General features: G+C 43.4%; 1 protein-coding gene across 1 annotated transcript; it reads left to right on the forward strand.

Moving 5' to 3' along the window:
- The first annotated feature begins 18,970 nt into the window (after positions 1 to 18,970).
- Positions 18,971 to 98,769, forward strand: METTL24 (methyltransferase like 24). The gene is made up of 5 exons (XM_077487123.1): positions 18,971 to 19,409; positions 57,185 to 57,283; positions 62,015 to 62,154; positions 75,016 to 75,244; positions 95,261 to 98,769. Exons 1-5 carry the CDS (start codon positions 19,122 to 19,124, stop codon positions 95,573 to 95,575), a joined length of 1,071 nt encoding a protein of 356 aa, XP_077343249.1. The 5' UTR covers positions 18,971 to 19,121; the 3' UTR covers positions 95,576 to 98,769.
- The last annotated feature ends 28,201 nt before the right edge of the window (positions 98,770 to 126,970 follow it).

The raw sequence follows: 126,970 nt of genomic DNA on the forward strand, positions 1-126,970 counted from the left end.
CCTGTGTGCGTTCTCCCTCCAGTGTCCCCCTGTGTGTGTGTATTCTCCCTCCAGTGTCCCCCTGTGTGTGCATTCACCCTCCAGTGTTCCCCTGTGTGTGCATTCACCCTCCAGTGTCCCACTGTGTGTGCATTCTCCCTCCAGTGTCCCCCTGTGTGTGCATTCTCCCTCCAGTGTCTCCCTGTGTGCTCCCCCCCCCTCTAGTGCTCCCCTGTGTGCTCTCCCCCCCTCCAGTGTCCCCCTGTGTGCTCTCCCCCCTCCAGTGTCCCCCTGTGTGCTCTCCCCCCCTCCAGTGTCCCCCTGTGTGTGTTCTCCCTCCAGTGCCCCCCTGTGTGTGTCTGTGTTCTCTCTCCAGTGTCCCCCTGTGTGTGTATGTTCTCCCTCCAGTGTCCCCCTGTGTGCGTTCTCCCTCCAGTGTCCCCCTGTGTGTATTCTCCCTCTAGTGTCCCCCTGTGTGTGTGCATTCACCCTCCAGTGTCCCCCTGTGTGTGCATTCACCCTCCAGTGTCCCCCTGTGTGTGCATTCTCCCTCCAGTGTCCCCCTGTTTGTGCTCTCCCCCCACAGTGTCCCCCTGTGTGTGCATTCACCCTCCAGTGTCCCCCTGTGTGTGCATTCTCCCTCCAGTGTCCCCCTGTGTGCGCTCTCCCTCCAGTGTCCCCCTGTGTGTGCATTCTCCCTCCAGTGTCCCCCATGTGTGCATTCACCCTCCAGTGTCCCCCTGTGTATGCATTCACCCTCCAGTGTCCCCCTGTGTGTGTATTCTCCTTCCAGTGTCCCCCTGTTTGTGCTCTCCCCCCAACAGTGTCCCCCATTGTGCTCTCCCTCCCCAGTGTCCCCCTGTGTGTGTGAGCTTCCCCCCTCCAGTGTCCCCCTGTGTGCTCTCCCCCCCTCCAGTGTCCCCCTGTGTGCTCTCCCCCCTCCAGTGTCCCCCTGTGTGCTCTCCCCCCCTCCAGTGTCCCCCTGTGTGCGTTCTCCCTCCAGTGCCCCCCTGTGTGTGTGCGTTCTCTCTCCAGTGTCCCCCTGTGTGTATGTTCTCCCTCCAGTGTCCCCCTGTGTGCGTTCTCCCTCCAGTGTCCCCCTGTGTGCGTTCTCCCTCCAGTGTCCCCCTGTGTGTGTGTATTCTCCCTCCAGTGTCCCCCTGTGTGTGCATTCACCCTCCAGTGTTCCCCTGTGTGTGCATTCACCCTCCAGTGTCCCACTGTGTGTGCATTCTCCCTCCAGTGTCCCCCTGTGTGTGCATTCTCCCTCCAGTGTCCCCCTGTGTGCTCTCCCCCCCCTCTAGTGCTCCCCTGTGTGCTCTCCCCCCCTCCAGTGTCCCCCTGTGTGCGTTCTCCCTCCAGTGTCCCCCTGTGTGCGTTCTCCCTCCAGTTTCCCCCTGTGTGTGTTCTCCCCCACAGTGTCCCTCTGGGTGCTCTCCCCCCACAGTGTCCCCCATTGTGCTTCCCCCCTCCAATGTCCCCCTGTGTGCTCTCCCCCCCTCCAGTGTCCCACTGTGTGCTCTTACCCCCCCCAGTATCCCCCTGTGTGCTCTCCCTCCCCCGTGTTTCACTGTGCAGGTGTGGCTTGAGTGTGGGGACCAAGGGGGCCCCATGATCTTCTATTGCCCGGGGGCCCCATGAGTTGTCTGTCCGCCCCTGATTACTACCTAAGGAAGTTTAAACTAGAAGTGATTTTGAACAAGAATGACTTGTAGCAAGTGCTGAATACAGACAGACTCACAAACGAAGAGAGGGTGGAATGGGATAGGAGGGATAGAAAAGCAAAAGCGATTATAAGCTTATTAGTGGAAGATGACCAGCTTATCCACATAAGAACAGAGAAAATGGCCAAAGGTATGTGGACTTCATAACAGAAACTGCATGCGCATTCAAGTCTAAACAGCAAGCTATTTCTACTAAGAAAGTTATATAAGATGAGACTAGAAGAAGGCCAGCAAATGTGTGGCCATGTGATAGCTATGCTAGTAATCCAAGAACAGCTGCGTACCATCTGAGAGGACATCAAAGATAACCATAGTGTTGCACTGCTCCTCTGCAGCATTCCAGAGACATATACTGCTCTTAGTAATGCTTTAGAAACCAGACCTTAGCAGGAGCTGACATTGGAATATGTCAAAGGGAAATTAATTGATGAATATGACAAAAGGAAAGAAAATAAGCACCATGATGACACAGCTGTTAAAATGTACAAAGGCACAAAGCACAACAAAGAAAGCAGAGCCTGTTTTCACTGTAAAAGGTTTGGTCACTTAAAGAAGGACTGTTCTATTTGGAAAGCTGAGCAGCGAAAGCTAAAGCTATCCACAAAAGAAAGTCAAAGCAATCACAAAGGAAACTGCAGACACTTCATGGAGTGGCACATTTAAATTGACACAGAGCGGCAAGCCACACGGTTGGTGCATATAGTTTCAATATAGTTTCTAATGACATACACAGCAAATCTATTCACGTATCCCACAGGCAGCTGGGGCACAGAAGTCCAGAAGCTATACAGGACATTATAAAGAGAGGCTTATCAGAAGATTTGACAATAAAGCCTTGCAATGTGCGCATGAAATGCAAGTGCTGTGTTGAAGCAAAAGCCACACGTGCTCCCCTTCCACAGGCCGCTCAAAGAAAAAACTACCTACCCCTTGCAGCTCATACACAGTGATGTATGTGGTCCAATGAAAACTCCCACGTCAGGCGGGAACAGATATCTACTGACTTTCATTGATGATTTTTCCAGGTACACAGCTACTTACCTGAAACATCAGTGAAACTTCAAGAGTTCGTTGCCATGTCTAGCAACAAATACAATCCAAATCCAATACAAACCAGGAATAATATGCACAGACAATGGGGGAGAATACATAACCAAAGAAGTGGCTTCATACCTGAAGAGTCAAGGAGAAGTACACCAGACAACCACACCATACACTCCTGAACAAAACGGTGTAACAGGCAAAATCGCACTCCTATAGAAATGGCCAGGTGCATGTTGTCGGATGCCAACCTACCTCACAAGTACTGGGGAAAAGCAGTCATGACTACAACCTACCTATAGAACAGACTACCCTTAAAAGCCATTAAAAGTACTTCATTCGAAATGTGGCATGGATCAAAGCCTAGCAGAGGGCACAACAGAGTGTTTGGGTGTAAAGCATATGCATATATTCCAAATGAAAAACAATCCAAGCTGTAGAACAGAGCCATAGAGGACATTCTAGTAGGCTACAGTGAACAAACTGTGGGTTACAGAATCTTACACCCAAAGACTGACAAAGTGACAATAGGCCATAGTGTTTACTTTGATGAGAGCTCATCAACAGAAAACACTGAGCCCTGAAAGCTGTGAAGTGAATATACTAAACAAACCAGAAGAAAAGGTCAACCAACGTAAACCTTTTTTCAGGAGTCAGAACAAGAGTTGGAACTCACATTGCCTAAATCAAGTTCCCCACCAGATTCTGCTGAACTGCCTGAAATCAGAAGATCTATTGGAACTACAAAGGGGATACTACCCTTTGACACTGTCAAAACACACAGCATACTTGAGCCAATATCCTGGGAAGACAGACTGCAAAACGATGAAGCCAATAAATGGAGAAGCCGGCAAGGGCATGCAAGTGAAACACCTAGGCATTAAAACTGCTTTCCTATATGGAAACATTAAGGAAGACCTCTACATGGAGCAACCACCAGGGTTTGAGCAAGGAGACAACCTCGTGTGTAAACTTCAGAAGAGCTTCTATGGTCTTAAGCAATCTGCAAGGATGTGGAATGAGAATATGAACAAAGTGCTTACCAGAGAGGGATTCTCAAGAAGTAAAGCAGACCCCTGTCTCTACTCCAAGAATCAAAAAGATAGATGGGTATACATCCTTTTCTATGTTGATAACATTATAACTTGTTTTAAACAAGAATGGGATTACAATTAGATAGTCCACAAGCTGAAAGAAAATTTTGAAATCAAAGAGTTCAGGGAACATTAGCTACTATCTGGGAATCCAAATAGAGAGAGAAGATCGAATTTATCTTCTCAACCAATCTCAGAAAATCTCTAAAATCTTGGAACAATTCCATATGCAAGATGCAAAAACTCCTATGGAACCAGGTTATCAAAAGAGCAATGAAGCAGAAAACTTGCTAGCCAACATGCAGAGCAATCCGTAAGCTGCCATATGTTGCCAATGTGACAAGACCAGACATTGCCGCAGCAGTGGGCATACTATGCAGAAAAGTTTCAGCTCCCTGTCAGTGTGACTGGAACACAATAAAAAGAGTGATGCAATACCTCAAAGGATATGTGGATGCTGATTGGGCCAGGGACTGCACAGAACGCAAATTCACACGTGGTTTCCTCTTCCAGTATGGGGAAGGAACCATAAGTTGGTCTAGTCGAAAGCAAGCAACCGTCGCTCTATCTTTAACTGAATCAGAGTACATTGCAGCAGCACACGCATGTCAAGAAGCTATATGGATTTGTCAACTTTTTGTGGACATTGAGATAAACATGTCAAAACCAATTCCCATTTTTCAAGACAACCAGGGTTGTATAAAGCTTACGCAATCAGAAAGGGTCAAGCATCACCTACTGAGGGACAATCAAGAGCAAGATGTTATTGACATTCAATACTGCCAGTCAGAGGAGATGACTGCTGATGCACTCACCAAGCCTTTGTTGAAGGAATGTTATTGGTATATCCAGATGAAGCTGAAAATAATTTGAAAACACACATGCTGTTGAGAAGGGGTGTTGAAAGAAGTAACAGCAAATGGCTTTCTATAATGTGAACTATATATAAGCATTATACCTATCTATACCAGCAGGTGACACTGCAGTGTTATAGTGTGTTATTCTATAGTAATGTAATCACAGGATGTACGTTCTGTCTATGCTCAGTGTACTTGTATATTCCTGCTTCCTGTTCATGTTTCTCCATGCTGTAAGACATGTAATATATTTCTCTATAAGAGTAAAGCCGTTCGCTGTATCCAAAAAGCTTCAAGCACTTATTTGCAATAGTCTGCATAATAGCAATAGCACACCTAACTAAGCATGTGCAGAGTGCCCCCAAGGCTCTGTACCATCAGCAGATGGATTGGGGACTGTGGAAGAAGGGGAGGATCAGAGTAGACAGGACCAAACGGTCTTTTTACACAATGCGGAGGATTAACCCCTCAGGGCCGGTTCACACTGCGGCGCGAGGCGAGGCGACACGGCTCGCCTCGCCTCGCTCCCGCAAGTCGTCCCCATTGAGTACAATGGAACCGTTCTGAGAGGAGCGACTCGAGTCGCTCCGACTCAGAAAAAAGGTTCCTGTACTACTTCGGGGCGACTTCGGGGGCGACTTGCATTGACTTCTATGCAGAAGTCCTCTGCAAGTCGCCGCTGACCCCCCCTGCAAGTCGCGGCGAGGAAGTCGGAGACGCCTCGCCGCGGCTCGCAGTGTGAACCGGCCCTCAGGTTCCACAAAGAATATAACAAACATGCTTTGCTGCTTATACAGACTGATTTTACTGTTGCTGGTTTGATAAATACTTTAAGTCTTTTAAATAGAGTTTTACACAGTGAACAGGTAGATGTTCTGAAAGCCATGTAATAATGAAGCCTGGATCGCATTTGGCTGACATCGCTCTGTAACGTTAGTTTTAGAAACAAGCCGGGTGAAAAGAGCTTTTGTTAGGAGAGCATTGCCTGGAATCTGTCTTATCCAGCAGGTGAAATTCTTTCAGTCATTGACTTTGTTAAAACTTAGAGGCTTTGTTCATTAGAAAATCTCCAGAGTAATGCCATCTTTGTTTTGTTTTCTTAAAGGAGGGGGGAGGCTTGTCTATTGAAGGGTAAAAGGATGCCTGACCTTTATACAGTAACACTGCAGGTGCTTTTCATCCCTTTTGATTATCCATGGAAAAAATCACAAAATTTTTGTCATTAATCTGGGGATGTTTCCAGCAAGATGAAAGATCCTGTAACATATAATTTTCAAAAAGATTTAGGATTAAAAAAAAAAAAAATACATAGACTTATTTTGTGGTGGTATTTAGATGAACAGCAGGAAATCCAATCACGCTAAAGCTGCCGGCATTATCACACAGTTGACCAGACAGCATGAAATGGTATTATAGCCTAAAAGCATTCCCAACAGGTCAGTGCAGTGAAAGTGGGCAGATGTCCTATTGTTCTAGACTCCATTCTAATAATCTCCTTCCCATCTACCCTGTACACTGTGCTCAACCTCCAGTGCCTTACATTCCAATCATATCTTCACAATATATCATTACAATATTAACCCTTCCTTTCTATTTTCAACTTGCTTTTTTTCTTTTCTTTTTTTTTTACCTTAAGACCCCTTTAACACTGGAGCATTTTTCAGGCGCTTTTGGGCTAAAAATAGCGCTTGTAAAGCGCCTGAAAAGCGACTCCCCTGCAGCCCCAGTGTAAGAGCCTGAGTGCTTTCACATTGGGGCGGTGCGCTTGCAGGATGTTAGAAAAAGTCCTACAAGCAGCATCTTTGGGGTGATGGAGGAGCAGTGTATACACCGCTCCTCCGCCACCCCTACCCATTGAGATGAATGGGCACTGCTGCAGAAGTGCCTGCAAAGTGCTTTGGCAGCGGCGCTTTTGGCGCTATTAACTCTTTCTTTGGCTGCCCGCTAGTGGCCGAAAAGCACAGCTAAAACTAGCGGCGCTTTACTGATAATGCGGTCCGTTGCCAGTGAGAAAGGGGTCTAAGGATGGGTTCACACTAGAGCACGGCGCAAGGGTCCGGTGAGTCTCTATTCACTGGTATTTCAGCCTAAATCTTTCGCTGAATTTGCACTTGAAACAGACCAAAAGACGCACAGGGCTCCTGTGCAATTGGCAACGGAGCCGCCCCGAAGATGTGTGAACGGGCTCCATAGAGAGTTGGTCACAATCTCCTGACATGCAAATTGGATGCCAGGGAAACCCACATCCAATTTGCAATAGTGTGATCCCAGCCTAATAGTTTTTAATACAGCCAGTAAGGAGAAGGTTTACACACTAAATTTTGAATTAGATCCCATACACACAAATGTTTTTGGCCTCATTCACACCTGAGCGTTTTGTAGCTTGAAGCTCCAAAATGCTCAACATCTCATGGTTTTTAGCTGTAACTCTTCACACCTGAGCGAATTGTTACTTGGAGCTCAAAAAAATGCACAAGCTTCTTTTGAGCTACAAGCTTTTTTAAGCTGGGTTCACACTGGTGCGATGTGGGAAACCATGTGATTCAGTGCCAGTTCCCGCATCACACCTGAATTGCACAGTCGTTCACACTGAGATCTGCAAACTGCTGAGGGTGTCACTGTAATGTAATGTTAATGACATCCCCAGATCAGTTTGCAGATCGCAGTGCGAACTGTGAAATGGTGCAGGAATCGGACTGCATAGGTGTGAACACCCATGCAATCCGATTCCAGGGTGGACCAAAAAAAGAGTCCTGCACCAGTTTGTATGGCTGAAATCGTATCGCACAGACATCACATGTGATCTGCACAGTAATACGGTGCAAATCACATGCAATGTCTCGCAGCCGCAAGTGTAAACCTAGACCTAAGAATTAACTAGAGGTATTGATTCCTTTTATTGGATGGGTTTTATAAAATCATATGTTTTTTTTTTGAGACATTGTGGTGCTGGATTTTTCTTTCTCTTTGATTGGAATTTTTTAAATGTTAGTGGACCAAATATACTTCAATTGGTACCTTTTGAAAAACATGTGAAAATGTTTTTTTCCCTAGTAACTAGCTTTTCAATACAACCGTCATCACTCAATTGCGAAAAAGTGAAAAAATAGAAATTATTAGGTCAATAAAATCTCAATTTTACTTCAATTGTTTCACAAAAAAAAAGAAGAAAAATATATATACAGTGCCTTAAAAACATATTCTTACCTCTTAAAATTTTCCATATTTTGTCATGTTACAGCCAAAAACCTAAATGTATTTTATTGGGATTTTATGTGATAGACCAACACAAAGTGGCACATAATTGTGAAGTGGAAGGAAAATGAAAAATGGTTTTTATTTTTTTTTACAAATAAATATCTGAAAAGTGGGGTGTGCATTTGTATTCAGCCCCCTTTGCTCTGATATCCCTAACTAAATCTAGTGGAGCCAATTGCCTTCAGAAGTCACCTGATGGGTAAATAGAATTCAACTGTGTGTAATTTAATCTCAGTATAAATACAGCTATTCTGTGAAGCCAAACAGCATCATGAAGGCCAAGGAACACACTAGACAGGTCCGGGATAATGTTGTGGAGAAGTTTGAAGCAGAGTTAGGTTATAAAAAGAATATCCCAAGCTTTGAACATCTCACGGAGCACTGTTCAATCCATCGTCAGAAAATTACACAACTGCAAACCTACCAAGACATGGCCATCCACCTAAACTGACAGGCTGGGCAAGGAGTCCATTAATCAGAGAAGCAGCCAAGAGGCCCATGGTAACTCTGTAGGAGCTGCAGAGATCCACAGCTCAGTTCGGAGAATCTGTCTACATGACAACTATTATGCCGCGTACACACAACCAGACTTAGGTCCGACAGACTTTCGATGGAGTTCTGACGGAGTTCTGACAGAGTTCTGAAGGACTTTCCGAATGAACGGACTTGGCCACACACAATCACACCAAAGTCCGACGGATTCGAATGTGATGACGTACGACCGGACTAGAATAAGGAAATTCATAGCCAGTAGCCAATAGCTGCCTTCGCATCGGTTTTTGTCTGTCGGACTAGCATACACACGAGCGGATTTCTCGGTAGGAACTGGGTCCGGCGGAGTTCTTTTTCGGAAAAATTTGAAACATGTTCCATTTCTAAAGTCTGTCAGACTTTTGCAAATCGAAAGTCCGCTGCAGCCCACACACGATCGAATAGTCTGCCGGAATCATTCCGTCAGACTTTTGATGTTGAAAAGTCTGGTCGTGTGTACGCGGCATTAGTCGCGCACTCCACAAATCGGGCCTTTATGGAAGAGTGGCAAGAAGAAAGCCATTGTAGAAAGAAAGCCATAAGAATTCCTGTTTGTAGTTTGCGAGAAGCCATGTGGAGGACACAGCAAACATGTGGAAAAAGGTGATCTGGTCAGATGAGACCAAAATTGTACTTTTTGGCCTTAAAGCAAAACTCTATGTGTGGTAGAAAACGAACACTGCACATCACCCTGAACACACCACCCCCACTGTGAAACATGGTGGTGGCAGCATCATGTTGTGGGGATGCTTATCTTCGGCAGGGACAGGGAAGCTGGTCAGAGTTGATGAGAAGACGGATGGATCCAAATACAAGGCAATCTTAGAAGAAAACCTGTTAGAATCTGTAAAAAACCTGAGACTGGGGCAGAGGTTTACCTTCCAGCAGGACAATGACCCTAAACATACAGCCAGAGCTACAATGGAATGGTTTAGATCAAAGCATATTCACGTGTTATAATGGCCCAGTCAAAGTCCAGACTTAAATCCAGTTGAGAATCTGTGGCAAGACTTGAACATTGCACTCTCCATCTAATCTGACAGAGCTTGAGCTATTTTGCAAAGAATAATGGGCAAAAAGTTCACTCTCTAGAGGTGCAAAGCTGGCTGAGAATACAGATGCATGCCACACTTTTGACATTTTTGTAAAAAATTTTGAAAACCATTTATCATTTTCCTGTGCCATTTTGTCTATCACATAAAATCCCAATAAAATACATTTATGTTTTTGGTTATAACATGACAAAATGTGGAAAATGTCAAGGGGTATGAATACGTTTTCAAGGCACTGTGTATATATGGCATTTGTTTTCAGTGAATAGGTGCAGGAACTCAATCATGCTCCCATCGCAAGCCCCTCCCTCCCCACACACTGCATCAAAGGGTGGACGTGAACAAATTGCACAGCAGTGGGAGGGCCTTACAAAAGCATTGTTAAACACTATGAGTAAGTTACAGAGCTTTCTGGCATGTACTACATACAGAGTGCAGGGTTTTGGTGTGCGCTGTGTACAGGGTGCAGAGTTTAGAAGTGCGCTTTGTACAGGGTGTAGAGTTCAGGGGTGCACTACATAGAGATTGCAGAGTTCAGGCGTACACTATGTACAATGAGCAGAGTTCAGGAGTGCTCTACATACAGAGTGCAGCGTTCAAGAGTGTGGTACATATAAGGTGCAAGGTTTAGGAGTGTGCTACATACAGAGTGCAGAGTTGAGGCAGGGGCGGATCCAGGGGGGGGGGGCAACGGGTCAATTGCCCCCCCCCCCGAGAATACCGGCAGGCTGGTTCCGCAGGTCCAATCGCGGCCGGTTCCGCGGGTACCAGCGGGCCGGTTCCGCGGGTCCAATCGCGGCCGGTTCCGCGGGTACCCGCGCGGCCGTTCCGCAGGTCCAATCGCGGCCGGTTCCGCGGGTACCCGCGCGGCCCGTTCCGCGGGTCCAATCGCGGCCCGTGACAATCCGCAATGTGTGGCAGGCTATGTGGCAAGTGGCAATCCGCAATGTGTGACAGGCAACGTGGCAAGTGACAATCCGCAATGTGTGGCAGGTGACGTGGCAATCCGCAATGTGTGGCAGGCTACATGGCAAGTGGCAATCCGCAATGTGTGGCAGGCAACGTGGCAAGTGACAATCCGCAATGTGTGGCAGGTGACGTGGCAAGTGGCAATCCGCAATGTGTGGCAGGCTACGTGGCAAGTGGCAATCCGCAATGTGTGGCAGGCAACGTGGCAAGTGACAATCCGCAATGTGTGGCAGGTGACGTGGCAAGTGACAATCCCCAATGTGTGGCAGGTGACGTGGCAAGTGGCAATCCGCAATGTGTGTCAGGCAACATGGCAAGTGACAATCCGCAATGTGTGGCAGGTGACGTGGCAAGTGGCAATCCGCAATGTGTGGCAGGCTACGTGGCAATCCGCATCTGGTAGGAGGCGACGTGGCAAGTGACAATCCGCAATGTGTGGCAGGTGACGTGGCAAGTAACAATCCGCATTTGGTGACAAGTGACGTGGCAAGTGACAATCCACATTTGGTGGCAGGCGACATGGCAAGTGACATCCTCAGGGCTCCCACTGATTCTGCATTATGGTGAGTTGAACCATTTAATTTTATATTACAATGTATTAATAGAAATAATACGCTTCAATCATCCTGACACCATAACAACCATGGTGTCGTAATGATTGAAGCGCAAATACCAGCCATTTCCCATATAAATTGCCCCCAAAAAAACATATTTTATAGCAGTGCCCCTCCCGAGATTAGACTCTGGATCCGCCCCTGAGTTGAGGGGTGTATTACATACAAATTGCAGAGTTTAGGAGTCTGCTATATATATGTGTGCAGGTTTCAGGAGTGTGCTATGTACAGAGGTGCATAATTCAGTTGTTAATTATGTACAGAGTGCAGGGTTCAGGAGTGTGCTACATACACTTCCCAAGAGGTATAACCTTGGGCAGTACTCTCATTATGTTGTTTGAAATGTTGTTGCCATTGCCTTAACCATGTTTAGTTTCATGTACTTTTCTGTGTTGCAATGCCAAGGACAGTATCTGTCAAAGAAAGGGGGGAGTGTAGGCAGGTGCAGTCTGCTTTCCTCAATGCAGATGGTAGTCAAACTGCAGCGACATTGCAGAGGGAGAGGAAGTCAAGAGGAACATGATTTCTATGTGGTTTCCTGGGTCACTGATGTGGCTATCCGATTGCCTGCTGGCAGCCATCTTGAGTCAGGCAGAGTCTATTTAAGACCTTGGCATGCATTTTGCATGTGGGTAGCGTAGGAACAGGTTACCCGTCTGTCAGGAACAGGAATTAGTGGTAGGGAGAGGGTCCAGTCGAGTAGAAAAAGAGCAGGGACACGCCATTCTTCCATGGAGCTAACTACATGGGTATGGACCGGCCAGGACCCATTCAGCCTTTTGAGACAGACGCTGTCAGTGTACCTGAGACCTACTATTGTACTCTTCACTACAGCATTCTGTGAGTGCACCTGGTTGGGTTGTCTTCCCACCTGGTAGTTGAGCTTTATTGAACTTTATATTCAATACAGTTCTATTTTACCATAAATTGACTCTGAGTGTTTACTGCCACCGTAACAAATTGTATCTCCCTACATCACTATCACAAAATAAAATGTATTCTGGCACTTCTGTATGGCCTATTCTTGTAAGGATGGTTTTCAGTATATTCATTCTTGTTTCATATTATTTAATTTTTAAAAAAAAAAAATTTTTTTTACAGTTATATGCAACAACTATTCAGCAAAAGTGACAGTGACAGTTTGGCCATACAATACCACTGCCAGGGGTGCTTACAATAATTCCTTTTTTTCTCATGGTTTAAATATTAAAGAAGAACTTTAGTCAGAAAAAGTCCTGCTAGATCACTCCAGGCTGGCCCCTTTTGCAGGTATAGCTATGTAAAAGTTGTTTGTATTACTGTTTGAAATCCTGTAATACACTGTCTCACCCAGCTCTGTACATGCTCAGTTGCTCTCCATTTTTAGGCACTGCTGAGTTTGTAAAGGGTGATCTAATGACAGCATTTAAGTGGGATTAAACCCCCCTATCCTTTACAGCCAAGGAAGCTGCTTCTGTTTGATCTGCAACTGCCATGGTGCTGCACATGTAATCAGTTATGACACCAGCCATTTGATGGTTTGACAGTTTGGTTGGGGACACAAGCAAATGTGACTTAAAGAGGAGCTGCAAAAATATTAAAAGCCAGCAGCTACTAATATTGCAGCTGCTGACTTTTAATAATATCACACTTACCTGTCCCAGGTTCCAGCGATGTCGGCGGCAGATGACGAGCGATCGCTCGTCTCGCTGCAGCCACCGCCGCCATCCTCTGTCAGGGAATCGGGAAGTGAAGCATGAGGGCTTCACTGCCCGGTTCCCTACTGCGCATGCGCGAGTCGCGCTGCGCTGGTTCCCCGCTGTGTCTCTGGGAACTGTGTGTTTCCCAGAACACAACGGGGGGCGGAGTCATGCGGGGGTGGGCGGAGCCATGCGGCGGTCTGGCCCGGAAGTGGTTGCAGTTACCTGGATTATCCAGGTAACTGCACCCCCCTCCCCCCCGAAAGGTGCCGATTGTGGCACCGGAGGGGGGGAGGGATGATACTAGCGGAACTTCCCCTTTAGGGTGAAGAACCGCTTTAAGCAATCCCAGCATTCCAGAAATGTAACTGTTTTTTGAAATCGTTAAATCTTTGGGTCTAATTCCACTTTATGATTTACTACTTTTCAGGGGCTCCGGGCTTCAGCAAAATGGCAGCCTCCAGCAAGAAAAAACTGGAGCAATGCTGGAGACAATTTACTGCATACATTAATTTTGATAGCAGAATTATTAATTGTGGAATGTACGTTCTTTACATTATTTTCTATCAAGTTGTTATGGGTAAAGTTCTGCTTTAATAAAACAAAGAAAACTCCTAGTCTGTGTGCAAACTGGCATTAAAAACAGGCTTTTGGGGCACATTTTTGCCACCCAAACACCTAACACAGCTGCCTGCAATGGATAATATGGACAGCAGTCTGTTCTACATGTAGAAAAAAAGAAGAAATGAACGGGACTTTATACTTAAACAGGGTAGGGATGGAGACATATTCACATGCGTTTCATTTAAAGTCCACAAAACCACCCCCCCCCTCCTTTTTCAGTGCTACATGTAGAGACTGGAAGACGTTGAAGCTCATCAGCTCCTTCCATTCAAGTTTGAGTAGCATTTATCAATTATCAGTAAGAGGAAAAAACACTTCCCCCAGAAATCCCTTGGAGGGTGTCTGGGAGGAATTTTCCTAACGTGCCTTAAACGCAAAGCTTTCTTTTGGTGGTATTTGATCACCTCTGGGGTTTTTATTTTTTGCGCTGCAAATAAAAAAAAATACAGAAAATTTCGAAAAAACGTTTTAAATAAGTAATTTTTCTCCTGCACTGATGCGGCTGCAGTGATGGGCACTGATGAGGCAGTACTGATTGGCATTAATGATCAGTCACTTATATGCAGCACTGATAGGCGGCACTGATAAGCAGCACTGATAGGTGGCACTGATAGGCAGCACTGATGGGCACAAGTGGGCAGAGATGGGTGCCACTGATAGATAGCACTGATAGGCAGCACCGATCAGGGGGCACTGGCAGGCATCACTGATGGGCCATCCCTAATGGGCACTGATTGGTATCCCTGGTGGGCTCTAGTGGACTTACCTGGTGGTCATGGGTGGGAATCCCTGGTCGTCATGGCCATTCTCGATGGGTCTGCACTGATAATCAATGCACTTATTATCAACACAGACCCCCTCCCCTGTCCGGAGAGCAGCTGATCGGCTCTCCTCTACTCGTGCCTGTCAGTGCAAGTGGAGGAAAAGCCGATGCACAGCTTTTCCTGTTTGCACTGTGATCAGCTGTGACACAGCTGATCATGTGGTAAAGAGCCTCCGTCATAGGCTCTTTACCGAGATCGGAGATATAGTGTCAGGCTGACACACCGCACCACCAATCGCTGTGCTGCGCTCCCCCGCGGGCCCATGATCGCGACTTATCCTGCTGGACATTATATGATGTCCAGTCAGTATAACAGAACCACTTTCCGGACGTTATTTTGCTATATGGCGGACGGGAAATGGTTAAGAAAGAAATGAATAAACTGCACACTAACATTATTGGACCTATTTATAAAACAAACAAAAGAAAGAAACTAGACGCATGTCACAAACATTTGCCCAGTCCTCATGACTTCTGACCATATTTTGCGTAAAGTGGTTGTAAACTTCAGTCATGAAATCTGAATTAAGCACATACATCTGTAGTGTTTACTCATCTCATTCCAAAGTTCCAAGTGTTGTTTCTCTCTGGTGCTTCGTTCCTCTGTTATCAGCATGAGTCACTTCTGAGAAGTTTTCCTGATCATGTGTCAGGAAACAAGCAAGCAAACAGCTTATCTATTTAGAACACAGTTCTTCTGCTGTGTGGAGGGGTGTGTGTGCCTTTCCTCCAATCAGCTCTCATACACTGTAATTGCATCTCTCTGCCCCCTCCTCTGTGCTCCTGACAGATGAAGAAAGATTTTAACACTTTTCTGCCCTTTTGAAGGGGTGTAAGGAAGAGAAGACTGCAGATAATCAAGTAAAACCTATGTAGGAGGATTTGTTTCACCTCTTTGTATCATCTGTGGCTGTTCACTGCACTGGGTATATGTGAGGGTTTACAACCACTTTAATACAGTAATTTCCTATGGTCATCAGCTCCTGATTGATGTATTTCAGGAAACTACAGCATTATGGCCACTAGATGGAGATGAGGTTCCTAGGAAATCAATGTACTAGCAAAATATGATCAGAGTTTGTGAAGGCTGCGCACGTTTATGACATTCATCCAACAATATTTTTTTATAAATAGACCTCTAAGTATATTCAAAAATCAAACCTGATCATTTCCTTTTATATTGAAAAAATTGAATTATCATCCGTTGTCAGCATAGTAACATCTGTTGGAAACTTTGGACAGATCAAGCAATGAGTTTTGAGGGTGGTCACATATGTCACTGTCACCTTGGAGAGATATCTGCTTATCTAGGACCAAGTTAATTGAACATTTGCTATTGTTTTACCTGTGAGAGACCAGTGCCAGGGTTGTTTACTAAGTATTTGCCCTGTCCTTACTAGTACAAACATGCTTGTGTGTATTGCAGTTCCAGTGACCAATTGCTAGGTAGCTTTAAGCTGGTGTTACACAGTTGTTTTTTTATCTCTTTTTTGTTTTTTCAGCCAGCAGATTCCCCCATACACACAAACGGGGTGTATGAAGAAATCCCCCCCACCGGTATAGTATTCAGACAGGGGCACCCACAGCTGTCACAATACACTGATCAGCAGCTACAGACACTGTTAAATTGAACATTTTTCAACAAGTCCCTTTGAGAGAAGTCGATTGTATAGTGTATGGTCAGCCCTAGTGTACCCATACACAATACAATCTGATTGTACAATGCTACCTTAGGTCTACCACCAACTCTGTAGTCCAAGGGCTTGCCTGACTTGATATTAAATTGACTGACTGCTTTGGTAAATATAAAAGAGATTATACAGAAATTGTACAATCATATTGTAGGGTGTATAGACAGGCTTTAGGCTCACCATACACACTACAGTCAGATTATACAATCTCCTTTATGGTGGCCTTACATGCGTCAAATGATCGATTTCTTTTCCTATAAATCTCTCCTGGTATAATCAATCTATAGCTGACAACCCATTTAATCGATAGATTAGGGTTTTGATCAATGGGTAAGATATGATTGTAACTAAGGCTGGCCATAAATGGATCAAAATTCAGCCAGTAAATCAGCTGAATTTCGATCCATGTATGGCTGTTTCTGTTCATGAGAAGCTGATCTATCGATTGACTTCTCATGAACATGACTGCTGGAAAATTTCAGTTTTATCATTCTTCAGTTCGATGGTGACCTATGTTTCCACCATGTAATCGTATAATCAGTCAAAATATGATCGTATTCACGAACAAAGCATGTCAGTGCTGCTGATCGATCCAAAGAGATCATTTTCTGCCTTAGTCAATCAACTTAATTTGTTGGAATTTGATCCAAAATCAAAGTGATGTTATGGCTATTCGATTGTTTGAGGATTTGATCAAATCACACACTAATCGGGTGATGATATCAAAGTCTGTGGCCACCATTAGATCTACCAACATGTATGTAGTGAAAGTGTATCCTTAAGCCGGCCATAGATGGATCAAGTCTCAGCTGTTTCAGCAGGGACTGGACAAGATTTGTTCCACCTAGGGGCAGGCTGGTTGTACTGAGTTCAATCCATCGATCGACCTCAGTGCAGCCAGCCTGTAGGATTTTTCTCACGCAATCACTACTGGTGGCTGTAGCCTCTAGACTAGAGTATTGTGTTCTGCTAGCATGGAAGGTTCCCCATGCTCCTTGCCAGCAGAACACAATGATGCAGTGGGGGAATCAAGTGATTTTCTTTCCTTCCCTCCATGATGGAAGGAAAGAAAATCGCATCATTTATGGCCTGCTTTAAGCCAGCCATACATGGTTGGTCGAATCTATGCTGAACTGGCCAAGATTCGAACTGTGTATGGGCAAACTGAGTATATCCAAGTTGATCGATCAAGCAACTTGGGTACAACCAGCCTGTTGCATTTGGCATGCGATTATTGCTAACATCAATTATAGCCACTAGCAGCAGTGACTGTGTTCTCCCGGCATGGATGGCTCCTCCAACCACTGCCCCCCCCACCCCCCGCCGGCAGAACACAAAAGCTCTGACTGTGTTGATGGGGGAATCAAGCAATTTTTTTTCCTACAATCAGTGCTTGCAGCAGTGGCGGCCTGTCCATATGCCCCTCCCCCCCAAACCAATGCGTCCAGCCCCCTAATCTACAGGTGGGGCGCCAGACACATGGATTCCAATGTTTTTTTTTTCTTTTTTAAGCATGTGATTAGAGCCTGAGGCTCTAATAGGCTTCAAAAAAGGGTGGACTCAGGGCGCAGAGCTCTGCGCCCCGAGCACACCCACTTGTGTGACAATAGCGAATGAATATTCGCTATTGTCACACTGGTTCCTCTCCTGGCCAATCAGGAAGCGGGTCACCTGATTGGCTGAAAGGAAAGGCGATTTGACTGGCCACCTAGAAGGAGAGGCACGTTGCGCAGAAGAGCGGATGGAGGAGATGCATGGCGTGATGCAGGGGAATCAGCCAGCCCGCCGCCCGGAGACGCTGCAACCTAAATTATTATTATACAGGATTTATATAGTGCCAACAGTTTGCACAGCGCTTTACAACATTAAGGCAGACAGTACAATTACAATACAGTTCAGGAGGGATCAGAGGGCCCTTACAATCTGGATGGGGTAAGTACCCGGCCGGTGACCCAACCGACCGACCAGGAGAAGGGGGGGGTGATGGGAAGTGACCTGGCGACTGACTGGGGGGGGGGGGTTGCTGTGGGTGTATTGTTTGCCGCCACCCCCCGCGCAAAAAAAATATACCACCAGCCACCACTGGGTTGCAGGAAAGAAAATCGATCCATCTACGGCCGGTGATGTGCCAAATACGGTCCCCCATCTGAGAGTGTCTGCCCTGTGCTGCACTTGCGCAGTACGGAGGACAAGGAGACGCCAAAGGTCTCCGAAGATGAACGGTGCCTACGCAGTGAGTCCAGGTTCAAGCCCCACCATCCAAGTGGACATAGAGTTAGAATAAAAAATAGGCGAGCGAAGCGAGGCCGTGCCCAGAAGCGTGGCGAGCGAAGAGTGGCTAGTGAAGCAAGCCCGCGAGGGGGCCTGTTACTATGTGCTACCGTATGTCCACTTGGATGGTGGGGCTTGCACCTGGACTTTTTCTGAGATTTTCGTAGTCTCCTTCTCCTCCGTATTGCGCAAGCGATGCGCCTGCGCAGTACGGTGGCGGACACTATCCGATGGCCGGACAGTTTTTAACAGAACACCGGAATTAGTTGAATAGAGATTGATAGAATGGTTCAGGGAGGACCTCATATTACATAGTTTTTGTAAATCTAACATGATTGTATGGAAATTGTACGATCAGATTGTAACATGTAGGGGGAACTTTAGTTGTCACCAGAATAGGTGACCCCAGTAAAGGAATGCACTTCTTTTCTTATTCCGGGGACAAGTGTATGTTCCCAGCTACAACTATGACTCCCTTCCCACTAGACATCCTTTTATGTTTGGAATCCTTCAGTGAAATATTAGATGAGAAGTGGATTCCAGATGCAGTGAAGAGTGAATTCTGAGGACATTCCTCAGATCATAGATGTGACAGATGTGAAGTCATTTGCAGTCAGCAATGATAGCACAGTGGATAGTAAGGCAGAGTAGTTGTCCACATGGTAGTAGTGTCCTTGTCACCTGAATCTTGCAGTCTGTAGAGGATAGACAGGGTCAGGAGGAGGGAGGAACAAGGGGAGGCTCTGGAGGAAAGTCCTGGGACTGCCTCCCTCTTCCAGCATTAGGCTCTCACCTCTGGGACATTGCACTCCAGGAATGGCTGCTACAGTCTAAAACTTCTCTCTTCTATGGATTGTGATTGTGAGCTTCTGTGTGCTACCTTCATGCTTTGACCTGGCACCACCCAGAGGACCATGCTGGCCAGGGAGGTGAGACTGCGATGGAGAACCTGCACCCTGCGCCTCCTGGTCCTGTGCCTGGCATTCTTCCTCTGCACCCACTTCATGGCTGAGCTCAGGAGAAAGTCCTGGCCACAGGCTGATCTGCTGCTTAAAGTCCAACCAAGAGAGCCTGGCATCTTCATAGAGGGGCACGACAGGAGAGCAGAGGAGGTGCCCAGCAAGAGGCAGGTGATATATGTCAGGAGGAGCAGCAGCAGAGGTGGGGGCAACTCCAATGTGCCCAAGAGGGACAACTTAAAGGTCAGTGACAACTCTTGCACACTTCAAATGTATTATTTGATCATTCAAAACGATCAAACCAAATTGAATCCCTCCGATTGATTTAGACGCAGTTTAGATCAGATTTGATTAAACCGGGTTAATCAGCCAGGATGAAAAATTAACAATCAAATTAACTATCTTTTGCATCAGTCTGCATAACTGATTTGGTCAATAATTTGATTTGAACAGTGTTATACCTCGTACACACGGTCGACGGAAAATGTGCAATCGGATTGTGTTGTCAGAAAATCCGATCGTGTGTGGGCTCCATCGGAATTTACGCCACACAAACAACAAAATCCGATCGTTTAAATTCCGATCGTGCGTAGACAATTCCGATGGACAAAGTGCCAAGCATGCTCAGAATAAATTACGAGACAAAAGCTATTGGCTACTGGCCTCTCTATAGTTCCGTCGTACATGTTCTACGTCACCTCGTTGTGAATGATCGGATTTTCTTTATGCGACCGTGTGAATGCAAGACTAGCTTGGGCCAAAATCCGTCTGAAAAAATCAGACGGATTTTGTCATCGGAATGTCCGACCGTGTATACAGGGCATTGAAGGTTGTCTAGTGGAAAAAGAGAAATGATCAATAACTTATCGTTAATCGTACCGTCCAGCTGTCGATCAAATTCCACTTCCCCATGTGTGGCATATCAATTGTCTGTGTTGTCAACTATCGATTGATTATTCCTATCAGGAAAGATTGATCAGAAAAGAAATCGTTGATTTGTCGAAGCGTGTATGGTCACTGTTATAAACACTTTAATAAATGATCGATTTCTTTTCCAATTGATAGGAATAGTCGGCCTGTAGTGGACAGCCCATGTGATCAATATGGCACACAGCGCAGTGGATTTTTAACGATAGTTGGAAGACACAACCGTACAATATCAATATCAATCGCATCTCTATTTTCACCATTCATTCTCATAAACTGTTCGATCGAAATACAATCTACGAGGGATCTTTAAAAAGTTTCCGCACTTTTTTTTACTTTTATAATAAATATAAAAAAGTGCGCAAACTTTTTGAAGACCCCTCAAATTCATGAGCAAAGTATGTCGGCGCTGCTGTTTAATGCAAAATAATTGTTAATCTTCCACCCTGGCCAATCAACTTCATTTGATCGTATAGGATCTACATTATTTTAAATTGATGGAGTCGGGAAGTCATGTCTATTCAATTGATTGCTGATTCAATCATTTTGATCAAATCGCACATTGATCGGATAATAAAATCAAAGTGTATATCCCATTGGGGAAGATCGCTATTTGTCAGATGAGTTACGTTTCTTATTGCTCAGTAAACATCCCCTAAAGGGAGGAAGGAGTGAACAAACGATCTGCATTAGGCAGCTAATTAGAGTGGAGTAACGGCTTGTACACACTATAAGAAAATCGGCCGAACGTTTTTTGTCCGAAGAACGATCATACGATTTTCTGACAGTGTGTACACAACTTTCGACAAACAATTCCAACCTTCCGAATGAATTGTTTCTCGTACGGGAACGAAATAAATGATTTTGCTTTAATGCGTACCGTTTTCTTACAATTTTCGTATGAGAAAAATCAGAAACCAAAGACTGCGCATGATCAGAAACAATAAACGACAAAAAAAAAGCCTTTGTTGTATGAGAACTTTTGTGCATTTCTTTCTTACTGTGAAACGAGGAAAATCGGACGATTGTTTGCCCGATTTTCTTATAGTGTGTACCCCACTTAAAGAGGAAGTAAACTCTAATGGGTTTACTTCCTCTTTGATTCCCTGCAAAGGCAAAGCATAATGGACTACTATGCATCGCATAGTAGCTCATTATGTGTCACTTACCTGACACAGGAGCCAGCGAAGTCACCGCTGTCTCCTGTAGTTCCGAATGTTCATCTTCTTGGTGGGTCTCGCTGCTCCGGCGCTGTGATTCGCCGGAGCAGCGATGACATCACTCCCACGCATGCGCACGGGAGCCGACACTCGCGGCATATCGCCGCGATCTGCGGCTTACCCAGTGCACCTGCGCCGTAGACAGTGGTGGCTGTCTTCAGGTAAATATCTCCTAAACCGTATAGGTTTAGGAGATATTTCTTGGACCTACAGGTAAGCCTAGATTAAGGCTTACCTGTAAAAAGTCAAAGTGGTTTGTAAGGGTTTACAACCACTTTAAGGCCGGCCATAGACGGAGCAAATTTCTTTCCTGCAACCTCGGGTTGCAGGAAAGAAATTTGCTTGATTCCCCCATCAACATAGACAGTGTTAACAGGGCAGTCCCCACTGGGAGAAAACAGTGATTATCGCTAGAGGCTATAACCGCTGCTAGCAATAATCACATGTAAAATTTGGCAGGCTGGTTGATCTATCAACTTGGGTACATACAGTATGCCCATACATGGTTTGAACCTTCTATAGCAGTGATGGCGAACCTTGGCACCCCAGATGTTTTGGAACTACATTTCCCATGATGCTCATGCACTCGGCAATGTAGTTGAGCATCATGGGAAATTAGTAGTTCAAACACATCTGGGGTGCCAAGGTTCGCCATCACTGGTCTAAGGCCTGCTTAACCCCTTCATGCCTGAGCCTTTTTCTGGCACTTGTTGCTTACAAGTTAAAATCAGTATTTTTTGCTGGAAAACTACTTAGATTGCCCCAATCATTATATATATGTTTTTATCAGAGACCCTTTTTTAATTTTTTGCACTATAAACAAAAAAATAGGGTCAATAGTGTTCCATGTATGAATCCTTTTTTTCTCCCAAAATCTTTTCTTGAAAAAAATAGGGTCAATTTTGAAAAAAAAAAAAAAAGATTTATTATTTTTTACTTTTTGCTATAATAAATATCCCCAAATAATATATAAAATATTTTTTTTCCCTCAGTTTAGGTATTACATTATACGTATTCTTCTACAATAGGCGTCTATTGATTGGTTTGTGCAAAAGTTATAGCTTCTACAAAAATAGTTTTATGTCATTTTTATAGATTTTTTTTTTTTTTTTTTACTAGTAATCAGCGATTTTTATTCTGACTGAGACATTATGGCGGACACATCGGACACTTTTGGCGTGATTTTGGAACCATTCACATTTATACAGCGATCAGTGTGATTGATTAAAAATGCATTGATTACTGTGTAAATGTGACTGGCAGTGAAGGGGTAAAACACTAGGTGGCGCTGTAGAGGTTATGTGTGTCCTAGGGAGTGATTCTAACTGGGGGGGGAGGGGGGGCTGGGCTGTGTGGGACACATCACTGATCACCGCTCCCAATCACAGGGAGAGCTGATCAGTGACAGTGTCACTAGGCAGAATGGGAAGATGTTCATTTACATTAGCATCTCCCGGTTCTTCCTCTCCGTGAGGCGATCGCGGGTATCCCCACGGACCCGCGATCAAGGTCACGGAGCTCCCGGGGATGCAAGCCCACAAGCCGCCTCTTAAAGGGCAAAATACCGGTACGTTAATCTGCCTGTACATGCCCTTCTGCCTCTCTTTTCTAAACCTGTTTAAAGGTGCGTTTGCCGCGCGACAATTGCTTCAAAACCACACCGCGTTTGGGGTACTATTTAGAATGACTGGTACTTTAAGGGGTGTTCCAGCCAATACATCTTTTTTTTTTTTAAGTCAGCAGCTACAAACACTGTAGCTGCTGACTTTTAATAAGGACACTTACCTGTCCAACGATCCTACATTGTCGCCCCCCCCCCCCCCCGGCTGATCCGTCCATTGGATCAGCTGCCGGCGCCTCCATCCTAACGAAACAGGCAGTGGAGTCTTGCGGCTTCACTGCCCATTTCCTACTGCGCATGCACGAGTCACACGGCGCTTTGAGAATGGCCCGTTGTTTTCTGGGACATACACATGTCCCAGAAGGCAACGGGGCCGCTCATCGAAGAGGAGGAAGGGTCGCGTAATAGGAAGAGGCAGATTAGGAAGACTGCCTAGCAACAGCATTTCAGGTAAGTGAAAACAATTTTTTTTTATTTATGCATTTTTTTTTTTTTTGGGTGGCCCTCCACTTTAAACGCACATCATGTGTTTTGCAGTGATTGCTGCATAATTTGGAATTGCGGCCAGAATCGCAGTGATTCCGCCCCCAAATGCAAATTGCCAAGTATGAATGGGGCCCAATGTGCAAGCACCGTGCTGCGCGACTATGCAAGTGTTCATAAAAAATATATGTATATATATATATCTGGCCTTACAAACAATAGATAAGCACAGTCTTTTTACCATTAGAATACGTTGATCAGATGATGTAGATGCCAAACATTTCTACAAATATTAGAGAACAGTCCAGTTGAATGTGACTACTGCTCGTTATATGACCAGGATACATGGGAACCTTCACGGGGGTTTTTTTTTAAATACTGAAGATTCCATTTAAACATCTGATGACAAGAGATCCATAGAAGTTCTTGTTTATTTATAAACAACAACTTCCAGTCATAGCCATGCTGTAATACAATGTGCATAGTGTTAGTTCACCGAGAAACAAAAAGCTTCCTGCAGAAGTGGAGCCTTCTCTCTGCAGGGTTAATTAAAATACTTGCAAGTGAATGAACAAAGTAAAACCTACAGCTGGAGGGAAGAGCTGTGCCCCAAGGTGTTATTACTTTAGTGGTCATTATTCTTTGTCTGCGGTCCTGCACTGAGGTGTGTGGCGTTTATTTAAAAAAAAAGTAAAGGCTTGTCGTTGTGGGTAAACCTACAGCAATCCAACATGGCAAATAGATTTTTATTTTTTTAACAGCTTTCTTGCCACACACACATATAAGTTCAACCTTTGCTATGTCTTTTGGGTTCCTTTCACACTAGCTACAGTGTTTTCTGCCCCCTGAAAAGCGATTCATGGTGGATCGCTTTTCAGAGGTTAGTGAACGGAGGTTTGCAGGCACTCAGGAGGTGATACTTCTGCCTCCCAATACAGTTTTCTTTGTTTTGTTTTTTCTATTTAACCACTTCAGCCCCGGAGGATTTGGCTGGCCAAAGACCAGAGCACTTTTTGCGATTCGGCACTGCGTCGCTTTAACTGACAATTGCGCGGTCGTACGACGTGGCTCCCAAACAAAATTGACGTCCTTTTTTTCTCACAAATAGAGCTTTCTTTTGGTGGTATTTGATCACCTGTTTTTATTTTTTGCGCTACAAAACAAAAAAAGAGAAACAATTGTGAAAAAAACGCATTATTTTTTACTTTTTGCTATAATAAATATCCCCAAAAAATAGAATTTAGACCGATAGGTATTCTTCTACATATTTTTGGTAAAAAAAATTGCGATAAGCGTTTATTGATTGGTTTGCGCAAAAGTTATCGCGTCTACAAAATAGGGGATAGTTTTATGGCATTTTTATTAATATTTTTTTTTTTACTAGTAATGGCTGCGATATGCGATTTTTTATCATGATTGCGACATTATGGCGGACACATTGGACAATTTTGACACATTTTTGGGACCATGCACATTTATACAGCGATTAGTGCGATTAAAATTGCATTGATTACTGTGTAAATGTGACTGGCAGTGAAGGGGTTAACACTAGGTGGCACTGTAGGGGTTAAGTGTGTCCTAGAGAGGGATTCTAATTGTGGGGGGGGCTGGGCTGTGTGTGACACTTCACTGATCTCTGCTCTGATCACAGGGAGAGCTGTTTAGTGTCAGTGTCACTAGCCAGAATGGGGAAATGCTTGTTTACATTAGCTTCTTCCTGTCCGTGAGACGATCGTGGGCATCCCCACGAACATCGAGTCCGCGGGACCCGCGATCCGACTCACGGAGCTCGCAGCAGGCACGCACGCTATGCAACCCCTGCGAGATCACGTAGTATAATGTGATTTCGCGCAGCGGAGCCAACCTGCCGCAGTAAAACTGCGGCGGCTGGTCCGCAAGTGGTTAACTGTACAATAATGACACTTTTGAAAACTAATTCAGATGTGCAATGCATTTGTTAACCAGAATACTGAACAAAGTAGAACAATGAACTCGCACAAATTACCAGTTTTCTTCATTATCACTACAGAAATCACCACATGCCTTTTGTCACATCCCATATCAGTTGTTATCAACTTATGAGCTAAAGGGGGCCTCAAATGTGGCCCCAGACATCACCAAAGGGCCACACATTATGTCCAATATATGTAATGCTTGGGAGGACACTTCAGACCTAACAAGGGAATTGAGGGTCAGAGAGTGTGGACATGCTATGTTTTTAGCTGGGGATATGCAATAGAAGACAATATGAAACTGTAAACATGTTACATGAGGTTAGTAGAGATTAGTGCTATTACCCTAATCAATGTTCCCTCCACAGACATCTGAGGTATCCTATACCAAAGGGCCACATGCAGCCCTCAGGCCACAGGCTGGGCACCAGGAGCCTATACTATATTCAGAACACCATACACTGTACATTTAGAATGCTGTATACTGCACAGGTTATAAAGAGCACATACTGTAGGTGTGCACAGCCTGTTACATAAGGGCGTGCACACCAAATGTATTAAAACATGGACAGTGTTCAAGAAAAGTAAAATTCCCTCTTATATATAGTATATATAGTCCCATCTCAATCCAGCGCTGTGGCTGTCTGATCTGTTGTTCCTCTTTTTGCAAGACACAGAGGCAGAAACCATTGGCTGCCAGTCAAATCCTTTGAGGAGGGAATTGGGGGCGGAGCCAGGCTGTGTGTGTCTATGGACGCTCACAGCTCGGCTCAGGAGCACGCCCACAAGAGTGCTGCCATAGAAAGTGGTTTTGCTATGGGGGCAGACACAGAAGAGGAGGTGCCAAGATCGCCAGGGGGGCCCAGAAGGGGAGGTTTGGGGCCGGGGCCACTCTGTGCAATATCAGTATATAGTTGTGCTCATAAGTTGCCAAAGCAAACAGTAATGGAGACAGAGGGCAGCCTTGTCTGGTCCCTCTGGATAATGTAAAAAAATTGTGACATAGGGGATTATTTACTAAAGGAAACTCCACCTTGCACTGAAAGTGCACTTGGAAGTAAAGTCGCTGTAGATCCGAGGGGGGACATGCAAGGAAATGAAAAAACAGCATTTTAGCTTGCACGTGATTGGATGATAAAATCGGCAGAGCTTCCCCTCGTTTCAGGTCTACCCTTTAAATTTAGAGCGACTGCACTTCCAAGTGCACTTTCAATGCAAAGTGGATTTGCCTTTCGTAAATAACCCCCATAGTGTTATTAATTCTCAACCTTGCCTTTGGATCTTTATACAGTAGTTTCAACCAAGATAAGAATCCTGGGCCTATACTGAAAACAGTTAGTACCGTTCACCATATCAAAAGCCTTCTGGGCTTCCAGATCCAATATGGCACCAGTTCCTTCATTATCCATAGGAAGCTGCATATTAAAAAAAAAGTCTTTGAATATTTGTTGAAGCCGATCTTGTAGGATTAAACCCAGTTTGATCTTTATGAATCAAAGGGGGTTATCTACGAAAGGCAAACCCACTTTGCACTACAAGTGCACTTGGAAGTATTGTCACTCTCAATCTAAGGGGAAGATCTGAAATGAGTGGAAGCTCTGCTGATTTTATCATCCAATCATGTGCAAGATAAAATACTGTCTTTTATTTTCCTTGCATGTCCCCCTCGACTGCACTTCCAAGTGCACTTGTAGTGCAAAGTAGATTTTCCTTTAGTAAATAACCCCCAAAGTGTTGATATATCTAGATAACCTATCTGCAAGTACCCTAGCTAAGATCTTAACGTCTGAAGTAAGGAGAGAAGTAGGGTGGTATGATTCTGGTTTTAGTGGATCTTTACCTGGTTTTAAAATTACTATTATGATTGTTTCCGTCATTGATTTAGGGAGTTCCTGTGTAATATATGCTTCATTTAATACTTGAAGAAGTTCTGGGAGAAGAATCTGACCATATTTTTTATATACATCTGGTCAGGCAATCCGTCCATTCCTGGGGCCTTACTGTTTTGAATTTGCGTCGCTGCTTCTTCCAGCTCTACTAGGGTTATGGGATTATCCAGGAATTCTCTTTCTTTTAATGTTAATTTAGGTATACCTAGTTTATCTAAAAATTCTTTACTTTCTTGCATTTGGAATCCCAAATTCATAATGCAAGGTATAAAAATCCACAAATGTATTCTGAATACTATTTGAGGGTTATTTCCGAAAGGCAAATCCACTTTGCACTGGAAGTACACTTGGAAGTGCAGTCGCTCTAAATCTAAGGGGTAGATCTGAAATGAGTGGAAGCTCTGCTGATTTTATCATCCAATCATGTGCAAGCTAAAATGCTGTTTTTTATTTTCCTCGCATATCCCCCTCAGATCTATAGCGACTTTACTTCCAAGTGCATTTTCAGTGCAAAGTGGATTTTCCTTTAGTAAATAACCCCCTTTGCGTCATAGGCCACTGCACCATTTATATCTTTAATAGCGGCTATGCCTGATGGGCCGTCTTGATTACGTGCTATTATAGCCAACATATGTCCAACCTGCTCCCCCATTTCATAATGCTTTTGACTGAAGAAATCTACTGTTCTCCGCTTTTACTAAGGATACATTTCTATATATCTTCTGAGCTTCCTGCTAGGCTAAACGCCTATTCTTTGTGAGGTCTAATATAAACTCTTGTTCCACTTGACTCTTTGCATTACTTCTTCTTCTTCTTGTTGCTTTGTCGATCTTTTAATTTTGGAAATTTATTTAATTATGAGGCCTCGTGATGCAGTGTACACGCGACCGGACTTTCCGGCAGACTAGGTCCTACGGAATCAGTCCTTCGGACAATGCGATCGTGTGTGGACTAATCCGATCGTTTTTCGCATAAAAAATCAGACGGACCTAGAAATAGAACATGTTTCAAATCTGTCTGATGGACTCAATTCATCAGGACTCTATCAGGAAAACCATTCGTCTGTGTGCTGGTCCGACGGACCAAATACAACGGAAGTGAAGCTATTGGCTACTGGCTATTGAACTTCCTTTTTTAGTCCCATTTACGTCATCACGTTCAAAACGAACGGACTTAGTCCATTCATGTGTGACCAAGTCCGTTCGTTTAGAAGGTCCATCGGAACACCAAAAAAAGTCAGTCGGGAAGCCCATCGTACCTAGTTTGCTGCAAAGTCTGGTCATGTGTACGCAGCATTAGTAGGCTATCATAGGAGGTTATTTACTAAAGGAAAATCCACTTTGCACTGAAGGTGCACTTGTAAAGTCGCTTTTTAGCTTGCACATGATTGGATGATAAAATCAGCAGAGCCTCCCCTCATTTCAAATCTACCCCTCAGATTTACAGCGACTGCACTTCCAAGTGCCCTTGCAGTGCAAAGTTGATTTGCCTTTCGTAAATAGCCCCCATAGTGTCCCACACTACGACCATGGAGGTTGCGTTCTTATTATCTCTAAAGAATCCTAACAACAGTAATTCTACTCGATTCTCCGCTCAGTTAACTTTTTGATCGCACCTGATGTTAACCCCTTCCCAGCCAGTGTCATTAGTACAAAGGCAGTGCATATTTATTAGCATTGATCATTAGTGTCACTGGTCCCCAAAAAGTGTCAAAAATGGCAGTTAGTGTGCAATTTATCCACTGCAATATCGCAGTCCTGCTATAAGTCACTGATCACCGCCATTACTTGTAAAAAATAAATAAAAGTTCCATAAATATATCCCATAGTTTGTAGACGCTATAACTTTTGCACAAACCGATCAATATACGCTTATTGGGATTTTTTTTTACCAGAAATATGTAGCAGAATACATATTGGTCTAAATTGATGAAGAAATGTAATATTTTTTTACATTTTTTTTATTGAATATATTTTATAGCAGAAAGTAAAAAAAAAAATTTTTTTTCAAAATTGTCGGTGTTTGTTTATAGCAAAAAACCCCACAAAAAACGCAGAAGTGATCAAATTCCACAAAAAGAAAGCTCTATTTGTGGTTAAAAAAAAGGACATAAATATTATTTGGGTACAGCGGTGCACGACTGCGCAATGGTCAGTTAAAGTAACACAGTGCTGTATCAGTAATTCTTCCAGAGGTCAAGTGGTTAATAAGCATCTAAATAATATAAATAGATACACATAACTATCATTTTTACTAGGAATGAGCTTTCATTTGTTTGGAACCGGGTTTGAATCTAAACACTAAAGCCAGCTGTCGTTGGTCTGATGAGCCGCGGTCGGGGGGATTTCCCATCCTGCATTTGACATTCCAAATGGACAGGAATGCTTGGGACATGATTGAAATAATATGGTCACATAGCAATTTTTTTTCCCACAGTGATTTGAAAATCATTATGGTTTTCACAGCTCAACGGTAAAATCGCTGGCAACATTGAGGGACTGCAGTCTTCTCACATAATTTGTAATAAAAACATTCTGAAGCTTCCCTCCAATCACTTTGCATATTATTTTATATATACTGCGATTCTGTACTTGCTAAATATGCTGAAGAAATCTCCCTCCACTGAGTCTGGCTGCAGCCATTTTAACTGTGGGCAGCTGAAGCTGCTGCCTGTTGACTTCCTGGATTTATACAGACACACAGAGGAACACCTCCAGCTCTGCAGCTCTCATTGGCCTTCTAATAACTCATCCACCTTCCTTCCTGACAAACTCTCGCGAGAGGGAGTGGGAGCTGTGCATGATATCATAAGCCTAGGCTTTTTACCAGACAAGAAACAGGAAGTGGGCTGTATAAAGTATTTACTGGCAGAAAAAATGTTTTACTATCCAAAGTTAAAACAACCAGGGCAGAAGATTTAATAGATGGAAAGATGAAAAAATGACTGAAGGTCTGCTTTAATGCTTTTCTATTAAAGCCTCATGCACACTGGATGTTTTTAAAGCTGCTCTTAGGGGGTACCTAGTTTTCTTTGCTTTTTAGCCTATGTGTCCATGAACACATAGGTGCTTAGAGGCAGAAAAAAACCCCACCACCAGCGAGTTCAGTAGCAGCAAAAAGAAAATGATTGTTAACGTGCGTTAATGCATGTTAATGCAAGGCCCATTTAGCGATTGAGCATAAATTAATTTCAATGGCCAGAATAAGGCTACTTTCACACTGGGGGTGGGCGCCGGCGGTAAAGCGGCGCTATCTTTAGCGCCACTTTACCGTTGTTTTAGCGGCGATATTCAGGCTCTAGCGGGTTTGTTTTAACCTTGTCACTATGCATAGCTACAAATCTTTAGACCCCTTTTCGACTGAGGCATTTTTCAGGCATTTTAGCGCTAGAAATAGCGCCTGTAAAGCACCTGAAATCTGCCTCCCATGCTTTCATACCCGGGCGGTGCGCTTGTGGGACTTTAGAAAAAGTCCTGCAAGCAGCATCTTTATGGCGGTTTGGGAGAGCTGTATACACTACAGCGCTCTCAAAATGCCCCTGCCCATTGCAATGAATGGGCAGTACTTCCAAAGTGCTTCGGAAGCGCCGCAACACAGGCGTGTTTAACCCCTACTTTGGGGTTAAAATCGCACCACTAGTGGCCGAAAAGCACCGCTTAACCACTTACCTACTGGGCACTTTCACCCCCTTCCGGCCCAGGCCATTTTTCAGCTTTCAGCACTTTGAATAACAACTGCACAGTCATGGTACACTGTAACCATGTGAAATTGTTATCATTTTCTTCAAATAGAGTTTTCTTTTGGTGATATTCAATCACCGCTGGGATTTTTAGTTTTTACAAAAAAAAAAAGACCGAAAATTTAGAAAAAAAAAAGTTTTTCTTTATTTTATGACAGTAAATTTAGTAATTTTTCTCCTTCACTGATATGCGCTAATGGGCACTGATAGGTTGCACTTATGAGCACTTATGGGAACTGATGAAGCGGCAGTTATTGGGTGGCACTGATGAGGAGGCACTAATATTCTGCACTTATGGGCACTGATAGGTGGCATTGATATGTGGCACTGATAGACAGCACTGATGGGTGGCAATGGTGGGCACTGATAGGTGGCACTGACAGGCACTGATGGCTGGCACTGGTGGGCACAGATAGGTGGCATGGATAGGCGAAACTGATGGCCACTGATGGGTGGCCCTAATGGGTACTGATGGGCATTGATGGGTGGCACTGATGGGCGGAACTGTATTACTGTATAACTGTATTGTAACTGCAATATATGAATTGTGACCCGTTTGATATAACCGTTTGGTATGTACTCACCATTTGCCTTGTTTGTCACTTGGTTAAACATCAAATTATCAAGATAGCTGTGGGTCCCCTCAAACATCAGCAGTCAAACCATTTAACACTAACAACACTGACAAGGGGGCTTACAATTGTCAGCTTTTATTCATTTATGTAAGCCCTTGTACACACGGTCGGACATTCCGACAACCAAATCCGTCGGATTTTGTCCGACGGATTTTGTCCGAAACTGATGCATACACACGGTCGGACAAAGTTGTCGGAAAATCTGATTGTTCAGAACGTGATAACGTAATTTCGTTACAATGGGACTACGTTCAGGCTAGTAGCCAATAGCTTTGGTGTAGGAATTTGATCTGAGCATGCGTGGCACTTTGTCCGATCGAAATTCTCTACACATGATCGGACAAAGTCTGATCGGATCATGTTGTCGGAAAATTTTACCAACAAGTTGGAAAACTTGGTCCGTCGGATACTCCGACGGAAACAGTTCGATGAAGACCACACACAGTTGGATTATCCGACAAAACGGTCCAATCGGACACATTCCGTCGGAATCTCTGACCGTGTGTACAAGGGCTAAAACCTGTATCCCAAAAAGGGTTTGCTGTAACAGCGTATAAGCTGTTAGCTGTAGAGTTCAGCTTTAACCACTTGCTTACTGGGCACTTAAACCCCCCTCAGTCCCAGACCAATTTTCAGCTTTCAGCGCTGATGCACTTTGAGTGACAATTACGCGGTCATACAACACTGTACCCAAATGAAATTTTTATCATTTTTTTCCCACAAATAGAGCTTTCTTTTGGTGGTATTTAGTTACAGCTCGGAGTTTTATTTTTTGCTAAACAAACAAAAAAAGATGCAAAAAAAAAAAAAAAAAAAATCATGTTTTAATAGTTTGTTATACAATTTTGCAAACGGGTCATTTTTCTCCTTCATTGAAGTGCGCTGATTAGGCGGCACTGATGGCTGCATTGGTGGGCACTGATGGGCTGCATTGGTGGGCACTGATAGGCTGCATTGGTGGGCACTGATAGGCTGCACTGGTGGGCACTGATAGGCATAGTTAAGGCGGCACTAATAGGCACAGATAAGGCGGCACCGATCGGCACAGATAAGGCGGCACTGATGGGCAAAGATGGGCACAGATAAGATGGCATGGATGGGTGGCACGGATAAGTGGCACGGATGGGTGGCACGGATGGGCACTGATAGGTACCACTGATAGATGGGACTGATGGGCACTGATAGGTGGCACTGATAGGTGGCTCTGATAGGTGGCACTGCTGGGCACTGATGGGCGGCACTGCTGGGCACTGATGGGCGGCACTGCTGGGCACTGATGGGCGGCACTGGGGTGCAGCACCTTTAAGGAAGATTGTGGGCACTGTGGGTGGCACTGTTGGTGGCACTGCTGGATGGCACTGTGGGTGGCATTGTGGGTGGCACTGTGGGTGGCGCTGTGGGCACTATGGGCACTGCTGGGTGGCACTGATGGGGGGCACTTACTTTCATTCAGGATGGCACTGCGGTGGGCAGGTGGGCACTGGCAGGAGGCAGGTGGTCAGCTGTATTGCTGGCCGTGATCGGGACTGATGTCCCGATCACGGCCGCCGGTGATCGGCTTTTTTTTTCTGACAGCGCGAGGAGGAATAATAGCCGATTACCGGCTCCGTTCTGTCACATGATCAGCTGTCATTGGCTGACAGCTGATCACGTGATAAGGGGTCGGGATCGACCCCTTGCACGGATCGGTGATCAGGCGAGTCTCGTGGACTCGCCGATCACAGAGCGCGCCGCGCGCGCCCCTCAGGGGGCGCACAGGCCGCTCGTAACCGGGACGACGTCAATAGACGTAGTCCCGGAAAAGTAGATCCGCGCTAATGCCGTCATTTGGCAATAGCGCGGATCTCAAGTGGTTAAAGAGAAGTGCGTAAATCTAAACAAAACATTTATACTCAACTAGATGGCAGCAGCATCGATCCAATGCTGCAGCTGTCCCCTGCCGCCTCTACACTGAAAACTGAGCGATCAATGACTGTCAGTAGCCGATTCTCGGCTTTGCCCCCCCCCACCAGCGCTCATTGAAGTGCTGGGCTGGAGTGGCTGGCTCGGTCTCTCAGTGGAATGATAACAGGCTGAGCCAGCTGTCAGTCAGGCATCTGGGCAGATCCAGACATCATTGTCTGGATCCCTGCAGAGCCTGGTCCTGCTCTTTGACATCAGCTGACAGTGGACTAAAGTCTGATTCACAGGAGAGCACAAGTAAGTGTACTCCTGGGACTCACATGAGAAAAATGGCCAAAAAAATCTTTGGCCATACTTCCCCTTTAATTTGTTAGTCAAGTCCATCTAAATCTGTTAGTTAATCTGCTATCTCCCCAGATTTACAATGCTGCTGTAAAGGTGCCTCTGTTACTCCCCCAACACCCTAAGATACCTTAAAGTGGTTGCAAACTCACATAAATGAATTGTACCTATAGGTAAACCTATAATAAGGCTTACCTATAGGTACTGTAAATATCTCCTAAACATGCACCATTTAGGAGATGTTTACTGTACATGCACCTGATTACATCATCGGTGCATACGCTCTGAAGGAACGGCCACCTGAGCCATTCCTTCGGAGCCCTGTGTCATGACTGGTGGCTGTGCAGGAGTGATGTCACACGGCTCTGGCCAGTCGCACATCCAGAGTCCGCAGACCATGAAGGAAGATGGGTGAACATGAGTGAAGATGGCTGCGACCTCCAGCGGTGACAACGCATCAGTGGAGGGCTTCGTTTGCAGGTAAGTTTCACATAATGTGCTAGTATGCTATGCATACTAGCACATTATGCCTTTACTTTGCAGGTCAGAAAAAAAAATAACCCTGCAGTTTACTTCCTCTTTAGGGCAATGTTTAGTTCATATGCAACCAATGGTGGAGGTGTGTCTTCTGGGGCTAGTTGATGCCCTAGCTCCAAAAAGAGTGATCCGTACTTTGTTGACAATTCTACTTTATTCTTCTAGGTAACTAATAGTGCTTTTATGGAAAGAGTCTACCCCTCTGACTACTTGTCAACAAGGCTGCCCCACTATATAAGGCTACTTACATAAGTAGAGGTATACCTCAAAAGTTTGATAAGGTGTGGGGTAGTTGGGTGAATAGTGCTACGATGGCTGTCTGATCCAGTGGCTATTTATGAGATAATATATATTGCTATCATCTAGGGCTGGGGAAAAAAACGATCTAAATCTTGAATCGAGTTGAGAGGTCAAATTGATTCAAAATTTCAGCAAATCGTTTTTTTTAGATTTAAATTTTTTTTCACCAGGAATGACGTTGACCGCTCCGGTCCTGAGGTGCTGCAGGCAGGAGTTTTTAGGCGACTCTGCGGACTAGGCCGAAGCCACTGCCTCGTCTAAAAACTCATGCCCGCAGCTCCTCAGGACCGGCGCGGTGTCCATCCAAAAAAAAAAAAACTTGATTCGAATTGTGAATCGATTTTTTTTTTTTTTTTAGAAACCCACCTCTACTATCATCACATGTGTACAATGGACAGGCTGTGGCGGCAACTGGCCTGTTTATCTCCTTGGAGTGTTGGGGGGCTTTTTCTTCATTATATAGGGCCATAGGGAAGGAATATCACCGCTTCAGGAAGGTCAAACAATAGTAAACCTCTTCACCAGTTGAGAAGCCACAGGTGCTGGCAATGCATATAGCAATGGATAAAAAATATTTCTGGACAGCCGCACTCTAAAAAAAAAATTTGCCTTTAATTCAAAAACACACAGGATCAAAAATACAGGCCACAGCAGACAGTAAACTGACACGTTTCGCACTAAACACAGTGCTTACTTATAGCTCATTGTATAGGGCCATGTTGAGGATATAAATGCATGACGGGTGTATATTTTGGTCAGGTCAAGGGGATATTTCCTTTTGCAAAGGAGTGTATATTTTGTATATGGGAGTTTTTGTATTCCCGTTCTGATATTCATAGGCGAGGGTCTCGGGGTTATACAACGAGCCAATTGCTGAAGAAGTGTATGTATTAAATTGTGTGTGGCCCGTTGGGCATTTGTTGTTTGTGTTCTTTTATTTGTAAGTGTAAAACTTGATAAATGAAACTTTTCAAAAAAAAATAAAAAATAGGCAATGTTTAGGCTTTCGTCTAAACTGCCACGCCTCTGAAATTGCGATCCACGTATGAATTGATTTTTAGAGGCATTTGGCAAGCAGTGAGGAGGCGCTATGATGTCTCCTCATCCTCTTTTTTTTTCTTTTTTTTTTACCCCGCAAGTGCTTGAAAGTAAGAAATAGCTGTTTTATTTAGGGATTTTACAAGCTAGCTTTTTCCCCTTATAATATGTTTATTGAAAATGTTGTCAAGGCAAAAGAAAAAAACTGAATAAAAGGTATAATCATATAAAAAGAAACAGTAAGGGCCGTCAAACTCTACCCTAATCAGGTGGACCAACCAGGACCAGTCTTGCTATATTGGGTCAGTGTAATTGTCCTAATGGGGCTGATTGCTGTGCATGGCAGCCAATCAGCTTCTAACTTCAGCTTCTTTAATTAACCGCTTACCGACCGCCTCACGCAGATATACTGCGGCAGAAGGGCACATACAGATTAACGTACCTGTGCATTGCCCTTCAAGAGGCGGCTTGCGGACGCCCGCCGGGAGCTCCATGACCATGGGTCCCATGGACCCGATATTCGTGTGGATACTCGCAATCGTCTCACGGTGAGGAAGAGTGCGGAGTTGCTAATGTAAACAAGCATCTCCCCATTCTGCCTAGTGACACTGTCACTCTCCCTGTAAACGGGAGCGCTGATCAGTGACGTGTCACACACAGCCCCTCCCCCCCACAGTTAGAATCACTCCCTAGGACACACTTAAGCCCTACAGTGCCCCCTTGTGGTTAACCCCTTCACTGCCAGTGACATTTTTACAGTATTCAATGCAATTTTTTAGCATTGATCGTTGTATTAATGCCAATGTTCCTAAAAATGTGTCAAAATTGTCTGATGTGTCTGCCATAATGTCGCAGTCAGGATAAAAATCGCTGATCGCCGCCATTACTAGTAAAAAAAAAATATATCAATAAAAAGGCCATAAAACTATCCCCTATTTTGTAGACGCGATAACTTTTGCGCAAACCAATCAATAAACGCTTATTGCGATTTTTTTATTTTATTTTTTTACCAAAAATATGTAGAAGAATACGTATCGGCCTAAACTGAGGAAAAAAATATGTTTTTTTAAATATTTTTGGGGGGTATTTATTATTGCAAAATGTAAAAAATAGTGAGTTTTTTTCAAAATGATCGCTTTTTTTTGTTTATAACGCAAAAAATAAAAACAGCAGGGGTGATCAAATGCCACCAAAAGAAAGCTCTATTTGTGGGGGGAAAAAGCACGTCAACATTTTGTTTGAGAGCCACATCGCACAACCGCGCAATTGTCAGTTAAAGCGACAGTGCTCTGGTCAGGAAGGGGGTAAATTCTTCCGGGGCTGAAGTGGTTAAGCTTTGACCATAAAAACTAGAAGCCGATTGGTTTCTAGGCAGAGCTACTACCAGATTTTGCTCTCTCCAGTTTTAGTAAATCAACTCCAAAGAGTCAAGAAGCGAACCATATCAGACATCTATACAAGCTCCTTAAAATAAAACGACATCCTTCCTTTTAATTTGACCGAAGTTCTGGCAGCGAGGATTTATGCATGGATGAAATTGATAAATGAAAGAATAAAAGTATGCATGTCAGGTTTTCCTTATACATTCCTTGCTGATTAAACCACTTCAGCAGAGCAGTAATTCTGCTGAAAGATACCATTAATAACAGATTCCCTGTATTTATTTAGGAAATCGTAAATCTATACCCAAGTTAAGTATATGATTTTAACAGATAAGATCTAGGAAGGTAACAGGCTAAAATAACTAAGAACAGAGAATTCCAGCGAAGGTCATATGCATGCAAATAGACACTGCAGTGCTATGGAGATAACAATGTCTGTCTGGTGTCACCTTGGGCAGTGTTACACAAGGGTTTTATTATCCCTTGTAACTCTCTAGCTGTCAAAACCCTTCAAAATAATGGCTATTTGAGCTTAACTTTCAAGGTCTTTTCGGGCATTTTTTTTTTTTTTAAAGTTTAGACCTTACTAAATATTTATGTAGACAAATTGCAAATGAACATTGAATACAGGGTAGACCCGTGACACTGGCTATGCAGAGCATAACTGGTTTCCTAAACAGAAAGTATAGCCAGAAGCTGTTCACTTTCAGACACACTGGGGTTGATTTACTAAAGGAGTTTCGACTGTTCACCTAGCAAGGTGTTCACTTCAAACACTTAATCATTTTCGAAAATTTTAAGAAAAACAGGATTGTTGCTAGCTCATGATTAGGCGCTCAAAGGTTAATACAGCTTTACCTTATTCACCAACATTCACTTTGCCGGTAGAACAGACTCTTTTAGCAACTCAACCCTGTTGTCTCTGATTAAAACCTCAGATGGATTGGGAAAGCAGAAAACAGGAAGGGAAAGCAGTAGGAAGAGACACTGCTTTAACTCTTTTAGCTGCCTGTGTAAATTTCATCTTGAGCTATTGAGCTCTCTAAGCAGCGGGCTGTTTTTAAGCAGAGCAGTACCTGAAGAAAGAAAAAAAGGTGCCTTAATCACCATCTGCTGGCTGAAACTAAAAATACAAACTATCCATATGCAATGATTCATTTTTACACTGCACATTGTAACATTCATATAAAATCAGTGTTTCAATGTAAGTGGGCTACTGGAATCTTACTGGCTTACTGAAATCCCAGATTCTGAATGTCAGAGCACATGCCTTGCATAGTTTTTCCAAGTAAGACCTTACCATGTAACTAAAGGAAAAACTTTTTTTTATTTTGGATAAAGTATGAGAGGATTATAACTGTCAGTTTTTCTTTTGCCATCTGTGTCCTGTAGGAGAGATTTCCCTTCACTTCCTGTCCAGTAGCCAAAACAGGAAGTGAGAGGCAATCCCTCCAAAGTGAGGGATCCCAGCCTTTCACCAGGGTCACCAGAACTAGTGTCCCCATTGGAAGATTTCCCCTCTATTAGTGTTGTGGGGACAACATAAAATTTTGGGATTTTTGTTTACTTTGACTTTCAATAATAATGGTAAACAGGACAAATAAAGAGGGTGAATCTCCCTATTGGGGCACAGACAGCAATAAAAACTCACCGGTGTCCTAATCCAACTCCACTCTATTCGAAACAAAAAAGTTTTACTTTAAGTGACGCTTAAAGCAGTAATAAATTCTGTATTTTTACTTTTACCTATAGGCAAGCTTATAATAAAGCTTAAATGACTATCTCCTAAACATGCACCGTTTAGGAGATATTCTAGGGAGCAGCACTGGGGCATATGTACTCTGAAGGCACAGCATATCCACGCCATTCCTTCAGAGCTCTTTGCCACGGCCGTGACTCCTACACCCATGAGCGGGAGTGATGTTATGGCGCCTTAGCCATTCAAGTGGCCGCAGTCGCCAAACCCAGAAGAAAGACAGAGTAAAGACAGAAGCCCTGTCAGCAGTGACAGCACGTCACTGGAGGGCTTCATTTCAAGGTAAGCCTTTCATAATGTGCTAATATGCAATGCATACTAGCATTATACCTTTACCTTGCAGGTTTTTTTTTTTAACCTTTACTAATGATTTAAATGCAAAAAAACGATCTATTATACTATTGAATTTAAATGAAAGTTATACAGTGGGTGGCTGGGAATTAAACAGGCCACCACAGTGTATAATGACTCTTAAATAAAACCAGATGTGTCTGCTGGAATGACTGCACAGTACAGCTTGGCAAGGATATTCTCTTTTTTTATTCATCTGGATGCACTATAATCCGTCTCCTGAAATTGTAATGGTGCTCTAGAGGGGTCATCAGAGCAATAGGTAGCAGGAGTGTCATCATTACAGAGGTCTGACTTCTTCTAGATATGTTACCATAGCAACAGTCAGCATCAGTCTCACCACTGCAGAGGCTGGTCCTCTTCTAGGTGGGCCATCATAGCAACAGGGAGTGGCGATGACACCATATACAGAATTCTTGCCTCTTCTAGGGGGGTCACAATAGAAACAGATGGCATCGGTGGGATCATATGAAGCCCAAACTGTGCAGCCAGACCCCAGTGTATGATATGGCATGATAAGGGTTGGGAAAAGTGTTTGGAAGGGCTGAAAATCAATTTGGACATTTACATACATTTTCCAGCATGTGATACACTCTATTACCAAAAGTATTGTGACACCTGCCTTTACACGCACATGAAATTTAATGCCATCCCAATCTTAGTCCGTAGGGTTCAATATTGAGTTGGCCCACCCTTTGCAGCTATATCAGCTTCAACTCTTCTGGGAAGGCTGTCCACAAGGTTTAGGAATGTGTCTATGGGAATGTTTGACCATTCTTCCGGAAGGGCATTTGTGAGGTCAGGCTCTGATGTGGACAAAAAGGCCTGGCTCACAGTCTCCGCTCAAATTCATCCCTAAGGTATTCTATCGGGTTGAGGTGCAGGCCAGTCAAGTTCCTCCACCCCAAACTCGGTCATCCATGTCTTTATGGACCTTGCTTTAAGCACTGGTCCAAATCATTTGGTGGAGGGGGGGTTATGGTGTAGGGTTGTTTTTATATATACATTATTTTTCAGGGGTTGGGCTTGGTCCCTTAGTTCCAGCAAAGTGAATTCTTAAAGCATCAGCATACCAAGGTATTTTGGACAATTTCATGCTCCCAACTTTGTGGGAACCGTTTTGGGATGGCCTCTTTCTGTTCCAACATGACTGGCCACCATTGCACAAAGCAAGGTCCATAAAGACATGGATGAGCAAGTTTGGGGTGGAGGAACTTGACTTACCTGCACAGAGCCCTGACCTCAACCCGATAGAGCACCTTTGGGATGAATTAGAGTGGAGACTGCGAGCCAGGCCTGTTCATCCACATCAGTGCCTGACCTCACAAATGCACTTATGGAAGAATGGTCAAACATTCCTAAACGTTGTGGACAGCCTTCCCAGAAGAGTTGAAGCTGTTATACCTGCAAAGGGTGGGCCAACTCAATACTGAACCCTACGGACAAAGACTGGGGTGCCATTAAAGTTTATGTGTGTGTAACTGTAAAGACAGGCGTCCCAATGCTTTTGGTAATATAGTGCATGTAATTTATCAAATTCTTTTCATAACAGCTTTTGAAATAAGCGTGCGCTGATAAAGGGTTATTTTTGCAACTTGTTAGTTGGATGTAAAAAGTGCTTGTGAATTTAATAAAAATATGGATTTTAGAAAAGTCTATGGAAAAAAGTTTTGTTTTTAGTTCAGGATAATTCAATTTTGTTTAAGAAGACAGAATAGGGGTGGCTGTTATGAGTCATATTGGAAGAGGAACACTTAGCTGTACTTTGAACATGTAAAAACAATTGAAATGACTTGAAGAATGGGCAAGTTGTCAGACAGGCAGTGAAGCTAATGTTAGAGCATGTGCCAAGCTGTATATATACGTTTCTCACCCACATGCCAGGTGTGTCTGCAGACAGAATTCACTGACTCACTGCACAGAGAACTGCTGACAACCATAATTAGCGCTGTCACAATCCACCGCGGCTCTTTCTTTTCAATACCTCAGGAGGTGCTTTTCACTCCTTTGTTACAAAGCAGGAATTCGAACAAGATTTTTTTTTACTTTTTTATGGTATTCTTAGACATGATAACAAACGTATAAGATTTTCTGCTTTGATTATAAAATTCAGGTGAATTCCAAATGAGCTTTGCTTAAAGCTGAACTCAGGCCAACATTTTTGGACATTTGCACTGTAAAAATAAGTTAGTACTGATGAAGTGTGAGCCATGTGTGGCTGCTGCTGCTTTGGGAAAACTCTTATGCCGCGTACACGCGATCGGACTTTCCGATGGGAAATGTTGTATGTGAGCTTGTTGTCGGAAAGTCCGACCGTGGGTATGCTCCATCGAACATTTGCTGTCGGAATTTCCACACACAAATGTTTGAGAGCAGGTTCTCAAATTTTCCACCAACAAAACCTGTTGTTGGAAAGTCTGATCGTGTGTACACAAGTCCGTAGCACAAAAGTTCACGCATGCTCTGAATCAAGCAGAAGAGCCACACTGGTTATTGAACATCCTTTTTCTTGGCTCGTCATACGTCTTGTACCCACGTTGTCATGTTTGGGATTTTGGGCCAACGTGTGTGTGACCGCGTGTATGCAAGACAAGTCTGAGCCAACATCCTTTGAAAAAAATCCACGGTTTTGTTGACGGTAAATTTGATCGTGTGTACGGGGCATTACTTTCATTTAGTTGGTAGAATACAGTAAGAGGGCTTTCACACTGCGCCGCCCATAGCATCGGCGGTAAAACGCCACTATTTTTAGCAGCGTTTTGCCGTCGGATTTGCAGCGCATTTCGGCCGCTAGCAGGGCGACTTTACGCCCCCCCCCCCCCCACACTAAGAGCCGATAAAGGGTTAAAACTGCCTGCAATAGGCCGCAATAGCGGCTTTTTGCTGGCAGTATTGCAGCGCTGCCCCATTGATTTCAATGTGGGGCAGCAGTGGAGGAGCGGTAAACACACGCTGCGACAAACTTAAAGTGGTGTTCCACCCAGAAAAAAAAAAATCATGAATGTGCCTAAAAAAACAAAAAAAAAAACAAAAAAAAAAACATTTGGAATTTTTTTTACTCACCTCTAAATGGCTGTTGCTAGGGGGTCCCTTGTAGTTTGCCTCCTTTAGTGCCTGGGCTCTTGATGTCACTTCCCCTCAGTGCAGGAAGGGCTCAGCTCTGCCTCCTCCCTCTTGTCAATCATCTGGGACACATGACAGGTCCCAGATGATTGCACAGCCAATCACGGCGCGCGGAGTCACTCGCACATGCACAGTGGGTGCCTGGCTGTGAAGCCACAGCTGGGTGCCCACAGTGACAATGCCGGCGCTGCCGAATGGATGGAGAAATGAGTGGGGCTTCGATCCCCCGCATTGCTGGACCCTGGGACAGGTAAGTGTCTGATTATTAAAAGTCAGCAGCTGCAGTATTTGTAGCTGCTGACATTTCATTTTTTTATGTGGGAACCCCACTTTAAAGTGGAGCTTTACCCATAACAACTTGATAAAAAATAATGTTCTTTAGCAAGGAACATACATTCTACTCTAATAATGATGCTATCAAAATTAGTGTGTGTTGTCAATTGCCTCCAGCAGTGTTCTTGTTTTGTTCTTGCTGGAGGCTGCCATTTTGCTGAAGCCCAAAGCCCCAGCTGTAAATCATGAAGCGGAACTAAACTCATCGATTTTACAGTTTAAAAAAAACAGTTTGATTTGATTGTGTTCTCAACCAAACTGTCAAACCGTCAAATGGCTGGTGTCCTAACTGATCACACGTGCAGCACCATGGCAGTTGCATATCAAGAAACAGCCGACACACGAATGCTTCTTCTTGATGCAGTTTATTCCAGCATATGCCGCAGTAATAACATGACAAATGCGCTCATGTTATTACTGCTGCATATGCTGGGATAAACTGCATCAAGAAGCATTTGTGTGTCAGCTGTTTCTTAATATGTGGAAGTGTTGTGGGCATTCCAGCCTGAGCACTGACATTCAGCTCTGTATTTATCTCATCTTGCGGTAGAGCTTGAGTACATTTTAGTGTACTTAATCACAGTTGCAGATCAAACAGAAGCAGCTTTCTTGGCTGTAAAGGATAGGAGGGTGTAATTCCGCTTAAGGCTGTCAGCAAATCAGCCCCTACAAACTCTGCAGTGCCTAAAAATAGAGAGCAACTGAGCATGTGCAGAACAGGGTGAAACAATGTATTACTGTATTTCTGGCTGGGTTCACACTAGAGCACGGAGCGGCTCACAGCAGGGGGTCCAGTGTGTCTACATTCACTGGTTCATATAATTGGATAACACCTCAAATTTATTGGGATTTTTAAGGCAATATAGAAAAAAATATACTAAAATATATATGAAAAAATATATAAATTTTTATTACAACTATCAAAAGATATTACAAAACCACAATGATCCATAAAATAACAGTGTTGTGCTAACATATGTGTATGGCATAGAATGTTACTACATGCGTAGACTCTATCCAGCAAAACAGGCAGCTCTTTTTCTACGCATTTTGAAAAATGTGCATTAACAATTTCTTCTTCAGGGAAGCCACTGTCTGCAAGCACACAACAAGCAATGAATATTACAGAAATTACATATATACAAATGACATGATACATTGAAACCCAATACTTGAATACTCACATGCTATTTCTGTACCAAAAGTAGGCACTATCTCCTCTTTAGGCGACCGTTCCAGAAACGGAAAGACAGGCCAAGAGAGGAGGGGATTGAGCCACAAACGTGGAGATGGTAAGGATAGTATGGATCTGTTTGCAAGGTCACCGCATTCAAAGCCCTGGAGTCCAAATGAACTCAACAAAGGATGGGAATAAAAGATTCCTTTGCACAAATGTCCAATGGCCCATCAAATAGGAAGATGTTATGTTGTATAAACCTCAATCTTGTCTAAAAGACCTACAACAAAAAGAACCAAGAAACATTAATGACCTTCAGGACTCCTGTGCAATTTGCACCACTCCGGAGATGTGTGAACCGTCTCCATAGAAGGTCGGTCACAATCTCCTGATATCCGAATTGGATGTGGGGAAATCCGCATCAAATTCGCAATAGTGTGAACCCAGCCTCAAGCAGTATAGTGACTTTTTTAATGTCTTACATAGCTAGACCTGCAAAAGGGGGTCAGCCTCAAGTGATCTAGCAGGACTTAGTTTTCTGACTCTTTAATACGGCATATTCAGTTGACGGGTGGCACCACCTATCAAACCCTCCCATTCAAGTGAATGGCATTGTGTACAAACAGCAAGCCAGGAGTTTGTTTCATTCAGATTGACAGTTTTTTGAATTAAAAAAAAATATTTAGGAAGCTGCAGGATTGCTTCATGAATGCCTAGAAGCCACTGATTAGGAGCTCTCTGAAAAGCTCCATCTTGGAAGTTCTAACGTGAATTTAGCCTTACTGCCCTTTGAGCCAGGGTTTATAATTCCAGATATGACTGGCTGCTGTTATAGTCTTTTCTTGGACAGGAGCGTGTAAAACCCCCCCTGTCTAGTTCTTTGGGATCAGCAGCAATGTAAATAAAGTTAGCACTCTCTTTAAAGTGGAGGGCCACCCTAAAAAAAGAAAAAAACAGCATTAATATTCTTAAAAAAAATTAAAAATAAAACATTTGAAAAAAAAATCTTCTCTCCTCCTCGCGTTGTCTTCTGGGTAATGGGGCGCACTGTGTTCTGGAGCTGTGTGTTTCCTAACACAGCGTGTCCCATTCACAAAGCACTGCGCGACTCGCGCATGCGCAGTAGGAAACGGGCAGTGAAGCCGCAAAGGCTCCACTGCCTGTTTCCCTTAGTGAGGATGGTGGCGTTGGGACCCGAGAGCCGAGGGACGGGTCGGCCTTGGACGGCGGACATCACGGGCGCCCTGAAAAGGTAAGTGTCCTTATTAAAAGTCAGCAGCTACTTTTTTTTTAGCTGCTGACTTTAAAAAAAAAAATTCACAGCTGGAACACCCCTTTAATGAGAGGTTGTCAGACACCAAGTCTGTCCCTCCCACCTATGCCATAACTTCATGGGCAGCTTATCCACTTGCTGACCAGCTGTCACAGTTTCAATGCGGCAGAATGGCACAGCTTGGCGAAACAGCGCTATGTTAAGTCGCTTCACCCCAGGGGCACACGCATGCGGCCCGCTGGTCGCCCCTGGAGCCAATGTGAGTGCCCAGTGGGCGCGATGACCGCCAGGCTCCCGCGATCGCTCCTGACACAGCGAGAACCGGAAACTGTGTGTGTAAACACACAGATCCCGGTTCTCTGAGGGGAGAAGAGACAGATCATGTGTTCATACAAAGTATGGACAGTGATCTGTCATCTCCCCTAGACAGCCTCATCCCCCTTTCAGTTAGAACACACACTAGGGAACACATTTAACCCCTTGATCGCCCCCAGTGTTAACCCCTTACCTGCCAGTGACATTTTTATAGTAATCATTTACTGTAATCAGCAATCATTAATAAATGCCAATGCCAAAAATGTGTCAAAAGTGTCCGCTATAATGTCACAGTCTCGATAAAAATCGCAGATTGCCGCCATTACTAGTAAAAAAAAATAATAATAAAAATGCTGTAAATCTATCCCCTATTTTGTAGACGCTATAACTTTTGTGCAAACCAATCAATATACACTTATTGCGATTCTTTTTTATTTATTTTTTATCAAAAATATGTAGAGTATATATCGGTCTAAACTGAGAAAAAAATAGCTTTTTTTAAAAAAAAAGTGGGGGTATTTATTATAGCAAAAAGTACAAAATAAAAAAATTATAGCAAAAAGTACAAAATATTGTGTTTTTTTTCAAAATTGTCACTCTTTTTTTTTTGTTTATAGTGAAAAAAATAAAAACCGCAGAGATGATCAAATACCACCAAAAGAACGCTCTATTTGTGGGGAAAAAAAGGACGTCAATTTTGTTTGGGTGCCATGTAGCACTACTGCATAATTGTCAGTTAAAATGACGCAGTGCTGAATTGCAAAAAATGGCCTGGTCATTGAGCAGCCAAATCTTCCGGTGCTGAAGTGGTTATGCAAATGCTGATTTTGTCAATGCTCCTCCGCACAAAGACAACAACACTACAAAGTTCCTGCATTGATTTTCCAGTGTAGTTTACTGAGGCACATTGAATATCCAAAGGATGCTTATCAGCAGCTTTAATTATGCCTCCTCTATGGCCAGACATCCAATGTAAGAGTGAAATTGATGACACAATGGCATTTTCAAATACCAATTTCCATGTAAGTAAGTAAGCAAGGCTAGGGACACACTGAGGGTTATTTACTAAAGGAAAATCCACTTTGCACTGAAAGTGCACTTGGAAGTGCAGTCACTGTAGATCTGAGGGGGACATGCAAGGAAAATAAAAAAACAGCATGTTAGCTTGCACATGATAAAATCAGCAGAGCTTCCCCTCATTTCAGATCTACCCCTTAGATTTAGGGCAACTGCACTTCCAAGTGCAGTTGCAGTGCAAAGTGGATTTGCCTTTCGTAAATAACCCCCACTGTGTAGCTCAGCAGTCTTTTAAGGACGTTTTTACAGACGCTTTTTTGAGCTTTTTTTGCAGCTTAAAAACGGCTGTCCATGTTAGTCTATGGCTTCATGCCCACCTAGGCGTTTTTGAGCTGCAAATGGCATAGGCGTTTTTAAGCTGTAAAAAAAACCCAGGACCAGTGCGTTCTGTGGCGCGGAGCTAGAGCTGTAAAAACGTGAATCGCGCATAAACGCGCATAAACGCTTAACATATTTTCTTTGTTTTCTGTGGCATTGTGGGAAATTTGGGAGTGCTATAGCCAAGAGATGTGTTTCTTTAAAAAACGCTACTTAACGCTAAAAAATGCGCAAAAACGCCAACGCAAAACGCGGTAAAAATCGCGTTTTTAACGCCAATTTTTCCATGTGTCAGAGCTAGCTTTGCAGCCAGTTTTTTAAAATGTCCGTGTGCATGAGCATTGAGAGGCAATTTACAATCGGACTTATGCACTGCAAACATGAGCCAAGTGGCCCCTCTGACTTGTGAAAAGCCTCCTCTGACTGTATATGGCGACTATATTGTTTTTACTGCTCAGTGTGAAAATGGCTTTAGGGCTGGTTCACACCACAAAAATGCACTCCAGATCCTTTCCAGAAGCGTTCCTGCATGCGCATTAACGTGTTTTTGGAGCGTTCCGGTGCGTTTTTGATGTGTTCCAGATGCTTTTTTTTTCATCTTTTTCCCTATTTTATTTTTTATTTTTCCAGTGTTTTTCCATGTTCCAGTACAGTCCAGTGCAGGACAAATGCAGCATGTTCTACTTTTTTTGTTACAATCTTTTGGCCGTTTCCTATAACCTAAACATACTTTACAATGTTCTAAAGATTTAGACTGACATAACTCATAATTTATTGAAGTTCTTGTTGGTGGTGGTCTGTGGTGAAAATGTGCTTTCTCAAAATCAGTCTTAGTATAAAGCTTCTTGCTTCTGGGTAAATACATTAAATGAACAAGAGCTGAATGACAAGCAAGATATGTGAATCCATGTTATAGACATTAGGTGTCTGCCTGGGGCTGAAAAGAGTCATAATTGAGATAAATGTGACTCAGGGCTTCTGTAACACCTCTGAAAAAGAATATTCCTTTAATAAATCTACAAGCGTGCGATGTAAACTTTATATAGTAAAACACGACACTTCAAAATATATAAGGTAACATTAAAGTGTATCTAAACTTTCAAAACATCAAAGTATATCTAGAGTTAAAAAAAATATTTTTTTGCTTGCACATGACTGGATGGTTAAAGTGAACAAATATTCTTTTTATTACCTCATTCATTAAATGATATGTATAGCCAATTGTTTTTAAAGAGGAAGTAAACCCTGATGTGTTTTACTTCCTCTTTGTTTCCCTGCAAAATGTAAAGCATAATGGGCTACTATGCATCGCATAGTGGCCCATTATGTGTCACTTACTTAACACAGGAGCCAGCAATGTCACCAATGTCCCCTCTTCCAGGAAGCGTCCATCTCCCTTCCGGGTATCGTGACTCCGGTGCTGTGATTGGCCGGAGCTGCGATGACATCACTCCCAAGCATGCACACGGGAGCCGCCAGTAACGACACGATCGTCGTTAGAAAAAAGCACGCTCAGTGCTTCTGCGCGCCGTTGTCTACGGCGCATCGGTGCCTGTCTTTTGCAAATAGCTCCTAAACCGTGTAGGTTTAGGAGATATTTCTTGCATTTACAGGTAAGCCTTAATCTAGGATTACCTGTAGGTAAAAGTGGTCTGTAAGGGTTTACAACCACTTTAAGTGTTACAATAAGCAGTGAACCCTAGTTTTATTGTTTTTTGTTTTTTACAGCCTTTTTTCTCTTGGGGAAATTCCATATAATTTTCTATCCTGTAGACCAGGGGCCTTTAAACTTTGTAAGCAAAGGGCCATTTTACTGTCCTTCAGGCTTTAGAGGGGCCAGACTGTGGACAGTGGGAGTAAACCATGTTCCATGTGTTTATTTCCATATGAGGAATTGTGCCCCATTGTTGGTTTCTGTGGAAGGAATAGTGCCCATCATTTGTGTCGGTGGGAAGAATAGTCCCTCATCATTGGTGTCATTTGGAGGAACAGTGTCACATTGTTGATATCAGTGGGAGGAATAGTGCCCCATCATTGGTGTCATTTGGAGGAACAGTGTCCCTTTGCTGGTGTCAGTGGGAGGAATGATGGCACATCATTGGTGTCAGTTTGAGGAATAGTGCCCCAAGAGCAGGATATGGGCAAGCAAAGGCCACATCTGGCCCCTGGGCCACAGTTTGGAGACCACTGCTATAGATAAATTAGAAAGCAAGAGAAAATCTTACCAAAGTGAGTGAAACTCTCTAAAGTCTTGTACGCACGGTACGAAAATCAGAAGGGGATTGTCATTTGACAGGCTGTTGGTCAAGGTTCTTGCCATTAGTACGCTCCTTTCAACAATTGTTTTCCAATTTTAGGCCAACAAATGTTGGGTGACAGGATAGTACATTTTTGTCAAATGACCGCTCTACGTCAGATTTTTGGATGGTCGGTACACACATTTTTTTTTATTTTTTATGCAAGAGTAGGGGTATATATATATATATATATATATATATATATATACACATGTATATGTATGTTTTTTTGTATTAACACTTTTTTATTAACACTTTACTGAACCTCTAACACTATCAGTGGGACCAACACCATACAGAGGTTCTAACAATCAATTTACCACTTCTATTTTTATTCATATTTCCATTTTAATTTTATTCATTCCAATGACCTATCTCACTGAACACCTTCTATATTTTTATATAATTCCTTATAGTTCATTAACCAATTAGGATAAATTAGTTTCTGGGGGTCAGATTCTGATATAGCTGAACTTATAGGTTTTTGGATAAAGTTACCAACAAATATATCTTAGGGCCCAATGGTTTCTTTTTTTAATATTAGTGGATAAAACATAGCTTTTTGGTTTGGGCTCATATTCCCTTGTTTCTGCATTTTTTTGAGGCATAGCGCCACATCTACCTACACCTTTTCCGGTACACAAATCCGTCACAAAAAATTTGAAAGTACAAAAACACATGCTCGGAATCAGTGCTCACCAAACACAAAATTAGCAGAAGGGGTCCAAAGGGTGGTGTTCAAAATTCGTGTTTGTGGCACGACAATTTATGTAATGTTAGTATGCAAGACAAGATCCTGACACACTCCCCTTTGACAAAAATCAGACGCTTGGTTGTCCATCAATCGTACCGTGTGTATGAGGCTTTAGACTGTTGTCATCTCTATTTCTGTTTCAATAACAACTTAAAGTTTCACCTTTGGTCCCAATGACAATGGTTACGGTCTGAAACCAGAATTGAGCTGTCATTGTGGCCCTATGAGCTGATTGCCCTTCCCGCAGCTGCATGTACATGAAGAGGTGGAGATACTTTTGACATTGACCAAGTGGCTATATTGGGTTAATGGTGTCACATACCTCCCCTTCTCTCTGCTGCATGTACACAAAGGGGCAGGAACACTTGTGACATCCTTAACCTATTATTGGTCTATGCCATTTTACTAATGGGGTTGATTTACTAAAATTGGAGAATGCAAAATCTGGTGCAGCTCTGCATAGAAACCAATAAGCGCCTGCAATCCACCCTAAAGAAGCTGCACCATTGTGTGTAGTGTGAAAGCCCCGAGGGCTTTCACACTACAGCGGTGCGTTGGTAGGACGTCAGAAAAAAGTCCTGCCAGCAGCTTCTTTGGAGCGGTGAAGGAGCGGTGTGTTTACCGCTCCTCCACCGCTGCTCCCCATTGAAATTAATGGGGCAGCGCTGTAATGCCGCCGGCAAAACGCCGCTATTGCGGCGTATTGCCGGCGGTTTTAACCCTTTCGTAAAAAGGGTAAAAGCGCCCCGCTAGTGGCCGAAATGCGCCGCAAATCCAGCGGTAAAACGCCGCTAAAAATAGCGGCGTTTTACCGCCGACGCAAAGGGCGGTGTGGTGTGAAAGGGGTCTTAGGTGATCCCTGAAAACTTTTCTATTCAGAGAAGCCTAGCCTGCCTCCACCTAACAACTGTACAATTAATTTTCTTCATCAGCTCATTCCCCACAGTTATTACCCTTTTGTATCCCTTGACCCTTCCTCCTAGATTGTAAGCTCTAACAAGCAGGGCCTTCTGATTCCTCCTGTATTGAACTGCATTGTAATTGTACTGTCTGCCCTAACATTGTAAAGTGCTGCTCAAACTGTTGGCACTATATAAATCCTGTATAATAATAATAATAATAATAATAATATACTAGAACCTTTGCTTCTATTTTCTCCTTACACTGTTTTGTAGCACACCCTGTGCTTTCAAGATATCCCTTATCACTTCAGCCTATTAACAATGTCACACCTTTAACTGTGGTATGAAGTAATTTCAGAAGTGATGTCTTATTACCTGTACTTGCTGATACATTTCAAAATCTGAAATACAGAAATTACCCATAAGGTGGTTACACAGTCTGATTTTAAAAAGGCCACATTTGCCTTTCCAATAAAAAGTTCCCATGCATTCAAGCCTCCTCAGTAGATTCCTTTTAAATGTCATAGTTGTAGGCCACACACAGCCTGTCAGAAAAATCAGTGACCATAACTACCATGATGCCATGGCATGCTATACATTGGGCATGTTCCCCCAGCACCACCAAAGTGCTATGCTGTCTTCAAAACCTATGTATGCCCAGTAAGCTTCATCTTCCTCTGTTGCATATTATATCCGCTGAGCTTAGCATTAAAAGAAATGACACTGTGCATGCATGGGTTTTGAGCCTGGCAGAATGCTTATTCCTGCAGTGCTGGGGGCATGTGCCCAATGTATAGTGTGTCCTGACATCCATGCCCGACATGGAGGACCCTCACTAGGAGTTTTTTAACAGACTTTTGGTTTGGTGTATTTGTGCTATATATTTATATTTGGTAGTTGGGGAGGGGGAGTGTCTTCTCCCCCAGCTCACTGTCACAATTTAATGGTGCTCGCTGTCCGACCACCTCATTCATTCACAGTGTTCTGTGAATGGGAAAACTACAAATCATGACAGCCTTTGCAGCTGTCAACTGGTAATTCTCAGTGAGCTACTTGGCTGCTGTTGATCGTTCTAGGACCTAGGTAGTTCATTGAGCTTCCTGTCAGAGATACGGACAGACAGCTACACCCATGATCTGCTGAGTGCAATGCTTTACAGGTCCCTAACAAAAATAAATAAATAAATGCATATAATTATCTTTGAAATTCTTGTAACAACACCTACCACAGGTTCCCAGTGTAGTATTGGCATTGTCACATTCATATGCACACTTATGCTGGGGCACTACAAGCAGCTGTGCTAATACACAGTATGCCTGAAAGCTCCCAGTTGCCAGCCCATGTCCCACACCCAGCATTAACGATGAGCTCAGGCGCGTTCGCGTGGACCACGTGCAGAGCCCGCCAGGAAGTCGGCGCAGTGCTGCACTAATCACAGGCAGTGAGACATTGCCCCGATGTGGGGCTGCAGAGATCGGCGATTTCTCACTGCCTGTGATTAGCGCAGCGCTGCACCGACTTCCTGGCGGGCTCTGCATGTGGACCATGCGAACACGCCTGAGCTCATCCCTACCCAGCATTACTGGACTGATAGCAGCAGCAGGAGGGAGGCTGGAAATTAGCATTGTATTCTTCAGGTTGGTCTGCAAAAGGCCCGAGACTTCCTGAGCTGCAGCTTCTTCATGTAACAACCTTGACCTTGATACAGGTAGAGAGGAAAAGTGTCATCATATGACTGCTGAGAAAAATGACATAAAACACAATAAAGCAGATATTTCATTACAATGCATAAATTATGCTAACAGTATATGTAAGCAGAATACTGTGCATGTTTGTGAACAGTAGGGTTTACAGCCATTTTAAGGTTTAAATACTCATTAAAGTGGTTGTAAATCCTTACATATTCCCAGTGACTGTGGGCTCAGGTGATACACAGAGATTAAACAAACCCTCCTACATTATAGAAAGAAAGATGTGAAGGGGCGAGTGGCGCTACCTATATGTCAAATAGTGCTCTACCAAATCACTCTATAGTGACTAAGTATTAAAAGACACAGTGTTATTGTGGAATAAATTATAACAAAACAGTTACCATAAAGGTGATAGTGTAATAGTTATCACACCTCACCTACCCCAGTAGGTCAGTACTAAAACCCTCTAGGTGTGGGCACCAATCCTTCACAGGAGAGGTTATCACCAAAAATATGATGGCTTACAAATTAGTGTATAAAACATCCAGACATGAATATCATGATAGTATAGTGATCCTCTACTTGTAACAGTGCGTATCGTGTCCAAACCCAAAATGCAGGATGTGAATGAACCGAAAAACCAAATCCAAATAAAAATGCAAAGAATCGCACCAACAAAACAAAAAAGTTATAAAAAATCGCACCAAAGTCGCACCAGAATGTAATTATCGCACCATATACAAAAACATATCAGTATATACATATAGTGTCCCAATCATGAAATCAAGATGTATATAAACCCAAAATGCAAAAAATCGCACCAATAAATGCAAAAATCACACCAAAATTAAAAATTACACCAAGATGCAGTTTATCGCACCGTTTACAGAAAACATAGGTGCATTCATCCCAATGAAGGTGACTGTTCGTGTTTAGAGGAGTTGTAGCAGGTAACTTTAGTGATCACATAATCTTGACAGGTGACTTGCGTGCTCCCCCTCAAGGGTCCCCACTCACCAGATCCTACTACTCCTACAGGGGTAATGCGCATGTAGCTCCTTAGGTTGGCAGGTAACCACTGGTGTCAGCCTTTGCAGTTCCTCTAGCAGCCTTGGGATATCAATGTTGTGATAGATGTAATTTTCATAATCCTCATAAAAAAGAGAAATTGGCTTCCATAGTGCAGTATAACCAAAACTTCCATTTATTAAAAGATCATTTTAAAAATGTATAAAAGCAAACAGACAAAAATGCAGTTCATGCAGCGTAAGGCCTGCACTTGTCGGTATAAAGTATAGGCAGCCGAGCTATAGGTGGACAGCACACACTCTGGTTGCATTCCACCCACTTGCTCAGCTTCCTGGTAGTCACGTGATGTGCGTAGTAACGTTGTGCGCGTTTCGTCAAGGACGTCTTCAGCTGCTCCTACATTAGTTGTACCTGTTTATCTGCAACTTACTCTTCTCTATGTAGCCAGAATAATTATTCACCCCCAAGAGACTAACCTATGATGCTTTGGGTGAAAGGAGATCATTCTCACTTCCAAAAGGACTCTAGAAGCGCCTGATCCTTCCACCACTGATTTGGTGGAGAGTGACCCCAACTCACCCCCCCCCCCCCCACACACACACACATCTAGTTGGGCTGTTCCAATCAAAGTGGCCTGTAGGCAAAGCAACCTCCCTTCCTATGATAATTGGTTGGAGGTTCCTCTGCCAAGTTCTTATGCAAATTTACATTGTCTGGTTTCCTGTGTGCAACAACCTGTTTCCTTCCTACTATATGACAAAAGCATGTAACAGGTCAAGGACTGTTCTTTCCTTTGGGGGACCAAAGGTTCTTTAATGGGGGGAGAATGTAGCCAGAAGCCAGTTATCTTACCTGCAGTATCAGAAGACACTTTGCAACATTGCTGCAGTGAAACTGTTTCCCTCTAGTGGCACCAAATTCTGTGTCATCACATCCTGCCAGCAGAGTGAATAACACCAGGAAGCAAAGCATACAGGAATTGTAGTTCCTAGACTCAAGTTTCAAATTGAGATTGCACTGTTTTAGGACAACGACTTCCAGACTGCTGAGCAAGAGAAGAACAGACTGCTGGGAGAGGATATAAAAAGGCTGATCTAGGCCTAGATCTCTGTCTTGGGACCGGCGTGGATCTGCATGCAGGGAATCTGTGACAGGGTGAGCTTCAGCTGAGTCGTGGCCTGCTCTGGCAGAGTTACCCAGGGGATATCTAAAGGGACACCTGTGGACAGTTCCCCTTCACTGTCCAGCGGCAGCCTGGAGGCCGCTCCTGTTCCATCCATCCTGCAAAGATATCGGATCTGTGTGAGCCATGGTGCGGTGTGGCGGATGCCAGATGTCATTCCTTGAGCCACATTCCTGAGAGATCATCATAAACCACCAGCTTCATCATCATCATCTCCTTTTCCAGTGCAGTGAGCGGGCAACAGCCCAGTCTTATGGACACTGTATATAGACATCGTTGTCTCTTGCACTCATTACCATCTTCAAAGATTAGCATCAACATATCATAGACACTATATACAGACATCTTTGCCATCCATTGTCCTGCTGATGCTTGTAGTTCCACAGAATGTAACATCTTTAAAGTGGTTGTAAACCCTTACAAACCACTTTGACCTACAGGTAAGCCTAGATTAAGGCTTACCTGTAGGTCCAAGAAATATCTCCTAAACCTACACGGTTTAGGAGATATTTATTAAAAGACAGCAACAGCTGTCTACGGCGCATGCGGCATGCTGCTAACGGCGATATGCCGTTAGTGGCGGCTCCCATGCGCATGCGTGGGAGTGACGTCATCGCTGCTCCGGCGCTGTGAGTGACCGGAGCAGCGATACCCGGAAGAAGATTGATGCTCCGGACTACAGGGGACAGCGGTGACATTGCTGGCTCCTGTGTCAGGTAAGTGACACATAATGGGCCACTATGCGATGCATAGTAGCCCATTATGCTTGACAAAGAGGATGTAAACCCATCAGGGTTTATTTCCTCTTTAAGTCAGTGATCACTGTGAATTCAGTTAGTTTTGATTTACACAGGAAGATTGTCTGCTGGTTATACACAGACTATTGGATCAGTTACTTTGTCTTACCATTCAATATTTCTTGCATGCAATTAAACACCTAAAAGCTAGCTGAGGATTAACTGGATTGCGACACAGCAACACAGGACTACTTTCACCTCCCTCCACACTTCAGGGATTTGTTTCACTGAAGCTCACAGAGCTGCAGTTCACCAAGAACTCTCTGTAAGAGCAGGTTGAATTGTAATACCGTTCCTGTTTGCAAAAAGTTGTACTTGTTTATCGACTGTTCTGCATTTATGTATGTAGGAGCATTAAAGAGGGGTCTGACACTCATAAGAGCCATTTCTCTGCTCTCCTGTAGCCTGTTTACATAGGCATTGAATGAGTTTACTGTTAAATGTTCAATATTTGGACTATATTTGAACTGTAATATATGTGATTGCCATTTGATTATTGAATACGTTCCTATAAGGGATACCATTCTAAACTGTAAAAGTTCATGTTGCTCACCCTTAAATGCTTTTATCTTATCAGTAAACATACCTTCTGGTTTACCACAGTTGTATTTCCTTTCTATTGCTGTGTTTTGCACTAATACTGCATATTAGGTGTGCCAGAGGGGTCAGGACTGTTCTTGGGGTTGAGAGGCAGAGTACATATCCAAATATACTTAAGCTGCTCCTTCGGGGGTAGCTCTATATCTACATCTGTTCAAAGTCCAGAATTTATAAAACTTGTCTGAGCTTCCAGAAAGCAGAGAGCTTAAAGAGGAACTGCAGTTTGCTCACATCATTTGTAATAAAAAAACATTGTTGCCATTCTGAAGCTTCCCTCCAACCACTTTTTATTTGTATTTCATATATATATATATATATATATATATATATATATATATATATATATATATATATATACACACACAGATTCTGTACTTGCCAAATATGCTGCAGAATTCTCCTGCCATTAAGTCTAGCAGCAGCCATTTTAACTGTGGGCAGCTGAAGCTGCTGCCTGTCACTTCCTGGATTTACACAGACACACAGAGGCACACCTCCAGCTATGTAGCCCTGCAGCTTTCATTGGCCCTCTTATGACTCATTCCCCCTCCCTTTTTCGCTTTGGCAGGCTCCAGGAGCTCACCTTTTCTCTGACGCTCCAGGTTGTTTGTAGGCCCTCGCTATCCTCAGGTACAATGTAGGTCCTGCGTTGTATGTGAGGAGGTCAGAATGTGACCGCAAGCCAGAATGCCAAAGAGAAGCAGCTTCAGGGGACCAGGAGGAAGCCTGCTGGAGGGAGGAACAAGTTAAGCACTACAGATTTTTTCTGTACTCCTAGAATTCACAAACATTTTACCCTTACATTGTGGGGAGGCCCCACTGCAGGGGTAATGTTGGTGCCAAGAGTAGGACTTTTATCGTGGTTAAATAATATTAATACAGTAGTTACACTCCTCATACATTCACCGCAGGTGAATCTTTATTCTGCATGTGTTCTAAAAACAGAACAGGACATGATTTATGGCACGTAAATGTTTGTAAAATGACACATTCACTTATTTATAAATATTCCCCAAAGTTATACTATAAAACTAAATTTTTTTTTTTATTCTCCCTTTTGTTATTTCTGTCATAGCCAGTACGATGGCAAATTGATCTTCAGCCCTGGGCTGGCCCTTCACATTCACTTGACGAAGAAGCAACACGCTTTCTAAAGTACATCTCAAAACCACAGGTAGGTTCAAATTGTGTTGAAATAAGTAAAAATATAAAGCCACATTTGCCAAAAAATGTGTAGATGATGCTAATGGCAGTCAGATTATAGATATTTATTTTTCTAAAATTGCCGTATTTTGCTGATTACTGATTCACTTGGAGCTAACAAAGAAAAAACAGAGCATCAAAAAGGAAGGCCGTCCTCTGTAGATGTTACATACAGCAGCCATCTCTAGAATTCAGGTCAGGTAACTCATGGCTGATTAGAAAGGAAAAACAGTTTTCTATTTTTCTTTCTGATTTCAAAGGTGATTGCAGCATATTTAGTTGGGACTTTGTTAGGTTTAATCTGTCGGTTTGTCTTTCATTTTGCTTACTATTTGTGTTGTATATACAATACAACAAATATCATGTGGGCCTGATCTGGTTTTTCTTAACAGGGGATCTTTCCACCAGTGTTAATTTAGTCGACTAAAATGACCAAAACAATTTAGTCAACTAAATGAATACTATTTTAGTCGACTAAAATACAACTAAAACAATTGAGATGACTAAAATATGACTAAAACTAATAACCATTTTAGTCAAAAGACTAAAATGAGACTAAAACTAAAATGCCATTTTAGTCAAAAGACTATGACTACAACTAAATTGTAATTACTGAAATGTACTGGAGATTTTAGTCGACTAAAACGTAGGACATTTTAGTCGACTAAATACGATTAAAGCTAAAACAATTGCAGAAGACTAAAATGGGACTAAAACTAAAATGCCATTTTAGTCCTAAGACTAAAATTAACACTGCTTTCCACTGATCCTCTGCTGAGCTGAGTGGAGCAGCCAGATGACAGGTCCGCGCGTCCAGGATCCAGACACAGCTTGCTGTGCTCTATCAGCAGGCAGAAGTAAACGGACTGGCTGTCAGTTTACACTCCTGACTGCCCTCTGATCCGATCTGGTCAGATGGAGGGGAACAGATCCCCTTCTGTTTGTTTTTTGCTGGATCGGAGGAAGCCGGGTGTAAACAGATGTTTACGTCCAACTGCCCATAGAGGAGAATAGAGGGTCTAATCTGGTCCACCTGAAAAACAGACAGAAGGACCCGATTGGACATCCTGTGTGAAAGGGGCCAAAGGCTACATTCACACAGGTAACTGGGGCATATAGTTTGCTGCATTCAAAGGCAGCTAAGCGCTGCCTCTGGACATAGCAAAGCTCTGTGCTATGGGCGCATGCAAATTAGCCAATTAGCTGCAGCCAGAACCACTGACCCTAGACGCACACTGAATGTAACCAGGGTTGGTCAAAGGCTCTATTTGTATCTAACTAGCTTAGCAATCCAATAAACAAACACGGTTTCAATGCAGGAGGGCTTTGTACAGCAAGTCCATCTCATAAAACAAAACATCTGCTCATCCAAGCTACTAATCAAATTCAGGTAATTTCCTGACTAACAGGGTGCCCCCGATTGGGCTCCCAAAAACAACCAGGCAGCACCTGTACCTTTTTAGTATTTTGTCAGCACTTAGCCTTTTCACACTGCAGCAGACTCCAACAGCAGAGAAAGATTGAGAGAACCTTGAGAATCATAGCAAAATAAGTATCTTTACCAGCAAACTATGGTATAGTAGTAATCTTCTCCTTTATTCACATGAAACAATAGGCATCATAAGATCCTACAAAGATCACTAAAGGTCAGCTTGTGATGCCTTTGGCTTTATGTGACTAAATGACAAGTTTATTACTATAACGCGGTGTCCTGGTGGTGATCTGTATTTTTCTAGGACTGCATGGTGGTGCCATCCACAAAATCACTACAGCACCCTGTATGAACTGTGGGCAAGCATATAAGGTGTGCAAAGGATATGACACAACAGTCCTAAACATCAGTAAAATTACTGCACACTATATTACCAAAAGTATTGGGATGCCTGCCTTTACACGCACATGAACTTTAATGTCATCCCAGTCTTCATCCGTAGGGTTCAATAATGAGTTGGCCCACCCTTTGCAGCTATAACAGCTTCAACTCTTCTGGTAAGGCTGTACACAAGGTTTAGGAGTGTGTCTATGGGAATGTTTGACCATTCTTCCAAAAGCGCATTTGTGGGGTCAGGCACTGCTGTTGGATGAGAAGGTCTTTGCTCGAATTCATCCCAAAGGTGTTCTATCGGGTTGAGGTCAGGACTTTGTGCAGGGTAGTCAAGTTCCTCCACCCCAATCATTTGGTAGAGGGAGGATTATGGTTTGGGGTTGTTTGTCGGGGTGGATTGGGCTTGGCCCCTTAACGCCTCAGCATACTAAGACATTTTGGACAATTTCATGCTCCCAACTTTGTGGGAACAGTTTGGGGGGTGGCCCCTTCCTGTTCCAACATGACTGAGCACCAGTGCACAAACAAGGTCCATAAAGACAGGGATGAACGAGTTTGGGGTGGAGGAACTTGACTGGCCTGCACAGAGCCCTGACCTCAACCTGATAGAACACCTTTGGGATGAATTAGAGCGGAGACTGCGAGCCAGGCCTTCACATCAGTGCCTGACCCCACAAATGCGTTTCTGGAAGAATGGTCAAATATTCCCATAAATACACTCTGAAACCTTGTGGACAGCCTTCCCAGAAGAGTTGAAGCTGTTATAGCTACAAAGGGTGGGCCACCTCACTATTGAACCCTATGGACTAGGACTGGGATGCCATTAACATTCATGTGCGTGTAAAGGCAGGTGTCCCAATATTTTTGCTAATATAGTATATATAAAGCCCTTTGCACAGCCGAGACCCATAATAAATCTGACTACCAGGTAAGATGTGGACTTAGCAGTGTTAATTTTTACGTTAAATATTGACTTTTAGTTTTAGTCATAGTCTTTTGACTAAAATACCAAGTCGTATTTTAGTAATCTGAATTGTTTTAATTTTAGTCATATTTTAGGCGACTAAAATGTTACAGAGATTTTAGTAGACTAAAATGTACTGGAGATTTTAATTGACTAAAATCTCCAGTACATTTTAGTCTACTAAAATCGATGTTACATTTTATTCGACTAAAATCAAATGGGTTTACTTAAATTGTAATGCATTATTTAAGTGTTTTTCTAGAATTTCCAAACTCATTATATACACCTGGAGTAAAAACCTAATAACTTGTAGTGGGGATGGGGAAGTAAATGGGAGTGAGGGAGTGCACAGGGCAGATAACTAGATCCGGGGATGCTATCTTTTTACACAGTGCTAAGCACTGCTACCTTGCTGGAAGGAGAAACACCATGTGGTTTGTAAGGCATTGTTCCAGAACTCCCAGGCAGCAAGCAAACAGAAGAAGCCTGCGTCTATCAGCCAATACAGCTTGTCAGGGAACTGGGGCTTTAAAGTGGAACTTCACTCTTCTCAATCATCATTGACTATTTTTAATCTTTATGCTGCTAGCATTAGTAAATAGATAGGAAAGTAGATCATATTTACTTGTTTTAACCTTATTTTCACATTTGTTCAGTTATTTCCTGGTTTCCAGGCCTAGGCAAGTGATGTCATACATGCCGGGAGTATTCAGGAGGAGAGGAGAGGTTTTCTCAGCTAATCACGCACTCCTGTCTGCATGCACATGGATTCCAAGAAGTATCTGCTACATGAATCATCTGCCCGTGGCCATCTACTCAAGATGGCCATGGTCAGAAATTCTAGGGGGTGTTTTTCAAAGTGATTTCTCATCATAATAAATCATGGAGACATGGGGTAGATGGTGGCGTTTGCTTTGAATATTAAAAATGAATTAAATAGCTTTTGGTTTGTGGTGCTCAGAGTCAATGTAGTTCTGCTTTAAGCCCTTGTACACACGGTAGGAAATTCCGACGGAAAATGTCCGATCGGACCGTGTTGTCGGATAATCCGACCGTGTGTGGGCTCCATTGGACTTTTTCCGTCGGAATGTCCGACCAACAAAGTTTGAAAGCTGGATATAAAATTTTCCGACATGATCCTATCGGACTTTGTCCGATCGTTTGTAGAGAATTCCGATCAGACAAAGTGCCACGTATGCTCAGATCAAATTACCAGACCAAAACTATTGGCTACTAGCCTGAACGTAGTTCCGTCATAACGAACGAACGTCATCACGTTCTAAACGATCGGATTTTCCAACAGCTTTGTCCTACCGTGTGTATGCAACACCAGTTGCAGACAAAATCCGTCTGAAAAAATCCGACAGATTCTGTTGTCGGAATGTCCGACCGTGTGTACAGGGCTAACAGGCAGACCATTGATGAACTTCAGGTGCGTCAACGTCCCTCCCTCACATTTTCGTTGCATTTACATTTGTTGATGAAAATTGGAATTGATTTTCATCATAGTTTTTGTCAATTGACTTAATTCGAATTCTATTTTCATTTAGTTTTCATCACCGACAAAATGCAGCTAACAAAAATGATGACGAAAATATTTTTTGTCAACAAAATTAACACTGGGACCTAGGAATGGAGGGTTATTCCCACTGAAAGTTCTACAAAACCTCCAGGCTTCAGGACCCAGTACAGGGATTGTTATGATTCTGAGAAAACAAAATAGTTTGTTTTCTCCACATCCACCATAAACCCTGAAGCCCTTCACAATGTGTTGGGGGAGAATCTTAGATGATACATTCACACCATCCATAACCCTGCTGCCAGACAGTACCTGTGTGTGTGTTTGTGATAAGGAGCGCTCTTTCAAATTGTGTTTCATGATGGAAAGTAAAAGGAATTCTGTTGTCCTCCAGATTGTATGTTCTCGACCAGTGACAAATGGATTGACGGAGAAGTCTGAAGATGGTATAAAGCCTTGGACAATCTGCCTGGATCCCAAATTCAGTTTGTCATATCAAATCAAGAATAAGCAATGTCGTGTTTACTCATTAGGGTAATGTTTTCTTTCTTTTTTTCAATTTATAGCCAAATAAATTTTTTAATGAATGATGTGATGTGTTGCGTAGGTGTGTAAAAAAAATCGAATTTATGTGAGGAAGAGAAACATTTTTTTTAAAGAGTGGTATGATATTATTTATTGTGTGCCCTCTAGTGTACTTAATCTTTCTGTTTTTCCTGTTTCCACTGATCACATTTTTTTGAACAATGGCGAAACATAGAAAGATGCTGTGAATAAAATAAAAAATTAAGTAGACATATAGCAGATTGCTTATTTACAGTCCTCATGCTCAAATGTAGGCTCAGGCAGTGGCGTAGCTAGCACATCTGGCACACTAGGCTGTACATTTTTTTGCACCCCCTAGGGTTGCCAACCGCCAGTAAATTTACTGACAGTTTGTAAAAACCTGCGATTTTTTTTTTACAACTGCCAGTAAATATCAGGGGCTGATATTTTCATGTGGTGTTGACTTTTTAAGTGAAAATCAAGCAAATAACTTTGGTATAGGTATTTCCAGTGTTTCCATATCATGTTTATACTGTTCAAATATTCACTGTGTTAGTTTTCAATGAGTTCTGTCATTTCTCAGGTTGCCAGTAAAAAATGTGCTCCGCCAGTAAATTTTCCATGTTTTGTCAGTAAAAAATGCTGCGGGACGTTGGCAACCATGCCCCACCCCACCAAGAAAAATGGCATGTGGTACCACACCAAAACTGTGGGTGTGGTCAGATTGCATCAACAGTGGGATGGGCTTAAAGGGTCATATGCTTTAATGACTGTGCCACAGGCGAGTATGTAGCAGACAGTACAAACTTCAGTATACTAATTTTAATAAAATAAAACTGTTCTATTGCATATCCTTTACTGCACACAGCTACCCTTAAAGTGATATTGTTTTTTGATTTTTTTTCTAAACAACCTTTTTATACTTACCTGGTCTGTGTAGTGGTTTTGCACAGAGCAGCTTGGATCCTTCTCTTCTTGGGTCCCTCGCCGGCAACCCCTGACCCTACCCTCATTCTGTGTGCCCCCACAGCAAGCAGCTTTCTATAAGGGCACCAAAGCAGATGTGTTCCTGAGCCACAGCTCTGTGTGTCTGTTCACACAGAGTCATGGCTCGACTCCACTCCTTCCATCTTCTAATTGTCTCACTGGCTGTGATTGACAGCAGTGTGAGCCAGTGGATCCCACTGCTGCCAAAAGCCAATCAGGAGTGCTAGTCCCCAGACAGCCAAGGCTCTCGTGGACATCGCTGGATCGAGCGAGGGCTCAGGTAAGAATTAGGTGGAGCTGCTGCACACAGAAGGTTTTTTACCTTCATGCATAGAATGCACCTTCTGCCTTTACAACCACTTTAACAAAGAATGTGCTGTACTTAGAATGCAGTAGTCAGTAGTAACAAATGTAAAACACATTAAGGGGAATATATCTAAACTGGTGCAGTCAGAATCTGGAAAAGCTGTACATGGCAACCAATCAGCTTCTATTTAAAAATGAATGCTATGAGCTGATTGGTTGCCAGGGATAGTTGTTTCAAATTCTGTCTGCTCTAGTTTTGATAAATTCCCCTAAGGGCGGCTCATTCAGACAGGCACTGAGACAGGTCCTGTATGCTGAGCCACTTTTTGCTGCATCTGCATCCACCAGAGAGCATCACCTATAGAAATGGGTGCATAGATCTAAATGCAAAAATTTAAAAAAGGGGGGTGTGTGCGCTTGCTTATTAAACCCCAGAATAAGAGAAAAAAAGGCAATCTTATAAACACAATCTTATAAAATGACCAAGTGTAAATCAATGTGAGAATATGTGGAACATCAAAAGTGATCAATAAAAAAGTGGGTCAACTCAAACAGTTAAAAATTGCGGGTATGTGCAAGAACTAATTAAGATTACTACGTACAAAAAGAGTGCATAAAACATGTGCATATAATACTCGAAACAAATCAGTGAATCACAGCAGTAAAAAAATAAAATAAAATGCAATATGATGTAAACCATATATGTGAAGCACAATCGTGTCGGTGCATCAAACTAAAGTGTCCCAAATAGCATACAATATAAACATGCCACTAAAGATTAAAAAATCGCAGCACAAAAAAGCATCAATCGGATTAAAGTGCAAAGTGCCAAACGTGAAACGATCCTCTGGTGGTGATCCGTGCCAGTGGTTGTGCTATCACTAGGTAATTACCTACCTGCTGCGGGATTAGGCAGCGAAACAGACACACAGGGCAATCAGGAAACAGAGGATGATCCAGGTGATGGCTGTACAATGGAGTCTTGGAGATGACACAAATATATCCAGTTTCCTTGTGTATGGTCACCGGGCTCAAAAGGATAAACCGAGAGATATCGCCATAGTGTAGTATTTTCAAAGACAATTTTATTAAAGATAAAAATATCTACTCACAGGGGGATGGACATATAAAGCACAGCAGACCGCCGAGCAACTAGCCCGGATGTAAACGTCACTTCCGGCTCCTACGCGTTACGTCAACAATAGGATCCCAGTTGAAGTCCTATTGTTGACGTAACGCGTAGGAGCCGGAAGTGACGTTTACATCCGGGCTAGTTGCTCGGCGGTCTGCTGTGCTTTATATGTCCATCCCCCTGTGAGTAGATATTTTTATCTTTAATAAAATTGTCTTTGAAAATACTACACTATGGCGGTATCTCTCGGTTTATCCTTTTGAGCCCGGTGACCATACACAAGGAAACTGGATATATTTGTGTCATCTCCAAGACTCCATTGTACAGCCATCACCTGGATCATCCTCTGTTTCCTGATTGCCCTGTGTGTCTGTTTCGCTGCCTAATCCCGCAGCAGGGAGGTAATTACCTAGTGATAGCACAACCACTGGCACGGATCACCACCAGAGGATCGTTTCACGTTTGGCACTTTGCACTTTAATCCGATTGATGCTTTTTTGTGCTGCGATTTTTTAATCTTTAGTGGCATGTTTATATTGTATGCTATTTGGGACACTTTAGTTTGATGCACCGACACGATTGTGCTTCACATATATGGTTTACATCATATTGCATTTTATTTTATTTTTTTACTGCTGTGATTCACTGATTTGTTTCGAGTATTATATGCACATGTTTTATGCACTCTTTTTGTACGTAGTAATCTTAATTAGTTCTTGCACATACCCGCAATTTTTAACTGTTTGAGTTGACCCACTTTTTTATTGATCACTTTTGATGTTCCACATATTCTCACATTGATTTACACTTGGTCATTTTATAAGATTGTGTTTATAAGATTGCCTTTTTTTCTCTTATTCTGGGGTTTAATAAGCAAGCGCACACACCCCCCTTTTTTAAATTTTTACATATTGAGAGTCCACTCACATAGTGATTGCTGCTGCTTTTTGTTTTTACCTCCCCCCATTTTACATAGAGCGCGGAAGCTTACAGATATATAGATCTAAATGCAGACACTGTGCATTTGGATACATGCATCCCTTCCTCTGTGAGATCAGCTGAGAGCGGGCTTAAGTTTGGCTTGAGAGCGGGATTAAGTTTGGCTTTACTCACAACAATTGATAGATGTCCCCATTTATGTTGTGAACTCACCCTCCAGGGCCCAGGCAGACTCTTCCTCAATCCAGTCTCTTTCTCCCTGTAGCTGGAAGGTCCTTCAGGCACCCTCTTTCCTAGTCCAGAGGGTCCACGACCCCCCTCTCATAGTCCAGGGCCTCCAGACACCCCTTCTCCTAATCTGGGACCTCCAGGCACCCCCTCACCTAGTTCAGTATCTCCCTTGTACCCCCCCCCCATCCAGGGGCCTTTGCCACACCAACCACCTTTTCCAAATCAATGGCTTCCTCTGCACTCCTTTCCCAGTCCAAGGCCTCCTTTACAGCCCACCCCAACTTAAGAGCCTCCTCTGCACCCTGCTGTCCAAGTCCAGGTCCTTTATTAACCCCACCTTTCAAGTCCAGGCACCTCTACACTCCCCAGTCCAGGGCCTCCTGTGTACTCCCCTCCTTGTCCAAGACCCCCCCCCCCCCCAAACTCCAAATTTGATGTTATCACTCTCACTATCTCACACTGGTCACTGTAAGTTCAACATGGCACCTCATGGCAAAGAACTCTGAGGATCTGAAAAAAGATTTGTTGTTCTACATAAAGATGGCATAGGCTAGAAGATTGCCAAGACCCTGAAACTGAGCTGCAGCACAGTGGCCAACACCATATAGCGGTTTAACAGGACAAGTTCCACTCAGAACAGGCCTCGCCATGGTCGAACAAAGAAGTTGAGTGCACGTGCTCAGCGTCATATCCAAAGGTTGTCTTTGGGAAATAGATGTATAAGTGCTGCTGCACACAGAAGGTTTTTTCATCTTAATACATAGAATGCATTAAGATAAAAAAATATTTTGCCTTTACAACCCCTTTAAGGCAGTGATGCAAAATAATGGTGGCCACACAAAATGTTGAAACTTTGGGCCCAATTTGGACATTTTCACTTAGGGGTGTACTCACTTTTGTTGCCAGTGGTTTAGACATTAATGGCTGTGTGTTGCGTTATTTTGCGGGGACAGCAAATTTACACTGTTATACAAGCTGTACACTCACTACTTTACATTGTAGCAAAGTGTAATTTCTTCAGTGTTGTCACATGAAAAGATATAATAAAATATTTACAGAAATGTGAGGGGTGTACTCACTTTTGTGAGATACTGTGTATATATAGTCTTCCATATCTTGAAGCTCAAAGGTTAACACATTTTGATTTTCCTGGGCCAGCTTAATAATGAATGTGCTATTTGTGTGAATTCAGTAATGCGTCTCTGAAGTAAAGGCCAGTCTATGAAATTCTACAGAAGCAGGACGTGGGGAATGTTTGTGCTGTGCGTTCCTTCATCCTGGCAGCGCTGAAGCTTTTACATTCCCTGTGGGCTGCATCTTATCCTCCTAGATGCTTGGCAGAAGTTTCTGCTGGCAGCCCAAGACCTGGCAAACATTATTATATAGATACATTAAGCCAAAAAGATATTTTATTCCCTGTTTTGAAAATCTTTGTGTTATTTATTTTCAAATTCATCAGTATCCAATAAACGGTTAAATGTGGAATTAGAAAAATATGATGTTATTGTAGACTTAATAAGGTGCATTCTGGGGTGATTGAAGTCTAATTCATAACATGAATTATTTTGAAATGAAAGAAGATTGGTTATTAGGCTTTCATCATCTTGCTTTTTCTCCGTAGGCTCAATTCACTAAGAGTTAAAGTGGTTCTAAAGCAGTGGCGGCTGGTGCTCCTTAATTGGGGGATGAGCCCCCCCCCCACACAGGAGACGGGCGCCCTCCTTAACTTAGGAGGCTGATGTCTGACCCAGGATGACTCCGATCTCCCTTTCTCCTCTCTCCGCTGTCTGAGCTGGGGAGTGCTGGATGGCTGGGCCACTGTGGGTGAGCCATCCCTGGAGTCACAGTGGCAGCTGGTGGGTAAGTTGGTCTTCCCCTGCTTCTCCTCCGGCCTTGCGTCTCTTCCGGCCATGTGACTCCTCCATCCTCCTCCTCCCCCTCTGCCAATAAGATCGATTCTCCTTTCGGGCGACCCGCTTCTTGATCGGCTGGGAGGAGAATCAGTGTGACAGTAGCCTCTGGCTCTAATCACATGCTTAAATTTTTTTTTTTTAAAACCCCTTTGGAATCCATGCATCTGGCGCCATGCATGTAGATCATGCACCCCTAATGGACGGGCCGCCACTGTTCTAAAGGCTGAAGGTAAAAGCCTTCTGTGTGCTCCTCGGGGATGCTGGTTGTTAGGGAGACGGCAACCCGCCAGCGTCTTGACAACCACAACTCACCATATTGTCAGTGAGAGATTCCCTGCTGATAGCAAAATGTGCACAAAAGAGCCAACAGCATTTTTAATTTTTTTTTATTGAGTTCTGTACTGTCCCCGATTACATACCAGGCCCTTCAGGCCTTGTATAGATTTTGGGGGGACCTCATGTCAAATATAAAAATGGCACGAGGTCCCCCCAAAATCTGTACCAGATCCTTATGCCAGCATGCAGACCCTGGCAAAGCACCTTGTCACTATGTGGATGAGGAGAAGGACCTTTTCCCCACAACCCTGGCATGGTGACTGTGAAGCTGCGGGGGGGGGGGGTGACTTTTCAGAATGTAGAAGCCCCTTTAACAAGGGGGGCCACCAGATCCTGACCATATATGGTCAATGACCACTGGGTGACCTCACACTATTATGACATCATTTAACAAATGTGAATGTGTCCACGTATGGTCAATGCTGTCACAGGGTGACCCGCCCCTTTGCTTATTTCGGGGGGGGGGGGGAGCAGCATGTCAGACGGTGGGAGCCAAATGATGGAGTGGTTGTATCAGTGGGTGACAGGTTTTTTCCTGCAGTCAGCGCTCATTGAGATTGTCAAAAGTTTTGGTGTGTTTATTTCTGGGGCACATTTCATTTTTCTTGGTGAAAGATTAGGGGTACTATATACCACTTACTCTTTCACATGGGGGCAGTATCTGGGGACTCCCCCCCCACCCCAAGAACCACCAAGCCACAGTAACAGGGTAGAGGCCCTTGTCCACATCAACATGGCTTCATATTTGCACCCCCTTTCCCGACCTGCTGGGCTGCATGCTAAGATAATGGTCCAGTATGGATTTTGAGGGGAACCTCATGTAATTTAAAGAAAAAAAAAGTGTGAGGTTTCTCCCAAAATCCATACCAGACTCAACATGTTATCTGATAAGTGGAGGCTGTACCATGTGCCTGTACCCTGTTCTTTGTGTTGCTTCCTTTGTGTAAAATATCTGGTGATCCTACCAGTCCCTCTGCTTTCCTTTCAAAAACTGACCACACTAAGCACGAGAGCACTGTATGGTCAGTTCTCCTCTGGCTGTGCTGATAACTCAGCCTGCTCTTCTCCAGTGATTAGACTTGTCTTGGCACCCCCACCCCCCGCATAGTCAGTCATTCACTGGGAAGACTAATGTGCTGCTGTTTCTCCTCCCCCAGCTCTCTGATCTCCTTATGCAGCTGAGAACAGAGGTAATGCAATTACTTATAAAAAAGGGGAAAAAATTGTATTTATTTATATATATATATATATATATATATATATATATATATATATATTTTTTTTTTTTTTTGTTATATATGAATACACAATGTTTTGCTTTTCATTTCAATTGTAAACTGAATGAGTTGTTTTACAAAGTGAGGGTTGTACTTTAAGAAGAGTCACTAAAAAATCCAGGGCTGTAGCAGGGCAGGAAGAGCTGTAACTAGGGTGGAAATGTACCTTTCTCCATATCAACTGGCAGTGTCCCCGTCTTTGCCATCTTATTGGCGCTCGGTCCAGGGGCTCCTTCATCGCCTCTTCGAAGTCGATATCCCCCATCTCCCAAAAACCTATCTTTTAGGGCTACTCCCCCCTAAATGACCTGGTTTAGCTAAAAATGGACTGGCTAGTCAAATCTTGACGGCATCCAGATGCTTGATTGCCCTTCAATGGAAGAGACGTACCCTGCCAATACCAACAGAGCTCTATACTAGAATCAAGTATGTAGAACAGCACACCTGGCTGATAAGACAGATTGTCATTGTGCTGTCTGGGAGCCCTGGCATCTCAGAGAGAACCCCCCTCTCCCCAGCTTTGAAGACCCCTCTCAGCTTGGGAATCAGCCTCTTTGTGAACCCAGGGGTGATGAGCCTTCTCTTCCCATCTTTCTTATTCACCCTTCTTTTGTTTCTTCTTCTATCTCCTTCTCGTTGTATGTTGGATTACCTCTTTTTTTAATCCAGTGAGAATCTGGTTTACTCCATTGGGCCTGAAGTCGCTGGAACAGTTTCCATAGGAACCTACCATAATGTTCCTACACGTCTGATTTCCATGTTTTTTGATAGTCCATGTCCTATGTGTTAGCTGAACATGGCTGTAGAATTGGAGCCTCTTTACGACACCTGAGAGTATTAGTGTGTATATGATATGACAGATTTCTCTTGGAAATTTTGTAACATTTCAGTGTTTATTTTTCTTCTTCTTTTTTTTTTTTCTTTTTGTATTTGAAAAATATAAAATCTTAATAAAAATTAGGATGGTAATAAACAATGCCTGCGCAGAGCTGGAGAAAGCTGCAATGAGCAATGACCGTACATATCTGGAAATGAGCAATATCTGACTTAAGTGAATGTAGCAACGGTCTGATGCTGCATCTGTCCCCTGCTGTCTCTAAGACTGAAGAGAAGAGAATTGAGCGATCAAAGACCGTGGATCTCAGTTCTCAGAGCTCCATGAGCAGAGAGCTGGCGACTGTCACTTGGCTTTCTGCTCATCCTCCCCTCGCTTACTAGAGTGCAGGGCCGTGGAGGGGGTGGGAACGGCTGGCTCAGGTTCTCTGCGGCTTGCTGAGAGGCCGAGCCAGGTGCCAGTCCAGGAACTTGGGTAGATCCCGACCATATTGACGCAATCTTTCCCCACCTTGGACCGGCTCTGTGACGTTAGCTGACAGCAAGTAAGTAAGATGGATGGCAGCCTCAGCCCGGACTCCAGACAGACCACGCCCCCCCATGTGTTTCGCTCCACCCCTTGGAGCTTAATCATGGGGATTGCATGGGTCACAGAAGTGCAGAACGAACTGCACCCCAGTAATACACAGTAGAAGTACAGCCAAATGTACTTCCCCTTTAAACAGAGCTATAACACCTTTTATAATAATATTGTATATGTATTGATTTAATAAAAGACAAAAACTTATGAAAGTGATTTGCTTTTGTGTCTCATGCCGCGTACACACAACCAGACTGAACTCCAGAGGACTTTTTGACGGACTTTCGAAGGAGTTCCAATGGAGTTCTGACAAAACGGACTTGCCTACACATGATCACACCAAAGTCCGATGGATTTGACCGTGATGACGTACGACTGAACTAGAATAAAGAAGTTCAAAGCCAGTAGCCAATAGCTGCCCTAGCATCGGTTTTCATCCGTTGGACTAGCATACAGACGAGCGGATTTCTCCATAGGAACTGGGTCCGGCGGAGCTCTGGCGGAAAAATTTGAAACATGTTCTATTTCTAATGTCCGTCAGATTTTTGGACAGCAAAGGGTCCGATGGAGTCCACACATGATCGTAATGGCTGACAGATTCGTACCTTCGGACCTTTGCTGTCGAAAGTCTGGTCATGTGTACGCGGTATTAGCTTTAATAGTGACCTCGGGGGGGGGGGAATTGAGCCATTTTCTGTGTAAAATTAAATCACATCTGTTGATTTCTGTCCCACGTTTGGCTGTTTCTCCAGTGGGTAAAACTGTTACTTTCATTCAGCCCCCACAGTACAGTAAGCAACAAACTCCTGGCGCTGAGACTTGTAGGTCTAGCTGTATTGTATTAATCATAGCAGATTGCTTGTTGTACACCTCCTCCATTCAGAATAAGCCTTGTATTCTTTATACTAAATGCAAGGCTTTCTGTGATGGAAGGGGGGAGGTTGCGATGTATATCCCCAGTGTAATGTGTTAATAGGTACATTTGTGTTTGCAAAGTTTTTTTATTTTCTTTTTTTAATACAAAAGGCGTGTGAACATTTTTTGTCTGTGAAAATGTATGTCACAGCAGTAAAGCATAACTTTCAGCTGAAAAAATACATTCAAATAGAAATGCTGGCATTAGTTGATAATGTATATCTTTAAGGATTAGTCATCTGAGCAAAGACTTCCTTAGCAACACGAACAAACAGCGAAAAATATTCCTAACCTCAACAAATCTGTATACTGCATTGAGCATCTGATGGGTGTATAAATACTGTGTCTCTTGACTTGGCTCCTCTTTATCATAGCCTCTCTATTCACAGTTTACACTACACATTTCTCTGACTATTGGAAACACATGTTGTAATGGAGCCCTTCCTTACCCTACTCCCTCCTGATCTGGAACTGTAAACTAGAAGATAAGAAGCAAGTTTAATGCATTGATTTGTAATCTCTAAGGCCGCGTACACACGGGCGGACTGTTCGCCCAACTTTGTCCGCTGAACAGTGTTTGGGCGGACAGTCCGCTCGTGTGTGGGCTTTCAGCGGACAGTTTCAGCGGACAGTTTGACGAACAAGGTTTTTCGGAAATTCCGTAAAACTGTCCGCTGAAACCTTGTTTGAGCGAACAGTCCGCTCGTGTGTAGGCTTGTTCGTCAAACTAAGTTCCGCGCATGCTCAGAAAGGATTTACACGCCGAAAGTTATAATGCAGTGTATAGGACGTCGTATTTTTCGTCCCGTCGTACGTGCCGTTCACGTCATCGCGCATGGTTTCAGCAAACTGTTCGTTCGTCGTGTGTGGCCATGTCCGTCCATGCTAATTTTGAGCGGACTGTTTGCCGAAACTGTTTGACGGACAAAGTTGGGCGAACAGTCCGCCCGTGTGTACGCGGCCTAAGGCTACTTTCACACATTGGGGCATTGAGAGCGTCGGCACTAAAGTGCCACTATTTTTAGTGGCGCTTTATCGTCATTTATGCGTCTCTTTTCGGCTGCTAGCAGGGTGCTTTTAACCCTCGCCAACGTCCAAAAAAGGTTTAAAAGCGCTTGCAAAGTGGCGGTGCTGCCCATTGATTTCAATGGGCAGGGGCGCTTTAGGAGTGGTGTATACTCCGCTCCTACACCACCTCAAAGATGCTGCTTGCATAACTTTTTTTAGCGTCCTGCCAGCGCACCGCTCCAGGCTTTTACACTGGAGTGAAAGGAGAGCCTCTTTACAGGCGCTATTTTTAGCGCTATAGCGCCGGTAAAGCGCTTCAGTGTGAAAGCAGCCCTATAATTGGTCAGTTTTTACGCATTGTCTTTTGTGCCCACTTTTTCTTGTACTCTAGTGTCTAATATTAGGATTATGTATCTGAGACTTAAAGTGATTGTAAACGATCACCTTGTGAAACAACCCATTCAGTTTAAAATAGAAATGAAAGGCAAAACATTTTTGTATAGCTATAAAAAAAAACATTATGAATACCTTTTTTTCTCTTTTTTTTATAAGTGATCACATTCCCTCCAGTCTCAGCTGCATAAGGAGATCAGAGAGCTGGGGGAGGAGAAGCAACAGTAAACGGATCTTTCCAGTGAATGACTGTGCAGCAGGGGCGTGTCAGGACAAGTCTGATCATTGGAGGAGAGCACACTGAGTTCCCAGCATAGCTAGAGAACTGACCGCAGCGTGCTCTCCTGCTTAGGGTGGTCAGTTTTAAATAGGAAAGCAGAGGAACTGACGAGAACCCCAGGGATTTCACATAATGGAAGTAATACAAAGAGTACAGGATACTTTCCCATACAAGTACATGGTACTGCAGGTACATATCAGAAATATGAAGTGTTGGGGTAACAAACGCTTTAATTACATGATACCTAACATAACTACGATTGCATGCCTTAAAGGAAATGTGCTGAGAGATTGTGGAGACTGTCATTCCTGATCTACTCCTGAAAATGTTACTTGTCTCTCCTGCCTCTGTTCTTTAACTGGCATGCAATTCAGGAAAGTCAGACTGAATTTAGAACACCTGATCCACATACTTGTTCTGGGTCATTGACTTACACGGTACTGAAGCCATTAAATTAGCAGGCCGTCCAAGGTGCTGGCATTTTTAGACGCATAAGTCAGCAGTCTGCATTTGTCTCCCGAGATAGGTTTTCTTTAGAGAGAATTAGACCTGAAATGTTTCCAAGGTAACAAAATTCCTAAAGCGCAGGTGCATTGTGGTGGCGGAAAGTGACTATGTTTTTAGAATTTAAATTTTAGCTGGAGCTGTGACTTGTTTTCAACCCACATGCTATTTTTTTTTAGGTGGGAGGTCAGGGAAGCAGAAAACTGATGCTCAACCACCAGTTTTTACTACCCCCCGGCTTCCCGTTTGAACAAGGCCTTATGCCGCGTACACACGACCGGACTTTCCGGCAAAAAAAGGTCAGACGGAATCTTTCCGTCGGATATTACGATTCAGTCGGACCTAGAAATAGAACATGTTTCAAATCTGTCCGTCGGAATAAATTTCTATTTGGAAAAGCGTTCGTCTGTATGCTGGTCCGACAGACCAAATACGACGCAAGGGCAGCTATTGGCTACTGGCTATTGAACTTCCTTTTCTAGTCCCATCGTACGTCATCACGTTCAAAATGAATGGACTTTGGTCCGTTCGTGTGTTGGCGGGTCCGTTCAGTCGGAACTCCGTTGGGAAGACCACCGGAAAGTCCAGTCGTGTGTATGCGGCATTAGGGGTCTATTTTTAAAAAAAAAAGTTGGATGATTGTGACAATTCACCCACCCTTGATGAATACTCACCATATCTTTTTTAATAGAATGATTTTCTCTGATCATCCACTCCATCTAGTGGCCATTACGCAGTCAATTTTATGAAATACCTTAAATCAGAGAAAAATACCATATTATGGCCGCTAGATAGAACTGAAAATACAGCAGGAATTTGTCAGTGTTGGGCAAATGCTTGTTACAATCGGCCAGCAATTTTGTTTAGAAATTTACCAGTATGTGTGTAGCTGCTCCTACGCTTCCTCCAATCAGCAGGCTAAAGGAAGTGTTTCCTAATTAATACAATTAAACACATTAATACAAATATGGAACAGGAATAAAAACATGAGAGTCTAAAATGTATTTTAACAAACAAAATGAAGTCCATACTTACTGAAATCACACAACAGTTATCATTTAGGTAATATTGTTTGAAAATAAAACCCAGAAAATGTATAAATAACCTGAAAATAATTTGATATTTTTTTAAATGTCTGTTTTTTGTTTCCTATTTTTATTATAGAATTAATTAGTAGAAGATAATGAAATATAAAAATAATTTTTATATTTTAGGTTAGGAGAAGATGACAGCATATTTGAAGTAAACATGGCCACCAGCGGTTGTGAAGTCCATCGGTTTGATCCAAGTCTTGGGTCTGCTCACATTTATGAAGGGGAGCGACTTTGGCATCATCGACTTTCAGTTGATTGGAGGGATCCCAAACCAATAAGCCCCCCACATCGATTACATAGCAATACTAAGAAGCTTGGAGCCATTCTCAATGAATTTGGGCATTGGAAGGTAAAAAATTATTCTGCTGATTTGTAGAATGTTTTGCTAGTAAAAACTGTTTGAGGTTTAAAACATAGTGCAGGTCAGGTGAAAATAATACATTAGTATAGGCATGAATAGGAACTGTAGCAGTAACAGACAAGTTGTACATGAAGTCAAGCCACAGGCTTTGGTCTAAATAACCAGACAATATATGCATACCAGTCCAGAATAATTGGGAGGGGAGGAGTAGGGGGAGTGGGAAGAAGAAGGGGGAGGAGCAGGGAGGTCTAGGAAGAGGGGATGGGACCTGGGGGCATCTTTTATTTATATGACATAATATATCCCCCCTCCACCCTTCATGTAGCTTCATGTCCGACTCCCAGTCAAAATACTGTGTGTATCCTGTGTCATTTCTTCAGTGTTGTCACATGAAAATAAATAATAAAATATTTAGAAAAAATATGAGGGGTGTACTCACTTTTGAGATATACTGTATGTAAACCATATAGTAAAAAGTATTGGGATGCCTACCTTTACATGCACATGAACTTTAATGGCATCCCAGTCTTAGTCCGTAGGGTTCAATAGTGAGTTGGCCCACTCTTTGCAGCTATAACAGCTTCAGCTCTTATGGGAAGGCTGTCCACAAGGTTTAGGAGTGTGTCTATGGGAATGTTTGACCATTCTCCCAGAAGCGCATTTGTGAGGTCGGCACTGATGCTGGAGAGAAGGCCTGGCTCGCAGTCTCCTGTCTAATTCCTCCCAAAGGTGTTCTATTGGGTTGAGGTCAGGACTCTGCGTTAGCCAGTCAAGTTCCCCCACCCCAAATGTGTTCATCCATGTCTTTATGGACATTACTTATTTTGGAACAGGAAGGGGTCACCCCCAAACTGGGAGCATGAAATTGTTCAAAATGTCTTGGTATTCTTACACCTTAAGAGTTCACTTCACTGGAACTAAGAGGCCAAGCCCAACCCCTGAAAAACAACCCACCATAATCCCCCCTCCACCAAATGTACCAGTGCACAAAGCAAAGTGCAAAGGGTGGGCCAACTCGATATTGCACCCTACAGACTAAGACTGGGATGCCATTAAAGTTCACGTGCGTGTAAAGGCAAGCATCCTAATACTTTTGGTAATATAGTGTGTGTGTGTGTGTATATATATATATATATATATATATATATATATATATATATATATAAAATATTATCAATTTCTTTGTTTCATGGTATAAATTATTACTATTATACAGGCTTTATATAGCATCGACACTTTGCGCAGCGCTTTACAACATGAGGAAAGACAATTAACTCCTTCTAGTAGTGATTATTTGCTGGTTTTGTACTATAAAGGGCAAATTTTTGTTTTCAAACCCCATCATGATGGGTGATACAAAAATCGTACTACCGCTACTAAATAAAGCAGCAGACGCAGGTAACTTGTATCAAGCCACCTGCCTATGACAAGAGAGTCTGTCATACATAATCTTATATTACAGTCATGTCTGAAAATCTGCAATAATGTGTTTTGTTTTTATTTATTTTTTTCCTTTAACCATGCTCCGCAAGGTTTTACCCCCTTCCCAACCAGGCCATTTTTTGTGATAAGGCACAGTGTTGCTTTAACTGACAATTGCATGGAAATGCAACACTGTACCCAAATAAAATTGATGTCTTTTTTTTCCCCACAAATAGAGCTTTCTTTTGATGGTATTTGATCACCTTTGCGGTTTTTATTTTTTGCTCTATAAGCACAAAAAGAACGACAATTTTGAAAAAAAAAACAATATTTTTTACTTTCTGCTAGGGATGTTACTGATTAAAATGTTCGTGTTCGATTAATCGTTTTTTTTAAATCGATTAATCGACTAATTTCGATTAATTATAACGTACATACAGATCCAACTACTTTTAGCTGATCTCCTTCCATTGCAACTCTGCATTAGTCAGTGGTAAATGTGGTATACACTATATACAATCACCCGACACTAGTTAGTTTCCACAATCCATGATTTAACTTCACAGCGGGAGCGTGCGCCCCATAGCCGATCCAAGGAATCACGTACAGGTATGTGATTTTGTGCTTAAGGGCCGCCCTGCCGCAGTATATATACGTGGGGAAGTCCTTTAGTGGTTAAATAAAAATGTCGTACTCTGAGTCCATTATGTAACAGATTTAACCTGTACTATATATATAAATATAGATAGATAGATCTATCTATCTATCTATCTATCTATCTATCTATCTTCCATCAGTTATTCTCAGAGTGAAATAGATATTCTGTTCCTTAACCTTATAGCTGAATATATATATATATATATATATATATATATATATATAATTTGTTAAGATTATATAATTAAATTATGCACCACAACTTTTTTTTTTTTAGGTTTTTGTCAGATTAATCGAATCATTAATCGGCCAACTAATCAACAATGAAAATAATAGTTAGTTGCAGCCCTAATATAAAGAGTAAATTCTACCAGTAAACATAAGGGACACACGGTCCTCTGATTCATGAGCTATTACATCCCACACTAGGAGCTCCTTATGAAACCTCTATTCTCCATTTTTCTATCTGGTGACTAGGCAGACAGCAATGTCCTCTTGTGATCATGTTAGCCAAAGTACGTATTTACCAGGTCTGTACAAGTTTATCTTATTATTTGGATATATCAGCCTTAGTTCCGTTGCATCAGTGCTGGCAGGTTGAATCACATTCTGACATCTTATATTTATATGACATATCCCTAAAAGAATCTGGTAAACCACAGTAGCCAATACAGTGCAAGCTTATTGAATATAGAGTGCAAGGATTGCTAAAGAGAATTTTATTAACCATTAACACGCAAAACCGGCACATCCTTTAGTAAGGGCCAGTTCACACTATTGCGTTGCGAGAACCCTGCGAATCAACTGCAGTTTCCCGCATTGCACCCGGCACACACGCCAGTTCACAGTGCCATATGTGAACTGCTGGGGAATGTCATTATATGTTAATGACACCCCCATTTCAGCTCGCATATCACACTGCGAACTGACAGTTCGAACATGAATCGGATCACATATGTGTAAACACACATGCTATCCGATTCTGGTCCAAACTGAAAAAAGGGCCCTGTGCGTGTTTGCACAGACATCGCATGTAATGTGAACAGCAGTGCGCTGCGAATTACATGTGATGTCTGCCATCGCAATAGTGTGAACCGGCCCTAAAAGCACCACATAGTAAACATAGTTAGGCACACATTTAACCCTTTGATTGCCCCAGATGTTAACCCCTTTCAGTGTATATTATTAGCAATGATCACTGTATTAGTGTCATTGGAGATGTCAGTGGCAGTTAGCCAGTTCCCACAAAAATGTAATTTAGTTTCAGATTGCCAGCCACCCCGTTATAGTTACATAGTTACATAGATGAGGCTGAAAAAAGACACAAGTCCATCAAGTGCAACCTATGTGTGTGATTATATATCAGTATTACATTGTATATCCCTGTATGTTGCGGTCGTTCAGGTGCTTATCTAATAGTTTTTTGAAACTATCGATGCTCCCCACTGAAACTACTGCCTGTGGAAGGGAGTTCCACATCCTTGCCGCACTTACAGTAAAGAACCCTCTACATAGTTTAAGGTTAAACCTCTTTTCTTATTATTTTAATGAGTGGCCTCGTGTCTTGTTAAACTCCCTTCCGCAAAAAAGTTTTATCCCTATTGTGGTGTCACCAGTACGGTATTTGTAAATTGAAATCATATCCGCTCTCAAGCGTCTCTTCCCCAGAGAGAATAAGTTCAGTGCTCGCAACTTTTCCTCATAACTAATATCCTCCAGACCCTTTATTATCTTTGTTGCCCTTCTTTGTACACACTCCATTTCTAGTACATCCTTCCTGAGGACTGGTGCCCAGAACTGAACAGCATACTCTAGGTGCTGCCGGACCAGAGTCTTGTAGAGCAGGAGAATTATCGCTTTATCTCTGGAGTTAATCCCTTTTTTTAATGCATGCCAATATTCTGTTTGCTTTGTTAGCAGCAGCTTAGCATTGCATGCCATTTCTGAGTCTGTCATCTACTAGGACCCCTATTTTTTTTTTCCATCCTAGATTCCCCCAGAGGTACCCCCCTAGTGTAAAGATTGCATTCGTATTTTTGCCACCCAAATGAATTATTTTACATTTTTCTACCTCATTTGCCATGTAGTTGCCCACCCCATTAATTTGTTCAAATCTTCTTGCAAGGTTTCCACTTCCTGCGGAGAAGTTATTGCCCAGCTTAGCTTAGTATCATCCGCAAATACAGAGATTGAACTGTTTACCCCATCCTCCAGGTCGTTTATGAACAAATTAAATAGGACTGGTCCCAGCACAGAACCCTGTGGGACCCCACTACCCACCCCTGACCATTCCGAGTATTCCCCATTTATCACCACCCTCTGAACTTGCCCTTGTAGCCAGTTTTCAATCCATGTAATCACCCTATGGTCCATTCCAACGACCTTATTTTGTACAGTAAACATTTATGGGGAACTCTGTCACATGTTTTAGCAAAATCCAGATACACCATGTCTACGGCCTTTTTTTATCTAGATGGCAACTCACCTCCTCCTAGAAGGTTAATAGATTGGTTAGCTGATTACTTCTAATGATACCGTTTTCATTACTAAAATCTTGTATATAGTGCCTTATTATCCCATCCAAGAGCTTGCATACTATTGGTGTTAGGCTAACGGGTCTGTAATTCCCAGGGATGTATTTTGGGCCCTTTTTAAATATTGGTGCTACGTTTCCTTTTCTCGAATCCGCTGGTACCATTCCAGTCAGTATACTGTCAGTAAAAATAAGGAACAATGGTCTAGCAATTAGTTGGCTGAGTTCCCTAAGTACCCTTAGCCCTTGTACACACGGTCGGAGTTTCCGACGGAATGTGTCCTATCGGACCGTTTTGTCGGATATTCCGACTGTGTGTGGTCTGCATCGGACTGTTTCCGTCGGAATATCCGACAGACCAACTTTTCCAACTTGCCGGTAACATTTTCCGACAAAATGCTCCGATCGGACATACTCAGATCATGTGTAGCCTACTCCGACGGACAAAGTGCCAAGCATGCTCAGATCAAATTCCTAGACCAAAGCTATTGGCTACTAGCCTGAATGTAGTCCCATCGTAACAAAATAACGTCATCACGTTATGTACAATCGGATTTTCCGACAACTTAGTCCGACCGTGTCTATGCAACATCACTTCCGGACCTCTTCCGGAATTAATCCGTCGGAATTACTCAGACGGATTTGGTTGTCGGAATCTCCGACCGTATGTACAAGGGCTCAGACTTAATGGAATCACTGTACACCTGCCAATGGGCTGTGTGTGTTTGTGCATTGCAGGAATACACATTCCTGCAATGCAAAAGTGGCCACCTAGGACAGCTGTAATAAATTTAAGCGATGTGCCCATCAGTGTCCCTCCTTACATCAGGTGCCCCATCAGAGTTTTCCCTTTATCTGGTGTCTCCTTTTAGTCTCCCCCTTACGTCAGGTGCCCCATCAGGGCTCCCCTCATGTCAGGTGCCCCCATCAGAGTGCCCCTTACATCCGATGCCCCATCAGAGTCCCTCTTTTAATCAGGTGCCCCATCAGAGTCCCTTCTTACATCAAGTGCCCCCATCAGAGTCCCCCTTACATCAAGTGTCCCATTAGAGTCCTCCTTACATCAGATGCCCCCATCAGGGTCCCCCTTACATCAGGTGCCCCCATCAGAGTCTCCCTTACATCCGGTGCCCTATCAGAGTCCCTCCTTAAATCAGGTGCCCCATCAGAGTCCCCCTTACATCAAGTGCCCCCATCAGAGTCCCCCTTACATCAAGTGCCCCCATCAGAGTCCCCCTTGCATCAGTTGCCCCATCAGGGCCCCCCTTACATCAGGTGCCCATCAGGGCTCCCCTTATGTCCGGTGCCCCCATCAGAGTGCCCCTTACATCTGATGCCCCATCAGAGTCCCTTCTTTAATCAGGTGTCCCATCAGAGTCCCTTCTTAGATCAAATGCCCCCATCAGGGTCCCCCTTACATCAAGTGTGCCATTAGAGTCCTCCTTACATCAGATGCCCCCATCAGGGCCCCCCTTACATCAGGTGCCCCCATCAGAGTCTCCCTTACATCCGGTGCCCTATCAGAGTCCCTCCTTAAATCAGGTGCCCCATCAGAGTCCCCCTTACATCAAGTGCCCCCATCAGAGTCCCCCTTACATCAAGTGCCCCCATCAGAGTCCCCCTTGCATCAGTTGCCCCATCAGGGTCCCCCTTACATCAGGTGCCCATCAGGGCTCCCCTTATGTCCGGTGCCCCCATCAGAGTGCCCCTTGGATCTGATGCCCCATCAGAGTCCCTTCTTTAATCAGGTGTCCCATCAGAGTCCCTTCTTAGATCAAATGCCCCCATCAGGGTCCCCCTTACATCAAGTGTGCCATTAGAGTCCTCCTTACATCAGATGCCCCCATCAGGGCCCCCCTTACATCAGGTGCCCCCATCAGAGTCTCCCTTACATCCGGTGCCCCATCAGAGTCCCTCCTTAAATCAGGTGCCCCATCAGGGTCCCCCTTACATCAGTTGCCCCATCAGGGTCCCCCTTACATCAGTTGCCCCATCAGGGCCCCCTTACATCAGGTGCCCCCATCAGAGTCCCTCCTTACATCAGGTGCCCCAATCAGAGTCCCTCCTTACATCAGAGTCCCCCTTACATCAGGTGCCCCATCAGGGCCCCCCTTACATCAGGTGCCCCCATCAGAGTCCCTCCTTACATCAGGTGCCCCAATCAGAGTCCCTCCTTACATCAGGTGCCCCCATCAGAGTTCACCCCTCTCTCCCCTTACCCAACTTGTATTCTTTGAATGGTTTATAGAATATTATAGCTATGCTATATGGCTAGGGTTGCCACCTGTCCGGGATGTGTATGTATCACCTAGATTTCTTACAAACTGTCTATTTCCAGCAGTGGCGGCTGGTGCTAAAAAAAATTTGGGGGGCGCAAACAAACTGAAAAAAAAGTTGAAAGAAAAACATCAAACGCAGCCACTGTGCCATCAATTGCAGCCACTGTGCCATCAAACGCTGCCACTGTGCCATCAAATGCTGACACTGTGCCATCAAAAGCTGCCACTATGCCATCAAATGCTGCAACTGTGCCCATCAAACGCTGCCACTGTGCCAAATGCTGCCAGCGTGCCCATAAACTGCTGCCATTGTGCCAAATGCTGCCAGTGTGCCAAATTCTGCCAGTGTGACGATGTGCCCAATGCTGCCAGTGTGCCAAATTCTGCCATTATGCCCAATGCTGCCAGTGTGCCAAATGCTGCCAGGGTGCCAAATTCTGCCAGTGTGACAGTGTGCCCCCCCCCCCGCTCACCTTCTGCCCGGCACTTACCCTGTCTTGTGGGGCAGCGGGTGATGGCGACGAGCGGGGTCCTTCATGTGTGTCCTGCACTTCTTCTCCTGTCCTCTCCTCCCGTCAGGCATCCAATAGCGGTGCTTGTTGTTTCAGCCAATCAGGTGACAGGTAACCAGACCTGAGCAACCTGATTGGCTGAGAGGCAGGGTCAGTGTTAGGGAAGCGATGTATTCGGTTCCCTAACACACCAATGAGTAATCAGCGAACGCGCAGCAGTGTGCCCACTTTTTACCCTTTTGGAAGCCTATTAGAGCCCATGGCTCTAATCTGGAAGCCTATTAGAGCCTATGGCACTTCCAAAGAAACCCCGCCGCTGTAATTCATTTGCTTGACAAGGGGCTGGGCTCATGAATAGGGGACAGCAGCGGAGACCATAGATAGATTCATGCAATACATGAATCTATCTATGTGAGAGAGCGAGTGACAGGAGAGGGGGGTGGCACTCCTGCACCCTTTATGGATGCACCGCCACTGATTTCCAGTGCCTTTCATCAACAGGTAATCGTTACATGTTTGATTGCTTGGTCATGAGTCAAACTTCCCTGGATTTGGTGAACTTCAAAGTAGTTCAGATGCTGAACCTGAACCCCACTGAAATCAAGGGGAGCTAAATCTGTGATTTTTTTAAAGAATGGACATTTACAAAGGAAAATGGTTTTAAATTGCCAACAAATGAAATCATATCAGTACCAGCTATAAGTTGGGAACTGGTCTGAAAACTAACATTCAGCAATCATTTAGGCGAGATGTCTAGAGTTTACAGTTAAAAGTTTTATAGAACAAGAAAATGACGGCACAAATTGTCAGTATCATTCGTTTGGGGTTTACTAGCTTCCGTGAGATTGTGCAATTTCCTGAAATTTACAGTAAATTAAAAGCAATGAATCTTATGAGCCATAGCTAGTACATGCAAACTATGTAGAGGATATCACAAATAAACACCATATGCCACAAGAACGCTGTGTATAAAGTCTCATCCGTCTTGCTGGTTTTTTTTTTTTCGTTTTTTTTTTTTTTTGCATTGTAGTTTGTATTGAGTGATGTTATTCAGGCAGCAGACGCAGAAGATCTGCTACATCATTATATACAGTAGCAATCACATTTCCTTTAGTGGCCAAATGCTACACAAAGAAAACAATGATGTATCAAAAAGAAAATCACTTTCTTTCATTAAAAAGGATTAGATACCCCTTTTCCACTGGGCATATACAAAGGGTAGGCAACCTTTTGAGCAGTGTGCCAAAAAATGTTTTCAAAGAAATTGAGCGTGATGATTTTATAACAAAAAAAACAAAAAACTTCACACTCTCAATCAGGCAAAAGTATTTTTTATAAAATAAATACTGTAAACTACTTTAGTAGTGAGAAATGAACATCCTGCAACCTCTACCCCTCAGATCAGCCCCAATTCATGCACCTTCACACCTCAGATCACTGTAACCCCCTGCTCATCTGCCCCACCACTGTACCCCCCAGCTCATCTGCCCGACCACTATACTCCCCTGTTCATCTGCCCCACCATTGTATTACCCTGCCCATCTGCCCCACTACTGTATAACCCTGCAAATCTGCCCCTACACTGTACCCCCTACTCACCTGCCCCACCACTGTAACCCCCTGCTAATCTCCCCCCCCCCACTGTAACCCCCTGTATATCTGCACCACTACTGTACCACTGCTCATCTGCCCGACCAATGTAATCCCCTGCACATCTTCCCTACCACTGTAACCCACTGCAAATCTGCCCCACCTTTGTACTACCCTGCTCTTCTGTCCCACCACTAACCCCCTGCTCATCTGCCCCACCAATGTTCACCCTTTCTCATCTACCCCACCACTGTACCTCCCTGCACATCTGCTCCACCGCCATACCCCCATGCTCTTCTGTCTCACCGCTGAACCATCTTCTTCTCTGTCCTAACACTGAACTTATCTGCTCATCGGCCCCACCACTGTAACCTCCTTTCTCTTCTGCCCCACCACTGTACCTCCTGCACATCTGTCCCACCACTGTACCCCCTTCTCTTCTGCCCCACCACTGTAACCCCCTGCTCATGTGTTCCACCGATTTACCTCCTTTCTCCTCTGCACCCCTATGCACATCTGCCCCACATCTGTATCCCCCCTGCTCCTCTGCCCCACCGCTGTAACCTCCTGCTCATCTATCCCACCAATGTACCTCCTTTGTCCTCTGCCCCAACACTGAACCCCCCCTGCTCATTTTCCCACCACTGTAACCCCTTCTCATCTGGCCCAACACTGAACCCTCTTGCTCATCTGTCCCACCACTGTAACCCCCTGCTCATCTGCCCCATTACTGTACTTCCCTGCTTTTCTGTCCCACTGCCAAACCCCCTTCTCATCCCTCCCACCAGTGTACCTCCTGCACATCTGCCCCACCACTGTAACCCCCCTGCTCATCTGCCCCATCAATGTACCCCCTTTGCTCATCTGCCCCATCACTATACCTCCCTGCACATCTTTTCCACCTCTGTATCCCCATGCTCTTCTCTTTCACTACTGAATCACCTTCTCATCTGTCCTAACACTGAACCCATCTGCTCATCTGCCCCACCTCTGTAACCCGCTTTCTCATCTGCCCCACCAATGTACCTCCTGCCCATCGGTCTCACCTCTGTACCCCTCTGCTCTTCTGCCCCACCTCTGTTCCCCCTGCTCTCCTGCCCCACCACTGTAACCCCCTGTTCTTCTGTCCCACCAATACACCTCCTTTCACATCTGCCCCACTGCTCTACCCCCTTTCTTTTCTGTCCCACCACTGAACCCCCTTCTCATCTGCCCCAACAGTAATCCCATCTGCTCAGTTGCCCCAACACTAATTCCCTCTGCTCAGTTGCCCCAACACTAATCCCCCCTGCTCAGTTGCCCCAACACTAATCCCCCTGCTCATCTGGCCTGACACTGAACCCTCTTCTTATCTATGATATGTGTGATATGCAGAGTTATGAAAGGAAGCAGAGATGAGATGCATCTACCTGTCCTGGCACACTCATCCTGCTGATGCACCTCTCACATCCAGCCCATGTGATGTATGTGATGCATTGGATGTATGGGATGCCACATACAAGCATCTGGAATGGATGTGCAATGATGATCTCAGGTCAGGGGCATTTTCTGAAAGCAGGGGGCCTGTGTGCAGGATTATAAGTTGGGCCCCGCAGCTAAGAAAAAGTGTGACGCTCTGCGCCACAGGAAAAGTTGGGTGTGATTTTCATTGCGCTGAATACTGTCTGTGTCTTAAAGGGACACAGAGTGCCGGGGTTCAGTAGTAAGTGAAGCAAAGCTTCAGGAATAATTTCAACAAAGTTCCCAGAAGCTCAACAGTAATTCCACCAACTGTCCCCTGGTTGCGGTTCTCTCAATCACAGTGAAATCCCTTCTTTCTGTGATTGGTAGTGGCAACCAAGCGAGTCATCTTCCTCCAGATGGTGGGCGGGCCTAGCAGTACTGTGATTGGCTTTAGCAGTGGCCAATGACAGTCCTCCTCCTAGAAACAGGGACTGCCCCCCCAGCAGAACTGCACCCAATCTTTTCCCCATCACAAAAGCTGACGATCGCAGCTACAGCAAAGTTGGAGAACTGTGGTGTGGGGACCCAGTGCCTCCCCCTCAGTGTGGTGTGGGGGCACAGTGTCTCCCCCTCAGTGTGGTGTGGGGGCACAGTGTCTCCCCCTCAGTGTGGTGTGGGGGCACAGTGCCTCCCCCTCAGTGTGGTGTGGGGGCACAGTGCCTCCCCCTCAGTGTGGTGTGGGGACCCAGTGCCTCCCCCTCAGTGTGGTGTGGGGAATTCTGAAATTGGAATGCATTTGCGTCTCACTGACACTTCCCTGTTTTTAATGCAGACTGTTGGACAGGTTAATTTGGTTGGTCAGATGACTTGTTGGTGGGTTGGGCTATGGAATGTTCTGTTTTTGTCTTTTATGCATTTGCCCTTCCATGTGCTCCTTGCTATGAAGGCCAGTTATAGGTGGGGACAGGGGCCATTTGCTTGTTACTTCCCTGCGCTGCTCTGCTGATGGAGAGGGAGTCGAGTGCCGGCAAAAGAGGCTTTGTGTGCCACTTGCGGCTCCAGTGCCAGGGGTTGCCTACCCCTGGCATATACCATGCAAGGAATCACTTGCTAGTGAAAAAGAATTTGTAGTGTTGGAAAACCCTTGCTGTTAAAAAAAGCTATATTTAGTTTAGTCATTTTTATTCCGTTTATAAACTGATAAATGTATATTATGTTTACTTGTTTGTATGAAATATTTATATTCTCTTTAAAAAAATGTATTTTCGAAATAATCATTGGTTGCATCCATGACACCCAGTGTGAAAATCATGCTGGGCTTTTGAAAGGGAAAGCTAAGCACTGGTAGCTACTCTGCTGGGAGAAAGGGCAGCCAGATTGTCTGCTAATCAGGGTTATTTTTAGTATAGCAGTTGCATAAAAAAGCATCTGAGAGCTTATGTATTTTTTTTTTCTTAAAGCGGAGGGCCACGCTAAAATAAAAAATAACATTAACATTCAAAAATATATATTTTTTTTACTTACCAGAAATCCTTGTTGCTAGGCAGTCTTCCTAATCTGCCTCTTCCTATTCCGCGACGCTTCCTCCTCTTCGGTGAGCTGCTCCATTGCCTTCTTTGACATGTGCGTGTCCCAGAAAACCACATTGCCATTCACAAAGCGATGCGCAACTCGCGCATGCAGAGTAGGAAATGGGCAGTGAAGCCGCAAGGCTCCACTGCCTGTTTCCCTTCGTTAAGATGGTGGCGCCGGCACCCGATCCAATGGACGGATCGGCTTCAGAGGCCCAACATTGCAGGCTCGCTGGACAGATAAGTGTCCTTATTAAAAGTCAGCAGCTACAGTATTTGTAGCTGCTGACTTTTTTTTTAAAGAAAATCACGGCTGGAACACTGCTTTAAGTGGTTTAATACATAGATATAATAAAATATACTAAAACACTTTCTTTTTATAGTAAAAGAGGACTAATTCTTACACAGTGCCTCTGCTGAAATGGAATGTTGGAACCATAATTGGAATAAAAGTGGGCAGAAGTGGAAAATAAGAGATTTGACAATTGCTGTGATAATCAACATGACCAAACTGCTGTGATATTTTAAATGTAGTGGTGGGCAGTATGTTGGATGGCTGATGTTTATGGACAGCTTGTGAACACATGGCACACTGTCTGTTAGTCCACAATACTGCAGAAATTACTATAATACAAAATTGAAGGCTCAAACACATAGAAAAAGGAAGAAATAGTGTAAGGTCATGAACACTGACTGCCATGTTGCCCTGCAATTGGAGGATACTTGTAGTGGATCCAGAAAGTATTCAAAGCGCTTCACTTTTTCCACATTTTGTTATGTTACAGCCTTATTATTCCAAAATGTATTAAATTCATTATTTTCCTCAAAATCCTACCCCATAATGACAACATGAAAGAAGTTTGTTAGAAATCTTTGCAAATTTCTTAAAAATAAAAAACAAAAAAAACACATGTACATAAGTATTCACAGCCTTTGCTCAATACTTTTTTGCAGCACCTTTGGTACCAATTACAGCCTCAAGTCTTTTTGAGTATGATGCTACAAGCTTGGCACATCTATTTTTGGGCAATTTCCCCTATTATTCTTTGCAGGACGTTTTAAGCTCCATCAGGTTGGATGGGAAGCGTCGGGGCACAGCCGTTTTAAGATCTCTCCAGAGATGTTCAATTGGTTTCAAGTCTGGGCTCTGACTGGGCCACTCAAGGACATTCACAGAGTTGTCACATAGCCACTCCTTTGTTATCTTGGCTGTGTGCTTAGGGTCATTGTCCAGTTGGAAGATGAACCTTCGCCCCAGTCTCAGGTCCAGAGTGCTCTGGAGCAGGTTTTCATCAAGGATGTCTCTGTACATTGTTGCATTCATCTTTCCCTCAATCCTGAAAAGTCTCCCAGTTCCTGCCGCTGGAAAACATCCCCACAACATGATGCTGCCACCAACATGCTTCACTGTATGGATGGTATTGGCCAGGTGATGAGTGGTGCCCAGTTTCCTCCAGATATGATGCCTGCCATTCAGGCCAAAGAGTTCAATCTTTGTTTTATTAGACCAGAGAATTTGGTTTCTCATGGTCTGAGAGTTTTCCAGATGCCTTTTGGCAAACCCCCAGGTGGGCTGTCATGTGTCTTTTACTGTGGAGTGGGTTCCGTCTGGCCACTCTGATTGGTGGAGTGCTGCAGAGATGGTTGTTCCTCTGGAAGGTTCTCCGCTCTCCACAGATAAACACTGCACTTCTGTCAGAGTGACCATTGGGTTCTTGGTCACCTCCCTAAGGCCCTTCTCCCCCAAACACATGTACATACCCCCTCTTTCTTAACAGTGCAAGTGAGGAATGTAACCATTCAACATGCACCCATGTTATTCAGAGAACATTGGTAATAATCACACAATAACTGAATACTGTTGGGCACTGGTTTGGCAACACTGTGTATGTGTGTATGTATTACATAGTACATATGGTGAGGGTTTCAGGCCTTATGACTTGTAGGCAGTTGCAGTCTATTTTCTCCATTGTAGGTGGCGGGCCCTTGACCACAGCAGTATTGCAGTTGGAAGGGTAGTCAAAATGGTGATGACCATTCTTCTGCATTTAAAGCTCATACCATGGAGCCCACACAAGGAAAATATATAGTTTAGTATTTTATGGCCAATAACATTCAAAGGCAATCCACGTGGAATGTATAAAATAAACAGCACAAACTCACTCCAATGGCCACTGATCCAACTCGTGGACCCATCGACATGACACTGGCACATAAAGGCCTTCTCTCAACGCGTTTCATACACATGCACATTCTTGTGTGATCCTCCCGTAGTGCTCAGTGCAGTCATTTAAAAAAAATGGAACTGTTCTATTAAATATGTTTTACTGCACACAGCCATAACTTAAACAAGAACTTTACTGTACCTAGAGTGGCCAGGAGTATGCCTTATAAAGCCCAGCATACAGCGTGCAGAGGTCAGGAGTATGTAATGCACAACATAGTGTCTATGGTGCGGGGCTCAGGAGTGCATAAGGCACAGAATACATAGGTCAGGAGTGGGTATTACAGAGAGTGGAGAGATCAGGACTGGAGTACAAGGGTCAGGAGTAAATAACGCAGAGGTCAGAAGAACGTAACACACAGGCCTAGTGTACAGAGAGCAGCTCGAAATGACACCCTCCTATTAGTACAAATCCCCCCCCCATCCCATAAACCCCTAGTAAAGATCTTTCCCCACAGCCACAAATCTCCCACCCTGTACAAATTTCCTCCCACAACCCTAAACCCCCCTCATAGCCCCTTTTCAGTATATACCCCCCCAGTAAAGTCCACCCCCACAGCACAGACTGCACTCTCAGCCCCAATACTTCCCACCTGCACAGACCCCCTCCCTCCTCTCCAGTGGAGTACTCTAGGGATGGGTTGTCCTATCAGTTATCTGAGGCAGGGCAACTCATTGGTTTGCTGACACAAAGAAGATCCAGCCATTATGGTAAGTATGAATGGCAATTTTTCATAATTTTCACTTGAATTGTCAAGACCAACTGATTTGTGACACTCTCACATCTTCAGACATCCGTACTCAGGGAATGCATGTTGCAGACATTATTTAACTTTACAGATTAGAAATACAGACACATTTACTTCTATAAATTGTTTGGTCAAAGTGCATTTTTACTTTTTTGCCCACCTCCCAGGTTATGTATTGCACTCACCCCCTGCTTCATTTGCTTTCTGATGTAGACAAGGTAAGTGTTGATTGGGAAGAGGGGGGGGGGGTGCAAAAAAGATTAGGAACCTTTTTTCTGAATCCTTTCGGGCCTAAAAGATGGCTAGTAGGGCGTATCAAAAGGAAAGTAAAGAACGGGAGCATATTACGGTCCACTTCATTTTCGTGACAACTGTAATGCAAAACTATTGAGCAAAAACATACAGATTTTTGTATTGTACATAAAAAGCAGGTTATAGACAACATCCTGTTGTGAAAATAAATACGCTTGGTTCATTCTGTACTTATCAGCCATGCCCAAAGGGTGAAAACTAACCAGGTTTAAGCAGAAATAATTATCCAATTCTCATCTTGACAGACAAGGCATGGTAAGGCATGCAGGGTTTTTAGACTTGAAAAGGTAATTTGCCCTTAGGTTAGGGTGCAAGTCCAGTGGTCTGACATTGTGAAGACAAAGGAAGTATTGCTATACAAACATGTAAATTAGATAGGCTCTAAAAATGTTAAACGTGCACAGAGGTTTCAGCTTATGTGGCGGTAACATTTTATCAGACTAAACTGACTGCTGCTGTAAAGTATGTTACACAGTGTTCTTACTTGTCACTTTAATATCTTGTTTGTATGCTTCTTACAGCTTTGAATTTAATATGAACAGTATTACCAAGATATTACACTGTGCTTAACAAGAAAACATACAGTTTAAAGAAAGCGACATAGCGTTTTTCCTGCTGGGTTAATGTGTAGTACATTAGCTAGAATAGTAGTTTGCATTGTGTGGCTGATAAGGGCCATTTAGTTAACCTGCCCATTTGGTGACCAGAGTTTCAAAATGGGATCCAGGGAAACCCTACTTAGCATGCCCACTTTTATTGGTAGATGGGACAGGGATGGGGCTCCAAATGGTGAGTGTGGCCAAGTTGTGCTTGCAATTGGAGGAGCATAAATGGGTATAATTAAATTAAGAACATACAATTATGTGTAGTGCTATATCAAAATGTCAAGGAAAAAATGTGTCGACATGCGCCTATCTGAAACCATCTAAATAACTAGATATCGCAGGCTATTGCATGGGCACAGGGAATGTGAAATCATACAATAAAATAAAAATGTATGAAAAATATATAAATATATGTGAAAGAAAATATGCGTGAAAAAACAGACTATTTGTTGCAATATAGTCTTTTGCACCCTCATACGTGGAAGGTGCAAATATTAAATAAGTCCCACAAAGTCCAAAACCAGTGTCGAATTATAAAAAGAAAAAATCAGGAAAAGCTTCAAGGAAAACTTTCGGGTGAATTCTTCATGCATCTAACACCAGCACCACCGCCGTGAGATTGGGGGAGGCTTACCGAAGGACTTGGACTTAGCTGGGCTTATGCCCCCAAATCTTGTAGGCTTATAGCTGGAAATCAGCTCAACAGGTGTAGATGTTTAGTAGGGGATAGGGTCACGGTATTGTATATGAAACCATAAAAATAGGAATCTGACATAGCGTAATATTGTCAAAGAAAAGCGTTTTAATCGATATAGCACGTAAAAAAACACTCACATTTTGAAGGAATCAAAACGGCACGTTTGGTATAAAAGATGCAAGCGATGTCTGTAAAGGAGTCCTCAATTCCATGACGCCACCTTTTTTTCCTTCTATATGTCACATATGCTGCAATTTGGTAAAATACATGGACAACAAAAGGATAATCATGACAATACATGAACGAAAAGGCAATTGTGACAATACACCATCATGGGGAGAGGTCGAGAGGGTTATGACAATGCACTGTGGCCCACTGGGGGCTCATCATGGACTGGACAGGTATCAGGAAGGGCTTTGAATGCAGGGGTCAATAGTAAGTAAATTGGAGATATTCGTATGTAATGCACAATGAAATTAGGGACAGTCCCCTGAAACTGGAGACATTTGGTGACCCTACTATAAATATGTAAATATAAAGGTGTAAGAAAAAGTGATTATCAGTAACTCTAAAGCCAGCCATAGACAGATCGAAATTAGGCCGGTTCCTTTTGATCTGTCTATGGGCAGGCTGGTTGTACTGAAGTCGATCCATTGATCAACTTCAGTACAACCAACATGTTGTTTGTTTTTTAAACCTGATCACTAGCAGTGGCTATAGCCAACAGCAGTGATAAATGTATTCTGCCGGTGGGAAGACTGCCCGCCAGCAGAACCCAATAGCACTGTGGGAGGGTTTCCTCCTTCAACACTGACTGTGTTGATTGGGGGAATAAAGCAATTTTCTTTCCTTCAACCTGTGGTCGAAGGAAAGAAAAATGCATAATGTATGACCTGCCTTAGTAACTAGATTGATTTATTAAGTTATTGCAGTAAGAAGAGTGGGTGATTATTTCTAATTGCTTAAGCTATTTGTGCATTGCTATATGCTATTTTTAGATAAAAACCTACATTGCTACTACAACTGCATAAAATATTTGCATCTATCGTTTTTTGAACACATCTTTGTCTGCAGCTTTGTAAGATGTTCATTTTCCCAAAAATGTTTAAAAGGGATCAGTGGCTCATATTTCTAGCTTTGCAAAATTACCTTTCCCTGTAAAGGGAATGCAGCAGACTGAGGCTTCTATGCTAGTTCTGTGCCCTAAAGGCTCTTTTACATAAATGTATTACTACCCACCGAATATTGAATAGGTCCCCCTGTTACCACCAACACAGCCCTAACCCTTCAGGGCATTGACACCACTAGACCTCTGAAAGTATGTTGTTGTATCTGGCACCAAGCCTCAGTAGCAGATCCTTTAAGTCCTGTGAGTTTTGAGGTGGATCAGACTTGTTTTTCCAGCACACCCTACAGATGCTCAATTGGATTTGAATCTGGAGAATTTGGAGGCCAATTAAAAAACTTCAAACTCATTGTTGCGTTCCTCAAACCATTTTTGGAGTGTGGCATAGCACATTTTCCTGCTGAAAGAAGGCCACTGCCATTAGGGAATGGCAGATCTCTAGGTTTCCCAGCAGAACATTGCCCAAAGTATCGCACTGCCTCCACCAGCTTGCTTTCATCCCATAGTGCATCCTGGTGCCATCTAGTCCTCAGGAAAGTAACGCACACTCACCTGGCCATTCACATGATGTAAAAGAAAATGTGATTTATCAGAACAGGCCACCTTCTTCTATTGCTCCATGATCTAGTTCTGATACTTACGTGCTCATTGTAACCATGTTTGGCTGTGGACAGAGGTCAGTAGGGGCATTATGGCTGGTCTGCGGCTATACAGTCCAATACACAACAAACTGTGATGCATGTATTTTCTGTTTTCAAGAGACTTCATGTGGACTTTTTTTAAACCTTTTTTCTATTACAAAAAGATGCTACAGTTCATACTTGTGACCCTGCTGTCATTTACATAAAAGCACTTTTCATTGTTTTCACTGTATGACATTACTACGGGTCTCTTTTCTATGACAGAGCAGTAGGGGTGGTGCTTTTAAATAATAGTTTATAGGTCTTCATCACTACATAATTTAGAGGTGTGTGCCAAACATTTGTATTTTTCCATAGTTTCCACAATTTTTTGGCCATAAGAATCATGTAAATTTGAGTAGAATATAAGTTCTGTCAGTTCAGATAGAGAGACTTGTGCATATCCTCTGTATGGAAGCGTCAACTTCATATTTTTCTGTAGAAAATATAGTCACTGTTTATCTCAGTGGCGGTCAGCTTGAAAATTATAGGGGGCCTCAAGTGTCACCCCCCCCCCTCCCTTCCAGTGGACCACACAAGAACAATGCATTTGCACAAGTTGAGGTGTATATAATGCACCTCAGCGCCTAAAAATTTTGGTCTACATTTTTTGTACCACAATGCACACTGAACAGAACAATGGAGTCATCTCTGGTGTTAGCAGATGCAATAAAAACTGCCAGCACTGGTGTCAGTGACAATTATAACTCCCATGCTTTGGTGTCAGTGACTGCAGTAATAACTCCTTCATTGATGTCAGTGGACACAATAATAGCCCCCAGCATTGGTATTAGTGACCATAATAATAACCTCCAGGACTGGTGTCAGTACTATTAAACCCTTCCCACATTGGTGGTCAGTAGCAGTGCTCCCAACTTCAACCCCTGCAATGCTATTTAATCCCTATCCCATTGGTGGTCAGTGGCAGTGTTTTTTAAAGTCCCTTCCACATTGATGGTCAGTGAAGTGGAAGAGAAATGAAACTCCCTGCATTGGCGCACAAGAATTCTCTGGATTTGTGGATTTGCTTGATGACCAGTAAAGTTTATTCAATACAAAGAAGGAAATGAGGCAAAAGGGCAGCTCTTTTATTTCGACCAGTACTGTACTGGTACAGTTGGCCACAGGTACTGAAATGTAGAGTGCTTCAGTTTTTACAGCTACCTAAAACTCCTACATTTGCACAACAGGTGGCAGACCCAATGGGCTACACACAGAGGGCCATTGGCAGAATGTTGCGTGCCAGGGGTTTATGTAAGAGATCTTTCACAGATCATGTAAACACTGTCTCTAGAGAAAAGCTTAGACCCATAAACAATAGATGACAGTTGGAATTACAAGCATGATCTGAGTCTCAGTCCCCTATATCTTACGGAAGGCAACGTTGTTGGAAGCTGTCAAGGTACACCCCCATGATACTGAAGAAGCGGTGTGCCAGAGTTCTTTCTAGCTTTGAGAATGCTGCTCAAAAACAAAATGGACAGATCCTCTCACACCTATAAATCTCCCTGCTTTGATTGATGGCTTTCTCTGTGAAATGTGATAAGTTTGATAGCTACAGAAACTTAACTGATTCTACTTTGTTTTTGTTATGCATTTTCCAGATTGATGTCCTGAAGGCAGACATGGAGAGTGCAGAATGGAAGATCTTGGAGAATATGATTTTAGAAGGTATTGTGGAACAGATAGGACAGCTTGTTGTGGAAATCCACCTTCACTGGCCTGGGTTTGAGGTCAGTGGAAATGACAGCACTGTTGTGAGATTCTGGTACAGCTTGTTCAAAGAACTTGAGCGAAAAGACTTCAGACTTTTCCATACATATAAGGACTTATCTAAACCACAAATGTTCCTAAAGAAAGAAGCTTTCAATGCAAGCAGTTGTTATATCCTTAGTTGGGTTAACACCAGATGGTCATGAAATGAACGTTACTACAGAATTATTGACGGAAGCCTCTATTTTACAGAAATCTGCTGGATGGAGAAATATTTGTTTATTTAAAAATGTCATTTTTGTACATGTTTTTTACATGAAAATTTTTCTGCTGATCACTTTATTAATTGCAGTACTTTTTATTTTTTTATTTTTACCATATTCAGTTAAGTGCTTTCATATTATTACTTATTTTATAAGCAGATCAATCTCCTTTATGCAAATAAGGGCAGGCATTCTGATTCTGGTGCATGAAAGGTTTGTTTTCCAAGAATTAAAATGTATTTGTGCTTCTTCAAGACATTCATCTTCACCTTTAGAAGGATTGCTGGAGTGGTTACACCTATACAAAAATTTTGCTAGAATAAGGAGACATTTCATACATATTATGGAGAGGTAAAGATGCTCTGGACTTTTTTAGCTATTTAATTAAGAAAAAATAATATGTAAAGCCCAGTACACACTATGAGAAAAGTGGAAGAAAAATTCCATAGAAGGCACGATCGTTCGATTTTCGCATAGTGTGTACACAACTTTCGACATCCAATTCCAACTTTGCAAACAAAAATTTCCGAAGGGACAAACTCCAAAAATGTTCTTGCACGTAAACAGAACTAACAATTTTCGTTTAATGTGTACCATTCAGGGACCTATTTTCATACAAGAAATATCAGATACAAAAGACTGGGCATGATCAGAAACAACAAATAAAAAATGCCTTTGTCATACAAGAATTTTTTTACATTATTTCTATCCTCGCTTCCAACTTGCTGTGTGAAGCATTGAGGAAAACCCGATTTGCTTATTGTGTACCCCACTTGAGGACCTTTGTGTATCTGACCAACAAGAGAATTAAATCCATCCAATAACAAAGCATATCGGGGTTGATTTACTAAAGCTGGCCATACATCTATAGATTATCTGCAGATTTTCTATGGTTAGATGGAAAAAGTCCAACAGATTTCTCCATGTTAGCTAAACTGTGCGGATGGAGGAATCTCCCACTTTTTCCATCTAACCATAGAAAATCTGCAGATAATCTATAGATGTATGGCCAGCTTTAGTAAATCAACCCGATATGCTTTTTTATTGGATGGATTTAATTCTCTTGTTGGCCAGATACACAAAGGTCCTCAAGTGGGGTACACAATAAGCAAATCAGGCATTCGAGTACAAAATCTGGTGTAGCTGTGCATGGTAGCCAATCAGCTTCTAACTTCTGCTTGTTCAATTAAGCTTGCAGAAAAAACCTGGACGCTGATTGGATCTCTATGCAGAGCTGCAGAGGATTTTTCACTCTCCAGTTTTAGTAAATCAACCCCATACTGTAAGGAATTGTACGATACTGTTGTATTTTCTCTGTAGATTAGTAAGTAATTTATGAGAGTGCACAAATAACCTACATAGTCTTAAAGCAGATGGATACGATTTAAAATCTATTTTCAGTGTTGTCCCTTCAAACACGGCGTAGCTATGTAATAGTGAATTTGTAAAACATTTTCAGTCCATGGCCATATTAAGGCAAAATTATTCATCAGGCAGCTTTCTAAAGTGCAGCTATTTTAGTTTTAAATGAGATGTAAAATGCTACCCTACAGGAAAGTACTGTATGTTACAGTGGACATAAGCAGCAAATACGTTTTCTTCTCCTGCAGCCCACTCTAAAATAAAAATAAGAGACCTCAATTACATGCTGTGGGCTGCCTCTGGCACAATGCTTCTGCAATACAGTCTGAGTTGCAACAAGAGACATGAAGCCAAAGCACTGACTGGCAACACCTGAGCCAAAAGTTCTGATACCTGTTGTAAAAGCTGTCACATGACTACTCTACTACAATGATTGTTCTGTCACTGTTGTGTTCTTTACATGACTGCATTTTCCATTCTAACCTTTCAGTATCTGTGTTTCTTCAAACTGTCACCAAGTCCCATCAGTCAGACATATTTAGCAAGCCACTTTACCTGTGCATAGATAGAGTAACTGCAACGCAGTTTACAGACCTAGGTGAAATACCCACCAAACAAACTATTGGTGGAACTTTAGAACAGGTTCAGGAAACTCTGAAATAACTATATCTGATGATTGGCCTAAGGAATAGAGATTAAGATATCAGACATTGTATTATCTATCTTGCAGATAATTGGAGGGAGAAGGGTAATGAGGCCTTCCCCTGTGTTTAATGGATTTACTGGTACCACATCCTTCACAATTACATTTGCATAAAGGAAAAATCCTAAGCACACAACTAAATAGAACAGCATACAATGGAGGCAGTCAGTCGTACCTGGATTTTGTGGAATTACTCCTAGGAGGATTGATCACCATACTATTTTACTCCATTGACTGTCTGGCTCGTTTGAAGATTATTGGTTTTTGGTACATCCATCCATGTGGCTTGTTCATCTTGTATCACCTTTTATATGTGTTTTTTATATGTTGTTTACAGCTTTGACAGACAGTTATACATAAGTTATCTTTCTGAAGAAGCAGGTTCTGTCCTGCAAAACGCATTGAAGAATACACTCAAGATGTCATAAGTGAAATTTCTTATTCTGAAGTTGCATTATGGAAGGAATTACTATGAAGGGATAATGTCAACTAGTTAGTAAATGTTCTTTATGTGGTTTTTAAATTGTAAAGCCCGTTCACTATATGTGCAATTCAGTCCCTTATCAGGGACTTTTTTTTATGGAATTATGTAATAAAATGTTTTTTACATAGAAACTTTTTTGGTGTGGTCCTGTTGAAGTCCTATTTAGTTGTGTGCTATTGGTTTTTTTTTCTTTACGCATTATATTATCTAATCTGCTGAAGCCTGCTTGTGGCTACTCCTAAAATTTAAACAAAGGTATCTCAAATAGTAACATATTACTCAGGCCACCAGAGCTGCTTAGTCATTTTACACAAAGCTAATGCATATTCCATTTTAAAAGTCTGTGGCACATAAGTCCTTATTTAGTAAAGAACTATATATTTGGAGAAACATATTAAAATATAAGTTCCTGTATGGTCATTGTATGTTAAAACAGAATGGGATAAATGTGAAGTTCATGAAACACAACTGGATTGTGTTGACAATGTTTAATTATATTATTTGGTGTAAGTTAAGTATTTATTTGAATCAATTTGCTGTCTTTGAAAAAATGATTGACTGAGATAATAAATGGCACCATATAACATTCATGATTGTTTTATGTATTTTTTTCTTACTTAGTAATATATATATAAAAAAAAAATCAGTGCTTCTGAAAGCCACATGCAGTTCCTGTTTTCTTAATTGAGGCCAAAGGCGCAGCTTATAAACGGTATACAAGAAATAGGTTGGTATCAACATCATAGGTACAAATGGGAAACCAGTCTGAGGAGGACAGAAATGTTGCCCATGACAGCCTTTAAGTTGATTTCCAGTTAAAGACATTTAAAATATAAGTTTACTAATAAAAAAAAAATAAGTCTTCTTAACAATATTATATTTACCTGCTCTGTTCAATCACAGAGCAGCCCCAAACCTCCTCTTCTGAGCTCTAGACTCCTGCTATGGAGGCATATTTGCAGGCTTGATCCCAAGCTAGGCCGTGTGTATCTATTGACACACACACAGCATGTCTTGGCCTCGCCCCCACTCCCTCCTTACAAGATTGATGGCAACAGGAGCCAGTGGCTCCCACTGCTGCCTCCATTTCCTATGAGGATAGAGAGGGCAGAGTGCTGCTGCTTTCAGGCACAGCGTAGGTATTTTTGAGGGGAGCTGACCATGGAAGGTTTTTTGCCTTAAAGCAGAGAATGCATTAAGGTAAAATACCTTAAGCCTTTACAAACACTTTATCAGTTTACACTAAACATCCAATGAGTTTTGGGGACCAGAAGAGAGAGTCCAAATTTTCTTCTGGCCCCTAAAATGTGCTGGCTGTTTTCTTTTTTTTTAAGTGTAAATCAATCAACTAATTTGGCCCTTTTTTTATATAAAATATAAATAGCTCCCGCAAGAATTTTCATTTAGAGAGAACAACAATGAGGGAAAGAAAAGATTTAAAACTATTATAGTTTCCCTTAAAGATTGTCTGACCTGGCTATTAGACTTGCAGTGATATAAAAGAACAGTAAAGTACAATCACAACACAGGACAATGAATCACAAAGACCAGCATGTATACCACAATCAAAAGTGTCAGATAGCAGTGTCACCCAAGTGTATCTTTTCAAAGAAAGAGTTTTTTGTTTTATAATATATTAAATACATTACAGTGTGCAATGTAAAGTACATTGTGGGGAATGCACCCACAGCAAGTTTACAAGTTGTACAAGGTTCAAGTAACAACACAAAGTTGAAGAGACCTGATGATATATATACACAAATACAGGGTTGAAAGGCACAAAACAGAAGTAGTAGCATACATTTGAAACATTAAAAAAAAGACTTCGGCAAACAATGAGAAGTAGAGGTGCAATCAAATGATAAAGACAAAAAAATTTTGAGTTTGGAATAAAGAAGAGAGAAAGTAAAGGGAAGAGATATTGGAGAGGAGGGAGGTCTTCTGCGGATAGCCAGTGGAGGGGGAAAAGTGGATGATCTTGTCAGTGGTACAATTCAGGATTCTAAGAGGGAGATGTAAAAGCCTTGTGGTGGGAAATTTTCTACCCAGAGTTGCCATATTTTTAAATTCTCGGGCACTCTGTCTGACAGAGTCACCTAAATTTTGCTATGAATCAGAGTTTGGCTAATCCTGTGCCTGGTCTGCAGTATGCATAGTTCCGGCATCTTGAATGTTTTATTTTTAAATTCCAACTTGGTAAGTTCCAAGTATGACAAATATTTCCATGGAAAATACACTGGGGTACTAGGCAAACCTTAAAGTACTTGTCAAAAAACAATAAAAACAGACATAATTTATTTATTCACGGTATATCTTGTATTATCTGGCAAGAAAGCAAGAATCACTTTTGTGTTTTTCTAAAAATACACTTTATCGCCAAAAGTAGACACCCATTCAAATTATTGAGTTCAGGTGTCCTCATCCTGCAGGATCACGATCAGCCCTACTTCCCCGCTTTATGGTGTAGCCATTGTAGGTTCATGCTCTCCTGCAGTATGGAGTCCCATTGCTTGGGCTGCTAAAGGCGCCAGATAAGTATGGGAGCCTGTTTTTCTGTGGATCTTTTTTTGGGCCATTTCTAGGGGTTAACAGGATCCTATCACTCTCCTCTGTTTAACCCTTGTTGACATATCTCATGTGTATATTTGTTCATAGGTTGCTGTGTCTACCTGTATGTTAAACAGCTTTTTTCCATGTGTTTTCTCCTCCTCTTTCTCTAGGAGTGCTTCGTGCACACTGTTCAGCTCTACTTTACCCGGTGGGGGCGGAGTCGTGGCGTGACGTCACATGCACGGTAGCACATTGAAGCCTACGGTGGCCATTTTGATACACCCAAAGCGCTCTCAGGTATAAATGGAGAGCTTTTGTTCAGTAGGGGGCTAGCTATCAAGGAGAAGACATCTCTCAAGGTGGCTTCTCTGTCTATTCTTCATTATCCCCATTATGGACCTGTGTATCCAGGGGATAAAGCATGTTGGGTATGTGGGAAACAAGCCCTACCTGATAAATTAGTATGCGGTACGTGGCAGTAGAAGCCACAGGAGACAAAGAAAGAGACAAAGAGCAATCAATGGAGTCAATTAAAAGCCTGATCAAGGATTCAATATGGGACTTCATCTTATCCCAAGACCAGGTTATCCCACCCTCGGCTGAAATGGCAGTAGTTACACCCACCCTTCAACCTGATTCAGAGATTAATTCTGGAGATGTGACAGAAGTGGTGGAGGATAATGCTTCGGCCTTTGACTTCGCTCTAGTAGAACCTTTTAGCACCGCAAGGATGCAATCCAATGGGAGAAAGATCCAGAGCCTCCATCTAAAACAAAAAGATATTTTACACACTTAAAGAAGAAACTATCAGCCTTCCCCTTAATAAAAGAAATCAAGGAGGTAGTGACAAATGAATGGCAGAAAGTAGACAAAAGACCTATTGCTTATAATCGTTTTCTCAAATTTTATCCGCTGGCAGAAGCAGATGCACAGCTTTTTGATGCTGTACCAACTGTAGATACCTCAATTATCAGGTTAGCCAGAAATAGGACATTACTTTTAGAAGACGCAGTCTCCCTTATGGATGTCCTTGACCAAGGGATCGATTCAGACCTAAAAAGATCTATCAGGCAACTGGAGGGGCATGTAAACCAGCGGTAGCTCTGACCTCTTGAGAGCTACCAGGATTTGGTCAGACAACATCAAAACAGCTCTCAGACAGGGTGTGGGATCAGGGGAAATAATTAAGGCGCTGGATGAATTAAAATTGGCCTCAGATTTCATGGCAGAAGCAGCCATTGATGTCTTAAAATGTTCCTCTACAGCCATGCTGTATTCCATCACTGCCAGAAGAGCGTTATGGCTAAAGCCATGGTCAGCCGACCCAACATCAAAGCAATCCTGGTGTCATATCCCATATGATGGGAAAGCTCTGTTCAGCGAGGAAATGGATGCAGCAATTACCAGAATCACAGGGGGGAAAATCGGTTTGATTCCCCAGGACAGAAGCAGAAGGAAGAGATTCGCTACATGCCCAGCTGTCCAGCAGAGAGCAAAGGATTCCAGACCGTACCGCCCAGGTAGGGAGTACAGAAGACACTGGAAGGGCTCTCAAGCCACTTTTTTTGAAGATGGGCTTTCTGACACAGTGGAGGAAGAAGCACCTGGAAAAGAGGATATTGGTTACGCCTGCAATGAAGTCCAGCCTCTGGTGGTGGACAAGGCCATCCAACCTTCTGGTCCACTGTTCCCTTGGACCCATCACGTGGTCTGTTCTGACGTGAGATGCAAGTCGGTTGGGGTGGGGAGCACACTTTCAAGACCAACTGGTACAAGGGAGATGGCAATTAGATTCAGAAAGTAGTATCAAACATCTTGGAGCTAAGGGCAGCATGGATGGCAATCTTGCATTTAGCCACTTTCCTCAGAGGCAAATCCATCCTTCTCCAGATGGACAACAGAGTGGCAGTGACCTATGTCCAGAGCCAGGGGGGAACACACAACAGGTCCTTATTCAGCAAAGTAACACACATTCTAACATGGGCCAAGAGGACCTCATATATCCCATGATCCGAGAATCAGTTAGCCAATCATCTTTCAAGATCATTTAGTGACAACAATGAGTGGTCTCTGAATCCGAGAGTCTTCCTCTGGATATGCCAGCAATGGAGCACTCCCCAAAAAGACCTCTTTGCCTCCCTGCTCAATGCGAAGACGGCTCTATTTTTTTTGAGATTCCTGTCTCCGAGATCAGCAGGGGTGGATGACCTAGTCCAACCATGGAATTTTCAGAGGGGATATGCGTTTCCTAGGACTCCTCTGATACTGAGGTTTCTCCAACGCCTAACAGAGAAAGTCACAATCTTGGCAGTGATCCCATATTGGCCAAGAAGACTGTGGTTCATGCTCCTAGTCAGGATGGCCCTGTGCTTCCTCTTCCACGCATGGACAACCTTCTGTCTCAGGACAATTTCTCTCACCCGCACCCGGAGATTCTAGACTTGAGGGCCTGGAAGTTGAGCGGAAGAGGTTGGGCGAGTTAGGATGCTCATATAGTGTTAGCCAAACACTACTACAGGCAAGAAAATCATCCACTAATTCCATCTATTATAGTGTTTGGAGAAAGTTTACAGAACTGGCAGTGGCTAACCACTTCGATCCCCTGGATCCTGAAGTCCAGAATATACTTCTTTTCTTACATAGTGTATTAGACTTAGGTTTGGGCCTGAACACACTTAAGGTCCAGGTCTCATCCCTTTTCAGCTTTAACAGATACACGATGGGCATTAAACCCTCTTGTAGAGTGCCTTTTGAAGGCAGTTGCAAGATTGCAACCTCCCAGGAAAATGCTATACCCGAAATGGGAGTTAACTATTGTACTTAATGTCCTATCAGATCCTCCTTTTGCTCCCACAGAAGAATGCACCTTGGAGGATATCTCCTTAAAGGCTGTCTTCCTGATCGCCATCACTTTGGGTCGCAGAGATCCAAGCACTAGGATCGCAGGAACCCTACATAACCTTTTTTCCAGACGGGTTGGTTTTGCAGCCCATTCATTAATTCATTCCTAAAGTCCCTTTAGTATACCATTTCAACCAGGAATGGGTTCTTACAGCTTTCGGAGAGGACCCAGCCTCATCAAACTTGCACGAGTTGGATGTGGCCAGGTCCCTAAGACACTATTTAAATTTGACACAGCAATTCCGCAAAGATCAATGTCTATTTATTATCCCAAAGGGCGCCAAAAAGGGAACGGCAGAATTTAAGAAGACCTTGGAAAGTTGACTCGTGAGGATAATTCAAAGAGCATATCGGGCCAGTGGTGTTCCAGTTCCAGATTCGGTCAATGCGCACTCAACACAGGGAATGGCCTCCTCCTGGGCAGCCTTAGCACGGGTCTCTCCTGAGACAATTTGCTGAGCGGCTAGTTGGTCGTCCTTCAACACTTTCATGTCTCACTATAGTGTAGACCAGTGATCATCAACCCTGTCCTCACGTCCCACTAACAGGCCTGGTTTTATCTATTACCTTGGGGTGATGCAGACTAGAATACTGCAATCACTGAGCAGCAAATTATATCACCTGTGATGTGTTTCAGTTATCTTGTAAACCTGGCCTGTTAGTGGGCCCTGAGGACAGGGTTGATCACCACTAGTGTAGACCCAGCAGTTCTTATTTCCCGAGAGTTTGGGGAAAAGACCTTGCAATTATCTGTAATGTAGTTTTCATTAAATTTCTTATTGCAGTACCCTCCCTGTAAGCTATGGTTATTTACCATTGGTATGCTGCCATGGAGGCACCAGGAAAATGGAAAATTTAATACTTACCTTTCCATTTTCCTTTCCTGGTGCCTACCCATGGCAGCATACACCCTCCCTTCAATAATCCTTAATGTTCTGAGGTCTAGTTACAAGAATACCGGCTGAGGGGAACAACTATATTTTTATAAGTGGTCCTGTTGGTTGATCGGGGGTGGAGCAACCAGCCATTGGTGTGCTGCCACCGGTAGGCACCAGTTAAGGAAAATTACGGAAAGGTAAGTATTACATTTTCCATTTTTTTCTATCGTAAACTCTTTCAATACTATCTTCCCATGGTACTGTCAATTCTACAATATTTGCCAGCCTGGTTTTTGTGGAACACAGGACCATGTCTGGCTGTAATGTTGTAGCCACACTGTAAGGGATTATTTTTTCCGTGTCATTTTCGAATCCTGAGCAGTCTGCAGGATACCTGTAACCTTATTTTGATGCTCTTGAGGTTGCCCTGCTGGTTCAATTTGTGTGATATGGACATGTCCTGACGATGCTTGTGGGGGAGCATTCATGGTGGATCACCATTGCTCCAATATTAATGGCAGCTAGATGAAAACCCGGTTAAGTGTTACGCACTTAGGTAAGGCTCATAGAAATGAATAATGTAGATGCTTGATAGAAAGAACAAGCAGAATCTTCCCTCTGCTTGTTTCAGGTTCTGGGCTGTGGGTAAGAGGTCATGAGTCAGTGGCTCTGATGAAAAAACGTATTGAGATATAGGCAGTCACTGTAACCGTGATTAAAAATGCTTCAAATATTACTGTATTGCAAATACACTCATGTTATTGGACGCATCTGATTATCTGACAAACTTAAATTAACAGTGGAAAGGAATTCAACTCAAAATGAGCTCTAGCTGTTCAAATGTAATTACAGATGCAAATATACACAATGCTGGAAAGGAAAAGAAACAAAATCGAGTTTGTGAAAATGAAGCATAAGGACCATCTGCTGAAGAGAACATATGTTTTGATAGAAAAAATAGGTGAATTTCTCAATGATGGGAACTAATAGCACTGATATACAAAGCAATTGTATGTACAGTATACAGTCTCCAGTGTTTGGATTGCAGAAGTGATTTCACTGAGACTTGCTTCTCCTAAACTCCGAAGCACTTATCATCAGAGGTGCTTAAAAAGTGCCTGTTCTCATCCAATAAAGCTATTGTGTTGACAGCTCCCAGATGCCTGCCATACTCTTGGCGAATTTTCCCAGTCCGAATATCCAACTGAAATGTAACAGACAACCATTATATCGACATAGATGAACTGATAAATCCAACATAAATATGATTTCTTTTTTTCCTTAACAGGGAATGTATTTGTAACATACACAGCACCTAAATTCATTAAATGAACACACTTATACTCTGTTGCAAATTCTGCTTTGTAAAACAGATTTTTAAAAGATATAAAGGGTTCATCCTCATCTGAAGCAACACAGCAGTCAGAATGGGAGAAATATATGTAACCAAATCCCCATGTTTTTGAAAATGTTCAGGTGTTTTAAATAGCCTTGATGGATTTACATGTAATTTTTGTATGCGTGCGCTGCAATCTATTTTGTTCTGTTTGCGGTCTTATAGCAGCACCATCTTGAATGTAATAGCATTTCTAGGGTGTGCCCCCCAAGCATGGGTGTCCGCAGAACTTTTTTCAGGGGGGGGGCATAATTTTAGGGTCACCCATTTTCGACAATGTCATTATCACATTATCGTGGTCAGAGGCTGCAGATGTAGTACAATCCCTAGGATAAGTAATGGATAATAGCCAACAGAACCTCTTACCAGACCCAGCCAAACTAAAGCAGTGATCCCTCCGGCTGGACGATCGCTGACTCTGGGTTCCCCAGGGGTCACTCTGGTCAGTGGTCTAGCATGTCTGTACCCTGGCAGTGGCTCAGTCTTTCTCTCTCTGGTGGTGCTGGGCAGCGTGGCTCTCTCTGGTGGCGCTGGAAAGCATGGCTCTCTCTGGTCGCACGGGGCAGTGTAGCTCTCTCTCTGGTGGTGCTGGGCAGCTTGGCTCTCTCTCTGGCTTCTGCCCGGCACACTCCTCGTCCTTTTTCCTGTAGCACTCTCTGCCTCAGCTTTTTTCCAGGCTGCAGTCTCTCAATCTCTCTCTTGATCGAGCTGTAGCCTCCTCCCCCTGGAAAATGGGGCCGCCAATCTTTGGGACTACATGATGCTCTCCTCTCCTAGTCTCCTTTGATTGGCCCTCAGTTATGGCCAACAGGGAAGGAACGGTGTGTGCAGGAAGCTGGGAGGGGAACCTGGTGAGAACCGTCATCTCTACTCCCTGACTGGAGAAAGGGGGGGCGACCAGGGGAAACCTCTGATAGCCCGCCGCTCGCCTTTCTCCTGTCACAGCGTCGCAGAGTTCTCTGCTGGACTGAGCAGGGAAAAGAGCCCCCAGTCACACTACACTGATAGGGGGGCTTGACAAAACCTTGATGGTGTCACCCCACTGGTGGGTTGAACATGGGTGTGGGCTGCCCGCACCCCGATAGCGATGAAACTGTGTTGAATTTAAGATCTGATTCCAGGGGGGGAACTTGACCCCCCTTGCCCCTACCTGCGGACGCCCATGCCCCCAAGTCTGTTGTTTGTATATTGTAAAGGTCCTGACCAGATCCCTTGGGTCGGAGCACCCCATCCCCAATTATTAACTCTTATTAGTGTCCACCTGTGTTATAGGTGGAGACCTTAGAGTTCTCGCATAAAGAGGCGTTCGTCTCCCATGGTTGAGATGCAGGACCCACTGATAATGGGGTATTTTAACGCAGTAGTGGGCTTAGCACTATATGGTCATATGGTGTAATCAAATCCCCATATTTTTTAATATGTTCAGGTGTTTAAAATAGCCTTGCAGGTTTTAAATGTAATTTTTGTATGTGTGTGATGTAATCTATTTTGTTCTCCTTGTATCCCAGTCCCCTTTACAGCCCCCTCCTTGTATCCCAGTCCCCTTCACAGCACCCCTTCCTTGCATTCCAGTCCCCATCACAGCCCCCCTTCTGTGTATATGAGTCCCCTCCACAGTCCCCATCCTTGCATCCCAGTCCCCTTCACAGTCCCCCTTCTTGTATCCCAGTTTCCTCCACAAGCCCCTCCTTGCATCCCAGTCTCCTTTATAGCCCCCTTACTTGCACCCCAGCCCCCCTCCTTGTATCCTAATCCCCTTCACAGCCTCCCTTACTTGCACTCCAGTCCCTTTTACACCCCATTGTATCCCAGACCCCATCACAGCCCCCCTCCTTGTATCCCAGTCCATTTCACAGCCTATTTTCTCATATCCCAGTCCCCTTCACAGTCCCCTTTCCATGCATCCATGCATCCCAGTCACCTCCACAGCCTCCATTCATGCATCCCAGTCCCCTTCAGCCCCCTTCTTGCACCTCAGTCTCCTTCCCAGCCCCCCCTTTCATGTGTCCCCTTCACAGTCTCCCCTTACTTGTCAGTTCTCTTTACAGCTGTCCCCCTTACTTCCACCCCACTCCCTTTCACAGGTCATCTTTCTTGTATCCCAGTCCCTTCAAAGCCCTCATTCCTTCTTTGCAACCCAGTCCCCTTTATGTGAATGCCCCCTCCTATACATATCATTTTACAAAGACAATCACATTTCTCCCCCCAACCATTCCAATTCTACCTTACACAGCAGGCAGAAGGTGCAGCATGTCCGGACAGTGTGGTGATAGCTGTCCAACTTTTCATGTTAACACGCAGATGATTGGTTGCTAGGACCACCCCTAGCAACAAATCACAGGCTTGTTGACTTGAAAAGTTGGGCAGCTCCTGACCTCTATCTGGACATGCTGCACCTTCTGCCCTGCTGTGTAGGGATGAAAGTGGTGGTGGCAGCAGCGGCTATGGGGGAAGGAGGATTCCCCCAGGAGAGGACACCCAGCCTACTAAGTGGCGGCGCCGCGGTCCAGATAGGGCTGTCATGCAGTCCATCTGCGGATCGCAATCTGCCATTTAGTGATACCTGATCAATACAGATATCATCAGGAGGCTGATTACATCTGTATAGAAGAAACAGGAACAGAAGGTTGGAAAAGGCAACAACAAAAAAGGGATTTGGAGGACTCAGAGCAATAGAACATCCTTTTCTGAATTGAGAATATGTGCTTGAAAATATTCTATCTTATTATAATGGATCCCCATTTACTGATGCCCACTGATCACTTGTTTCTATGTGTAAATAGCACAGCTATGGGACTTCTTCATCGGGCTTAAAGAGTAACTCCACTCGCCTCTGAGTGCTCTATGTACATTGCAAGGATTTTAACAAACTTTGTTGCAGATTCCTATTGTTTTCCTTTTGTTATTCTGAAAAAATCCCTGTGTGTTTGTCTCTGTCCATGTGGGAAAGTGAATCTAACGGGAGTGGTTTCATTATTATCAGTCAGCTGCTGCATCTGGAGGGCTCTAATGAGGAAAGTTGCTGGCTCTGCATCCCTTTAGATGTGATTTCCTATTGGTGGGGAAATTTTGTTGCAGGGGATGCCTGAAATCTGACTTGTATTTTAGTGTAGGCTTCTGGGAAAATCAGTGAGCCAATTACACAAGCAGGAAATAATGTTTCTGGGGAGCGCTCTGTACACATTCTGTATACAGAAGACCTCTAGGTAGCCATATTGCATTTCATTTTACACAAAATTACAGAGCTACATATTGAAAAGTAAAGGTAATTTTTAATAACATTCAATTACAATATGACTTGAGTCGCAATTGTATACGCTATATTATTTTTTTATTTGCTATTTTTTTTCCCCATGAAAGTGGAGTTACCTTTTAACTGTGTGGCTACTTTCATCTACACAGAAAGAGCTTGGAACTGTGTGGATACTTTATGTATATACTAGTCACTAACTAGCTCATAATCCTTCTCCAAATGTTGTGATGATGAACAGCATTTGTAACACTAAAACACTAATGGGTTGACTTTGATATTTTGGTTCAAAGGTCTAATGTCCTAGAAGAAATAAGTTATACAATTTAAAATAAAAAGTAAAAAGATGAGCTTCTGTGATGACCACAGCAACAAGATTCAACCTTTCAATTGCCTGTGTAAGAAAACTAGGAAGTATTTGTTTTTAAAAGGCACCTTTCTTCCCTCCTCTTTCCATAAACCAGCCCCATGGTTCGCACTTCTCATACACAACATATAAGGTATGTATGTTGTTGGTCCAACTAAACAGAACACTTCTAATAACAAGCAATCAAGAAGATCGATATATCTTTAAAACAAAAAATTTACTTGTGTTCGCTAATTAAAACTGCATAGCCTAAGGCCCAGGCTGAATTGTAGTCCATGCACAGGCTCTGCAGTCGGCAGATGTTCTTTTACTTTACCAGCTGTTGTAACCACATCAAAGCTGTAGTACGAACAGAAATATAAAAACCTTTCCATATAAATTATCAACAGTTCCAGCTCAATGCTCTGAAATGCTGCACACAGCTCTGAGGTTTTAGGAAATGTAATAACAAATCTGCCAATATAAATAGCACAGTATCCTCTTGGAAATTGTGGATGCAATAAATCAAAGCAGAAAGCTCCCCAGTTTAACCACTTGCTTACTGGGCACTTAAACACCCTTCCTGCCCAGACCAATTTTCAGCTTTCACATTTTGAATGACAATTACTCAGTCATGCAACACTGTACCCAAATGAATTTTTTGTCCTTTTTTTCCCACAAATAGAGCTTTCTTTTGGTGGTATTTGATCACCTCTGGGGTTTTTATTTTTTGCGCTATAAATGAAAAAAGACCGAAAATTTTGAAAAAAAAACGCATATTTCTTTGTTTCTGTGACAGAATTATGCAAATTATTAATTTTTCTTCATAAATTTTGGCCACAATTTATACTGCTACATATCTTTGGTAAAAATAACCCAAATTAGTGGATATTATTTGGTCTTTGTGAAAGTTAGAGAGTCTACAAGATGTGGTGCGAATCGCACAAAATTGATCACATCTGATGTACTGGTGGCCTATCTCGCTTCTTGTGACCCGAACAAGTCAGGAAAGTACAAATACCCCCCAAATGACCCCTTTTTGGAAAGTAGACATTCCAAGGTATTTAGTAAGAGGCATGGTGAGCTTTTTTATGTTGTCATTTTTTTCCCACAATTCTTTGCAAAATTAAGATTTTTCATTTTTTTTTTTCTCCACAAAATTGTCATTGTAATAGGTTATTTCTCTCACATGGCATGTGTATACCACAAATGACACCCCCCAAAAAATTCTGCTACTCCTCCTGAGTATTACAATACCACATGTGTGGGACTTTTTCACAGCCTGGCCACATAGAGAGGCCCAACATGCAGGGAGCGCCATCACGTGTTCTAAGAGCATAAATTACACATCTAACTTGTTGACTATTTATTACACTTTTGAAGCACCAGGACAATGACACGTGACACTGATGACAGATGGCACTGATACGTGGCACTGATGACACGTGGCACTAATACGTGGCACTGATGACAGATGGCACTAATACGTGCTACCGATGACAGATGGCAATAATACATGGCACCGATGACGCGTGACACTGATGACAGATGGCACTGATAAGTGGCATTGATGACACGTGACACTGACAACAGATGGCACGTGACACTGACAGGTGGCACTGATGACAAATGGCACTGATACGTGGCACTGATGACACGTGGCACTGATGACAGATGGCACTTATACGTGGCACTGATGACAGATGGCACTGGGGACAAATGGCACTGACAACATGTGGCACTGGGGGCAGGTGGCACTGGGGGCAGGTAGCACTGGGGGCAGGTAGAACTGGGGTGGATGGCACTGGGGGCAGGTAGCACTGGGGTGGATGGCACTGGGATGGATGGCACTGGGGCGGATGGCACTGGGATGGATGGCACTGGGGCGGATGGCACTGCTGGGGGAGGATGGCACTTTTTTTTTTCACTTTTTTTTTTCAACTCAAGGCAGAACGGCTGCCGCTGCAGCCGTTCATCTCTCCCCTCTCACACTGTCTGTGTGAGGAGGGAGAGCGGCGCTGAGAGATGATCTCATATGTTTACATATGAGATCATCTCCCATTGGACACGCCGATCACGCTGTAAACGGCCGCTGTGATTGGCCGTTTACAGCGATCTGTGTTTGCCTGTCCCCGGGAGACACGGCGAACACAGAACTTCCGCGATGCGCGCCCGCGGCGGCGCGCATTGCGGAAGTAAACATTAGGATGTCCAGGGACGGCCTCCCGGAGGAACGCGCCTGCTCTACGGCCGTCATTCGGCTATAGGGCGGGCGCGAGGTGGTTAAACAAATGACACATCTGCAATTATCAATAACTTAGGGTTTGATTTACTAAGTGCAAAATCTAGTGCAGCTGTACATAGAAGCCAATCAGCTTCTAACTTCAGCTTGTTCCCCCCCCCCCGTCCCCCCCGTCCGCCTCCCCTATCCATGCCCCTGAATACACGTTGATGACAAAATGTTCGGTGGAGCTACGGGACATGTGACATAAGATGCAGATGGACGGGAGCAGAGTGGCCATCTTGTTGGTTTGAGGCGCTGGTCGCTTCTTTCTTGCCATTGTACTCCCTTTAGAATGTGAGTTTATTTTATGCATTCTTTTTGTACAATACTTTTGAGATTGGATGTTTGCGCAATGAGCGTTCTCTTATTACTCCTTTCATTTATATGACTTTTCTGTCGCATCATGGCAGCATACACTCTGGGTTGTGACTCCGCCTCCACAACCTGATAGGACCATATAGCTATAAGATGATGAGACGGCTTCCGCCCCAGTATTCTCTAATTTTTCCTCACCTGTCAGGTGTGCACGGATCAGCACCCCCCCTTACCGCTTCGCCCCAGCCAGGTTCTAGCATCTCCTGGGTGGAAGTCCTTACCGTTACAGCCTCTAAACAAAGATAAATGGAAGGAACCCCACTCTGGAGATCTCAGGGGTAATTTCTTGGGGCTCCCTGTGGCCTTCATATAAGCCTTAAACAGGCTTAAATTTTTCTACAATCTGGCTTTGGCATCACTATTGTAGTCTCCAGTACAAGCATTAAATAGGCTCGGCGGTATACAATTGAGCTCAGCATATAAGCCTTAAACAGGCTTAGCTACCCTGCAGTGGTATCCAAGCATCCTTTACCTTTTCTCCGTTTTTTTTTTCTCCCTTTCTTTTTCCTTCAGGCTTCCTGGGCTCTGTAGTCCCATAGTTGCTGTTAGGATGTGCACCGAGCATCACTGCACTTCCGCGCATGCGCAGTACAGGGTCCTGGGCTATTCTATGTCCCTTGCCAGTGTCCAAAATGGCGCTGGCTACTGCACATGGACGAGCGGGACGTGCCTTCGGCAGCAGATTTAAAGGTGAATTTGAATGAACACAGTGCCTGTGTGTATACCTGGATACTGGACTGCTTGTTTCTACTCCTTACCACAGTCTCATCATCCTCCTTCAGTAGGTGAGTGGCCCCCTTGTTATCATGCTATTTCTAATGGCTAATGTCTCCTCTCTTTATTCTCTCTGCATCACGTACACCTGTGTATTCCCTAGGCTTTCTTTATTCCCTTTTCTGTGGAGACCACTGCCCTAGCAGATCACTGTCAGCCTAATAGGTAAGAGAGGAGGATTTACCTTTGGTAAGTAATGAAGATTGAAAAAGAGAGCAGGATATCCTAACGCTGCCTAAATGGTTAGCCCTACCAGGTCCTCAAAGTTGCCCAACTCAAGGAGCAGAGAGACCTCGCGCAAGAGAAGCCGTTCTGGCCACAGACGGAGCCGCTCGAGTCATGGAAGAAGTCGCTCAGGCCACAGGGGGAGTCACAGGAGAAGTCGCTCCAGATCATATTCAAGACATAGCCGCTTCTACCGCAGAAGATCTCCTACGAGCAGACAGCAGTCACCAGCGTACCATTCCCGACCTTCGGGAAATGCCTGCTGGATATGCAGGGCCACAGCTCTTCCTGATAAACTAGCTTGCCGCAAGTGTTTCCAGAAAGCTACCAAAGAGAAAGAACCATGGCCTAGAGAGGCTGCAGCTCCACAAATCCTAACTCCGGATACAGAGTTGTCAACTCGAAGTGCCTCACCCACTCCTCCAAGTACATCGAGAGAGCAAGATTCCTCGCGTGACAATGAGGGGTTGGAAGCATCCGCTGGCTTTGATTTTTCGCTAATAGAGCCCTTTGTCAAGTCTGTTAAAGAGGCGATAAACTGGGAGGAACCCCAGGAGGTCCAGCCAAAACGGAAGAAGTACTTTTCGAAACCTTAAAAGGGACACAGAGGCATTTCCATTCATTGAGGAACTGGATGAATTAATGAAAGAAGAATGGCAGAGACCCGAGAAAAAAATCAAGTTTGAATAACAGGCTTGCCAAATTGTATCCTCTCAAGGAGCCTAAAGTAAACCCCCTGGTCTCCCCTCCCATTATTGACGCATCCCTCATGCATTTAGCCAGGCATGTGACACTTCCAATTGAGGACGCTGTGATGTTCAGAGATGTTCTTGATAGGAAGATTGACACAGACCTGAAAAGGGCCTACTTAGCGGCAGGAGGTGCTTGCAGACCGGCAGTGGCGCTCGCAGCCGTGGGCAGAGCTATTTCCAGCTGGTCGGCGAATACAGAGAAACTGGTTTCAGAAGGCACAGATCAGCAGAGCATAGTAAAAGTTCTACAGGAGCCGAGTCTCGTGGGGGACTTTGTGGCAGAGGCCTCGGTCAATGCAATAAAATCTGCATCAAGGGCAATGTTGTCATCTGTAATGGCCAGACGGGCACTGTGGCTGAAGCCCTGGGCAGCGGATCCTGCCTCTAAGTCTAATTGGTGCCGCATCCCATATGATGGCGAAAACCTTTTTGGAGTAAAGCTGGACTCAGCGATTTCAAAGGTGACTGGCAGAAAGTGGGGACTTATCCCATCAGACAAAAAAACCAAAGCAACAGAGGCATCTTCCTTTTAGGCATAATCTGCCAGACAGATACAGAGATGCAAAAGCCTACAGGCCCAGGAAAGAATATAGAAGGAGCTGGAAGAACCCTCAAGCATCTTTCATGAAATTCCAGAAACCCAAAACTCCCACATCCAGCGACCAAAAGTCCTTTTGAAGGTGCGCCCACCCAGCCAGCGGTAGTGGGGGCCAGACTCTCAAAGTTCAAGCTGGCCTGGGTGGAAGCGATAAAAGACCCATGGATGGTGGCCACCATCCGTTTCGGGCACAGATAGTCTTTCAGGGGACGTCCCCCAGGGGATCACTTTTGCCTGACCAGCCTTCCACCATCCGGAGAGAGAAGGTTGTTACTGACCAAATATGTCCAAGAGCTGCTTCAAAAGAGGGCGATAGTAGAAGTACCGCGATAGTAGAAGTACCTCCATCGCAATGGGGCCAGGGGTTCTACTCCCCGTTATTCTTGGTCAAGAAGAAATCAGGGGATCTGCGTTCAGTCTTGGATCTAAAAAACTCAATCGCTCCATCCGAGTAGAGTTATTCAAGATGGAAAGTCTGCAGTTGATCCTCCAAGCTATAAACCTGGGAGACTGGATGCTTTCCATAGACCTCCAGGATGCTTACCTATATATCCCAATCCATGTTGCATACCAGAAGTTCCTTCGGTTCTCGGTAAATCAGGGACACTTCCAGTTCCAAAGTCTTCAGTTTGGGATCTCTACTGCCCCCAGAACATTCACAAAGGTCCTATTAACAGCGATTGCGTCCTTGAGGGAGAAAGGAGTGAGAGTTCACCACTACACGGACGACATCCTCCTCCTTTCAAACAGCCAGGAGTCCCTTATCCAGCACCGGTAGACCCTAGTCTCCACACTACAAGGACTGGGCTGGCTAATAAACTGGGGAAAGAGCAATGCTCAACCCCCCCCAGAGGATGGTCTTCCTGGGAGCAGAGTTGGATATGTGGGCGAATACCTACCCATTGAAGGCGATTCATATATACGGAGAATACTGGGCGGGGGCCATCTCGTCATCTTATAGCTATGTGGTCCTATCAGGTTGTGGAGGCAGAGTCACAACCCAGAGTGTATGCTGCCATGAAGATGCGTCATGAAAGTTAAATTACGGAAAGGTAAGTATACAATTTTCCGGTATCGAGCCTGAGCCCTTGAATATACCTGGTCTTATAGATCCTGCTGAGAGGAAGGGTTCTATTAGTCTGCTTTCTGGGAGAAGGATCTCTTTGGAACGTCTATGCAGTGGATTGCTATTTAAGCTAAAACGATTGTTTTTTTTCTACCTGAATGCATTTATGTGTATAACCCATACACTGATTGTAAGAGTCAGTTATATTGGGTGAAGGTGACGGGCTCTATATCATCTCCTCTATATTTTTATGGTGGATTTGGATCATTTTTCTTCCTGGTGGACTTTGTTCTGATCGTTTCCAGTTTTTCTTCTTTTTATAGAAATGAACTTTCAATCATGAACTTTATGTTTTTGTATTATTATGTGCGCTACATTTTTTTTATCCCCTATCCATGTGTCTGGCCCCTTTCAAGGCACCGGCGGATGGATTCCAATGCAGAGGGGCTGGTTTTTTTTTTTTTTTGAAGCACTGATTAGAGCCAGAAGCTCTAATAGGCTTCAATATAGGGTGGGCTTGGGTCGCAGAGAGTGCATTCTGAGCCCACCCAGGTGTGTTACAACAGCAAATCAATATTTGCTTTTGTAACACTGATCCTCCTTTTGGCCAATCAGGTAGCGGGTTTTGACACTGGTTGCCATTATGGGGTAAGTGCCGGACCGACCAGCAAACAGCAGCCGCTCTGAGAGGGTGGGTTTTTGTTTGCTGCCCGCCGCCCCCAAAAAAAACCCACCTGCCACTGGCTTTGACAATAAAACGTGATTGGTTTCTGGGCACCAGATTTTGCACTCTCTAGTTTTAATAAATCAACCCCATAGAGTCCAGCCAAAACTTGGAGTGGAGAAAAGAATGGATCCTCAGGGTGTTCTTGCCCTTTCTATGGGAAGTGAAATGAGGATAAGTTTGATCTGATGACAGCGCTAAGTACAGTTTTTAAGAAATGTAGTGATATTTATATAACCTATTTTGTGAGTCCCACAGCTGAGATAGCGGTCATATGCTGTACTCATAAACTGCATTTTGTCATTGCTGGAAGCCTGGAACCTATATGTCACAAGCAGCTTTACTGTGGCCTGCATCATAGGAAATAAGCAAAAAGGCTTAGAATCAAAGTCTGAAAACATGATGTATGCAAAGGTGTCCTACTATCCAGGATCAGCATAACATTACAAATCCCACCTTGTGTCATTAAAATGCAATGATTGACAGGTTTAAATAAGTGACATAATATCCTGTGAATGCACCACGTAATGTATCTAGTAAACAGTTCTGGTTACATACTTGCCAGGGACGATAAAGTAAAGCTTAAAAAAAAAACGGGGGAAGAGTTAAAATGTCAACTGGATATAAAGTAAAAACTACAGACGATGTACATAGCAAAATGGAAATAAGATGTACCTGGAGAGACATCAATGGATAAAGAAGACATTGTCAAAGTCATTCTAATATCAAGGTTCTGGATACATTTGTTTATGAAAAGAACGACCTAATCTTAAAGATGTTAACCCACAGTATTACCTTATTGGAGATTATAGAAACAGCCTAACTTTAATTTTAAACATGCACATTATACCTTTAAAGTCTGAAGCTAGAAATAAAATCATCAAATCAATGGTAGACTATTTGGGGGGGGGGGGGGGGGGATTAACAAGGACTGACTTATAAAAGTTCTGTCTCAACTCCTGCCACTGGGAAAGTCTGTCTCAGACACTTTTTAGTATTGGTAATTCTCTTTGTGTTTGCAGTCTGCTATAAAGGCTATAAGCAGCAACTGTCATAACTGACATGTGTCACATGAATTCTTGATTTCTCTAAGGTATTAGATTAAAGGTTCCAATAAGGGCATGTGACATAGAGGTTTACATAAAACAAGTAATAACATGCACAGATAGATAGACTGTGTGCAGGTGGCTTGTGGAATTCAGTACTTGTCCACATCCTCTTGCCAGATGATATGTAAAAAGCCCTGCCATCCTCAGGGTAAAAACTGGTTGCTCTAGAATGGGAGGTGATATAAATGTGTCTGAGCACCAAATACTGAAGGACAATGTACAACTTGCAGATAAATGCTTAAAGAGGAAGTAAACTCTCCCACTCTGATGCTTCTTTTCATTTAGTCTATTATAATAAGTAATTATCAAACTATAGCCACGGAAATCCAGCCCAAATCGCATATTACTTACTGTTTAAAGAAACTTTAAAAAACTGAGTCCACAGTGAAGTGTATTTCCGCCCTTACATTGAGCACTTCCTGTACTGTTAACCAAGTCTCCTTCTCAATCCAATGTTTCTATGGCAACCCTGCTTCCCTGTTCATAGCTGACTTGTTTATTTCATAGTATTTACTTGTGCGGATTAACTAGTGTTTGCCTGTGTGAGTCCTATCAGCTTCAGTGGATAAGACTGCAGTACTGCTGTCCCATGCCCTGCTTTACTCTGCATGTGAGGTAACATGGTGTGTAGGAGGAAGCTCTGAGTGATTCTGCAGCCTCCTGGGATATCAGTGTGCCGTAGGAAGTCCTGATAACAGATAAGCACATAGAGAGCCGTAAATCAGGGGAGATCTGGGCATGCTCAGTGACGTGATTCTAAAGAATAAAAAGGATTACAACAATACTAAGCAAGTAAGAAGATATCTACAAGCAGTGTTCATTAGGGATTTTTATGCTGATTTACATGGGACAAAGTTGTGGGGGAGGGTTTACAACCACTTTAAGGCATAGTTATACCAAAAAAAAGAAAACATGTCTGTGGTTGAACTGGATGGACTTGTGTCTTTTTTTCAACCTATGTAATATCTTGCAACTTATTAGCTTTCTTTTCAGGCTTTTTTTCACCCAGTGATCCAGACAATAGCAAACTTCCTGTCTCTGAGTGGGTATGCTTACTCCTCCGCTGTATCTATGGAGGGTGCCAGGTTGTCACATGCTGGACTTTAAACATGTTTTCTTTTGTTAATCTCCATTACATGGAGGTAATGGAATTAGTAGTTGACACAAGAAAGATAACATTGTTTTTGCTTCCAGTTCATCTCACATGTGAGAAGTAACAAGGATACTGCATTTCTGGAAATGGCAACAGGCATCTACTGTAGTTGCTAAAAATGTTCTTAGTCTAAAAAAAAAAAAAAAATGCACACTACACCTACAGTATATTGCATGTATACTACATAAAAAGTTAACATTTATTTATTTTAATCACAGGTAAAAGCAAGGCAAGTTGCTACCAGGAACAAGATCCAATTTGTCTTATCAGACTAACCAGTACCATAATTTTACAGGAACAGAATGTTTGTGCATCAGTTTGATCAGCTAGGATGACTGTAAAGACATCCTATAATGTAATAAAAAAAAAGCCTTAAAGCAGAGTTCCACCCAAAAATGTGAAGGTGACCTCCTGACATGCCACATTTGGCATTTACGGGTTTTTTTTTGGGGGGGGGGCGGATAACCTCTTTTTAGGGGCATCCAGCTCCCACTTCCTCCAGGGGCTCCACAGCACCGAAATCTTGCTCCTCCCCCCTTCGTGGTCACGCCCCCTGGCATCAACAGCTGAACTATACTGGCGGCCATGCAGAAGCCAAAAGCATCTCCTCTAGCTCCTTCCCCTTCATGTTTCCATCTCCCTGGTGCCGATGGCTGAGCTGAACTGGTAGCCGGGGCGGCCGTGGAAAGGTTCAAAGAGCAGCCCAGCTGCCTTGGGTCCTGCAAGGACGTGCGGCCCGTCGGCCCACGGGGAAAGTCCCCGGTTTGTCCTATGGCCCATCTGGGCCTGGGTAAGTGTATATACCCCCTGTCTATGTTCTCAACAAATTTTTCTTAAGCACCTCATTATTGCTGTACCGATATCCTCCAATACCCATCACTATTTTTGAGTTCCACTCTTTTTCCCATTTCAGGGGGTCGTGTAGGCCTGGAACTCCTTCTGTGCCTGGCCTCAGGCCCATCAATCACCATCAGCTCCCAGTTGGAACCATCGCTGTGGATTTCTTTCCATATTATTGAGATCCTGGTATAAATTTTTATGAGCCTTTTGGCTCACATTGTTTTGCTTACCCTCCATATTTTTTTCAAGTGCAGTGCGATAATGTACGAAATTGGAAAATTTTCCCACCACACAAAAATATGCAGCCTTTTGCAGATGCATGTGAATGCCATTAATTCTTAATGACACCCGCACTCATCTAGCAGATGCGCGTACGTTCGGGCCTGTTAAAATGGATGGTACCACAGTACCATGCATTTTAGTGCTGCGCGATTTTAAAAATCATGTCGGCACTTTTGCATGTTTCACACGTATAGAGCAGACCATTAAAGATGCAACGTAGCGGGAACGTGCAAAAAAAATAAAATAAAAAGCACACACTCCAACATACTGTCTGGTGTGAACAAGCCCTCAGACTGGTGTTCTTTGGGATTGTGAAAAATTCTAAAGGGTGCCTTGAAAAAAAAAAAAAAAAAAAAAAAAAAAAAGATTGAAAAACACTAGAGTCATACATTAGATGCTCCAAAGAGGAATCCATTAACTCAAGTATAAAATTGGGCCTTAAAGTAGAACTATAGGCAAACCTTTTTTTTTTTTTTTCATTTTGGATAGAGCAAGGGAGGTTGATAACCCCTGTCAGATTTGTTTTTGCCATCTGTGTCCCATTGCAGAGATTTCCTTCATTTCCTGCCCCATCACACTTTGACTGACAATTGAGCGGTCATGCAACACTGTACCCAAACTAAATAATTTATTTTTCACACAAATAGAGCTTTATTTTGGTAATCACCACTGTTGGGACTGCACGGAATCAGTGCCCTGATCATCAGTGTAGATGTCCTTTTTAGAGAAGCCGGATATCGGCTCTCTTCTTCGAACCTCATGCTGTCAGCTTCTGTTGACATCTGTGATAGGAAACAGCTTGTTGTGCTTATGTGGATAATTTTCCTGCACGGTAATGATGAATGAGTAATTTTAGCTCCTTCATGCCGAGGGTACGCACAAATGCAGCCTCGGCTTTAAGGGATTATACCAGGATGAAGCTGCAGGCATCATCCCGGTACCATTTTTTAGAGCGGGTGGTCAGCTGTTATACCAGAGGAGCAAGAGGTGATGTCACCCCCCCCCCCCTTCCACCGCTCTTCCTGGGCCTCTGTCCCACCGGGAGACTCGACACACGATCTGGCACTTCTGCCGGCTAGAGTAAGACTGGAACAATGCCTGATACGGCTTTACTACAGTCTTCTTTCTGTAAACAGGGTTTACTCGGCTGCCAATGGTGCAGTTTAAAAAAAATAATTAAAAAAAAGCCAGTATTCAGAGTCGCCATTTTTGGCAATCTGAATACTTTGAAGTGCATAGGAGGGATTTGGGGTCTTTTAGACCCCCGATCCCTCTGTAAAGAGTACCTGTCACTAACTGGTTAAATACCACCAAAAGAAAGCTTTGTGTGGAAAAAAAACAAAATTGCCAGTTTTCATATGGATACAGTGTTGCATGACTGAGTAATTGTCATTCCAACTGTGAGAGCGCTGAAAGCTGAAAATTGGTCTGGGCAGTGTATTGAGGTGGTTAACCACTATAAACAAATGGTTTACAAAGATGGAAACCTAAGAACCAAAGATATCATTTTCTGATTTGTTAGATAAAAGGACCTGATACCACTAAGATGTCTTGACAATGCAAACACTTGACTGATTGTTCTCCAGATGAAATCCCTGTGGACAGAGACTATGGTGAAGACTCCAAGGGTTGTTTATCTAGCTAAACTAGTTCTAATGTACCCCCCTAACCCCCCCAATAAAGGTTTAACCCCGTGATCACCCCCCGTCGCCAGTGTCACTAAGGCTGGGTTCACATTGCAGCGGTTTATGAGAACGAATGTGATTCGCACCGCACTGCAGTGCAAATCACATCCGATCTCTGTGCGATTCGAGTTCAGCCATTCGCCGCACCCGCCACACCCGCCGCACCCGCCGCAAATTCGCACGGGACCTTTTTTTTGGCCCGCAGCAGAATCGGATCGCATGGGTGTTCACACCATGCGATCCGAGTTTGCAGATCGCACTGCGATATGCGAACTGATCTGGGGGTGTCAGTAACATTTCACTGACACTCCCAGCAGTTCGCATAGGGCAGTGTGAACTGCCGCCGGGAGGCATGCGATGCGGGAACCCGCCGCGGATTCGCGGCGTTTCCGCATCGCTCCAGTGTGAACCCAGCCTAATAAGCGATCATTTTTCTGATCGCCGTATTAGTGTCACAGGTGACGCTAGTTAGGCAGGTAGGTATTTAGGTTCGCCGCAGCTTTTTATAGCGCCAGGGACCCCCATATACTACCGCATAAAGCCCCCTGATTGCCCCCTGATTGCCCCCTAGTTAACCCTTTCACCAGTGATCACCATATAACTGTTACAGGTGACGCTGGTTGGTTAGTTATTTTTTTATAGTTTCAGGGCACCCGCCATTTATTACCTAATAAAGGTTTAACCCCCTGATCACCCGGCGGGTGTCATTTGTGACTAATAACTGTTAGGGCAGTTAGGGTTAGCCCCCTTTAGTTCTAAGGTACCCCCCTAACCCCCCCAATAAAGGTTTAACCCCGTGATCACCCCCCGTCGCCAGTGTCACTAAGGCTGGGTTCACATTGCAGCGGTTTATGAGAACGGATGTGATTCGCACCGCACTGCAGTGCAAATCACATCCGATCTCTGTGCGATTCGAGTTCAGCCATTCGCCGCACCCGCCGCAAATTCGCACGGGACCCTTTTTTTGGCCCGCAGCAGAATCGGATCGCATGGGTGTTCACACCATGCGATCCGAGTTTGCAGATCGCACTGCGATATGCGAACTGATCTGGGGGTGTCAGTAACATTTCACTGACACTCCCAGCAGTTCGCATAGGGCAGTGTGAACTGCCGCCGGGAGGCATGCGATGCGGGAACCCGCCGCGCATTCGTGGCGTTCCCGCATCGCTCCAGTGTGAACCCAGCCTAATAAGCGATCGTTTTTCTGATCGCCGTATTAGTGTCACAGGTGACGCTAGTTAGGCAGGTAGGTATTTAGGTTCGCTGCAGCTTTTTATAGCGCCAGGGACCCCCATATACTACCGCATAAAGCCCCCTAATTGCCCCCTAGTTAACCCTTTCACCAGTGATCACCATATAACTGTTACAGGTGACGCTGGTTGGTTAGTTATTTTTTTATAGTTTCAGGGCACCCGCCATTTATTACCTAGTCTCACTAGTGTACCCCTAAATTTAGGGGTGTCTACTTTCCAAAATGGGGTCATTTGGGGGGGGTTTGTGCCATCTTGGCATTTTATGGCCTTCAAAACTGTAACGCCCTTAGAAAGCCTGAAGGCGGTGCTTGGTTTTCGGGGCCCCGTACGCGGCTAGGCTCCCAAAAAGTCCCACATATGTGGTATCCCCATACTCAGGAGAAGCAGCAGAATTTATTTTGGGGTGTCATTTCACATATGCCCATGGCATGCGTGAGCAATATATCATTTAGTGACAACTTTGTGAAAAAAAAAAAAAAAAAAAAAAGTTTGTAATTTTCCCGCAACTTGTGGCAAAATATAAAATATTCCATGGACTCAACATGCCTCTCAGCAAATAGCTTGGGGTGTCTACTTTCTAAAATGGGGTCATTTGTGGGGGTTTTGTGCCATCTTGGCATTTTATGGCCTTCAAAACTGTAATAGGTAGTGAGGAGTGAAATCAAAAAATTACGCCCTTAGAAAGCCTGAAGGCGGTGCTTGGTTTTCGGGGCCCCGTACGCGGCTAGGCTCCCAAAAAGTCCCACATATGTGGTATCCCCGTACTCAGGAGAAGCAGCAGAATTTATTTTGGGGTGTCATTTCACATATGCCCATGGCATGCATGAGCAATATATCATTTAGTGACAACTTTGTTAAAAAAAAAAAAAAAAAAAAAAAAGTTTGTAATTTTCCCGCAACTTGTGGCAAAATATAAAATATTCCATGAACTCAACATGCCTCTCAGCAAATAGCTTGGGGTGTCTACTTTCTAAAATGGGGTCATTTGTGGGGGTTTTGTGCCATCTTGGCATTTTATGGCCTTCAAAACTGTAATAGGTAGTGAGAAGTGAACTCAAAAATTTACGCCCTTAGAAAGCCTGAAGGCGGTGCTTGGTTTTCGGGGCCCCGTACGCGGCTAGGCTCCCAAAAAGTCCCACATATGTGGTATCCCCATACTCAGGAGAAGCAGCAGAATTTATTTTGGGGTGTCATTTCACATACGCCCATAGCATGTGTGAGCAATATATCATTTAGTGACAACTTTGTGTAAAAAAAAAAAAAAATTTTTTTTTTTGTCATTATTCAATCGCTTGAGGCAAAAAAATAAAATATTCAATGGGCTCAACATGCCTCTTATCAATTTCCTTAGGGGGTCTACTTTCCAAAATGGGGTCATTTGGGGGGGTTTTGTACTGCCCTGCCATTTTAGCACCTCAAGAAATGAGATAGGCAGTCGTAAACCAAAAGCTGCGTAAATTCCAGAAAACGTACCTTAGTTTGTAGATGTGACAACTTTTGCGCAAACCAATAAATATACAATTATTGACTTTTTTTTTACCAAAGACATGTGGCTGAATACATTTTGGCCTAAATGTATGACTAAAATTGAGTTTATTGGATTTTTCTAATAACAAAAAGTAGAAAATATCATTTTTTTTCAAAATTTGCGGTCTTTTTACGTTTATATCGCAAAAAATAAAAATCGCAGAGGCAATCAAATACCATCAAAAGAAAGCTCTATTTGTGGGAAGAAAAGGACGCAAATTTTGTTTGGGTACAACATTGCATGACCGCGCAATTACCAGTTAAAGCAGCGCAGTGCCAAAGTGTAAAAAGACCTCTGGTCATTTACCAGCAAAATGGTCCGGTCTGAAAGTGGTTAATCACTAGTGTTTTTTTTTTTTTTTTAATTGTGCTACAATTTAAAAAAACATAACTTTTGTGAAAAAAATGCCTCTGTTTCTGTCATAAAATTTTGCTAATTAGTCATTTTTCTTCATAAATTTTGGCCAAAATTTATACTGCTACATATCTTTGGTAAAAGTAACCCAAATTAGTGTATATTATTTGGTCTTTGTGAAAGTTAGTCTACAAACTATGGTGCCAATCTCTGAAAATTGATCACATCTGATCAGGCCTTCAGTACATCAGGTGAATCTCATTTCTTGAGACATTAAAAAGTCAGGAAAGTACAAATACCCCCAAAATTACCTAAAAACTTTTTAGAAAGTAAACATTCCAAGGTATTAAGTAGCACGGTGAGTTTTTTTAAGTTGTAATTTTTTCCCACAATTCTTTGCAAAATGAAGATTTTTTTTATAAATTTTTTACAAAATTGTCATATTATCAAGTTATTTCTCACACACAGCATATGCATACAACAAATTACACCCCAAAATACATTCTGCTACTCTTCCCGAGTATGGCGCTACCACATGTGAGACTTTTATACAGCATGGCCACAGAGGACCAACATTGAAGTAGTACCTTCAGGCGTTGTACAAGTATAAATGACATATCTAATTTCTCAACCACCTATTACAATTTTGAAGGCCGTGGAGCGCCAGGACAATGGAATGGCCCACAAAGTGACCCCATTTTGGAAAGCAAATACCCCAATGTATAATCTATGAGGCATAATGAGTCTTTTGAATGGTTAATTTTTTTGGAAAATGTGGAAAAAAAAAATGAAAACATTTACAAAGTTGTCCATTTATAAGATATTTCTAACACATAGCAAGTATATAGCAAAAATTACACCCCAAAATACATTCTGCTGCTCTTCCCAAGTATGGTGATACCACGTGTGAGACTTTTACACAGCCTGGTCAAATACAGAGGACCAACATTGAAGTAGTACCTTCAGGCATTCTAGGAGCATAAATTACACATCTCATTTCATTCCTACCTATCACACTTGTGAAGGTCCAGGCACCAGGACAGTGGAATTACCCACAAAATGACCCCATTTTGGAAAGCAAACACCCAAACGTATATTCTATGAGACCTGGGCTGCACATAGGTACTCGGGTACTCTGATGGACTGGTGACAGGTACCCGGGTACTCTGATGGACTGGTGACAGGTACCCGGGTACTCTGATGGACTGGTGACAGGTACTCAGATGAACAGTGACAGGTACTCGGGTACTCTGATAGACTGACAGGTACTCATATGGACTGCGGCAGGTACTCGGGTACTCAGATGAACTGTGACAGGTACTAGGGTACTTTGATGGACTGTGGCGGGTACTATGATGGGTGATGTCAGGTCCTCCTTATGGGGGGGGGGGGGGGGCAATCAGTGTGATTGGTGTACACTGTAAGCGGTAACGAGATGTTACCGCAATCTCCTCACACACGATCAGTGGGTGAGGAGAAGTCAGTAACAGCTAGTTACCGCGGTTTGTTGACATTTAGTGATCGGCTGTGAAAGGATCACAGCCGATCACGTGGGTAAACAGCCAACCAATGGCTGTTTACCAGCGTCGGAGACGAGCAGTGTTCCTGGGAACATGCCGCCACCGACACGATCACGCGCCGTGCGGTGGAACCATCTGATTGGCCGTGACTTCATCACGGCCGATCATGTGGTAAAAAGCCATGCCCAATGGCTGTTCACACCCCCTCGGTGGCGAGCGGTGTCTCCATGACATGCCACCACCGAAGGAACAAGGATGGGTGCGTATTCTGTTTAAATGGGAGGACACCATATGACGCCCTCCCGCAACGAGAGCCGCACCGCCTGGCCATCAGTCAGCAAGCAGTTAAGGATAGGTGATTAATTAAAAGTTGGAAACAGCTGAAGTCATTGTGAGCCTTTTTGTACCTTTCTCAAAGGGCTCATGATGTATAAAAAATAAAAATATATTATTTCTTCTCAAAAGGTCTAACAAGATGATCACGTGGTAAAGAGCTGCTGATCAACTCTTTACCTCAATCTGATTTTCAGACATTGTGATCACAGAGTGGGCCGCCTGCACCCCGTTGTGCCGTCATATGATACCGTCCCATAACTAGTCAGCAGGTGGTTAAGAGAATTACTTGGGGATACCTAGAACACCAGAACTAGTGTCCCCATTGGAAGATTTTCCCTCTATTAAGATTAAAATAAATAAAATAAAATTGGGGGTTTTCTTGTACTTTAACTTTTAATGATGCTAAACAGGAGAAATAGTGGAGGGTGAACCTTCTGAACAGGGGCGCAGATAGCAATAAAAACTGAAAAATATATCTGCGCCTCAAGTAGTAAAGCAATCAGCAGCTGGGTGCTGCACTATAACCCAGATAGCAGGCACAGGAGATATTTAAATAAAGTGCAGTGCTAGAACAAGAAAGTGCAATTCATGCGTAAAGCACATGATATGT

Source organism: Lithobates pipiens, unplaced genomic scaffold, assembly GCF_037356315.1.
Source record: "Lithobates pipiens isolate NorthernLeopardFrog02 unplaced genomic scaffold, aLitPip1_a1.2 Scaffold_18, whole genome shotgun sequence".
Classification (NCBI taxonomy): domain Eukaryota; kingdom Metazoa; phylum Chordata; class Amphibia; order Anura; family Ranidae; genus Lithobates; species Lithobates pipiens.

Excerpts from the sequence above, each read along its gene's own strand:
- METTL24 (XM_077487123.1), top strand. The coding sequence starts at position 19,122 with ATGCTGGCCAGGGAGGTGAGACTGCGATGGAGAACCTGCACCCTGCGC. Across the intron at positions 57,284-62,014 it reads AGTACATCTCAAAACCACAG|ATTGTATGTTCTCGACCAGT; the intron begins GTAGGTTCAAAT and ends GTTGTCCTCCAG. Across the intron at positions 75,245-95,260 it reads ATGAATTTGGGCATTGGAAG|ATTGATGTCCTGAAGGCAGA; the intron begins GTAAAAAATTAT and ends TGCATTTTCCAG.